The following is a 110,317-nucleotide window of genomic DNA, read 5'->3' as shown; positions in this document are numbered from 1 at the left end:
TACATACAGTATTGCATGACTGTTCAATTGCCAGTTAGAGTATCGCAGTGCTGAACAGCAAAAAATGGTCTGGTCATGAAGGGAGTAAAACCTTACGGAGATCAAGTGGTTAAAGCAGTTGTAAACACCTGCAAGGCGATTGCATAATGTGCTAGTATGCATCACATACTAGCACATTATGAAATACTTACCTTGGAACAAATCCTTTCAGTGGCACGCTGTTACCGCTTAGAGGGCTGACATCTTCGCCCTAGGCCTTCTTCCGGGTTCGCGTGCTCCAGCTATGTGATTGGCCGGAGCCTCGATAATGTCACTTCCGTGCATGCGCGCGGGAGCCCTCGGTTCCGGTACAAAGCTCTGAAGGTCTGGCAAGGTATGCCGGACCTTCAGAGTGTTTGCGCTGGTGACGTACCTGGCTGCACCCAGGGTGAATATCTCCTAAACAGGTGCAGGTTTAGGAGGTATACATTTTACCTATAGGTAAGCCTTATTCTAGGCCTTATTATAGGCTTACCTGTAGGTATAAAATAACCAAGTGGGCTTTATGATGAGGATCACTGTTGTGTAGAATATTGTTAGGATCTGTTCTAGTCTTTTGGCAATGCCTGCTAATAAAGCTTTCTTGGTAGGAGGTGGCTCACACTCTTGAATACGTTACAGCCCTTCATGTACCCATAACCAGGGCCGGGACAAGGGGTGGGCAGAAGGGTCACTGTAGCATCTTGTGAGGTGGCGGGGGGCGGGGGTAACTTTTGCGTAAACCAATCAAAATACGCTTATTGCATTTTTTTTTTTTTTTACCAAAAATATGTAGCAGAAAACAAATTGGCCTAAAATGTTAAAAAAATTAGATTTTTCATTTTTTTTGAGAATGTTATATAGCAGAATGTGAAAAATATTGTTTTTTTTTTTTTTTTTTTTTTTTTCAGAACTGTCGCTCTCTTTTTTTGTTTATAGCGCAAAAAATAAAAAGTGCACAGATGATCAAATACCACCAAAAGAAAGCTCTATTTGTGGGAAAAATAAGGTCGTAAATTTTGTTTGGGTACAGCATTGCACGACCGCACAATTCTCGCAAAAGTCAAGCATTGCCAAGTTGAAAAAAGTGGCCTGGTTATTAAGGGGGCAAATCCTTCCAGGTCTTAAAGTGGTTAATAAAATAATACATGGTGATGCTGCCATTAAGACCCTAGTGCAGGCACTTCCTGTTATAGGGTGACAACTATTTGTCTCTGTCTCCCAAGTGTGCTGCTATGTTGTCACTCACAGGCTACCAATTCACCATTTCAAAACACAGTACACAGACATGGTCCAGTGTTGTCACCATCATCACACCCCACACGAGAAATGTAATTTGCCTCTTCTAGAGCAAGTGCGTGTAAACAGGTAATGGCTGCAATGAGGCTGCGGGAGATCAGCAGAACTGAGATGCAATAAGGAATGAAAATAGTGAAAACTATTTTTTTTTCTTTAATACGTTTATATTTTTTTGACAGATACTGTGCACAGAAGTACAGGTTCATATTTGCAGCCACAACACACATACAGCACACTAATCCTAATTTTCGGGAATCATCCAGAACATACTGTATTTGGGAGAGCTAAATATGAATACCAGCATTTTATCATTCAATCATTTTTATTGAAAAAGTTATAGACAGTACAGAAAACAAAGCATCAACATAGTTTTTTTTATTTAAATCAGATTTTTTTTTTTTTTATCAAATTTATTTTAATAAAATGCTTTTGGAGTAAAAATCTATCTAAAGATAGTTTTATATTTAAGATACATTAATAATTTAGTTTATTCAGCATGAAATGGAGCTTAGTTGTGTAGCATATACTATGTACTGCATATATACAGTATATATATATATATATATATATATATATATATATATATATATATACATACATATATATATATATATATATATATATATATTTATTTATTTATTTATATATATATATATATATATATATATATATATAGTTATATATATATATATAGGTATGTATATATATATATATATATATATATATATATATATATATATTCTGCATTTATGTAAATTCTGCAAACTTAAAATTTTTGGTAAACTCATTCAATGAATCCAAGCTCTGCAAGCTGAGATAACATGCACTGCATTGATGCATTCACACAATTTCATACTAACTACCAGCAAGAATGAGTCTTTATATTTAAAGAGCACCTGTCATTTCAGATCCATCATGAAAATAAATGGGCCCTTTAACCACTTGCTGACCGCCGCACGACTATTTACTGCAGCGGTCAGCCCCTCACAGGCACAGCGACGTAGGACTACATCGCTAGCCTGTGAAGGCTCTATGGAGCGAGTGTGTGCCGCCGGAGGCGCGCTCCCGCTCGCTCATGGACCCCCCCGCGCGTGTGGCTGGCGGACCCGATGTCCGCCGGGCACTCGCGATTGTCCGTTACAGCTGGAGAAAGGCAGGCGGCTAATGTAAACAAAGCCGCCTGTCATTCTCCCCTGTGTAAGAATGGAGATCATACGGTTCTGCTATGTAGGACCGTTGATCTCTGTTCTTACACCTCAAGCCACAGCCAATCACAGTTAGAAGCATGCCCCTAGGGACACACTTAACCCCTCCCTCTCAAAAAAAAGTTAACCCCTTCACTGCCAGTGTCATTTTACAGTAACAGTGCATATGTATAGCACTGAATACTGTAGTAATTTCACTGGTAACCCCAAAAGTGTCAAAAATGTCAGTCAAGGGTCCGATCTGTCTGCCGCAATGTTATGCCATTACTCGTTAAAAAAAAAAACAACAAAAATGACAAAAATCTTTCCTTTAGTTAGTAAACGCAATAACTTTTGCGCAAACCAATTAAAATACGCTTTTTGCGATTTTTTTTTTTTACCAAACATATGTAGCATAAAACAAATTGGCCTAAAATGTTAAAAAATTTAGATTTTTACATTTTGTTTTTTGGGAATTTCATATAAAAAAATGTGAAAAATATTGTTATTTTTGCAAAATTGACGCCCTTTTTTTGTTTATAGCGCATGATCAAAAAATCTCACAGGTGATCAAATACCACCAAAAGAAAGCTCTTGAAAGGATGTCAAATTCATTTAGGTACAGCATTGCGCGACTGCGCAATTGTCCGTTAAAGTCACCTGGTCAGGAAGGGGGTAAAATCTTCCGGGGCTTAAGTGGTTAAGGACGTTGGGAGGAAGCATACTTATGACGTCGCTCTGGTCCTCCAAAGCCATAGAGTGGAGTGGGGGGCCAGCTTGCCCTCACTCAACTTCCTACTTAGGAGGGGAGAGGACCGGATCGTCTTCCCCGCTACCGACGGATCCGTTAAGTGGGAAAAACGACCGGGAAGTGGTGGGAGGGGGGGAACCTCTTCCACCTCCCATAAAAGTGATCCCGCAGCGAATCCGCTTCTGGGACCACTTTTATGAGAAAGAGGACTGCCCAGCCCAGTAAAAAAATACCGGGGTTATGGCAGCTATCTGCTGCCAAATCCTGGTATATAACATCAAAGTAGTGACGTATAACTGCGGCGGGCGGTCCTGAAGTGGTTTAAAGAGAGTTGTATAAAAACGAATATAATTAGTAAACATAATATTTGTAAATCATGTCATTCTTTGTCGTCCACCTCCTATTTTCAGAGTGAAGGAAAATCATTCCGGAGAGTTTTGAAGTCGGATTTTCATACATTAACTGCAAGAGAAAGAATTTGTGTCAGGTAGATATAAAATTAGTTACTTCACTCTTGTATCAATCTTTAGGCACTATACACACTAGGTTTAAAAGATGCCAGAAAGCTACAATCAAAAATGATAAGATATTCGAAAGAAAATTATTTCGGAATTTAACCAATGTATGGCTGGCCCAAGTCTTCAAATTGTGCTCTTGTACAGTCACCTTGTCACAAGGGCTTCTGAAGCAGACTGCAGGTCTTTTTTTTTTAGCATACACTACACAAAATGAAATGTCCATTGTTTATGATACAGTAATTCCTAACTGAATGCCATTTGGTTTTCTAGTTTACCACTACCAGATTTAATTCTATTCTGCCTGCTATCTAAGCTAGCTTCTGCAGTTTTGCTCAGCCCGAGTATATGAGCCAAACAGAATGGCACCTACTGTTGCCTTCACAAGACAAAGGTTCTCTTCCAGCTTTTATAGGTCTAGGGTAGGCATGTCAAACTATTTTTTTTTGGGGGGGGGGGGGGTCACATTTGGCCCTCTTGCATCTTAAGGAGGTGCTCAGTGGTTTAAAATATAAACCGGGGGGCGTGGCCAACTTCCAGGATGTGAGCAGCGAAATATCGGAGATCCGTCCTTCACAACATAATCCTGCAGCGATCCTGCCATCCCTACACCTCCTTTTTGGCTTTATCTGCCTCTCCAGCCCTCCTGCTGGAGATAGTCAAGATTGGAAATGCTGGCTACAAGCCCTCTTTCCCCCTCCTGTGTTCTGCAGCAAGATGGCGCCGGGTTGCCCTCGTAGCTCAGAAGATCTGCAGCCGCCACCTGTTGGCTCTCAACAGCTTGGTGCTACACTGGATGAGTCACCAGATCTCCCTGATCCTGCAATAACTGTGCTGTCAGTTTATTTCTCTTCAGGGCATAATGCTCCTGTTTCTCATAGCACTCAAAATCCCCCTGAAGCACCTGCTGAGATGACTTTATTTCAAATCATTGAGGCTATTCCGCATTGCCAAGCCTCCCTAACTACCCAGATGGACCTATCATTCCTCAAGCAAGACGTTCATAGCCTTAGTCACAGGGTCACTAAGGCTGAACAGTGTATTAGTGACTTATAGGTTGAAACAGGTCCTTTACAAGCCTCTGTGAATGATATGCGAAAGGGTGAAGAAGCCACCATAGATAAATTGACTGACTTGGAGGATAACCTAAGGTGAAACAATCTGTGCTTTCTTGGGTTTCCAGATAGTTCTGAGGGTAAAAATCCTGAATCATTTATGGAACACTGGCTCACAACTTCTTTTGGTGCATCTACATTTTTGCCGCTATTTGCTATAGAATGAGCGCACAGGGTCCCCTTGTGCCCTCTACCATCTGGTGCACCTCCTTCCCCCATGTTCATCAAAATGCTACATTTCCATGATAAGAGGTGGCTGCCAGGGAATAAGGCCGGATTTGCTATAATGGTAACACTTTCAATATATTTCCTGACCTTTTAGGTACCTGTCAAAACTAGGTACCTACCTAGAAGAGGATGGGGAGAAGAAGGAAGTGTGGAACTTCTGGTTTTCAGTGAAGTTCCACTTTAAGACCACTATTTGGGTTGGGGCTTCAAATTCAGGGGCAATAGTTGGTCTGGAAAAGCATTGCCAGCAAGATACGATATTGATCAGTGCCATCTTAAGAGCATTATAGGTGCCCGGGCAATACAGTGCACTGGGAGCCCTGCCTACACAATCACCCACGAGAATAAAAATGCAAATTATCGATAAGGCGATATTTATTGGTACAGCAGTGCCAGGCTAATGATAGCTCCAAGTTCGGCGGCTGGGTCCAGTGTACACACACACGGACGGGAGTCAGACTCGACTGTCCTGTGTGTGCCTGTTCCCGTGGACAGGCATTCCTGCAGTCGTGGGCTCCCCTTCCACGGCTTAAGGGCCCTGACAGCAGCGCAGGGCCGACAGACGCCACCTGGTAAGTTCAGCTGCAGGATGCACATGGGAATCGGGACTAATGCTTGGCTGGGGCTGGGTCGCTGGGCAGGTGGGGCCTCCTAGGCAAACTGCCCAGCGTGCCCATTCGGTAAGATGGCACTGATATTGATTTCAGAACAGCAATGAAAGCCTAACAGGACTTTGATTTCTTCCAACAATTTGGGTTGACACACATTTTAAGCCTTAACACTGATCCCCTAATCCATGCAAACGCCACATAAAAAGTGGCCATATTGAAACTGGGATAATGATACCAAATCTGGGCCATTAGAAATATAAAAATGCCATATTAAGCAATGACTTGAATTAATAAAGGGCAGAATTATGACTGAGCTTACCTGGTCCATATACAAGTCTAAACCCGCTTCTAGGGACAATGAAATCACTGGTGAAGATGATTTGCATGACGTTCCCCTGGGACATAATAGGTGGTGGCAGTGTCTGCCCACATAAGACATTCAGATATGCTGCAAACATATACTTTGAGTTGTAGATCTGAAGCTTATCAGCACAGCCTGTGTTCATGTCATCATCTACATCAAAATCTGTGAAGGTGATCTGAAACTGGAATAAAAAGGAGCACATTTTATATTTCAGGTATCTTGTATGGTGAGATGGGACAAAAAAGATAAGAGAAATAAAAAAACGGAAAAAAAAAAAAAAAACAAGATTTAAAAACAAAGAGAAGGAGAAGAGAGAGAAAAAAAAAAAAGAACAATTGAAGTAAAAATCTTGCCTCTTAAGCAAAATATTGAAATTCTGCTTTGGCATCATTTCACACACTGAAAATTAGATGTAAGATTTGGGTACTTATCCATCATACATGAAGTTTGGATCTATTGCACATCCATACCTTAGAGGAGGTGCTAATTGTCCATTGACAGAAGGCATTATTGGGGTAGTTGTTCGGGAAGTTGGGGGAAGTGATAACTCCCTGTGGATCGGTTAGCACACCACCACAAGCTGGAAGAGAAAAAATCACAGTATAACACAGCTATACTAGATAAATAGTTCCATAGTTAGTCAGGTTGAAAAAAGACACAAGTCCATCCAGTTTAACTAATACAAAAAAATAAATAAAAATCATACAATCCAATATATACAATCCTATACCCACAGTTGATTCATAGGAAGGTGAAAAACCCCAGCAAAGCATGATCCAATTTGCTACAGCAGGGGAAAAAATTCCTTTCTGATCCCCCGAGAGGATCAACTTTACCTATAAATGTTAGTATCCAGTTATATTATGTACATTTAGGAAAGAATCCAGGCCTTTTTTTTAAAACAATCTACTGAGCTGGCCAGAACCACCTCTGGAGGGAGTCTATTCCAAATTTTTACAGCTCTTACTGTGAAGAAACCTTTCCGTATTTGGAGATTAATTCTCTTTTCCTATAGACGTAAAGAGTGCCCCCTTGTCCTCTGTGAATAACTCAACACCAAGTTCACTTTATGGACCCCTTATGTATTTGTATATGTTGATCATATCCCCCCTTGAGTTATCACTTCCCCTAACTTCTTCTCAAGAGAGATAAAATTCAGTTCCTCTAATCTTTCCTCATAGCTGAGCTCCTCCATGTCTCTTATCAGTTTGGTTGCCCTTCTCTGCACTTTCTCCAGTTCCACGATATCCTTTTTGAGACCTGGTGCCCAAAACTGAACTGCATATTCCAGATGAGGTCTTACTAATGATTTGGCTCTATTTTCAACTGCATAGCTTTATAGACTTGGCTAAAGGTACATTACATGCGTCTTTAAAAAAAATGAAACCTGCAGTATTGTAAAAGCCTATAACCCAAGGATGCAGCTTGATAGCAGGCACCATGAAGGACTGCAACCACAAATGGTGTGATGTAGCAAAGCCCTCATAGCGCTGTCAGAGCTCAGCAAAGTTCCTATTCAAGACAGAAAAGCTTAATAACCCCCTCCTTTTTTCCTGATAAAGAATGTCCACACCCGCTAACACCCCCACTATTGATACTTGTTGAATTAAGCCGGCCATAGACAGTTCGAATCTTGGCTAGTTCAGCAGGGACCGGCTGAGTTTCAAACCATCTGTGGGCAAGCTGGTTGTACCCAAGTCCATCCATTGATGGACTTGGGTACAACCAGCATTTTGGATTTTCGGCATGCGATTATTGCCAGTGGCAATAATCACTGTGTTCTCTTGACCACCCCCCACCAGGAAACGCAACAGCTCCACCAGAGGGATTCCCCCATTAATACTGGCTGTGATTTCTTCCATTGGCTTGTACATCACTACAGGTGTGCAAGCCAACAGAAGGAACCATTGCACATGGTGAAGACTGGATGGATGGAATGCCTGCTGCAGCTGGTGAGTACCAAAGAGATGGTGTTTCACCAAACAGGCCACCATGATGGCAAGTTGTGAGTCTCTTCTATCTGGTATGTAATTTTTTTTTTTTTTTGTGGTTACTGGGTTACTAAATACTGTAAACAGAATATAATTTGGATTTTTTTTCTCTATATTTGTATATGTGATCCACTTATGTGATGTGCACGCTGTACCTAAAGACTCAGTTCAGGGTATAAAGAACCTGTCACTTTGACTATTCCTTCTGGGTAGGGAGGAGAATGTGACCTCCTCCAAAGAAGCAGTAAGCAGGCCTGAACGGCGAATCAGGCCCAAACACTGTCACATGGGAGGAGGGGGGAAAAGGGAGAAAAAGTTCCCTGTTTAAGACCTGACAAATCTTACCACAGGTTTGGATTCCTGACATTGGAGGAAGGAGCATTGGGGGAATGCAACTAAAGTAAGTATCACTGAGAAGAGGGATCTTCCAAGAGTTCTTTCATTTTACTCTGAATGAGCAAAGTGACAACCTTTTTAAAATGTACAATTGCAAAGCTGCAGCATCTGATAGATACTGTATGATCAAGTAAGTGGAGGAGAAATACAAGATACAATGTTGGCTGCTTATCATCATCACTGCATATTGAGCCAAATACACTGCTCCATCTTAGAAATACCAAACATATAGCCACTCTGGTCATAACACAAGTTAGTTGAACAGGTAGCTGGATATAGCCTTAAAATTATATAAATCCAAGAGCAAATTACATTTTTATTTAATTACTCATTAAAGTGTATGTAAAGCAATTTTGTTTTCAGTTTTGGATAGAGCAGGAAATGTCAGAGCCATTGACAGCTTATTGCCAGTTGTGTCCACACTGATGAGGTCCACCTCTTTGTTTGTCCTACTACCCACTGTCACTGAAACAAAAAGTGATGGCAAATCAAACACTTTAAAGTACAGAGTAGCATGTACTGTACATAGGCAGAAAGATATTTACCCTTCCCTACTCAACCAAAAAAAAATAACGTTTTGGATTTACACACGCGCATGCACTTAAAGTGTAACTCCACTTTTGTTGAGAAAAAAACATTCCCTTCTGGGTGATCTCTGCACATTACAAGGATTTTAACCAACTTTGTTGCAGATTCCTAACTTTTGTTGTTCTGAAGAAATCATTGTTTGTTCCTCTGTGCTGAGTGGGGCAAATGGGAGCGGTTTCATAATTATCTATCAGCTGTGGCAGCTGCAGGGGCTAATGAGGAAAACTGCTGGGCCTGCATCCCTTTAGATGTGTTCCTATTGGGAGTATCTCACCAAAAATGACATTTTTTTTTGCAGGGGATGCCAGAAATCTGACTTGTATCTTGGGCAGACTTCTGAGAAAATTGGTGAGCCAATCACACAAGCAGGAAAGGATGTTTCTGGGGTGTGGTCAGTATACATTCTGTGTACAGAACACCTCCAGGTAGCCATATTGCATTGCATTTTCAGAAAATTACAACAGCTGCAGATTGGAAAGGAAAGGTCGTTTTTAATAACATTCAATTACAATATGATTTGTGTCATAATTGTATACGCTCTATTGTTTTTTCTTTATTTGCTATTTTTTTTCCCACGAAAGTGGAGTTCCCCCTTAAGTGCAAACCATCAAAATCTGAGGTGTTTTTGTTTGGAAGAGGTTAGTGATTTGACGTAGGAAACATTACCAAGCCTTTTACTTCCTTACCATTGGGTATGACCAAACCAGGCTTTGTGGTGGTTGTGGTGGTGGTGGTGGTAGTTGGAGTTGTCATGGTGTTTGTCTTGCCATTAGAATTTGCTGTTAGGGAAAATCAGAATATACATTTCAGAAAACATTCAGAGATAATTATTTGAAGCTGAATTACTAAATAGGTGAAATGCAATGCAAATGTATTTCTATTCATCGATTTCTAAGATTTTCACAACACTGCCACACAGCACAGTCCCATAGTCCTGGCTGGGGAGGGGAAGACCCCCATCTATCTCTGTTTCAGTTCACTTTTTACAGGTCCTACCAATGCTGACTGGACAGTGAAAGCAGAAGCAGGAGACAGATATTGTCACCCTGGTCACTCTGCTCTCCTCCCTTCAACATGCTCCTTGCACTGCAGCACACCCCATTATCTCCCTCTCTGAGATCTCCTGTACAGGGACTAGAAAAGGCACACGGCAAGTCAGATTTAGGTACTGCTTGCATTTGATGATGTATCATCACAGAGCTGCAATAATTACACCTTCCTAGGGTTCAGCTTTACCGATATTGAACCTTGGAAATACAATAAACACTATATTACCAAAAGTATTGGGCCACCTGCCTTTACACGCACATAAACTTTATTGGCATCCCAGTCTTAGTCCGTAGGGTTCAATATTTAGTTGGCCCACCCTTTGTAGCTATAAAAGCTTCAAATCTTCTGGGAAGGCTGTCCACAAGGTTTAGGAATATGTCTGTGGGAATGCTATGACCATTCTTCCAGAAGCACATTTGTGAGGTCAGGCACTGATGAAGGCCTGGCTCGCAGTCCCTGCCCTAATTCATCCCAAAGGTGTTCTATCGGTTTGGGGTCAGAACTCTGTGTAGTCCAGTCAAGTTCCTACACCCCAAATGCGCTTATTCATGTCTTTATGGACCTTGCTTTATGCATTGGTCCAAATCATTTGGCCGAGGAGGGATTATGGTGTGGGGTTGTTTTTCAGGGGTTGGGTTTGGCCCCTTAATTCCAGTGAAGGGAACTCTTAAGGTGTCAGCATACCAAGATATATTGGGCAACTTCATGCTCCCAACTTTGTGGGGAACAGTTGTTCTTTGGGGATGGTTCCTTCCTGTTCCAACATGACTGCACACCATTGCACAAAGCAAGGTCCATAAAGACATGGATGAATGAGTTTGGGGTGGAGGAACTTGACTGGCCTGCAACTCAACCTGATAGAACACCTTTGGGATGAATTAGAGCGGAGACTGTGAGCCAGGTCTTCTCGTCCACTACAGTGCCTGACCTCACAAATGCGCTTTTGAAAGAATGGTCAAATTGTCCCATAGAAAAACTCCTAAACCTTGTGGACAGCCTTCCCAGAAGAGTTGAAGCTGTTATAGCTGCAAAGGGTGGGCCAACTCAATATTGAACCCTGCAGACTAAGACTGGGATGCCATTAAAGTTCATGTGCGTGTAAAGGCAGGCGTCCCAATACTTTTGGTAATATAGTGTACAAGCATGTGTTACCATCTATCTCAGTAGTGTAACTGTCAAACAGTCCTCTTGGAAATGGGGGACAAAATCATAGGCTAATTAAACAAGTTATGTATCCATTTAACAGGTCTGTCTCTTCCTTGACTACCAGCTAACAAACATTGCTAGGAGCAAAATGTTAAAGTACAGAACCCCATAGCATTTAATCAAAATCAGGCTAGTGCAAGGTGGGTTGCGATTGGTCACTAAGGGTACTGCACTTTCTACTTTGATCTGAACTGTTTATAAAAAAATGCATCCTTTTATTATACGATTTCACAAAAAAACTTACAGCAGTTGTACAGGGTATTGATTTTTATGATATCCAGACTACTCATGGTAAACCTCTGTCCAAAACTGACACTGTTGTCGGGAATGGCTTCCAGTGTAGGCATGCCATTTTTGGAGAAGCTATACCTGTAAGTGGGAAACCGAAAATTAGTGATACGTTTGAAATATCAGGCTATAGACATTGAACTATTTAATCTACACAATAGTAACAAATCGTAAGAAGAAAAAATGCATTAAAAATAACCTCTTACTGACCTCTCTAGCTGCAGCTATCATGAAGTATTTAGAGTCCCAAAACTGCTGGATCACCAAGTATAGTGAACTTGGAAAGTATTCACAGTACTTCACGTTTTGTTATGTTACAGCCTTATTCTAAAATGTATTAAATTCATTATTTTCCTCAAAATTCCACAAACAATACCCCATAATGACAACATAAAAGAAGTTTGAAATCTTTGCAAATTTAAAAATAAAAAAGGAAAAAAATCCCATGTACCCATAAGTATTCACAGCCTCTGCTCAATACCTTGTTGAAGTACCTTTGGCACCAATTACAGCCTCAAGTCTTGTTGAGTATGATGCTGCAAGCTTGGCACACCTACAGTGCATCCAGAAAGTATTCAGAGCTCTTCACTTTTTCAACATTTTGTTATGTTACAGTCTTATGCCAAAATGGATTAAGTTAATTATTTTCCTCAAATAATTCTACAAACAATACCCCATAATGACAACGTGAAAGAAGTTTGTTTGAAATATTTGCAAATGTATTAAAAAATGAAAAATCCCATGTACATAAGTACTCACAGCCTTTTATCAATACTTTGTTGAAGCACCTTTGGCATCAATTACAGCCTCAAGTCTTTTTGAGTATAATGCTACACGCTTGGCACATCTATTTTAGGGCAGTTTCTCCCATTTTTATTTGCAGAACCTCTCAAGCCCCATCAGGTTGGATGGGGAGCGTCAGTACATTTTCAGATCTCTCAATGGACGTTCAATAAGGTTCAAGTCTGGACCACTTAAGGACATTCACAGAGTTGTCCCATAGCCACTCCTTTGTTATCTTGGCTGTGTGCTTAGGGTCATTGTCTTGTTGGAAGAGGAACCTTCGCCCCAGTCCGAGGTCCAGAGCTCTCTGGAATAGGTTTTCATTAAGGATGTCTTTGCTGCATTTATCTTTGCTGCATTTATTTATTAACATTGCTGCATTTATCTTTCCCTCGATCCTGACTAGTCTCTCAGTTCCTGCCACTGAAAAACATCCCCACAGTATGATGTTGCCACCACCATGCTTCACTGTAGGAATGGTGTTGGCCAGGTGATGAGCGGTGCCTGGTTTCCTCCAGACATTACACTTGCCATTGAGGCCAAAGAGTTCAATCTTTGTTTCATCAGACCAGACAATTTTGTTTCTCATGGTCAGGTGCCTTATGGTGAACTCCAGACGGGCTGTCATATGCCTTTTACTGAGAAGTGGCTTCGCTTTGGCCACTCTACCATACAGGCCTAATTGGTGGAGCGCTGCAGAGATGGTTGTTCTTCTGGAAGGTTCTCCTCTCTACACAGAGAAATGCTGGAGCTCTGTCAAAGTGATCATCAGGTTCTTGGACACCTTCCTGACTAAGGCCCTTCTCCTCTGATCGCTCAGTCTGGCCAAATGGCTGGCTCTAGGAGGAGTCCTGGTGGTTCCAAACTTCTTCCATTTATGGATGATGGAGGCCACTGTGCTCATTGGGACCTTCAATGCTGCAGACATTTTTCTGTACGCTTCTCCAGATCTGTGCCTCCATAAACTCCTGTCTCGGAGGTCTACATACATTTCCTTGGACTTCATGAATTGGTTTATGCTCTAACATGCACTGGTAACTGTGGTACCTTATATAGGCAGGTGTATGCCTTTTCAAATCATGTTCAATCCACTGAATATACCACAGGTGGACTCCAATCACGTTGTAGAAACATCTCAAGGATGATCAGTGGAAACAGGATGCACCTGAGCTCAATTCTGAGTGTCATGGCAAAGGCTGTGAGTACTTATGTTACATGTGATTTATTTATTTTTAATACATTTGCAAAGATTCCAAACAAACTTCTATCATGTTGTCATTATAGGTTCTTGTTTGTAGAATTTTGAGGTTAATATTGTATTAGATCCATTTTGAAATAAGGCTGTAACTTAACAAAATGTGGAAAAAGTGAAGCACTGCAAATACTTTCCGGAGGCACTGAATTTTGTGAATGCATTTTCTACAGAGAGACATTAAGGACACTCCGTTTCCAATTTTTTTATTGGAATGCTTCAGCACAGTTTAAAAAAATTTCAAATCCATCAGCCAACAATTATTTTGTGCGAACAAGCAATGCCTTAAGAGTGTGTTCAGGCGAAACGGTCATTGACTTGGATTTTAAACATTGCTATATTGTCACATAAAGAGCATTGGAAGCTAAAAGTGTCCTGAATGTTTCTGTGGAAAAAAAAAAGTTCACAAAATATACTTGGTGATCAAGCAGTTTTGGGACTATGAATTACTTCATGATACCTGCAGCTAGAGAGGTGAGCGTAGGTGATCTCCAAGATCTGCTACTGTGCTGGTGATAGAAATAGCAGTCTCTTTGGCTCCTATGTGATCTGATGTTTTTCCTCTTTCTCTGGGGTAAAGACTAAGGCTCGGTTCACACTGGGGTACTCTGTACTACTTTGGGGGCAACTTGTGCATTCCCATGCACCACGACTTCGGAGCTACTTGCATGGACTTCACATAATGGAAGTCTATGCAAGTCGCTCCGAGGTCGCCCTGAAGTAGTACAGGACCCTTTTTCTAAGTCGGAGCGACTTGTGTGGCTCCTATTAGAACTGGTCCTGTAGCAGTCAATGGACCGCGAGGGAGCGCGACTTGTCAGGCTGACAAGTCGCGTTGGTGTGAATGGAGTCTTAGAATAACATGCATTTTTGTTGCCATTTTTTGCATATACCTGGGAACTCATTGACTTTCATCCAGAGATTCTGGCTTTTCATTTAGGTTACCAGTTCTCTGGGTGCCAGCCTCCGTTTTCTAGCAGATTGATAGGAGTGACCGTCGAGTAATTTCTGCAAGGCAGAGCAGGGTTTGGATAGCTGCTGGACTTAGGATTTAACTCTTACCTCCCTCCAATGGAAGCCTACTGGCAGTGGAGGAGGACCGTGAGAGGGGGGTGCCCACTGAGAACAGACCTCCTCAATACAGATACCACTGGGGTATGATGGCAAACTGCCCCTCTTTCTGTCTTACCATGACATCACATGGCCAGAGACCGAAAAATCAGCCATCTTCATTTAACCGCTTGCCGACCGCCGCACGACTATATACTGCGGCGGTCAGCCCCTCACAGGCAGATTGACGTATCGGTACGTCACTAGCCTGGGAGGGTCTGGGGAGTGAGCGCGCGCCGCCGTCGGCGCGCTCCCGCTCCTGTGCGGTCACGGACCCCCCGCGCGTGTGACCGGCGGACCCGATGTCCGCCGGCCACTCTGCGATCGGCGGGGGAGAGGGAGAAAGTCAGGCAGCTTGTGTAAACAAGCTGCCTGTCATTCTCCTCGGTGTAAAGACACTGATCACACGGATCTACTATGTAGATCCGTTGATCAGTGTCCTTACAGCTCAAGCCGCAGCCAATCACAGTAGAAAGCACGCCCCTAGGGACACACACAGCCCCTCCCTCCCAAATAAAGTTAACCCCTTCGCTACCAGTGTATTTTTACAGTAACAGTGCATATGTATAGCACTGATTACTGTAGAAATGTCACTGGTAACCCCAAAAGTGTCAAAAATGTCAGTCAAAAAAACTGTTGCAAAAAAAATCGCAGATCGCCGCCATTATGCGTTAAAAAAAAAACAACAAAAATTACAAAAATCTTTCCCTTTGTTAGTAAACGCGATAACTTTTGCGCAAACCAATCAAAATACGCTTTTTGCGATTTTTTTTTACCAAACATAGGTAGCATAAAACAAATTGGCCGAAAATGTTAAAAAATTTTGATTTTTACATTTTTTTTGGGGGGAATTTCATATAAAAAAATGTGAAAAATATTGCTATTTTTGCAAAATTGACGCTCTTTTTTTGTTTATAGCGCATGATCAAAAAATCGCACAGGTGATCAAATACCACCAAAAGAAAGCTCTATTTGTGGGGAAAAAAAGGACGCCAAATTCGTTAAGGTACAGCGTCGCACGACCGCGCAATTGTCCGTTAAAGTCACGCAGTGCCGAATCGCAAAATACCCCCTGGTCGTTTAGCAGCCAAATCCTCCGGGGCTTAAGCGGTTAAGGGTGGACTCACGCTGATAGAGGTCTGAACTGTCAGTATATCCAGGGAAGTGAGGAGGGTATCAACTTAGAACTCTCCTCTCCTCCTTTAAGCCCCAAAGAGTCCTTCATACCCCCCTAGAGCCACCCAGGGCCCCTTTGTTCAATAAATCCCACAGGACCCCCCCACCCCAGCATTTTAGCTTTAGTCATTTCCTTTATCCTACTGATGCCTTGGAATGATACCAGTTTTCCTTCCTTCCACTGACAAAGGGACATTTTTTCTCCACCTCCTCACACCAGGACCAGATAATTTTTTCCTTCGCCACTGTTGGACGTATATTTTACTGTGGGACAGTATGATAGCTGCTATTAAACTTTAGTTTGCTGTAGTGTGCCAAAACCATTTACATTATCAGTGCATGCTCCAATCATTACTTACAGCATGCCGCTGATAGACCAACCCCATTCTTCATCCCCTGTCCCACATTCTCTGACCCATTGATTTCCCAATTATGTTTATTAAGAACATTGCTTGGTTCTCTCTTTTTTTGTAACTCTATTATGTGTTAGTAAACTGTATAGGAAGACTCTAATACAAATCGGCTTTTTTTCATCATCATGTATAAACGGTATCATGTTATTTTGTTATCATTTGATTTGTATATATACATGAATTAATTATTAAGTTTTTTACATTTGATTATTTTGCCAGCCATTTGACAAGTGCCTCATTTAACGTCCCACTTCTCTCTTCTTGGTAATACATATAGAGATGGAAGCAAATGGCTAATCTTGGCCTGTGCTTCATTTAAAGTCTCAAACCTCCCCCCTCCCCTTTCATAGACTCACTTAGAGTAATGCATGATGGAGCCATAATCATATTTGGTGAGTTCCATGTTGAGGGTATCGACGTTCTGAAAAGCATAAGCGAGGCCTAAAATGAAAGCATAAACAGATTTTTACAACGGTAACAAAAAAACACAAACACTGCATGGGTAATTATTAAATCTCATTTCCTTATGGAGCCAACCTTTAGTTTAGTTTTCAGATGACACTTCTTTAGCCTTGTATATGAGATCACATTTCCAAGCCTACAATGTTTTCACTGTGGTTTGAGCCCCTTCCAGACAAATGTCTGCACTCTGCTTACCACCCAAGGAAATCTTCAGTCCCAATGAAAATTTTAGATGTTTTGTTTTGGTTTTGGCTTTCCAGAGAGGATCAGAATATTAAAGAAACAAGGACCACATGCTCTCTTCTGAAGGGTACAATCAGTCATTCAGAACTGATCCTCACCTTCAGGAGAAATGTGACCAAGATGTGTAGCGAGCATTAACCGCTTGCCGACCGCCGCACGACTATTTACTGCGGCGGTCAGCTAGTACTACGTCGCTAGCCTGTGAGGGTCTCGGGAGCGAGCGCGCGCCGGCGGAGGCGCGCTCCCGCGCGGTCACGGCCCCCAGTCCCCATGTCCGCCAGTCACTCGCGATCGTCGGGTGGAGAGGGAGAAAGGCAGGCGGCTAATGTAAACAAGCCGCCTGTCATTCTCCCCTGTGTAAGAACAGTGATCATACGGTTCTACTATGTAGAACCATTGATCACTGTTCCTACAACTCAAGCCACAGCCAATCACAGTTAGAATCACGCCCCTAGGGACACACATAACCCCTCCCTCTCAAAAAAAGTTAACCCCTTCACTGCCAGTGTAATTTTACAGTAACAGTGCATATTTATAGCACTGATTACTGTAGTAATGTCACTGGTAACCCCAAAAGTGTCAAAAATGTCAGTCAAGGGTCCGATCTGTCCGCCGCAATGTCGCAGTACCGCAAAAAAAATCGCAGATCGCCGCCATTATGCGTTAAAAAAAAAAACAACAAAAATGACAAAAATCTTTCCCTTTGTTAGTAAACGCGATAACTTTTGCGCAAACCAATCAAAATACGCTTTTTGCGATTTTTTTTTTTACCAAACATATGTAGCATAAAACAAATTGGCCAAAAATTTTAAAAAATTTTGATTTTTACATTTTTTTTTTGGGGAATTTCATAGAAAAAAATTTGAAAAATATTGTTATTTTTGCAAAATTGACGCTCTTTTTTTGTTTATAGCGCATGATCAAAAATTCGCACAGGTGATCAAATACCACCAAAAGAAAGCTCTGTTTTTGGGGAAAAAAGACGTCAAATTCATTTAGGTACAGCGTCGCACGACCGCGCAATTGTCCGTTAAAGTCACGCAGTGCCGAATCGCAAAATAGGCCCTGGTCAGGAAGGGGGTAAAATCTTCCGGGGCTTAAGTGGTTAAAAGGAAGCCTGTCAGCAGGATATCTAATGAAAGAGACAGGCACAGATAACATTTTTAGAGTGTGATGTTCTTAATTTTGTCATGTGACTCAAATTACTTCCAGAAAGTTAATGAAAGTGTTGATTGGTTGCATGTAGAGATTCCAACAGTTCCAGTTCCAACAAAGCCATCTGTGATGGGATCATACAGATCCAATGGCTTCAGTACTCACTACTCAGTACATCAGCTGAAAATCAAGCAAGATGTCTTCATTTACATACCGTCTTGAATGTTATCCCACAGGACATTCACATAGCTGTCTCTGTCATTCCTCATATGTTCGTGGTTGAGACCTAGGGCATGTAGGGACTCATGGATGGTGATTCCCTCAAATACACATCCAGATGAATCCAAAGAGATGGCCTGTTCACCTCCCATTCGTCCCACCATTGACCAACATCTGAAAAGAAAATGCAGCTTTAGTCTGAAACCTAGAGGATGGCAGTGAGCTGGAACACAATCTCCACATAACTGATATTAGATCTCACTGAAGGGCTAAATTTTGAAAACAGCGGGCCTGTGTGCAAGATTTTAAAGCGTGCCCTCATGCCTGGAAACAAGTGCAAAAAAGTGGGAGACTTCATATTGCACTGAATATTGGGAGTGGCTTAAAGAGGTGTGATTAAATAGAGTCTGAATTGACTTTCATGGCATAGAATGAGGCAGTGCTAAATAGGGGATTTAAAGCACAGTATCTGTACATTCGAGGGGCCAAGGCCATACATTAGACATTGGGGCACATGTTCAGAGGTCAGTAGTACTTACTAGTGACCTTGGTACTCTTCGTCACTTACTACTGACTCCTGAACTCTGCCTCACTTACTACTAACTCCTCAACTCTGCATCTTTTACTCCTGACCCCTGGACTCTGCGTCATTTACTCCTGACCCCTGAATGCTGCTCCACTTACTCCTGAATTTTGCATCACTTACTACTGACCACTTAACTCTACATCACTTACTACTGACCCCTGAACTCTGCCTCACTTACTACTGACCCCTGAACTCTACCTCACTTACTACTGACCCCTGAACTCTGCCTCACTTACTACTGACCCCTGAACTCTACCTTACTTACTACTGTCCTTTTAGTCACTTACTATAGAGTTCAGGGGTCAATAGTGACAGAGTACAGAGGTCTGTAGTAAGTGACAGATCTAAAGCCAGCTACAGCTGCAGTAGAGCCACAAAAGGAGACACTGAACTGTGTTTTCCCACACTTGTTGTTGCTCAATGTGGGAGAGCACAGTGGGTCCCACTCCCCTTGGGGCCCCTGTGCACTGCCCACATTGCATACATGGAGGATACACCAGCATGGAACAGTAGGGAAACTAATAAAACATACATTTTTTTAGAGGTGAGAACTGATAATAACCTATTGGTTTGCCCTGCTTGGGCATATTTGTACACATGTTATTTATTACATACCCATCCTGAGGCTGATAACTAAGGTAATCAACCTCTGATGTCTGCTTGATAAAACGGATACATGTGAGGCTTTCAATGCCCTTCATTGCAGACTGTATTACTTGTGCTTCATTGACATCTGTAGAAGATAGAGATGAATGTATAACTAAACAGTATATTATAGAAGGAAAATAACCGCGCTATGTGAAAAAGAGAAAAAGAAGCTGCAGCTTCAAGTGTGACGACACCCAATAAGTAATAAAGTAAAACAAGCTGCGCTATTAAAGTGAAACAGTGCCACTCAAACACATGTGAAATTAAAACATCATATATAAACTTATAATGAAAAATTGTATAAAAATGGTGATTATATTAAGTTGTAAAAATATATCCCCCAATATTTAGGTGGGAAAAAAAATGTAAAAGTGTATAACACATACATTTGAGAAAAAGTTCATAAAGTCTCTTGATCAGGAGATTCCCAAAAGAAAAGTGAGGATTCTGATAATCGCCAAACTTCACTAGGTGTAAGTTGACCGCCACCAGTAGTACAAACTGCTTACCAGAATGTAATTATATGCAAGCCAAACAAGCAAAGGGATTTCACACCCAAGGTCTCCAAATGGCAACGCACTCCAAAGTCAGATGATCCACTGCACCTCCAGGGCTTCGACCATATATTGGGATCATTCAACATCAGACCGCATACATATGAGAAGATAAATGGTCCCATAGCGTAAACCTGATAAACAATATTAGAGCAATAGAGGAAAAGCACTTACAAACGTAAAAGGAAGTGAACATAAAGTGTATCACACAAGCCGTGAAGAATCCCAAAGGTAGTAGATGATTCGGATAATTACCAGACTCCACCAAAAGTGTAGTGACCGCCAGTGGTACAAACTGCTTACCAGAAGTTCATACAATAAACGCCAAATTGGGGAGGGTTTTTCACCCAAGATCTCCAAATGTCCAGGTACTCCAGGGATAGAGACTTGACTACATCTCCAGAACTGTGGCTTAAGCCAAAATCATGTATTGGGGACATCCATCATCAGATCACATATATAAAAATAAAAATAGATGGTCCCATAGCGTAAAACTGGTATACTTAAAAACAATAAGGAATAACACTTACAAGCGTATATGGGGAGAGCGCATATATAATATCACACGAGCCGCCGGCCGGTCGGCTCTTCCGCCCGCCCTTCGTCTCTCTCCGATGACGTCAGCACGCCGCGACCGACGTACGTTTAGTCAGTCTCGTGTGATATTATATATGCGCTCTCCCCATATACGCTTGTAAGTGTTATTCCTTATTGTTTTTAATAAAGTATACCAGTTTTTTACGCTATGGGACCATCTATTTTTATTTTCATATATGTGATCTGATGATGGATGTCCCCAATACATGATGTTGGCTTAAGCCACAGTTCTGGAGGTGTAGTCAAGTCTCTATCCCTGGAGTACCTGGACATTTGGAGATCTTGGGTGAAAAACCCTCCCCAATTTGGCGTTTATTGTATGAACTTCTGGTAAGCAGTTTGTACCACTGGCGGTCACTACACTTTTGGTGGAGTCTGGTATTTATCCAAATCATCTACTACCTTTGGGATTCTTCACGGCTTGTGTGATACACTTTATGTTCACTTCCTTTTACGTTTGTATGTGCTTTTCCTCTATTGCTCTAATATTGTTTATCAGTTTTACGCTATGGGACCATTTATCTTTTCTCATATGTATGCGGTCTGATGTTGGATGATCCCAATATATGGTCCAAGCCCTGGAGGTGCAGTGGAGCATCTGACTTTGGAGTGCGTTGCCATTTGGAGACCTTGGGTGTGAAATCCCTTTGCTTGTTTGGCTTGCATATAATTACATTCTGGTAAGCAGTTTGTACTACTGGTGGCGGTCAATTTACACCTAATGAAGTTTGGCGATTATCAAAATCCTCACTTTTCTTTTGGGAATCTCCTGATCAAGAGACTTTATGAACTTTTTCTCAAATTTATGTGTTATACATTTTTAATTTTTTTTCCCACCTAAATATTGGGGGATATATTTTTACAACATAATATAATCACCATTTATATACAATTTTTCATTATAAGTTTATATATGATGTTTTGATTTCACATGTGTTTGAGTGACACTGTTTCACTTTAATAGCGCAGCTTGTTTTACTATATAACTAAACAGACTTCTTTTCTCAGTGTACATTTAGCTTCATGTATTTTTCACTTTGCAGTACTGTAAAGGAAGGACTTTTGGGTTCACTTTGGACTGGTCTACCAAGTCTACCTATTAAATTTGAGATCTAGCAATAGTACATCACCGTTCCATAAATAAGCTCTTTTTGAGTGACCCTTCAGATATGCCCCTAACTGGATCAGCTTTAACAGACACTTCAGTACACCTACTCACTCCATGGGGCAGCTTTCCAACACTTTATTCACTAACCTCAATGTGTGCACACATTGGGAGCCTCAAACATCAGACATCAATTTCTGGACTCTGTAATGGGAATCTTGCAATCAGCCTGCCCCACCAAACACAAACCTATGTTGAGTGTTGGTCAAAGCTGATCCTGTGAGTGTAGTATATGAAGTGTCATGTAAAAGAAGGGCTGTATTGATTGCAAGATCTCCATTACAGAGCCCAAAAATGGATGTCTGATGTTCCCATTACAGATCCCAGAGATGGATGTCTGATGTTCCCATTACAGAGCCCAGGGATGGATGTCTGATGTTCCCATTACAGAGCCCAGAAATGGATGTCTGATGTTCCCATTACAGAGCCCAAAAATGGATGTCTGATGTTCCCATTACAGAGCCCAGAGATGGATGTCTGATGTTCCCATTACAGAGCCCAGGGATGGATGTCTGATGTTCCCATTACAGAGCCCAAAAATGGATGTCTGATGTTCCCATTACAGAGCCCAGAGATGGATGTCTGAAGTTCCCATTACAGAGCCCAGAAATGGATGTTTGATGTTCCCATTACAGAGCCCAGAAATGGATGTCTGATGTTCCCATTACAGAGCCCAGAAATGGATGTCTGATGTTCCCATTACAGAGCCCAGAAATGGATGTCTGATGTTCCCATTACAGAGCCCAGAAATGGATGTCTGATGTTCCCATTACAGAGCCCAAAAAATGGATGTCTGATGTTCCCATTACAGAGCCCAGAAATGGATGTCTGATGTTCCCATTACAGAGCCCAGAAATGGATGTCTGATGTTCCCATTACAGAGCCCAGAAATGGATGTCTGATGTTCACATTACAGAGCCCAGAAATGGATGTCTGATGTTCCCATTACAGAGCCCAAAAATGGATGTCTGATGTTCCCATTACAGAGCCCAGAGATGGATGTCTGATGTTCCCATTACAGAGCCCAGAGATGGATGTCTGAAGTTCCCATTACAGAGCCCAGAAATGGATGTTTGATGTTCCCATTACAGAGCCCAGAAATGGATGTCTGATGTTCCCATTACAGAGCCCAGAAATGGATGTCTGATGTTCCCATTACAGAGCCCAGAAATGGATGTCTGATGTTCCCATTACAGAGCCCAGAAATGGATGTCTGATGTTCCCATTACAGAGCCCAGAAATGGATGTCTGATGTTCACATTACAGAGCCCAGAAATTGATGTCTGATGTTCCCATTACAGAGCCCAGAAATGGATATCTGATGTTCCCATTACAGGTGGTCCCCGGGTTACAAACATCCAACTTACAAATGACTCCTACTTACAAACAGAGAGAGACAACAGGAAGTGAGGAGAAATCTAACCCTAGGAAGGGAAATTCGCTCCTGTAAGAGTTCTCATGGGAAAAAGGTGTCTCCACTGAAGCTTTATCACTAATCCTTGTTTCCACAACAACCCAAAATTTTCTAAATATAATTGTCATAGGGACAGAAAGTGAGGTGAAATCTTCTGAACAGGGGTACAGACCGCAAAACAAATGGTACAGGTGAGTTAACCCTTCCATATGCTTAACCCTTCCCTATGCTATCCAAAAAAACTTAAAAATGGTTCTTTTAGCTGGAACTAAACTTAAAAAATATACCTGTTCCGACTTACAAGCAAATTCGACTTCAGAACAAATCTACGTACAGTCCCTATCTTGTTTGTAACTCAGGGACCGCCTATACAGAGCCCATAAATGGATGTCACAGTTGCTGCCACAATGATAAACAGAGCACAATGTATAAAACAATCCTTTTGAGTTTTCCAATTTTTCTCTTCCATATCTAGCACAAAAAACTCCGACAAAGAATCAGAAACCATTGTATGCAAGGGAAAGTGACAGGCTTTGTATAATTAGGCTGCACTTGCTCTGTAGTACATGTCAGTGGGTTCTCCATGTAGAGCTAACCATGGACCCTAAAAGGATAGATTTGCATATTTTGGCCCACTGTTCTATAAGTAGGAATAAAGTGGTTGTTTTTAGGTTTGTATTGTATGTGATGACATGTTTTGATTTACTTGTTGCAATTTAAAGGAAGGGTTTCTTGTTCCTTTCAACCTACATCACAATAATCTGATTGGCCTTTTATTTTATTTTTTTTTGTTATCATTTTTATTGTTATCACTGGGAATGTAAATTTCCCCTATGATAGCAATAAGTATTGACAGGTACTCTTTTTTTTTTTTAAATTGGGGTCTATTAGACTCTAGATCTCTCCTCTGCCCTTAAAGCATCTGACCACACCAAGATTGGTGTGAAGATGCTTTCGCAATTTCCCAATGCCGCTGTTTATATCTGGCAAAACCGAAGTCATGAAATGCTCGTAGCTTCCGGTATCTTAGGCTATAGAGATGATTAGAGCTGTTCTGGTCTCCAATCAGCTCTATAGTTAGCTGACAGAACAACCGGCTGTAGTCTCGAGTTATCGGGTGGGACAGGAGAGCCCGAGAAAACTGTGGAAGGTGGTGGGAGGGGGGGATAAAACTTATTTCTAAATATGTGGCGGACAATCTGACGCTATCTGGGTCTGACGCTAACTAACGTTAACACTAACTAATGTCACCTGTGACACTAATACAGTGATCAGCAAAAAGATCTGTACACTATAATAGTGACACTGGAACAGGGCAAAGAAGGGGATAACTGGATGTAATCAGGGGCTTAAATATTTATTAGGGGATATATGACGGGTTCCCTAAACCTATCTGAGACTGCCTCTAACTCCCACTAACTGCCGCTCACACTAACTGGCATCACCAGTAACACTAATACAGGGATCAGTAAAATATCTGTATACTTTATATAGTGACACAGAGAATGAAAGGGTTGAAAGGGGTGATCAGGGGGGTGACAAATGTGCCTATGTGTACTGGTGTCAGTGTAGTGCTTGTGTACTCACTGTTTGATGCTTTCTCCTCTCACGCTGGAACCAAAAAGGGCTCCAGGAGAAGAGATTGCATAATTTCCTGTGCCTGTGTTTACATTACACAGGCACAGGACATTCTGTGATTTGCTAGAACTGATCAGCAGGTCCAGGCCATAAATCATTGGCCTGTACCAAACAAGTGATCAGTTCTGGAGTTAATCCGATCATTGCCGGTTCGGCAGGCGTGCATGCCCTCTTCCCCCACTTGTGACCGATGTGCAGGTATGTTGATTCGCGCAGCCGAGCCACCTTGTTAACATAGATGGTCAAAGAAAGTACTTACTATAGTCGCTGGATATAACGTATGGAATATAAACATTTCCATCATTGGATTTTTTCCACAGGCAGATATTCATGGGGCATCCATTACTAATCCTTTGTTTGCTGTAAGCGATGTCCAATTCCTGAATTACATATTTCCCAAATAATATTGCTCCTAAAAGATTAAATACACAGCTTTTGTTAAAGAAGCAGGATTGTGTCATTGTATTCACGAGTGCTGCTCTGAAAACATCCAGTTATCACAGTCATACATAAATGAACAATAAAGGGCCTTTTTTTTCGGGTTAAAAAGTAAAAACAAAACAAAAAAACTATAAGGATCGCCACTGGGAGCCTCTATACTCTTCCCTAGAGTCATTAGAACTAGGGTCCACATTGGAAGATTTCCCCTCAATTCCATTTCTGTGGACAACACAAAATCTGTTTTCTTTTTTTGTTTTTTACTTCTGATCCCCCGAGATGCAATCGGATATTCCCTGGATCAACTTTACCTATAAATATTAGTACCCAGTTATAATAGTAACATATACTTTATACGTTTATGTTATATAGAACTATTATTCATTTTACCTTACCTTTATTATTGACTTCGTAAATCAGATCAGTCACGGTTCTATCGTCTGTTGTGGCACATGTAAAGAGGAGAAATACATTGTAAAGCTTACATGGTTTATAATGTTACTATATATGTATATACAGTATATGACAGGCCTGCCTTGTGAATATTCAGATGTTCTGATCAAGCTGTGTTAGTGGTCCTGCAGAGATAGATAAGTGGTAATCAAAGTGAGACTTAGAAAAGAATGCTATGAGAAGGGTAACACTGTACCAGCCCTACCCTCTGAACGATTGTATTTATTTTGTGAAACCTCAATATAGGAAAATTAAAATACTTGGGGGGAGAGGGGGTCTTATTTTCATAAATTAATTTTTTTCTTGTACGTGTAACTGAGGGCATGGCAGGGGTGTCGTTTGCCAACATACTTTGGGCTAAAAAGTGTCCTCGTTCACATCTCTTGGGAGCTATGCGTCATTTGTTGAGCTAGCTATATAAAAGATGATCAGCCATGTAATGCAAGGTTATCCATTGATTCACAGAGACTTGTTTATTGACAGTTTATCACCTAAACTAATATTCTTGGATCCTCTTACACCGCATTCACACTAAAGCGGCACGACTTCGGGGGCGACCTGTGAAGTCACGTGCAGCGCGACTTCGGCACGACTTGCACGGACTTCATAAAATGAATGTCTATGTAAGTCGCTCCAGGTTGCCCCGAAGTAGTACAGAACCCTTTTTCTAAGTCGGAGCAACTTGTGTCGCTCCTATTAGAACAGTTCCTGTACTACACAATGGACCGCGACGGTGCACGACTCGTTAGGCTGACCAAGTCGCCTGACAAGTCGTATTAGTGTGAATGGACTCTAAGAGTTCATCTTTAGGTAAATAGAGAAGGGAGACAGGCCAGGCACAGATAGACAAAGTTATGAATGGACAAAGTTATGTAACATGTTCAGTGGATCTTTCCTTACAAGCTTACCTATAAAAACACATGAAAAAGTGATTGTTTTTAAAACTTCTTAGTAATTGCTTTTAACTACTTGTCTACCAAGGCCATTTCTTTTTGCACACATGGTAAAATGCACATTTTAGGCAGGAAGATTAGTCAAACCCCCTCATACATTTGACCATGGAGAAAAAAAATGGGGTTGTAATTTTTGTAGGTCACAAGATATTTGCTTACATGTTTACCAAAGCCATATTAACAAAAAAAAAAAACAAAAATAAAGACATGGGTGAGCTGATTTGGGGTGGAGGAACTTGACTGGCCTGCACAGAGACCTGACCTCAACTCAATAGAACACCTTTGGGATGACTTAGAGTGGAGACTGCGAGCCAGACCTTCTTGTCCCCATCAGTGCCTGACCTCACAAATGTGCTTCTGGAAGAATGGTCAAACATTCCCATAGACACTCCTAAACCTTGTGGACAGCCTTCCCAGAAGAGTTGGCGCTGTTATAGCTGCAAAGGGTGGGCCAACTCAACATTGAACCGTATGAACTAAGATTGGGATGCCATTAAATTTCATTTGCGTGTAAAGGCAGGTACACATTTGACAATATAGTGTAGATAGATAGATAGATAGATAGATAGATAGATAGATAGATAGATAGATAGATAGATAGATAGATAGATAGATAGATAGATAGATAGATAGATAGATAGATAGATAGATAGATAGATAGATAGATAGATAGATAGATAGATAGATAGATAGATAGCCCAGTATGTCAAGCCTTAAAATTGCATGCACCCATGAAACACCAACAAACTTTGGTACCCAAAATTATTCATAGGCAATGCTTTAAAAATTTTTACAGGTTCAGTTTTTATAATAAACCATGAATGATAGCTCTGGAAATATTGCTCCATCTGATGATAACCAATCACTGCTTTTGTACCTAGGTGAAAGGCACTTTTTTGTAGGTTTGTACTTATACATATGTAAACATTGGGGGACTGGGCTTTAAAATGTTTTCTTACACTATACATAACATGGGTGCCATTAGCCTCCTATGTGATAGCATAGTAAAAATTACAGGTTTTCGTTAGGGCTCTATTAGAACCCCAATGTCATCCATGGGCCCAACTGAAGCTTATCAATCATAGATTGTGCTTGATCAGTTTTTTCATTGGCCACTATTATCCAGGGAGTAACAACTGTGAACCCAGAAGTAGTTAAATATTAAGGATGAGCTCAGGCATGTTCAGACACGAATCCAAACCAACCTGAGATATCCTGCCGATAAGCTGTCAAAGCGGATAGCCCATCATTGACAGTGGAGGAATTCCCCGCTCCACGGTTCCACTTATTCACATCACCTTCCTGGTGGGATAGCTTAGGCAGGTCCAGACTTGTGCCCAAACACGTGAGCCCATCACTATTAAATACTAGTCCGTTTTGGGTTCATACATTAGAAGGGAGATCAACCTCCACTCCAGTGGCTTTGTGTAACTAAAAGGCAGGTTTCATCCACCCACCGGCTTGTATACAATTTTGGGGAAATTATTAAGCATTTTTTTCAAGTCACCACTGAAGAAACCTCAAGGCACCCCGGTTGAAAAAGACAAAGGTTTAAAATCCTGTGCTATGAGCCACTGTTTATAAACGATGCTGATAGACAGGTGGTCAAAGATTAAAATGTGTAAGTGTCCATTCACACTAGTACGACTTGTCAGGCGACTTGGTCAGCCTGACAAGTCAAGCACCGTCGCGGTCCATTGAATGGTACAGGAGCCGTTCTAATAGGAGCGACACAAGTCGCTCCGACTTAGAAAAAGGGTCCTGTACTACTTCGGGGCGACATCGGAGCGACTTGCTTAGACATTCATTTTATGAAGTCCGTGCAAGTCGTCCCGAAGTCGCGGTGCACGTGACTTCACAGGTCGCCCCCGAAGTCGGGCCGCTGCAGTGTGAACCGGCACTAAGAGTTTTGTGGAAGAATCCTCTTAGCCTTCTCTACAGCTTTTTGTCTCCATTTTTTTAAAATAGTGACCAGCTTCTGAAGATGAGTCAGCCAAAAGATTTTGCTGATGTGTTTTTAGCTATATTGTCACCAGATCAAGTTTAGCAAAAGGCTTGTCAAGTCTGTGACCGGCTTTTGATTTTTCAAACCTTTAAGTCGCCTGGAATAATCCAAAGATTGGTAACATCAAGGTAACATACCATCAGGCTACATAAGTATTCTGGTCTGTATACAGTTTTTTAGTGCATAATTGCAGAACTGGATAAACCAATTACCAGTCAAGTCTGACCACCAGCTCATGTTTATACATGACTCTAACCAGTCCCTCAAGTCTTACCTTGTATCTCCGACTTCTTTTGTTGTAATTCCTGACAAAAGAGACATACAATTCCATTAACAATGGTAGACATTATGGGGACAATAAGCAACACTTTACATATCAATTCATCTAGTCGCGCTGTCTTGAACCTGCTGGGTGAGCTGGTGTATAACTGGGACTTTTGCAATGTTGTGGATGTTTTGGCTGGGATACTGAACATGGTTTAAAAAGACGATGTTGTACTGATGAACAGAGTTTCTTGTGTTGTTTTGAGCTGCCCGTGAAGACAAAGAATGTCATTATTTTCCTGTTTTGCTGAATACAGTAAAGTGAACTTTAAAGTGATTGTAAAGGTAAAATTGGTAAAATGTCTATACTTACCTGCTCTGTGCAATTCAATTGCAAGGTAAGGCTCCATGTACACGGGACGTTGTTAAAAGTCCCTTTGAATGCTGGAATTTTTAGGACGTTTGAAACGTCCGTTCAGTCGCGTTTGTACCCGCGTTTAGCGGCGTTTGCGGGCGTTTGCGTTTAGAACCGTTCCTAGAGGTCAAAAAAATTATTCCCCTTTAAAATGGAAAAACGCGAACGCTAAACGCGGGTCATCGCGTTTGGATGCGTTCAGACGCGTTTGTGCATTTGAAACGCCGGGAAACACACGTTCGAACGCAAATAATTGCGTTCTAAAAAAAGTCCCTGAACGCAACTGCCTGCAAATGACTGTAAACGACCCTGTTTACATGGACAGATAAGATAACATGTAGGTGGGTTCAGGGGCTTCTGAAAAAAACGCCCAACTGCTCCTAAACGGCCATTTCCAGCGTCCCGTGTACATGGACCCTAAAGGTAAGTAAAGGTAAGTATAGACATTTTACCAATTTTACCTTTACAATCACTTTAAAGTTCACTTTACTGTATTCAGCAAAACAGAAACAAGTGCAAGTGCAAACAGTGCATGTTTAGGAGATATTTAAAGTTCAATATTCACTTTAATACTAATTTTAAAGTGAAAGTAAACCCTTTTTTTAAACTTGTACCTACAGGTAAGCCCGTAATAAGGCTTACCTGTAGGTACAAGTTTAAAAAAAGGGTTTACTTTCACTTTAAAATTTGTATTAAAGTGAATATTGAAATTTTAAAAGAATATTTGGATTCCACCAAAATATAGGGAAATAAGCACAGGTACGCATGAATTGACGAGAGTGGTATTTAAAATATGGGGTATGATTTATAGACAGGCAAAATGGGAATATAACTCTCCTTTAATACCATTAAACGGCACAAGATATTTTGGACCTGGAGATGAGACACAATTTGGGAATTGGATAAGGGTCTTTTCACATGGGCGCAACCGCCGACGGAGTCCGTTCTGCTCAGCGGGGGATGGATCCGCTGATTTCCCGCTGAGCAGGCAGATGACCGCTCCATTTCTGCTCTGTGTGCGGAGATGGAGCTGTCAGATCCCCACTGTTCTCTATGGGGAGATCGGATGAGAATGGACCGCCTGTCCATTCTCATCCGATCCCATCCGATCCGATCCACCAGACATATGGATAATAGGGTTTCCATCCGTCCGGATTTCACGGACAGGATCGGAGAGCAGCGTGTGTCAGCGGAGATGTCACCACTGACATCCGCTGCCCCATAGGGATGCATGTAGCATCCGATCAGGTCCGCCTGAAAAACTGACAAGTGGATCGGATCGCCCGTGTGAAAGGACCCTAAGGGACATACAGTTAAAAAAAATATAACACAAGGTGGAAAGATTAGATCATACAAGAACTCAACACTAGGGGTGGGAAACTGATAAAAAAATGAATAGAGATATCAGCAGTTAAAACATTTCGTTAAATCTCTGCCACAACCAATTAGACATGAGAATGATTTGAACACAGTGGAAAAACTTTGTAACACACTAACACTAACAAAAATAAAACACAGTATATCCCAGATATACAAGATGTTAACAGAGATGGCGGAACTGGAGGGACCTCTGTTCAATGAAACATGGGCAGAAAAGATTGGATCAGGTTTAGGGGAGCACGAAGCGAGTGTTCTACTGAGAGCCGTATACTGCTTTGCGAAGGATGTGAATACCATTGAAATTAATTATAAAAGCATATTTAGATGGTATATAATGCCGGTAAAAGCACATAAAATCCACCTAGAAAGATCACAACAGTGTTGGAGGGATTGTAATATGCGGGGCACAATGTAGCATATCTGGTGTCCAAAGATTCGTGACTATTGGCAAAAAGTACAGCAGTATATCGGGGAAATTACTGGAGTGTATATAATGAACAAAACATGGACATGTTTGTTTCATAGAACAGATAAATCACACAAGCAGTATAAAAATACGATCGTTCCAAACCTGATAAATGCTGCAAAGGGAGCAATGGTTAGAGGCAGAAAGCCCCACCTTGAGAGATTTGTTCAACACAATTGAATACATATATAGCATGGAATACTTAGGGAGCAGAGATGAGGACTAGGTTGAGAGCTTTGCAAACAAATGGAGAAAATGAGCAATATTTGTGAAAGTAAGGCTACATGTACACGGGACGTTTTAAAAAGTCATTTGGAATTTAGCAGCTATGTAAAGGACGTTTAAAACGTCCGTTGTGTTGCGTTGCCGCCGCGTTTAGCAGCATTTAGCGGGCGTTTGTTTGCGCTCTGATCCGTTTTTAGAGGTCAAAAAATCATTCCCCTTTAAACAGCAAAAAGCAAGCGCTAAACGCGGGTGATCGCGTTCGGTCGCGTTTTGCGTTTGAAACACCGGTAAACACACGTTCTGAACATCCTGAACGCAAATAATCGCTTTCCAAAAAACGACACTGAACTCAACTGCCTCTAAATGACTGTAAGGCTCGGTTCACATTTATGCGATGCGGGAAGGCTGCGAATCCGCAGCCTGTTCCCGCATCGCACACGCACCCCCGGCAGTTCACACTGCCATATGCGATACGCTGGGGGTGTCAATGTAATCTTAACGACACCCCCAGTTTGATCGCATATCGCAGTGCGATCGTGCAGTTCGCACAGGATGGGATCGCACAAGTGTGAACCGCTGTGCGATCCGATCCTGATGCGGCTGCAAAAATGCCTCCTGTGCGTGTTTGCTCCGGGTGCGATGCGAATTTAGCCATACAAACTGTATGGCTAAACTCGCACCGCACAGCTGATCGCATGTAATGTCGGAGCAGTGCGCTCCGATATTACATGCGAGCCCCGCACACGCACAAGTGTGAACCGGGGCTTAACGACTCAGTGTACGTGGACAGATAAGATAACATAGAGCAGTGATGGCGAACCTTGGCACCCCAGATGTTTTGGAACTACATTTCCCATGATGCACAACTACACTGCACTGTGCATGAGCATCATGGGAAATGTAGTTCCAAAACATCTGGGGTGCCAAGGTTCACCATCACTGACATAGAGGGTTCAGGGGCTTCTGAATAAAACGCCCAACTGCTCCTAAACGTCCGTTTACAAGTAGCAGTGTACATGAAGGTGCGCAAAACTGTGTAGAAAGATGGAAGCAGCACTAAAAAAAATAATGAAATATAAATAGGCAAAAGGAATAGTGCGCTACTGAAATAACAATGGCGGATCAATATAAATCAATATAGTAGATACAAATAATAAACAACACAATATATGAGTCTCTGTAAATATTATCTGTCTGCTTCAACTTTAAAAAACAATAAAGTGATAAGTCTGTGCCAAGGTGACGTGACAAAATAGCAGACAAAAGGTGCTTGAGGAAATCAAATATTCTTTGTGGTTGGGTGGACTCTTACCGCAAAAACACTCCAATAGTGACAATCAAACTCATAAAGTGACAGTAGGTGAGATGGTGACACCCGATGGTAGAATTTAATTCTTACCAGAGCGGTATACGGCTCTCAGTATAAAGCCCCGTACACACGTACAGATTGTTGGCCAACTGATCGGCCAACTTTTGTCCAGTGTTGTTTGTTGGTTGAAATGTGCTCTACTGTAGACTTGCACTGGACTTTTGTTGGCTAACAAAAACCAACTTCAGAAGTGATGTCATGTGACTTTCCCTGTTTTTTTTCTTCTCTGAGCATGCCCAGTCTTGCTCATCTGATTTTTGTCTGCCGAAATCTGTACTGACTGAGGAACAATCGAACGTTTTTTGTTGGCCAACAAAAATTTTATAGCATGCACACCAGATTTTTTTCGGCCGAAAATTCGCAGTTGGTTGTCGGAAGCATCATACTAACAAGCCTACAATCGGCAGATCGGACGTTGGCCAACAATTTACGGGCAACAATCTGTGCGTGTGTACGGGGCTTAACACTCACTTTATTGTTTTTTAAAGTTGAAGCAGACAGATATTATTTACAGAGACTCATATATTGTGTTGTTTATTATTTGTATCTACTATATTGATTTATATTGATCCACCATTGTTATTTCAGTAACGCACTATTCCTTTTGCCTATTTATAAATGGAGAAAATGAGCAGACTTCAAAAAGACTAACAAATATATAGAAGCATGGACAGATTAGGGGGTAGATTGAGTAAAAGAGAGGAAAGAGAAGTGGTACACTTTGGGTAAAAAAGAGGATGAATAGTGGGAGGAGGGTGGGTTGAAGGGGAATGGGGTATGGGAGGCGATTATATGCATTGTAAACTTTGAAGTATCTGGAATAGTTTTTTTATACATTGTATTGAAAATAAATAAATAAATTATATATTAAAAAAAAAAAAAAAAACAGTGCAAGTTTAGGAGATATTTAAAGTTCCTACAGGTAAGCCTTATTACGGGCTTACCGGTAGGTACAAGTTTACAAAAAGGGGTTTACTTTCACTTTAAAATTAGTATTAAAGTGAATATTGAAAATTTAAAAGGTACATAAGTACAGATACACTGCTAAATAAATGCATCATTTACATTATTGTTCTAACACATCATGAAAACACGTTTGACATTCTAAATTTCATAAATTTTTGGATTAAAGTGATACTTAATGAAAAAAAAACAAAAAAAAAAAAAACCCAAAATCCAAAGCAAAATAAACATGTTATATGTATGTGCTGGTGCTAGGTGCTGGTTTTGCACAGAGCGGGTAATTGGACAATAGAAATTATAAGCAAGTTATGTAAAAAAACGACTTTGCTGGTAGATATTTTCCACTCATTGCACCAGCTCTGGCAGTTTCAGATGTCTGTACCAGTCCATGTATATGAATCTGGGACTATTTACTCTACTTTTCTTAGATGAAAGAAACTTCCTTGCTATCTGTTACTGAAAGAGATTATTTGTTATGTGCATATAGCACTTTATTTCCTTGTATTGCACTATGTATGCCTTTTTAATTTTCTAAATAAAGTTTAATATTGTGAAAAAAAAAAAAAAAAGAAACTTTGTTAAAAATTAGCACCAATCTTTGGGAATGGGTTACCTCTAGAGATTTTAGTTACATACTACTAAAACTTGCACTTGTAGATTAGGCATTATTGCTACTACACATACAAAAAAAACATTGTGTAATTGCAGATATTAAAGATATGAATGAGCTTTATACCAACCTGAACAGGTAAAGCCAAGCATGCACTGCATGTAGCAGCAAGAAGTAGTAAGGTCCTCATTTTCTCTATGCTGCTCTGCAGAGACTCCTTTGGTGAGGCTTCTGGTTTAGTACCTTAGCTATAACCCCCCAATGTCCTTTATTTTCCACTAGCCAATCCTGCTGGCTACGCCCTTCATTATACTTTGATGCTCCATGTCATTAGAAATTCGTTACACTATGTAAGGGAGGTATTGCCATGTACTATTGTTTCATAACAAAAGGGGTTCTGTAAAGGCCCGTACACGCGATAAGAAAATCTGTAGGGAAAATTCGTCTGACGACCGATCTGCCGATTTTCGGATTGTTAGTATGGTGCTTTCGACAGCCGACTCCGAATTTTCGGCTGAAAAAATCCTGATGTGCAGGCTATAAAATTTTTGTCGTCCGTCAACACAACGTCTGATTTTCGTCTCATTAGTACAGATTTCGACGGAAAAAAAATCTTCAGAGCAAGACTAGGCATGCTCAGAGACGAAAGAACACATACAAAGCAATCCAACATGTGACATCACTTCTGAAGTATAATTCTGTCGTACAGGAAAATTCATATGAAAGTAACCTCTTCACTTTCCACATCAGACTAGCATGTCACAAAAAACGGGCGACAGATCGTTCGATAATCTGATCGTGTGTATGGGCTTAAGGGTGTCCACAGACAGCTCAATAAAGTGATTATTGAACTTATTTTCAAACTTCTAGGAGGACATCTCACATCAGTGGTATTATAATGTGCTTTAGTGGCATGGTACTAATCTTTTCATCATTACAGGCAGTCCCCGGGTTACAAACAAGATAGGTTCTGTTTGAACAGGTACTTTTTTTTAAGTGTACCTCCAGCCAAAAAATAATTTATGTTTTTTGGATAGCATAGGGAAGGGTTAACACCCCTGTAACGTTTGTTTTGCTGTCTGTGCCCCTGTTCAGAAGATTTCACCTCACTTTCTGTCCCTGTGAAAATTGGATTTAGAACATTTTTTGTTGTTGTGAAACCAGGATTGGTGATAAAGCTTCAGTGACACCTTTTTCCTAAAAAAAAAAAAAAAAAAAAACCTCTTACAGGAGTGAATTTCTTTTACTATCTGTATGAAGTTTATGGGTTAGGTCCTGACAATTCCCACAAGAGAAGAGCCATTTAGGAGAATTCAGCAAAACCTTAGAGCCCGTTTACATTAGTGTTGCCTTCTGCTGGAAGGCATTACATCCTATCCTCACATATGATGGGCCGAATACCCCCCTGTTCGGTTTGCCCCAGAACATCTCGAACAGGGAAAAAGTTCTAGCGACAATGCTAACTCTATTAAAGTCTATGGGACACAAACATGAAAAATCAAAAGTCCTCAATTTAAAGGCTTAAATGCAAGTTATTGCCATAAAAAAGTGTATGGGGGTCCGGATACTGCCCTGGGGGACATGTATCAATGCAAAAAAATGTTTTTAAAACAATAGTTTTTAAAGGAGCAGTGATTTTAATTAGGGATAGACCGATATGGTTTTTTCAGGGCCGATACTGATACCGATATTTTGGTCACATCATATCGGTATCGGCCGATATTGGCTGATATTTTGTACATTTAAAGTTTTGAAAAATATAGACAATTTTTGACTCAACTCTGGTACTGAACATGTTAATTTTTGTTGAATGCTTAATGGCTGGCTTGCTGGCACCCTGTGGTGGATGACTGGCTTGCTGGCACCCTGTGGTGGGTGGCTGGCTGTCTGGCACCCTGTGGTGGATGGCTGGCTGGCTGGCACCCTGTGGTGGATGGCTGGCTGTCTGGCACCCTGTGGTGAGTGGCTGGCTGTCTGGCACCCTGCGGTGGGTGGCTGGCTGTCTGGCACCCTGTGGTGGGTGGCTGGCTGGCTGGCACCCTGTGGTAGGTGGGTGGCTGGCACAGGGGCTGTGGGTGGCTGGCTAGTACAGGGCCTGTGGGTGGCTGGCTGGCTGGTACAGTGCCTGTGGCTGGCTGGTACAGAGCCTGTGGGTGGCTGGCTGTCTGGCAACCTGTCTGTGGGTGGCTGGCTGTCTGGCACCCTGTGGTAGGTGGCTGGCTGGCTGGCACCCTGGGGTTTGGTGGGTGACTGGCTCAGGGGCTGTGGGTGGCTGGGTGGTACAGGGCCTGTGGGTGGCTGGCAGGCTGGCTGGTACAGTGCCTGTGGCTGGCCGGTAAAGGGCCTGTGGGTGGCTGGCTCGCTGGTACAGTGCCTGTGGTTGGTTGGCTGGTACAGGGCCTGTGGATGTGGGTGTCTGGCTGGCACCGGGCTGCTGTGGGTGGGTATATGGCTGTGATACACTCCCACGAGACTAGTCCCAACTCTAGACGAGGCTGTCCAAGGCGAGGGAGGCGGCCTAAGAAGGCAGAATGACATCACAAAAATATCGGCAATATCGGCCAGTTCCAGGGCCGATACCGATATATCGAGAAAAGTGCATATCGGCCCTCAATATATATGCCTTGCCGATAATCGGTCTATCCCTAATTGTAATGATGCTTAAAGTGAAAGAATAAAAATGAAAAATTCCTTTAAATATCGTGCCTGGAGGGGGTCCCCTTAATGTGCCTGTAAAGTAGCGCATTTGTACGATGTATGGAGCCTGCTGCAGCTATACTCACACTTCTAAAGGAAAACATTTCGTTCAAACTTGCTTACGGCTGTAATGTATTGTCGGCTCCCATCAATACAGATAAAAAAAAAACGGTGTGACGTGTCCCCCAAAATCCATACTAGACCCTTATCTGAGCATGCAGCCTGGCAGGCCAGGATAGGGGGGAGGGAACAAGCAAGCGCCCCCCCCCTCCTGAACCTTACCAGGCCGCTTGCCCTCAACATAGAGAGGGTGATTTGGGGTGCCCCCCAAAGCACCTTGTCAAGGGCCTCTTCCCAACAACGCTGGGCTATGGTTGTGGGGGTCTGTGGGTGGGGCCCCCCAAATCCCTGCCCCCCCATGTGAATGGGTATCGGGTACATCGTACCCCTACCCATTCACCAAAAAAGTGTAAAAAAAGGACATATAGCCCATCCCTAATCCTCACTGCCTGTTCTGACCCCCTAATAGCCCCCACCACTGTGCTGCAATTGCATGCATTGCACACAGTTGCAGAGTGGTTTTGGTACGGCCCCTTTCATTTGAACCACAATTGCTATTGTAAACCTTAAAGTGATTGTAAGGTCTCTTTTTTTTTTTAAATAACAAACATGTTATACTTACCTCCTCTGTGGAGTTGGTTTTGCGCAGAGCAGCCCAGATCCTCCCCTTTGCTGCTTCTAGCTCCTCCCTGCTGACGAATGCCCCCACAGCAAGCAGCGTGCTATGGGGGCACCCAAGCCCCCTCTCTTTGCTGATTGGCTGACTGACTTTGATTGACAGCTGCAGGAGCCAATAGCACCATGGCTGTGTCTCAGCCAATCAGGAGGGAAAGCCCCGGACAGCAGAGGGACTCGTGGATATCGCTGGACAGAGATGGGGCTCAGGTAAGTATCAGGGGTGCTGGGGAGGCTGCTACGTGCAGAAGGCTTTTTTTCTTAATACATAGAATGCATTAAGATAAAAAACCTTCTGACTTTACAATGCTTACAAATAGTGATGAGCCGAACACCACCCGGTTCGGTTCGCACCAGAACACCGCAAACAGAGGAAAAGTTTGTTCAAACAAACGAACCCCATTGAAGTCTATGGGACTCGAACCTCGAAAATCAAACGGCCTCATTTTGAAGGCTTAAATGCAAGTTATTGCCCCAAAAAAGTGTATGGGGGTCCGGGTCCTGACCTGGGGAACATGTAGCAATGAAAAAAAAAGTTTTTAAAAAGATCGTTTTTAAAGGAGCACTGATTTTCTGATTTTAATGAGGCTTAAAGTGAAACTATAAAAATGAAAAATTCCTTCAAATATTGTGCCTGGGGGATCCCCTGAATGTGCCTGTAAAGTAGTGCATCTCTACGATGTATGTAGCCAGCTGCAGCTATACTGACATTTCTAAAGCAAAAAAAGCCATATAAAAAATATACATACAAGTTTCAAATTGCATGTACTTGTCATACGGGTGCAGAAAAACTGGGCCTTGGTTATTGATGGTGCCAGAACACCGTAACCCCTCGCAGTTACTCTTGCTGGGTGCAGTAACAGGCCCTGTTGCTAAAAAATCCATACAAATTTGAAATCGCATGTACTTGTCATACAGGTGCCAAAAATTGGGCCTTTGGTGTTGCTGGGGCCTGAACACCATAACCAAGGCCTCACAGTTACTCTTGCTGGGTGCAGGAAAAGGACCTGCTGGTAAGAATTCCCTGCAAATTTGAAATCGCATGTTCTACACAGGTGCCAAAAAAACACCTTTGGTGTTGGTGGTGCCTGAATACCGTAACCCCTCACAGTTAGCAGGGCACAGGGACAGGGCCTGCTGTTAAAAATGACATACAACATTTCAATTGTATGCACCTGTCATACAAGTGCAGAAAAATTAGGCCTTGGGGGTTGGTAGTGACCTAAACCAAAAACATTGCTGGAAGCTAGCAGAATAAAGGTAGAGGGATAGGATAGGCAGCATATGCAGTCTTCAAGGGATGGCAGACCCCTAGCAAATTCAATCAGTTACATCAGCATCAGGGGCCTGATAGCTCTTGTTGATCCAGGACTGGTTCATTTTGTTAAAAGTCAGCTGGTCAACAGAGTCTGTGGACAGATGCACTATTTTGTCTGTCACAAAACCTCCAGCAGCACTGAATGTCCGTTCGGAAAGCACACTGGAAGCAGGACAGTCCAGTAGCTCCATTGCATATTGAGCAAGTTTTGGCCAGTGGTCCATCCTCAAGACCCAGTAAGCCAGTGGATGCGCAGCTGGAAAGGTCTCCAAGTCTGCTCTTGCGCCTAGATAACCATGCACCATATGATGGAGACACTGGCGATGGCTGCTTAAACTTGGTCCAATCAGGTCCGCCTGAAAAACTGACAGGTAGACCCAGTAGGTCCGTCAGTGTGAAAGGGGCCTTAGGTGTGGGTATACACAACAGTGCTCAGTTGCAATACTTTCATTTATTTTCTTTACATATACACTATATTTTCAAAAGTATTGAGACGCCTGCCTTTACACGCAGATTAAATTTAATGGCATCCCTGTCTTAGTTCGTAGAGTTCAAAATTGAGTTGGCCCACCTTTGCAACTATAACAGCTTCAACTCTTCTGGGAAGGTTATCCACAAGGTTTAGGAGTGTGTCTATGGGAATGTTTCCTCCACCCCAAACTCACTCTTACATGTCTTTATGGACCTTGTTTGTGCACTGTTGCGCAGTCATGTTCTAACAGGAAGGGACCATCCCAAACTGTTCCCACAAAGTTGGGAGCATGAAATTGTCTAAAATGTCCTGGTATGCTGATGCCTTAAGAGTTTCCTTCACTGGAACTAAGGGGCCAAGCCCAACCCCCACACCATAATCCCCCTCCACCAAATGATTTGGAACAGTGCACAAAGCAACGTCCATAAAGACATGGATAAGCGAGTTTGGGGTGGAGGAACTTGACTGGCCTGACCTCAATCCCAAAGAACACCTTCGGGATGAATTAGAGCGGAGATTGGAAGCCAGGCATTCTTGTACACATCAGTGCCTGACTTTACAAATGCGCTTCTGGAAGAATAGTCAAACATTCCCATAGACACACTCCTAAACCTTGTGGACAGCCTTCCCAGAAGAGTTGAAGCTGGTATGGCTGCAAAGGGTCAGCTAACTCAATACTGAACCCTACAGACTAAGGCTGGATACACACTATACAACTTATGTTGTTAGATTTCCTTTAGATTTACCTTCAACTATGTAGTGCAAGGGCCGGCCTGATTGCATACAAATTGAAAGTGTTTATGTTTGACCTCATATTATATGGTTTTGGTAAATCTAAAGGAAAGTTGTATAGTTTGCATCCAGCTTTAGACTGTGATGCCACTAAAGTTACATGTGCATGTAAAGGTAGGCATCCCAATACTTTTGGTAATATAGTGTAAATCTAGTAGTACCGTGATTACCCACTCATCAGTTGTTTTAATTATCATTTTATTAAATACAATTCTGTACTCATTTTAATCTTTACTTTCATCTCTTGTTCATCTTTTTTTTTTTTTATCATGTTTCAGTTCTACAACAAGCTAAAGGTCATCCAGTTAGGGTTTCCATGCACATTTAAGCATTGCAATTGTTTCAGTCCGTGGAACGCATCACATCCTGGATATCCTGGTTTTTATGCTTGGGAAGTGTATTTCGGAATACCTTTTAATACATTTTTATACAGATTTACACAATGGAGTTTGCCTTTGGTCATTCCTACATGTGTATGAGGTTGATGGGGCAGAGGAGCTAAGAAGAGAGACAGAAAATCCTTGGATCTGGGAACCTATTTACAGCCAGTATGTGCTATGAATGCTGTTTACCTACTGGTGAGGAGAGCTTTCTGGTGAGTGCGGTAAAAGAGGGGAGCACGAGTGGAGATACCGGCACACAACATGATTTTATGGAAATATGCACTGACGTTGAAACATTTTACTCAGCACTATATTATGGACTCATACTTTTACCACTTGTCACTTTTCTGTTTAAACATTTGTTTATGAGTTTAATATACTGCTGGGATTACATTTATACCAACGTACTATTTTGGATTCATATTTTTAGTGCCTGTAACTTTTTTTTTTTTGTTATGTAATATCACATTTTTAAAGGATACCATTGCACATACACTATATTACCAATACTATTGGGACGCCTGCCTTTACACGCACATGAACTTAAAATGCAACCCAGTCCTAATCCGTAGGGTTCAATATTCAGCTGGCCCACCCTTTGAAGCTATAACAGCTTCAACTCTTCTGGGAAGGGAGCTCGTGGTCTCCCCTCAAATTCATCCCAAAGGTGTTCGATCGGGTTGAAGTCAGGACTTTGTGCAGGCCAGTCAAGTTTCTCCACCCCAAACTTGCTCTTACATGTCTTTATGGACCTTGCTTTGTGCACTAGTGGCGCAGTCATGTTGGAACAGGAAGGGGCCATCCCCAAACTGTTCCCACAAAGTTGGGAGCATGAAATTGTCCAAAATATTTTGGTATTCGGACACCTTAAGAGTTCCCTTCACTGGAACTAAGGGGCCAAACCCAACCCCTGAAAAACAACCCCACGCCATAATCTCCCCTCTACTAAATGATTTGGACCAGTGCAAAAAGCCTGCACCTCAACCTGAGAGCGGAGACTGCAAGTCAGGCCTTCTCATCCCACATAAGTGCATGACCTCACAAATTCACTTCTGAAAGAATGGTCAAACATTCTCATAGACACACTCCTAAACCTTGTGGACAGCTTTCCCATAAGAGTTGAAGCTGTTATAGCTGCAAAGGGTGGGCTAACTCAATAATGAACCCTATGGACTAAGACTGGAATGCTATTAAATGTCATGTGCATGTAAGGGCAGGCTTCCCAATACTTTTGGATATAGTGTAAATGAGATATAACATTTGATTTCTGTTATCAATTTGTAAACATAGCACTTGTCACTTTTCTGCATATTCAGCATTTAAATTTTGTCTAGTTTATGGAACTGCATACAAGCACCCAGAGACTATTGAACACATATTTCATTAATTGTGTCCACTACAGATGGGTTTGAGTGTTCTCGGGATCCCACCTGCCCGATCCAGCACATGACTAATTATAGGCAGTGAGACATTTCCCGATCTGTGCAGCTGCGGACCGGGAAATTTCTCACTGCCTGTGATTTGCCGTGTGCAGTGTTGGCTTCCTGGCGGGATTGGGCAGATGGGATCCTCAACACAACCGAGCCCATTCCTAGTGTCCAATTTAACACCAGAGATCACCAGAGAGTCTTCTATCTGATAAAGCATCCACTTCCCATTTAATTGTTTGGTTTGTATGTTGTATTTTAGGTTATGTATTGTGAAGAAAACTCAACTGAAAATCACTTTATACGGAGTAGCATAAGATATTGTGAACTTTCCTTTTTTGTTTTGTACTTTGTGACTATCAATTTACATTATGCCTCAGTCACCTTTTATTATATGTTATTGGGTAGAGAAATAGTTTAACTTTTTCCCGTCTCTGACAGGTGTATTCATTGTGAATTGATAGAAATTGCCTTCATTTACAAGATATTACGTGGATCTGGTCTCACCTCTTTCATCTGAATAGGAACCCTGCTGTGTTATACAGTGTATTCGCCCATGTAATGTAATGGAAATAATACATGGTAGTCAAATAGTCTTTACATGTCAATAGTAAGACGATCAGAACCTCAGGGCTCATGGATTGTTTTGCATCTTTGTATACATTGGCTTTGTAGTATTTTCTTCCTAAGGCTGCAATTACGGTATATCTTGATTAGCGATGGGCTGAACTTCCTGGGTTCAGCTCAGTTCAAAAAATCTTCATCCCACTGGAATCAAAGGGAGTTCATTTAAAATGCCTAGTTTTTGTGATCTAATAAGCAAGGGGGTGTCAAAAAATGTGCATGGGAGTGGGTAGAATGGACAATAGGGAGCATGAACCAATGCAAAAACGCTGCGCAAACTGTGGGTGCTATATAAATCCTGTATAATAATAATATTATAATATGAAATTCCATTCAGCTGGGGAGCAAATGCCTAAAGTGAACATTAAAAATGTCAAATTCATTTAAATAAAATGCGGGAAGCGGCTGTTTAATTTCTCAGTTTCTCACTTGAAGACTCTAGGAAGGACATAAATGGAATATGGTTGTGAATGCTATGGAAGGTGACCTCATAGTACATTGAAAGCTACCCGGGGATAGGAAAGCTTTAGGGTCCTTTCTTGCAGGCGTTTCATTTGTCCGTTTTTCAAGTGTCCATTGACAGATGAAAAACGGACACCCATGTATTCCTATGGGGAAGCAGATGTCAGCAGATGATCATCCGTTGACATCCTCTGACATTAGTCTTCATTAAAATCAGTTTTTTTTTTTTTAAATTGAAGAAAAGCCTTTTTTTCCATTTTAATAATGGAAGCGGACAAACGGTCCATTTTTGCACCTGTTGTCAGGAGTCGGCACCTGCCGGCGTCCTAACAACTGATGACTCATCATCTGTCAGCAGAGTTCCCCGCTGACACCTGAATGTAAAATTAGCTGGTTGCTAAGCAGTGGGCGGGGAAGCCGGCCACCACGTCCTTAACAACCGATGAGTCATCAGCTGGCTTCCCCTCTGACAGCTGAATTTAAAAAAATAAAGCCGTATTACATTTTTCTTCCGATCGTCTTATAGTGTGTATGGACCTTTAGGAAGATATGAAGGTTGTGTGTGAGAAATGACTTGGAGGCATCAGATGCCTAGGGCTTAACAAGCAGGAAGACCAGGAGCTGAAAGTGTTAAAGATACACTCTGAGCATAAATTTAAAGAGAACCAGTCATGATAAGGTTTATGCGGGCCTTCATATATTTCATTTTGTTAATATTTATCATTGTGTTGATATAGGATATCACCCTAAGGCTCCATTCACACTACCGTGACTTGTCAGGTCGACTTGTCAGCCTGACAAGTCGCAGTCCCTCCCGGTCCATTGACTGGTACAGGACCCGTTCTAATAGGAGCGACACAAATCGCTCCGACTTAGAAAAAGGGTCCTGTACTACTTGGGGCGACCTCGGAGCGACTCACATAGACATTCATTATATGAAGTCCGTGCAAGTCGCGCGGAAGTCGCGGTGCACGGGACTTCATAGGTCGCCCCTGAAGTCGTGGAGAAGTCGTGCCGCTTCAGTGTGAATGCGGTCTTAGGCTCAGTTCACATTGCCGCGACTTAAGCCCCGTACACACGTACCGATGGTCGGCATACAAATGTTCCTCTTTTCTCCCCGGGATGTCGGTGTCTGTTGAAAAGTGCAAAGACAGCACAAGGACAGCACAAGAATTTTGTCTGCAGACTTCAGCTGACTGCAGAAGTGATGTCATGTAATGGTTAACTTTCCCTGTGTTTTTAATTTTCTGAGCATGCCCAGTCTTGCAAATCTGCGGTCTGTCGGCCGAATTCTGTACTGACAGGCGAACAATCGTCCGTTCTGGTGTCCGCAGACAAAAATTTTCATGTTTGCACGAAAGACTTTTGTCCGCGGATTGTGCGCAGACATCTGTCGGAGGCACCATACTAACACGCGTACAATCGGCAGATCTTTCGTCCGCCGACGTTTGTATGCCGACGATCGGTACGTGTGTACGGGCCTTTAGGATCTGACTTGTAAGATCCCAAGTCATTGACATGTGAAATTTCTTATGTTAGTCAATGAGAGCTGTCTGAAATACCACTACTGAAGTCGCTCTAACTTTAGCAAAGGTTCCTGTACTACTTCAATGCGACTTCTATCTGACTTGTGCCCATAGAATTTATTGGATGTCTCCTCCAAGTCGGATACTCATCTATATTGATGTGATTTGGATCCGACATTACAGGAAGATTACCCAGGCATTCACAGAAGTTGCTTCAAAGTCACTTCAGAGTTGCTTTAAATCGCTTCAAATCACATCAAGTCACACTGAAGTCGCCTGGCAAAGTCGGGCGACTTTCAGGGCGCAGCAGTGTGAACTGAGCCTTCGAGAAGATGTATCCTTTTCCCTTGTTCATTCTTTTTTTTTTAACCTGACCCGGACTAGGGCCCCTTTCACATGGAGCAGGCTTTATGGAGTCCACCTTCTCAGTGGGGAATCTGTTCGCTGATTCCCACTGAGCAGACGGGTGGCTCTCCTCAATGGGTGATCAGATGTTAATGGACCGCCTGTCCATTTACATTTGACTACCATCCGATCCGATCCTCCAGACGGATGTCCGTTGACACCCACCATTCCATACAGGACAATGGATGGTCTGAATGGGTCCGCCTGTCAGATTTTTAGATAGGACCCTTTCACATGAGTGGACCAAACATTCAACTGATGAGGGTCAAGGGGTCAAAAGTCATTTGAAGTCTGACAGTTGCTTCCTATCAACTGCTTGATCAAATGAGCTGTACTTTTATACATTTACAGTATCTAACAAAAGTGAGTACACCCCTCACATTTTTGTAAATATTTTATTATATCTTTTCATGTGACAACACTGAAAAAATGTCACTTTGCTACAATGTAAAGTAGTGAGTGTACAGCTTGTATAACAGTGTAAATTTGCTGGCCCCTCAAAATAACTCAACACACAGCCAATAATGTCTAAACCACTGGCAACAAAAGTGAGTACACCCCTAAGTGAAAATGTCCAAATTGGGCCCAAAGTGTCAATATTCTGTGTGGCCACAATTATTTTCCAGCACTGCCTTAACCCTCTTAGGCATGGAGCTCACCAGAGCTTCACAGGTTGCCTAGTTTTGGCAGGTACCCACTCCCACTTCTGCCTGAATCACCTAGGCAAGCAGAGCGAAAGTTCAACTCCCCCCCCCCCCTCTTTTTTTGCCCACAGTCCAAGAAGGTTGCAGGACCATTCACAAAGCATGCATGCACAGCGGGAAGCCAGCTGTGAAGCCACAATGAGTCACAGCTGGCCTCCTACACTAAACATGCCGGTGATGGGGACCCAAAGACCAGCAAAGAACCAGCTCAGGTAAGGATGGTGCTAGATTCTTGGACAGGTAAGTGTCCTTTTATTAAAAGTCAGCAGGTATAGTATAATATTGTTCTTTCTATGGTGAATAACAGCTTTAAATTGGTAAAGCGTATATATAGGAGAATTTAGATACATACACACACACACAGATTTTTTTTTCTTAAAATAGCACCCTACAGGTATGTGCTAGGTAAATGTATAGTGGGCCTTGTCTGCCTAACAGCAGGGCCATGATTTCTTTTTGGTCCAGATGTGTCTGCTGAAGGGGGAGTCTCCCCACTGGCTCTGTGAGAGGCTTCTCATAGGGCAGTGAAGGAAACCCAATCAGGGATACATTCAGGCTTGTAACTACCCCAGAAGGCAGATTCTGCCGCAAAGGATTCTGGGAGTGGGTATAAGTTTGAAGGAGGGCATGACTCATTGTCTTTGGCGGTAAGCAGAGTGCCAGGAGGGAGAGGACGGCTGTCTCTCCTCCTGTCAGAGGAAGCGGATGTCTCGGGTGCTGCCTGAGAATCCAAAGAGTGCTGAATTGAGCTGAGGGGGATCCGGTGTGCCGAGAACCAGTGGAGAGCGAGAGGGGTCCAGTCCCAGGAAAGCCTACACAAGTCGTGAGTACTGAGGATTGACCCTGGGGGTCTGCCTAGAGTCAGTGGGAACCACTCCAGAGAAGGTTCTAGGATCCAAGTATCAGCTAGCTGTAAAGGGGGTACCTAGTCAGAGGACCCTGAAGTGATAGAGGGGGTACCTAGGTTGAGGACCCTGAAGTGGTAAAGGGGGCATCTGCAGTTTGGGCCCTGAAGAGTTAATGCACAGTGTAAGTGCATCAGTTGAGAGTTGCAGCCATACAGGAATACACAGCAAGCTACCTCAAGCCAGGGCAAGGCTGGAGAAAGTAATCAGTGACTTTGCAGTGCAAGCAGTGTCAGATGTTCAATGTTCCACAGTCCTGGATCTTCTAGACTTAAGTCAGAGTTCCAGCACAGCTTTCAGAGATACAGTGTGTTAAAAGCATCAGTAAGCGTTGGCTAGCGTCGGCTGGCGTCAAGACAGCGCTAACGGGCATTTTTGCTATAAAAGTCCCAGAATTGTATAGTCGAGCCAAAGGAGTATCCCACTCATTCCCTTCTCCCATCCCCTAAAACTACAATAAAACAACCAAACAAAGATGCCGGAGTTGTCAATGTGTCAGTTCTCACTCCCAGGGCCGCAGCTCACATGTGCTTCAGAGGTAACCGGTAACAATGGCAGACCCACTGCAGGCCACAGGCCTGGAAAACCTGCTACATTAATAATCTGAAGAAATTAAAAAATGTTGTGATCTGTACCTTTCCCGTCTAAGTATTCTGTACAAGATGTGCTTTAACTGCAGACTTTCAGCTTTAATTTGAGGGTATTTACATCCAAATCAGGTGAACGGTGTAGGAATTACAACAGTTTGTATATGTGCCTCCCACTTTTTAAGGGACCAAAAGTAATGGGACATATTAACAATCATAAATCAAACTTTCACTTTTTAATACTTGGTTGCAAATCCTTTGCAGTCAATTACAGCCTGAAGTCTGGAATGCATAGACATCACCAGACGCTGGGTTTAATCCCTGGTGATGCTCTGCCAGGCCTCTACTGCAACTGTCTTCAGTTCCTGCTTGTTCTTGGGGCATTTTCCCTTCAGTTTTGTCTTCAGCAAGTGAAATGCATGCTCAATCGGATTCAGGTCAGGTGATTGACTTGGCCATTGCATAACATTCCACTTCTTTCCCTTAAAAAACGAGTATGCTTCTGTTAAGTTCAAATGTTAAGTTTGAGCCTTGAAATAAAGGGACATCTACGCCAATCAGGTTTGCATTCCTTTCCATATGTTTACTCAGAATATACGCCATACAGCCGTACAACGGTTCACATAATCCTCCAACGGATTTGTGACACAGATTACATTTTGGTTACAGCTTTTATACATAACTTTTACATGAGAGCCTATGAGAAGCGTGAGTCCAAGGAAATGGTTGCACAAGATTACACAATACATTCTTTGTTGATTACTTAGAAGTCATATGGTCAACTTGACCGAGACAGGATGAGCAACTATAGGTCAACATGACAATTAAAATGATGGATAATATGAAATGAATAGCCGGTTACTGGAATTATGGTTATCTAAGCCAATATAACATTTATCTATTTTTCCGGGAAATTATCATCTGGTAAACAACTTCTTGACATAATAGAACAATTACACAATAACAGACAGAATTCTAAAACTAATATTAAAATATATCTTCATGTTAAGAGGGAACTCTGGATTATGTGATGAAAAAGTTCTTTAATATATGTTCATATCTTGACACTTCGGGTCATTGTTCATCTGCACTGTGAAGCGCGGTCCAATGAGTTCTGAAGCATTTGGCTGAATATGAGCAGATAATATTGCCCGAAACACTTCAGAATTCATCCTGCTGCTTTTGTCAGCAGTCACATCATCAAATAAATACAAGAGAACCGGTTCCATTGGCAGCCATACATGCCCACGCCATGACACTACCACCACCATGCTTCACTGATGAGGTGGTATGCTTTGGATCATTAGCAGTTTCTTTCCTTCTCCATACTCTTCTCTTCCCATCACTCTGATACAAATTGATCTTGGTCTCATCTGGTTATAGGATGTTGTTCCAGAACTGTGAAGGCTTTTTTAGATATTGTTTGGCAAACTCTAATCTGGCCTTCCTGTTTTTGAGGCTCACCAATGGTTTACATCTTGTGGTGAACCCTCTGTATTCACTGAAGTCTTCTCTTGATTGTTGACTTTGACATACACCTACCTCCTGAAGAGTGTTCTTGATCTGGCCAACTGTTGTGAAGGGTGTTTTCTTCACAGGGAAAGAATTCTTTGGTCATCCACCACAGTTGTTTTCCGTGGTCTTCCAGGTCTTTTGGTGTTGCTAAGCTCACCGGTGCGTTCTTTCTTTTTAAGGATGTTCCAAACAGTTGATTTGGCCACACCGAATGTTTTTGCTATCTCTCTGATGGGTTTGTTTTGTTTTTCCAGCCTAATGATGGCTTGCTTCACTAATAGTGACAGCTCTTTGGATCTCATATTGAGAGTTGACAGCAACAGATTCCAAATGCAAATAGCACACTTGAAATGAACTCTGGACCTTTTATCTGCTCCTTGTAAATGGGATAATGAGGAAATAACACACACCTGGCCATGGAACAGCTGAGCAGCCAATTGTCCCATTACTTTTGGTCACATATACAAACTGTTGTAATTCCTACACCTTTCACCTGATTTTCACCTGATTTGGATGTAAATATCCTCAAATTAAAGCTGGAAGTCTGCAGTTAAAACACATCTTGCTTGTTTTATTTCAAATCCATTGTGGTGGTGTATAGAGCCAAAAAGATTAGAATTGTGTCGATGTCCCAATATTTATGGACCTGACTGTATATATATATATATATATATATATATATATATACACACACACTATATTACCAAAAGTATTGGGACACCTGCACACTGGCCTGCACACTTGAGTTCTGACCTCAACCTGACAGAACACCTTTGGGATGTAGCGCAGACTGTGAGCCAGGTCTTCTCATCCAACATCAGCGCCTGACCTCACAAATGCGCTTCTTGAAGAATGGTCAAACATTCCCATAGACACACTCCTAAACCTTGTGGACAGCCTTCCCAGAAAAGTTGAAGCTGTTATAGCTGCAAAGGGTGGGCCAACTCAATATTGAACCCTACGGACTAAGACTGGGATGCCATTAAATTTCATGTGCGTGTAAAGGCAGGTGTCCCAATACTTTTGGAATGATAGTGTTTCTTTTATAAACTTCCAAATTTCTAGTGCCAATATACTCATCTATGTGTTTAGGGAGCAATATATTTAATTTACACATTTGTAAAATGTATTAAAATATTTTTCTTCATGGTAATTGTTTCATAAAGCAATGCAAATTATTAAATGGCCCTTTTGTTTATTTTTCCCGGATGCAACACTGTGCCCCAAAGCACGCTCAAGAAGATGTTCCCTAAGGAGCTCATAACCAGCTACTTAGAATTATTTTCTTTAACACATACAGTATCTCACAAAAGTGAGTACACCCCTCACGTTTTTGTAAATATTTTATTATATGTAAATTTTCTGTCCCCTCAAAATAACTCAACACACAGCCATTAATGTCTAAACCGCTTGCAACAAAAGTGAGTACACCCCTAAGTGACAAAGTCCAAATTGGGCCCAAAGTGTCAATATTTTGTGTGGCCACCATTATTTTCCAGCACGCCCTGAACCCTCTTGGGCATGGAGTTCACCAGAGCTTCACAGGTTGCCATTGGAGTCCTCTTCCACTCCTCCATGATGACATCACGGAGCTGGTGGATGTTAGAGACCTTGAGCTCCTCCACCTTCTGTTTGAGGATGCTCCACAGATGCTCAATAGGGTTTAGGTCTGGAGACATGCTTGACCAGTCCATCCCCTTTACCCTCAGCTTCTTTAGCAAGGCAGTGGTCATCTTTGGGGTGTATTTGGGGGTCTTTATCATGTTGGAATACTGCCCTGTGGCCCAGTCTCCACACTGTTGGCATTCATGGTTCCCTCAATGACCTGTAGCTCCCCAGTGCAGGCAGCACGCAGACATGGTCCAGTGTTGTCACCATCATCAAACCACATATCAGAAATATAATTTGCCTCTTTTGGGGCAAGTGTATGTAAATAGATAATGACTGCTACAAGGTTGTGGGTGCTCAGCAGAATTGAGATGCAACAAAGGATGAAAATGGTGAAAACAAGTATTTTTTTTTTTTTTTAATATATTTAATTTTTCCACAGATACACAGAAGAACAGGTTCATAGTTGTAGCCACAACACAAATACAGCACACTAATCATAACAGTCGTAAATCATCCAGAACATACACTATATTGTTAAAAGTATTGGGACGCCTGCCTTTACATGCACATGAACTTTTTAGGCATTTCAGTCTTAGTCTGCAGGCTTCCATATTGAGTTGGCCCACCCTTTGCAGCTATAACAGCTTCAACTCTTCTGGGAAGGCTGTCCACGAGGTTTAGGAGTGTGACTATCGGAATGTTTGACCATTCTTCCAGAAGCGCATTTTTGAGGTTAGGCACTGGTGTTGGACCAGAAGGCCTGGCTCTCAGTCTCCGCTCTAATTCACCCCAAAGGTGTTCTATTAGGTTGAGGTCAGGACTTTGTGCAAGCCAGTCCAGTTCCTCCAACCCAAATTCGCTCATCATGGACCTTGCTTTGTGCACTCGTCCAAATCATTTGGTGGAGGGGGATTATGGTGTGGGGTTGTTTTTTAGAGGCTGGGTTTGGTCCCCTAGTTCCAGTGAAGGGAACTCTTAGGGAGTCATCATACCAAGACATTTTCACAATTTCATGCTCCCAACTTTGCGGGAACAGTTTGGAGATGGCCCCTTCCTGTTCCAACATGACTGCGCACCAGTGCACAAAGCAAGGTCCATAAAGACATGGATGAGAGAGTTTGGGGTGGAGGAACTTGACTGGCTTACACAGAGTCCTGACCTCATCCTGATAATACACCTTTGGGATGAATTAGAGTGGAAACTGCAAGCCAACATCAGTGCCTGACCTCATAAATGGGCTTCTGGAAGAATGGTTAAACATTCCCATAGACACACTCCTGAACCTTGTGGACAGCTTTCCCAGAAGATTTGAAGCTGTTATAGCTGCAAAGGGTGGGCCAACTCAATATTGAACCCTACGGACTAAGACTGGGATGCCATTAAAGTTCATGTGTGTGTAAAGGCAGGTGTCCCAATACTTTTGATGACATAGTGTATTTGGGAGAGCTTTGGATCAATACAAGTTTTATTTATAATGGCAATTGTTTATGATACACACTTTTAGTAGGCCTGGGTTTACATCTACTTCAACTGCATTACAATTAATATTACTGTATTACTAGGTTCTAAGATATTCTGCTCCAAAGTACTAGAGTCTCCAGTTTGAATCGCTGTCAGGACAGGGGTATGTTGTTATGATCCTGTCTAAACTGCCCCTAGTATGTGTATGCCGGTGTCATAGGGACCTTGGATCGTAAGCTCTTTGTGGGAAGGGAGTGGGACTGATGTAATTGTACAGTATGCAAAGTACTGTGTAAATTATGGTGCTATAAAAATACCTGTACTAATAAAATTGGAAAAATCTGGACTTGCCGATTAGAGAATCAATTTGCATATATATATATATATATATATATATACCAATATACAGTATGTCTTTAAAATACAGATGTATAAAAACTACCATTAAAAACATTATACTGTAAAATATATATATTGTAAATCATGTCATTCTTTGTCATCCACCTCCTGTCTTCAGAGTGAAGGAAAATCATTCCGGAGGGTTTTGAAGTCAGATTTTCATACGTTATGCTGCAAGAGAAAGAATTTGTTTCAGGTATAAAATGAATTACTTCAATCTAGTATCAATCTTTAGGCTCCATGCACACTAGGCTTAAAAAAAAAAACAGTTACCTTAGCAGAACAGAAAAACATAATGTTTATATAGAGCGATTTTGTACACATCTTTAGGCGAGTTGGAAGTGTTTAGTGTTTTTTCTGCCATAAAGCCTCAATCAAAAAATGAAAAACCAAAAGTGTTTTTTCTTTCTGCCTCAAAAGGCTAAGCTCAAAATATGCCTCTAATCATCCTAATGTGTATGGATACATAGGATCCAAAGAATCAAAGAAACAAATCACCGATCAAACGGCTGACAGCAAGACTGGGTGCTCACCAAGGTCCGCAACCTAAGAAGTCCATATGCATGTAGAAAGAAAGTGGCACTTCCAGTCTCAGGAAAGTAGAAATTTGAGTTTTATTTCTTCAAATCAAAAAGTCCAACATTGACATGTGCAAGACAAACAGGATAGCAGCAAACGCGTTTCACACCATGTGCTTATTCATTGCTGATTGCAAGCAGACATGTGTCCTCATTTATGAGCCAGGCAGCACTATCTTGTCCAATCAAACAAGGGGTTTCCAGGTGTCTATGTTCCGGAAACCACTTGTTTGATTGGACAAGACACAAACCTCCTGTGGAAGCAGTGTGCATGGAGCCTTAAAAGGTTTTATTATTTTAATCTACAGCTGGTGATCCTTCCATGAAGGTCCTTGTTTAGGCAGTTCTGGTTATAATCGATAAGGTGAAAGTGCAGCGCTCAAAGGCGTGACACAAATAACCCATATAAAACATAATCATGAGAAAACGTAATTGAATATATGCAATGGATCAAAACAACATCCAAAATATATAAATGAAAGCTGCCTATCTAAACGCACGTGAAAAATTGTGAAAAATAGTTCATAAATGTAATAAGTCCATATATGGTATAAAACTCCAAGTAAGATGGTGGTGAGTCCTCCAGATTGAAGTCGCTTATAGTAGAACAAAGTAGAAATAGAAAAGTCTCCAACACTCAATGTGCTCTAATGAATCAAATTCACCTTACTAGAAGGTGAGACCACCTATGACGCATGGTCAAACACGCTCTATTTATATTCCATATGGTAGTGTTTCTCAACTCCGGTCCTCAGGGCACACTAACAGGCCAGCTTTTAAGTATTACCTTGGGGAGATGCAGACTAGAATACTGCAATCACTGAGCAGCAAATTATATAATCTGTGATGTATTTCAGTTTTCTTGCAAACCTGGCCTGTTAGTGGGCCCTGAGGAACGGAGTTGAGGAACACTGCCATATGGTATAAGGATCCAGACAAGAATCTCCTTATAAGACTCAAGATATCTGCTTGAATTCCTCCTCCAATCAACAAAAAAAATTGGGTTGACACACACTTTAAGCCTTAACACTGATCCCCTTATCCATGTAAAACAACACATAAAAAGTGGCCATATTGAAGCTGTGATAATCAGGGGAGGACCGGGGCAGGGGGCAGGGGGGCAATTGCCCCCTGGGCCACTCTGATGCCCCATAAAAAGGCTGCAGCGCTTCTGCTACAGACATGCCTAAAGGATTCCTGGTGAAGAGAAGTAAAAAGTCCCTGCTGCTGACCTACTGAGTGCGGGATGAAGACAAGGACAGAGGCCGGCTTAGACTGACACGCTGGAGACTCTCATCCTCCCGGCCAGCCCCCACCAAGCTGTCCCAGCTTCCCCAAACTGCCCCCTGCTGGCCAGGTCGGGAATCGGGATTCAGCCGGTGAGTAGAGAGTACCTGGAGTGGGGGTCAGGAGGAGGACAGGAAGAGGGAGAGTGGGAGGGGGGCAGAGTCACTGCACCATTGGCCTCTGGTTTGTACTTGCCCCCTTGGCTGAAAGTTGCCAGTCTGCCCCTGGTGATAATCATACGAAATCTGGGCCATCAGAACTATAAAATGCCATTTTAAGCAATGACTTGAACTGATAAAATGGGAAAGAATTATGACTAAGCTTACCTGGTTTATAAACAAGTCTAAACCCTCTCCTAGGGACAGTGAAGTCACTGGTGAAGATGATTTGCATGATGTTCCCCTTGGATGTAATGGATGGTGGCAGTGTTTGCCCACAAAAGACATTCAGGTTTCCGACAAACATATACTGTCCATTGTAGATCTGAAGCATATCAGCACAGCCTTTGTTCATGTCACCATCTACATCAAAATCTGTGAAGGTGATCTGAAACTGGAATGAAAAAAGATGCAAATTTGATATTTCATGTGTCTTGTATGGTGAGATGGGGCAAAAAGACAGGAAAAATAAAAAAAAAAGCAAGAAAAACAACGAGAGGAAAGGAGGAGAAAACACTTGAAGTAGATATTTTACCCATTAAGAAAAATATTGAGATTCTGCTTTGGCATGATTTTATACAAGGAAAATTAGATGTAAGATTTGGGTACTTATCCATCATACATGAAGTTTGAATCTATTGCACATCCATACCTTAGAGGAGGTGCTGATTGTCCATTGACAGAAGGCATTATTCTGGTAGTTGTTTGGGAAGTTGGCGGAAGTGATAACTCCCTGTGGGGCGGTTAGCACGCCACCACAAGCTGGAAGAGAAAACATCTTGGTATAACAAAGCTATACTATGTATTTGGCTTTATATTCAACTGCAGAGATTTAAAAACTTGGTAAAGCTACATCACATGTTTATATATTAAAAAAAATTGAAACCCGCAGGAGTGTAAAAGCCTATAACCCCAGGATGTAGGTGGACAGCGGGCACCATGAAGAACTGCAATCACAAAAGGTATGATATGGTAAAGCCCTCATAGAGCTCCCCATAGTTCCTATACAATTAAGAAAAGCATAATTCCTACCTTTATTTTTTTTTCCTGATGAAGAATGTACAAACCCACACACACCCACCCACACCCACACTCACTAATTACGCTTGTTGCATTATGTGGGTCATAAATGGTTTGAATCTTGGCTTCTTCAGCAGGGACCGGCCGAGTTTCGAACCATCTATGGGCAGGCTGATTGTACCCAGGTCAATCCATTGATCGACATGGGTACGACCAGCATGTCGGATTTTTGGCATGCGATTATTGCCAATGGCTATAGCCACAAGCAATAATTACTGTGTTCTCCTGGGAAGGATGGCTCCCCACCACCAGGAGAACACAATAGGTTTGCCTATTCATTCTGGATAAAGAGGAGCATGTGACCTCCTCCAAAGAATCAGTACACAGGCCTGAATAGCCAATCAGGCCCAAACACTTCCATATGGGAAGAGGGGGAAAAAAGTTTACCTGTGTAAGCTCTGACAAATCTTACCATAGATTTTGATTCCTGACACTGGGGGAATGCAGCTAAAGTAAGTATCACATGGAAGGGGGATCTTCAAAGAGTTCTTTCAATTTACTGAATGAGCAATATGACATTCTTTTTAACATGTACACTTGCCAAGCTGCAACATCTGATAGATATGGTCGCGTAAGCACAGACAAAACATGAGATACAATGTTGGCTGCATATCATTATCACTGCATATTGAGCCGAATACACTGCTCCATCTTAGAAACACCAAACATATAGCCACTCTGGTCATGACACAAGTTAGTTGAAAAGGGAGCTGGAAAGAATCTTAAAAGTATCTAAATCCAAGAACGAATGACATTTTTTTTTAATTACTCTTTAAAGTGTTGTTTTTAGTTTTGGATAGAGTAGGGAATGTCAGACCAATTGACAGTTATTGCCAGTTGTGTCCATACTGATAAGGTCCACCCCTTTGTTTGTCCTACTACCTGCTGTTACTAAGACAAAAAGTGAAGGCAAATCAAACATTTTAGAGTACAGAGTAACGTGTATTGTACATGGGCAGAAAAAAAAGTAACTCTTCCCTACTCAACCCCAAAAACAAAAAAAAAATGTTTTGGATATATACACACACACACACACACACACACACACACACACACACACATGCACTTAAGATCAGCTCGACCAAAACTGGGGAGTCAGTTTTTGAGAGAGGTTAGTGACGTGATGTAGGAAACATTACCAAGACTTTTACTTCCTTACCATTGGGTATGACCAACCCAGGCGTTGTGGTGGGAGCTGGAGTTGGGGTCATGGTGTTTGTCTGGCCATTTGCTGTTAGGAAAAAGCAAAATACACATTTCAGAAACAATTCAGAGATAAATAATTGAAACTGAACTCCAAGAAAAACCCTAAATAGGTGAAATGCAATGCAAATGTTTTCCTGTTCATCATTTTCTGAGATTTACACAGCTCTGCCACACATCATAGTCCCATAGTCCTGGCTGGGGAGGGGGAGACCCCCATCTTTCTCTGTTGCATTTCTTTTTTTACAGGTCCTACCAATGCTGACTGGACAGTAAAAGGAGAAGCAGGTATGATCACCCTGGTCACTCTGCTCTCCTCCCTTCAACAGCACTGTAAAACACCCGAATGTCTCCCTCTCTGAGATCTCCTATACAGGCCCTAGAGGAGGCACATGCCAAGTCAAATTTAGGTACTGCTTGCATTTGATCATGTATCATCACAGAGCTGCATTAATTTGCACCTGCCTGGGGTTCAGCTTTTAAGATAGTTATGAATCTGGGGCTTTGCCAGTATGCATATTACAATATACAAGCATATGTTACCGGCTACCAGTAGTGTAACTGTCAAAAAGTTCCCTTGGAAGAAAAAAAAAAAAAATCATAGTCATGGGTACCTAACCTGTGGCCCTCCAACTGTTACAGAACTACCAGTCCCATGAGTTATTGCAAGGCTGACAGGTACAAGCATGATTCCCAAAGGCATGATGGGACTTTTAGTTTCGTAACAGCTGGAGGGCCACAGGTTGAGCACCCATGGGCTAACTAAACAAGTAATGTATTATTTAACAGGTCTATATTTTCCTGGACTACCAGCTGACAAATATTGCTAAGAGCAAAGTACAGTGCCACATAGCAGCTAATCAGAATTGGGCTAGTGCAAGGTGGGTTACGATTGGTCACTAAGGGTACTAAACTTTCCACTTCAATTTAAACTGTTTATAAACAAATGCATCCTTTTATTATATGATTTTTAAAAAAACTTACGGCAGTTGTATAGGGTATTGATTTTTATGATATCCAGGCTACTCATGGTAACCCTCTGTCCAAAACTGACACTGTTGTCGGGAATGGCTTCCAGTGTAGGCATGCCATTTTTGGAGAAGCTATACCTGTAAGCAAAAAAAATGAACATGAGTGATACGTTTGAAATGTCAGGCTATAGACATTTAACTATTTAATTTACACAATAGTAACAATTGTAAATAGTAAAAATGCATTGAAACAAGCACTTACTGACCTCTCTAGCTGCAGGCATCATGAAGTAATTTAGAGACCCATAATTGCAGAATTACCAAATATATTTTGTGAACATTTTTCCACAGAGAGACATTCAGGACACTCTGCTTCCATTTTTCTTTTTAATAACTCAGCAAAGTTTAAAAGGATTTAAAATCCATTAGCCAACACTCATTATGTGTGAACACGAGCGTGTTCAGAAATGGTCATTGAATGGATTTTAAACTTTATGTTGAATCATCACATAGAGCATTGAGTGTCCTAAATATGCCTGTGGAAAAATCTTCACAAAATATACTTGGTGATCAAGCCGTATTGGGACTATTAATTACTTTATGATACCTGCAGCTAGAGAGGTTGGACTGAAACAGGTGCGCTCCAAGATCTGCTGCTGCGCTGCTGAAGGAAATAGCGGTGTCTTTGACTCTTCTTTTGGATGTGGACTGATTTTATTCCCTTCCTCTGGGGTAAAGCCTATGAGTGCAATGCATTTTTATTGCCATTTTATGAACATACCTGGGAACTAATTTTCTTTTATCCAGCCAGTGATTCTGGCTTTTCACTTAGGTTACCAGCTTTCTGGGTGCTGGACTCAGTTCTCTGGCTGTCTACTGATTGACAGGAGTGACTGTAGAGTCAATCCTGTGAGGCTGTAATGTTCTGGTACCTCTGGTACCCTTGTCTCCATATTTCTCCGCTCCTAATTGCGTCCCATCTTGTGTAACAAGGGACGCATATACCTTTAAGACCGGATGACATCATTGCCGAGCGCCGCTATGAGCGGCTATTTCAATCGCCGGTTTGCTCTCACTCATCGTTCGTTCAACCGCCATGGTTGGAGCGTCCCGCTGTCTGAAGTCAGCATACCAGTTCGACACGTTCCTGTATCTCGCTACCTGAACCTGTTTTCGGATCCTGTGTCTCGCCACCCGATCACCCCTGGCATGCTGTCTTCACCTTCACCGCATGTTCACCGCACCTACTCCTGTGAAGTCGGAGCTGCTGACATTCTCCCTTGCTGAACAGAAGCCGGAAACCTCGCTGGTGATCCGTATCTCGCTACGGGATCACCCCTCTCCAATGGACACTGTTACTCCTAAACCTATCTAAGTGATAAGTACCCCGCAGGGGATTCTTACTAACCAATCTCCTACTGTCATCTACTGCAATTACCAAGACTATCTGTATCTATCTATTCACTATCATCTGCATAGACTGTTAGCTCTTGGGACTACCTTCAACTATCCTTGCACTAGGTTACTCTGTCTAAGTATACTCCATCTGTGTCCTCTTACCATCTGCACTATACTTGACATCAGAACCTATCTGCTTTACCATCACCTGCAACTCTCCTAATACTACTTCTAGTGCTCTCCATACAATAGCCTGTCTCTCATCTATATATCCTCATATATTCTATCCCTCCATTAACATCTATTAATATATATATGGTATATAACAGGCTGTACACGGTGATGAAGTCCTGAGAGTTGGATATGTTTGTTCAACAGATTCTCTACAAGGCTACTGAGTGTAATAATTCTGCAGCTGTAAATCCATCCACTAACAAAAACGCATGAACGTTACAGAGGCAGAGTAGGGACTGGATAGCTTCTGGAATGAGGATTCTGCTCTCACCTCCCTCCAATTTAAGCCTAATTGGGGTGGAAGAGAACAGTGAGAGGGGGTGCTCCCTGAGAACAGATCTTCTCTATTTAGGCAGCCACTGGGGTATGAGGGCAGACTTCCCTTCTTCTTGTCTTACCTTGTCATGTGACATCACATGGCCAGAGAGAGAAAAAGAAGCCATCTTCATTCTTGGGTGGGCTCACAGTGATAAAGGTCTGAAATGTGAGTTCATCAAGGGAAGGGAAGGGAGTATCAACTTATAACTCCCCTCTCCCCCTTTAAGCCCCAAATAGTCCTTCAAAACCCCCTACAGCCACCCAGGGCCCCTTTGTTCAATACATACCACAGAACCCCCCCATCCCAGCCTTCTCGTCTCATTTGTTTTCTTAATGCCACTGATGCCTTGGACTGACACCATAACACGCTTTTTTCCCACTAACACAGGGACATTTTTTCTCCATCTCCTCACGCCAGGATCAAATCATACCTTCATATACCACTGTTGGCCCCATATTTTACTGTTAGACAATATGGTCGCTACTTTTTAACTTTAGTTTTCTGCAGTGTGCTATTGGTGCATGCACCAATCATTACATACAGCGTGCTGCTGATAGACCTACCCCATTTTTATTATCCCCTGTCACATTGCTTAGCTCTCTCTATGCAAAGCAGAAAGAACTGTAAGATAAATTGTATGAATGGGCAGACCATTGTATGCATTTGTACTGCTTCGTATGATGGAGAGAGTGATCTACTATCTATTCCAGATGAGACTCTAAAGCCTGGTACACACTTAGCAGGTTGAATGAAAAAAATACCTGAACTCTCTGGTTAGAGCCACTTTACTAGCAGTCTGACGTTAGTACAGCAATCTTCCCTGCTGAGCTGTTGGCTCCCCGCCAGAACACTCCAGTCTGCGCTCTCAGTCATTGACTGGGAGTGCTGATTGGTAGCTGATTGACTTTTGGTTTCCCAGCATGCTTTTCCAACAGAAGCTGGGCAAACGGCTGGCTTGTGTCGGACTGGCTGACGTACACACAGGCCGAATGTCAGACATTTTTTATTGAACCGGCCGATGTCTCCTGACATTGGGTCTGTGTGTACTAGGCATGAGTTTCCAAATGTGCTGAACAGAAGCAGACTATGGGAAAAAATAGAATTGTGGGTTTTTGTTAGCTGCATCCCCATTGAGTAGAGTTTCTCTAACTTATTGTTGGGTATATAGAATGTAATTAAAAATCTTCCCTGTATGAACACAAACCTCAACAACACTATATCAGTAAAATTTTCAGGGGTTAGACTCGCTGTCAGGTTAATACTGTCCCTTTAGCAACCACTCTTCTAATTTTTTGTCTTACTCTCATTAAGAAGAGGAAGTGAAATTCTCCCAACAGGGTCACAGACAGAGGTAGAAACGTAATATAAGGAAATTGGTATAAAGTGTAAAAAAAAAAAACACTTCTGTGTCTAATCAAGCTGCTCTCTAAAAGATAAATACACCTTTCTAGGAAAGAAGTAGTCTACAGCAATCTAAACTCACTTGGAGTAATGCATGATGGAGCCATAATCGTATTTGGTGAGATCCATGTTGTAGGTATCAGTCTTCTTAAAAGCATAAGCAAAGCCTAAAATAAAAGCCAAAACAGACGTTCACACCAGTAACAAAAACACTGTACGAGTAGTTATTAAATCTCATTTTCTTATGGAGTCAGTTTTTAGTTATAGCACTGTCCCTCTTCATATGACACTTCTTTAGTCTGGTCCACATTCTCCAAACCTAAAAAAAAACAGTTTTCACTGTGTGGTTTAAGCACCTTCCACACAGATGCCTTGACTTTGCTTACCACCTAAGGACATCACATCCTCAGTCCTGATGAACATTTCAGTTGTGTTTTGTTTCTGGCATCCCGGAGAGAATGCGAATATTAAAGAAATTAAGATCACCTGATCTCTCCTGATGGCGACGATCAGCCACTCAGAACTGATCCTCACCTTCAGCACAAATGTGACCAAATGCCTAGACCATCAGACTTGTGGTCAGCATTAAAAAGAAGCCTGTCAGCAGGATATCTAATGGATGAGGCAGGCACAGATACATTTTCAGAGTGTAATGTTCTAAATTTTGCCATGTGACTCAAATTACTTTGAGTTGAAAGTTAAATGAAAGTGTTCATTGGTTGTATGTAGAGATTCCAACAGTTGACCTTAAAAAATTCCATCTGTGATGGGGTCATACTGATCCAATGGCTTCAGTACTCAGTGCCTCAGCTGAAAATCCTTCAAGATTGCTTCATTTACATACCGTCTTGGATGTTATTCCACAGGACATTCACATAGCCGTCTCTGTCATTCCTCATATGTTCGTGGTGGAGACCTAGAGCATGTAGGGATTCATGGATAGCAATTCCCTTCCATACACATCCAGATGTATCCAAAGAGATAGTCTGTTCACCTCCGATTCGTCCCACCGTAGACCAGCATCTGAAAAAAAAACTGCAGCTTTAGTCTAAAACTTAGAGGATGGCAGTGAGCTGGAATACAATCCCCACATAATTAATAAATATTAGGCCTCACTCAAGGGCTAGTTTTTGAAAGCAGTGGGCCTATGTGCACAATTTTAAATTGTGCCCCCTTGCCTTGAAACAAGTGCAAAAGTGAGAGACTTCATATTGCACTGAAAATTGGAAGTGGCCTAAAGAGGTGTGATTAAATAGAGTCTGGGTTGACTTACATTGCATAGAAGGCAATGCTGAACAGGGAGTTTACAGCACAGTATCTGTACATTCGAGGGGCCAGGGCCAAACGTTAAACATTTGAGCACATGCTCAGAGGTCAGTACTACTGAGCTCCGAATTCTGCATCACTTACTACTGACTTCTGAACTCTGTATCTCTTACTCTTGACCCCCTGAACTCAGCATCACATACTCCTGACCCCTGAACTCTGCATTGCTTACCTCTGACCCCTGAGTGCTGCTTCACTTACTCTTGAACTTTGCATCACTTACTCCTGACCCCTGAACTCTGCCTGACTTACTACTGACCCCCAAACTCTACATCACTTACTACTGTCCTTTGAGTCACTTGCTACAGAGTTCAGGGGTCAATAGTGACAGAGTACAGAGGTCAGTAGTAAGTGACAGATCTCAACACAGCTATAGCACAAAGGGCACAAAAGAAGGAACTGAACTGTGTTTTCCCACAATTGTTGTTGTGCAATGTGTGAGAGCATAGTAGGCCTCACTTCCCTTGGGGCCTGTGTGAACCGCACACATTGCACATATAGTGAATACACCACTGACCTCACTCCCAGAGGATGAACAAAACAGCAGGGAAGCTAATAAAACCTAAGTTCATCTAGAGGTAAGAACTGCTATTATTAACTGCTATTTCCCTACATGGGCATATTTGGACTCATGTTATTCATTACATACCCATCCTGAGGCTGATAATTAAGGTAATCAACCTCTGATGTCTGCTTGGTAAAACGGATACATGTGAGGCTTTCAATGTCCTTCATTGCAGACTGTATTACTTTTGATTCATAGTCACCTGTATAAAATAGAGATGAACATATAACTAAACAGAATTAAGTCTTTTCTCAGTGTACATTTATTAAAATGGAAGTGATAGCTTCATGTTTTTTACACTTTGTAGTGCTGTAAAGGAAGGACTTTTGGGTTCACTTTGAGCTGGTGTACAAAGCTGGTTAACTATCAAATTTGAGATCTAGCAACATAACTGTGCCATAAATCAGCCATTTTTAAGTGACCCTTCTGATATCCCACTAACTGGATCAGCTTTAACAGACACTTCGCTATGTCTACTCACTCCATGGGACAGCTTTCAAACACCTTAACCATCAATACCAACGTGTGCGCACATTGGGAGGCTGCCCCACCATACACAAACCTATGTTGAGTGTTGGTCAGTGCTGTGATTAATGTATTTAAGGGGTCATTTAAAAGAAGGGCTGCATTGATTGTAAAATCTCCACTACAAAGCACCAAAATGGATGTCTGATGTTCCAATTACAGAGCCCAGAAATTGATTTCTGATGCTCCCATTACAGAGCCCAGACGTGGATGTCTGATGTTCCCATTACAGAGCCCAGAAGGGGATGTATGATGTTCCCATTGCAGAGCCCAGAAATGGATGTCTGATTTTCCCATTACAGAGCCCAGAAATGGATGTCTGATGTTCCCATTACAGGGCCCAGAAGTGGATGTCTGATGCTCCCATTACAGAGCCCAGAAGTGGATGTCTGATGTTCCCATTACAGAGCCCAGAAGTGGATGTCTGATGTTCCCATTACAGAGCCCAGAAGGGGATGTCTGATGTTCCCATTACAGAGCCCAGAAGTGGATGTCTGATGTTCCCATTACAGAGCCCAGAAGTGGATGTCTGGTGTTCCCTTTACAAAGCCCAGAGATGGATGTCTGGTTTTCCCATTACAGAGCCCAGAAATGGATGTCTGATCTTCCCATTACAGAGCCCAGAAATGGATGTCTGATGTTCCCATTACATAGCCCAGAGATGGATGTCTGGCGTTCCCATTACAGAGCCCAGAAGTGGATGTCTGATGTTCCCATTACAGAGCCCAGAAATGGATGTCTGATCTTCCCATTACAGAGCCCAGAAATGGATGTCTGATCTTCCCATTACAGAGCCCAGAAGTGGATGTCTGATGTTCCCATTACAGAGCCAAGAAATTGATGTCTGATGTTCCCATTACAGAGCCCAGAAATGGATGTCTGATGTTCCCATTACAGAGCCCAGAAATGGATGTCCCAGTTGCTGCTACAATGATAAACAGACCACAGAGTATAAAACAATAATTTTGAGTTTCCCCTTTAAATCGTCCATTGCTTAATATGTTCCATATCTAGCACAAAAAAGCTTACTCCCACGCAAAATCAGAAACCTTTTTATGCAAGCAGGAAGTGACTGGATTTGTATAATTAGGTGTGTCCTGTTCTGTAGTATATGTGAAGGGGTTCTCCATGTAGAGCTAACAATGCAGCCTAAAAGGAATGATTTGCATATTTTGCCCACTGTCCTATTAGTAGGAATAAAGTTTTTGTTTTTTTAGTTTTGTTTTGTATGTGATGACACACTTTGCTTTTTTAGCTCACTCAAGTCTCAAGTGCACCCATTATCAGACACTGCAGGTCACATGTAAGGAAAAGCTAAGATGAAATGTGCTTAAAAATAAATGTAGCACTTGTTTTTATTAATGGGAACTTATAATTATACTTCAAAAAACTTTCAATTGGTAGTTACTGCTGTAGTATTTACTGTGTGATGACAATATTCTTTTAATACATGTTGACATTATTAACCACCAAGTTGATAGAGTTGTATTACTCTCTGTAAAACTGCAATAGCCTTTTTATGCATTATGCCATACTTTTAAATGTGGATGGGTCATTTTTAAAATTTGGAGTTTTCAATCAGTAAGACAAGCAACACTGCCAGATCATTACCAATAAAGGTATTTTGACAAAATTCTACTTTAACACTGATAGACAAAGAAATACTTACTATAGTCGCTGGATATAACGTATGGAACATAAACGTTTCCATCATTAGATTTTCTCCACAGGCAGATATCCTTGGGGCATCCATTACCAATCCTTTCATTGCTGTAAGCGATGTCCAAATCCCCAACAACATACTCCCCAAAGAATATTGGTCCTAAAAGATTAAATATAAAGTGTTTCGTAAAGGAAGCGGGATTGTGTCAACTGATCCAAAGAGCTGCCCTGAAAATATCCAGTTATCACAGTCATACATACATATACACTAAGGGGCCTTTTTTAGGGTTCAAAAGTAAAAAAAACAAAAAAAAAACATAAGGGTTGTCATTGGTAGCCTCCCTAGAGTCATCTTTAAGTAGATTGGAAGATTTCCAACACAAAATCTTTTTATTTTTTTTTACTTTCACTTTCAGTTTTAGTAAACAGGACAAAAAGAGGGAGCATCTCTCTAATAGGGACACAGACAGCAGTAAAAACCTAACAAGTGTTCTAATCACTTCCCATTCTATCCAAAACTAAATAAAAAAGTTTGACTTTAGTGATACTCTAAAATGTTTCTTGCATCCTAGTGCAGACATCTGATAAAATTGGTGAGCCAATCACAGAAGCAGGAAACCTCCTTCTGGCAGTTTTCTGTGGATATTGCCATCACATATGGCATTTTTTGGCAGTTTAAGAAGATTGCAGTACAGGGGTTTCTAGGCAGGGGCTAATGCATTCTATGCATTAAAATAAAAAACCTTCTGTGTGTAGCAGCCGCCCTACAACCCCCTTATACTTACCTGAGCCCCATCTCTATCCACCAATGTCCACGAGTCCCTCGGCCGTCCGAGACTCTCCCTCCTGATTGGCCGAGACACAGCAGCGGCACCATTGGCTGCCACCACTGTCAATAAAAGTCAGTTAGCCAATCAGGAGAGAGAGGGGGCGGGGCAGAACAGCAGCTCTGTGTCTGAATGGACACACAGAGTTGCAGCAGGACTCGTGTGCCCCCATAGCAAGCTGCTTGCTGTGGGGGCACTCGACAGGAGGGAGGGGCCAAGAGAGCCAAAGAGGGACCCGAGAAGAGGAGGATCCTGGCTGCCCTGTCAAAACCCCTGCACAGAGCAGGTAGGTAAACATGTTTGTTATTTAAAAAAAAACACAAGACTTTACAATCACTTTAGCCCTAAATTAGAAAATGGCTTGTACGGCAATTTTAGATGCTATAATTTTTTTTAAGATAGTGGAATTACCTTAAGTAATACTAAACACACGCTGTTTAATTTACATTATCCTTTCTATTTCTGTGTATGGATGATGGCACTGTAATTATTTTAAATAAAAAATACTTTTTTCCTAATTGATATGCAGCTGTCACATGACCTAGCTCATTTCCAGCCTAAATATAAGCAGAAGGAGCTTTTAGTCCCCTGCTGCTGGTCACATGTTTAAAAAAAAAAAAAAAGCCTTTTTAATTAATTTTAACTGGAGTAAAAATAATAATAATAATAATAATAATAATAAATAATAAATAATATTATATATATATATATATATTTTTTTTTTTAAATCAAATATTTACTATTTTTTGGCAGTAACAGGGTGTGGGCAGTTACAGACTGTGTCACGTCGCACCCTTCCAGTCTGTGTCTTAGAATAAGAAGGAGGTGCAGCCTCCATTAATCTACAGTTAATATCCCATCCCATTGTGTTTAGCAGGTTAGTGGGCATTGAGGAGGAGGAAGAGCGTGGGATGTCATTTACCACTGTGTATACACCCACATGTGCGACTCTATAGTCACATGAGCTGCTCAGATGGTATAGAGAGGAAATTCTCAGCACAGAAACTCACTGAAAACTGAGCATGTGCAGAGTTGCCAACCCTGCTCTTTGAAATCTCTAGCTTAATTGGGGACATGGACAGAAGGGGGAGATAGAGAGCAGCAGGATCAACCAGGTTTTTTTGCAGAATACAGAAAACAAATCTCATAGTGACTGAGTATGAACAGCATGTAATACACCATTTATTGATATTTCTTACATAATGTGGGTTTAGTGACGCTTTAAGATTTACATATACTTTATGTTAAATAGGGCTGTTATCCATTTTAGCACAAAATCTTACCTTTATTATTGACTTCGTAAATCAAATCCGTTACGGTTCTATCGTCTGTTGTGGCACATGTAAAGAGGAAAGATTCAGTATAAAGCTTACATGGTTTATAATGTTACTATTATACAGTATATATATATATATATATATATATATATATATATATATATATATATATATACAGTATATTACAGAGCTGGCTTGTTTTCGGATCAAGCTCATGGTCCTGTGGAGATAGATAAGTGATAACCAAAGTGGACTTATAGAAAAATAATGTGAAAAGGGTAACACTGTACTAACCCTACCCTCTGAACAATTGCATTTATTTTGTGAAACCTCAATATAGGAAAATTAAAATACTTGGGTGGAGGGAGGGTCTCATTTTTACAAATTATTATTTTTTTGTTTCTTTTTCCCTTTTAAGCCAACATACTTTGGCCTAAAGGTGCCTTTTGTTCACATATTAAAGTCAGGTAATGCAAGGTTGTTCATTGATTCACAGAGACTTGTTTATTGACAGGTTATCACCTAAAGGAGTATGCTTGGATCCTCTAAGGTTCCGTTTACATTTATGTGATTTGGATGTGTTTTTAATCACATCCGATTCGCATAACATGTAAACCGGACCAGCTTTCAATGGTGCCGGTTTACACATGTCTGGGGTGGCCGCGGTCAATTTTTGAAAAGGGTCCTGTGTGATTTTGGGTCTAGTTCAGGTGAGAATTCAAGTAAAAATTTGCACCTGAATTGCACCTGAACAGGTGAACAAAAACACACCAGACCTAGGACAGCAAACAGCAGCCGGACATGTGTAAAGCTAGCCTAAAAGTTCATATTTAGGTAAATAGAGAAGGGAGACAGGCCAGGCACAGATAGACAAAGTTACGAATGGATAAAGTTATATAATATGTCCAGTGGATCTTTCCATACAAGCTTACCAATAAAACATTACTACTTCCTAGTTAATGCTTTTAACTACCTGTCTACCAAGGTCATTTCTTTTTGTACACATAGTAAAATTAACATTTTACCCCCTCAAACATTTGCTGGAAGCAGAGACCCTGGGAAGAAAAATGGGGTTGCAATTTTTGTAGGTCACAAACAAATTTTAGTGTACAATCACCCAATTGCTAGGTAAAATAAAAGGTTATGTTAGATAGATAGATATCCAGTATGTCAAGCCTTAAAATAGCATGCACCCATGTAGCACCAACAAACTTTGGTACCCAAAATGGTTCCTAGGTGATGCTTTAAAAGCCTTTACAGGTTAAGCTTAAAATAAACCATGAATGATAGCTCTGTAATTATTGTTCACTCTGGCGATAACCAATCACTGTTTTTGTACCTAGATGAAAGGCACATTTTTTGTAGGTTTGTACTGGTACATACTTGTACATTGAGTGTTAATAGCCCCCTATGTGATAGCTTAGTACACATGACAGGTTTTCTTTAATGGTCTATTAGACCCTCAATGTCATCTTTGGGCCCCACTGAAGGTGATCAAGCATAGATTGTGCTTAATTAGTTTTTCCCTGGCCACAGTATCCAGGGAATAACAACTGTGAACCCAGAAGTAAATAAATATTAGGGATGAGCTCAGGCATGTTCAGACATAAATCCAAACCCACCATCCTGCCCAGAAGCTGTGAAAGCAGACAGCCAATCATAGACAGTTTAAGTATTCCCTGCCCCACGGTTGAACTTATTCACATCACCTTGCATATGTGTGGCAACGGGACATAGAATGCCTCCATTGCCTATGATTGGCTGTCTTTGACAGCTTCCTGGTGGTATACAGGGGCTCAGGCAGGTTCAGAGTTGTGTCCAAATACCTGAGCCCATCACTGTTAAATACTAGTCCCTTCTGGGTTCATACATTAGAAGGGAGATCAACCTCCACTCCACCTGTTGACATCTTCCATGCCCATTCCAGGCTGACAGAAGGGGCAGCGGAGTCTGGAACACATGGTAGGAGTAGCTGGGTGGCAGATCAGTACCATAGGGGTTGTACAGTAGTGTTTAAAAGCCTATGCTAACAGCCACTGTTTATAAATGTTGCTGGCAGACAAGTGGTGAAAGATTAAAATGTGTAAGAGTTCTGCGGAAAGTACCCTCTTAGCCTTCTCTACAGCTTGTCCCCATTTTTGTTTAAATGGTGACCAGCTTTTTCAGACGAATGAGCCAATATATTTTGGTGTGTTTCAGCTATATTGTCACCAGATCTAGTTTAACCAAAAGGCTTGTCAAGTCTTTTGATTTTTAAAACCTGCAGTTCATCTGGGATAATCCAAAGATTGGTAACATTCAAGCAACCTACAATCAGACTTTATAAGTATTCTGGTTTGTATACAGTTTTTTAGTGCATAATTTCATAACTGGGACAAACCAATTACCAATCAATTCTGACCACTAGCTCATGTTTATACAGAACTTTAACCAGTCCATTGGGTCTTACCTTGTGTGTCCATTATCTCCCACTTCTCCTTTTGTTGTATTTCCTGCCAAAATAGACATACAATTCCATTACCAATGGTGGATGTTAGGTGGACAATAAGCAACACCTTATGTATCAATTAGTCTGAATTGATACAGTATCATAGGAGCTGATTGGCTGCTTTTGACAAAACCTTCCACTGTATTTCTGTTTTCACATTTTCATAGATGTTTCAATATGACATATTAACATTACTAAATAATACAGGAATCACGTTTACTGTATTGGCACAATTTTCATCCATTATAGTGCTTTGTACCTGCCCAACATGAAGGATCAGAATTTAGGTCCTTTACATTCTGATGGGTGGGGATCATTCAAGTAAGATAGAAAAATAAGTAATGAAATTAGTCCTGACTAGCAGGCAAAGACCAAAAAAACAACAGACAATACTGTTGAAACTGATATAAAAAAGCAAGTTTAGCCAAGTCTTTCCCCAGTATTTACGAACTTGTCAAGAGTTATGGCATCCTATGGGAACCTCCTTCTTTTGACCATACATAAAATTTGGAAATTTTTAGCAAGAACTGGAAAATTAAACATTGTGACAGGTGCATCATTGCACCATAACAATACATGTTAGAGAACAAAGCCAAGATGTTATAGGCCCTACCCCGAACATTTATGACTAATTTTGAAGTCAGGTCACAAACACAACAAATACTTATAGACATAAGACATGGACTGCCAGACTTGACTACCATAACAATTTTTTTATTTGCCCCTCCTCTGCCCAAATTAAAAAAAAGTTACAGTTCCAGGTAGTTTCAAGCTAGAATTTTCTCATAGGACAGACATAGGCATTCGTAGAAAATATTACTAAAGAAAATAGTAATTCAAACTCTGCAGATCAGTTCTACCCAATGGTAATGCTGTTTAGACAAATTTTCTTATTAAGAAATAGAGATGAGCTCAGGTATGTTTGGACACGAGTCTGAAAACCTCTCTCCGTCCACCTTCTGAGTGCCACCATAGCAAACCACTTTCTATGGGGGGCACTCGTGCTTAGGTCTTAGCCCCACCTCTCCTTCCTCCTCACTGGCTGTGATTGGCAACAGCACGAGCCAATGGCTCTTGCTGCTGTGTCTGAGCCAATTGAGGGATGGTGCCCCAGCTCTTGTGAACATCGCTGGATCGAGATCAGGCTAAGGTAAGTACCGAGGGGGGGGGGGGAGGAGCAGCATAGAAAACCTTCAGCTTTTAGAACCACTTTAAGTTAATTTAAAAGTGAAGTATGGTCAAAGTTTTTTTCGCCATACTTTTCATGTAAGTCACAGAAGTGCATATACTTGTGTACTCCTGTGACCCATGAGTCAGAACAAATTGGGCTAAAGTTTGCTGCAATATGATGTCATAGAGCCGCACCAGGCTCTGGAAGGATCCCGACAATAACTTTGGAATCCACCCAGATGCCTGCTTGCCAGCTGGTTTAGTCTCTTAGTGTACCAGTGGGAGCCTGAGCTAGCTGCTCCTGCCCCCTTTTCTGCCTGGTGCTCCAGTGAGCGCTGGAGGGGCAGAGCAGAGAGCGGTGACTTAAGTGCCGGTTTCCACTAGTGCGACTTGCTGTGCAACTTGACACATGTCAAGTCGCACAGCAAGTCAAAAGCCATTTGTTTCAATCGGGCCCGTTTTCACTGCCGCGACTTCAGTTGCGGCGACTTCAAAAGTAGTTTGTGCACTACTTTTGAGCCGGCTTCAGGGCGACTTCCCTCTATAATGAGGGACAAGTCGCACTGAAAGCCGCAGTTAACTTTCGCTACGAAGTCATGCTAGAAGTAGCATGACTTCGTAGCCGCGGCAGTGGAAACGGAGCCTTAGGGAGACAGAGAACTGAGCAATCAGTGGTCGTGTGATCGCTCGGTTCTCAGAGCCGGCGGGGGACAGCTGCAGAATCAGTCCAATGCTGCAGCAGGGAGATGAGTATAAATGTTGTTTTTATTTTTATTTTTTAATCCACAAATATCCTTTAATAGAAATTATAAGCTAATTTTGTCTTTTATTAATTAGATAATTACATTAGAAAGCTAAATATATTGGACAGAAGAATTTATAAACTAGTTATATATTTTATCTATTCGAGAATTAAATTAGCTCAGTGGAATTAGTTAATTGGGCAATAGAAGTTATAAACTAGTTATGTAAAAGAACTACTTTGCCAGTAGATATTTTTGACTCATTTCACCATCTCTGGCAGTTTCAAGCAAACTCACAGAGACGTCTGTACCATGTACGTGAATTTTGGACTATTTACCCACTTTTCATAGATAAAAGACACTTTGGTAGAACTTACTTAGCACCAGTCTTTGGATATGGGTTATCCCTAGAGATTTGTAGATTCGGCATTATTGCTAATATAAATACAAACATCATAGTCATTGCAGATATAAAGATATGAATGTGTTTATACTCACCTGAAAAGGTAAAGCCAAGCACACGCTGCACATAGCAGCAAGAAGTAGTAAGGTCTTCATTTTCTCTACCCTCCTCTGTAGAGACTCCTTCGGTGAGGCTTCTGGTTTAGTACCTTAGCTCTAGCCTCTGATGTCCTATATATATATATACTACTAGCCAATCCTGCTGGCCTCACCCTTCATTATACTTTGATGCTCTGTGTCATTAGAAATTTGTTACACTATGTAGGGAGGGTTGTCATGTACTATTGTTTCATAACAACAGGTGTTGTGTAAGGGTGTCCATAGACAATTTGATAAATTCATTCCAGTTTTGATCATCTCTTGCAATTATTGAGCCTATTTTCGAACTTCTTTGGGGGGGTTCATTGCATCGTTACAACCCAAATTACCTACCTTTGCAGCTTAAGAGGGGCAGTAGGGGTTGTAAAAATTAGGCTCAACCAGCTGTTTTATCCAAGGAAACTGGGAGTGCGCACTGCTCACAAGGTAACCCGTGGGATAGTAAGTTGTTGTAGACAGTCAGTTGCCCACCAAATCCACAATGGTAAAAAGAGAGAAATGGCGGCACTTTCAGAGTCTAAAACGAATCCTTTATTGTAAATCCATGAATCCATTGCTTTTAATGGATTTACAATAAAGGATTAATTTTATATGCTGGAAGTACCGCCATTTCTCTCTTTTTACCTGTTTCATCCCCTTCCCTGAAACTCAAGTGTAAGCTTAGCCTCAATGGTAATTTTCTGTGCGTTTAATTCAGCTAACCATTTGCACCAGTTTTAGTAATATTACCAGCACAGGTAAAAATTCAGGTAGTTTTAGACTACCACCAAAACCTCTCGCTATGGCAGGCTTCTACCATTCCTACTACAACACTCCTTCACCATGTGCCTGCCAGTGTAATGGGCACAGTGGCTGGAATTGGAGGGAGCACTATTGACATTCTGACCTCCGTGCCAGACTCTGACAGAATCGGCACAAGCAACAACTATTTTATTGCAGTACCCTAAGGAAATTTTAAAGGTGTCTGACACCCTGTGAATCCCCCCTCAGGGACTGTGTTGACCTAATTCTTTACAGCTGATGTTGCAACACCCCACTAATAGTCCTTCACTTAACCAGGATGTACCGCACCACTGGTGCTTGTAGGGCGCATTTCACTTAGTTTTTACATTCTTGGCAGTGCCAGGACAAGGCCATTCAGCTCTAAGGGCAAAGATGCCAAACTGCACCCCCCCCCCCCCTTGCCTTAGGGTTAGGGTTAGCAGTGATGTTGCTGTGACTACTCCTGTCAGCCTTGTAACAGAAGCAGCTGGCACAGGGCGCCCTCATCCCTGCAATAAACCATTGCACCCAGGGCAGCTGACCCTCCTGCCCACTCCTTGTCCCGGCCCTGATGCTTGGTGACACAATATGCTTGACTCTTTTAAAAGGAACCTCTTCAACTTCTGAATCAGATGTGGCATGCTCTCTACAGGTTTACCCAGAATCTGAATATGACTATGAGGTCACTATAAATGCGAGGTGTAAAGGGTCCCCTATGAGCTCTCTGCCGATCCTGGATAAGGGACTCCTGTATAACGCAGGAAAGGGTTTGGGGGGGGGGGGGACAGCGCAACCACCATACTGCAGTAATCACTAATTTATTGAATCAGATAATACTACTCACACAGGGGGAGATTTACTAAAACTGAAGAGTGCAAAATCTACTGCAGCTCTGCGTGGTAACCAATCAGATTCCAGATTTTATGGCCAAAGCTTATATGAACAAACTGAAGTTAGAAGACGATCAGCTACCATGCACAGCTTCACCAGATTCTGAGTGAACTAAATTTAGTAAATCACCCCAAAGTGAGAACATTATGAGGCATGAACAGGAAAGGGTTGGTGCTGCTTGAGCTGTAATGGCCTAAGCTGCCTGGATGGAGTAAACAGTTGTTCAGTATTTGGACAGCAGGATGCAACCTGCCTGGCATGACAACTAGCGAGCTGTGGGAATTCCTAATCCTGATCATTCCACCAATTCCAATGAGGCCATAAAAGGAGCTAGCATATTAAAGCGGAGTTCCACCGAAAAGTGGAACTTCCGCTCTTTTGTTTCCTCCCCCCCCTCCAGTGCCACATTTGGCACCTTTCAGGGGGGAATGGTTACCTGTTTTTGACAGGTACCCTTCCCCACTTCCGGGATACGCTGCAGCGGCGCCGTCCCTCGGAAGCTCGGCCCCCTCCTCCCTCCTCCGCCGCAGAGCCAGTAAGAATGCGCAGCGCGCTTCGCGCATGTGCAGTAGGGACCCGCCCCTGAAGCCACAAGGTTCCCTTACCGGCAATGGTGGCGGCAGCACCCGACAACCGATGAAAACATTGGCTGCAGTGCCTGCATCGCTGGACTTCAGGATAGGTAAGTGTCCTAATATTAAAAATCAGCAGCTACATTATGTTTTTGGAAGGGGAAGCGGAACTCTGCTTTAACAGGACTTTTTTCGAAGCCACTTCCTTTTCCTCCACTAACCTAACTGGGCTAACCACTTGAATTGTAAAACTTGTACTAAGAATTTTAAATATGAAACAGAAAAAATCTGTGCTAGGTCAAGCAAAAAGAACGAAAAGATAGCAGCCACATAACCAACTATGATACCATCTGTAAATGATCAATATAAATAAGAAGCTGCGCTAAATCCTAATAGTGCAATCATGAATAATTATATGGTAAATAAATAATGTGGCATGAAAACAACTAAACATGCAGTGAATAAATTATGAGCAAAATATAAGAAAGTGATATAATGAAATAGGTGCAAAATCCAGTGTTAGGTGAACATAAAAAAAGTCATTTCAAAGAAAAAGTCCTTCTTAATATTAAACAAGAGTGTCCAGAAAGTGCAAAAAAGTGTATAAGTAACGTTGATTGATGAAACCCACCACCAAGCGCCAACACTAAGCATACGCTTCTTACCAGATAGCATGGACTATAAGTTATAATGGTCATAAAAGCACAAAATAACCCGACATCCAATATAGGCAGTGGCTGCTTAGCAGCAGCTCCAAATGTATCTGGAATAAAAGAAATGAACAAGCATAGTAAAGCCTGCTAACATTTAAGTACTTTTATTTAAGATATATAAGAAGTACCTTTGATGAGTTGTAAACAGGCACAAACAAATCAAAAACCAGCAGACTGTTAACTCATGAGAGAAGAACGTCATTAGTAACATCTAGGCAAGCGTGATTTTTTCAGCCAATCCCGACACATTTCATCATCGGTGACATTTTCCCAGGGGCAGGCCGAACCTCAGATGCCGGGTTATTTTGTGCTTTTATGACCATTATAATTTATGCTCCATGTAATCTGGTAAGTAGCGTGCATATGCTTAGTGTTGGTGCTTGGAGGTGGATTTCATCAATCAACGTTACTTATACATTATTTTGCACTTCATGGACACTTTTGTTTAATATTGAAAAGGTCTTATTCATTAAAAGGACTTTTTTATGTTCACCTAACACTGCAATGTCCACCTATTTCATCACTTTCTCATATTTTGCTCATGATTTATTCACTGCATGTTTAGTTGTTTTCATGCCACATTATTTGCCATATGATTATTCATGATTGCACTATTAGATTTAGCGCCACTTCTTACTTATATTAAGAATTTTAAATGTCTCCTCACATTTTTTGGACAGTTTGGCAGTGGCTGCACTGTTCTTTATTAACACTGGTGCTGGCTGGCAATCAGGACACTGGATCTAGGTTTCGCTGGTAAAGGTGCTGGCCATGATCAGGACCCTGATTGTGGCTTATACTGGTACCTGGTGACACTGTTCTGGTATGACTGGTGATCAGGGCATTGATGCTTGCTTACACTGGTAACAAGTAACACTGGTACTGGTACTGGTGTGGCTGGCGATCAGGTCACTGGTGCTTGCTTACACTGGAACCTGAGGTCACTGGCATATGTAATGCTGGTGATCAGTAAGAAAAACTCTCCCTTTTCTCTCACAGCCAATGGGTCTATGAGAGGAAGAAGAGCCGGCTGCCAACTACAACCAGTGTTTGCAAATTGTGATGATGCGATTGGTCACATTATAAATCACATGATAGAAAGCAAACTTTATTGGCTCTGTACTCTTTTTGCCTGCACTGTCCAATGGACTGTGCAATCTAAATGTACACCTTGTGCACATGCTTGAGGACTTGAATGGGAATATCAGAATCTGGAAGGCCCCTTCAAAATCAGGGGCTCAGATAGCCGCTCCCAATCCCCTATAAGTGAATGAGTAAGGGATGAGTAAGGGATACATAGAACCCAAGATGGAGCTAGAGTCAGCGCTGACGGTAAAAAAAAAATTAAATTTATTTCGTAACCAGAGCACTGATTTTAATGGGAATAAATGCGAGGTGTAAAGGGTCCTCTGTGGGATTTAACAAGCCAATCTAATTTCAGGTGAGAGTTCTTTTTAACCACTTTACCACCAGAGCATTTTCCTGCTGTACGTCCAGGCCACTTTTTGCGATTCGGCACTGTGCGACTTTACTGACATCTGCGCAGTCATGCAACGCCGTACCCAAACAAAATTTATGTCCCTTTTTTTCCCCACAAACAGAGCTTTCTTTTGGTGGTATTTGATCACCTCTGCGCTTTTCATTTTTTGCAATATTAATAAAAAAATGCGACAATTTTGAAAAAATAACAATATTTTTCTACTTTGACAGTTAAAAAATATCCAATATATTAAATTTTTGTCATATATTTAGGCCAAAATGTATTTAGCTACATATCTTTGACAAAAAAATTCTCAATGAGTGTATTGTTAACCACTTTAAGACCGGAAGATTTTACCCCATTCCAGACCAGGCCATATTTTGCGATTCGGCACTGCGTTATTTTAACGGACAATTGCGCGGTCGTGCGACGCTGTACCCAAATTAAATTTATGTCCTTTTTACCCCACAAATAGAGCTTTCTTTTGGTGGTATTTGACCCCCTGTGCGATTTTTACTTTTTGCGCTATATATAAAAAAAGAGCGACAATTTTGAAAAAATAACAATATTTTTCAAATATTTTTATATGAAATTCCCCCCCCCCCAAAAAATTTAAAAATCAAATTTTTTTAATATTTTAGGCCAATTTGTTTTCTGCTACATATTTTTGGTAAAAGAAAATCGCAATAAGCGTATTTTGATTGGTTTGCGCAAAAGTTATCGCAGCTACTAACTACGGGAAATTTATCTCATTTTTATTGTGTTTTTTTTTAAACTAGTAATGGCGGCGATCTGCGATTTTTTTTTGCGGGACTGCGACATTGCGGTGGACAGATCGGACCCTTGACTGACATTTTTGACACTTTTGGGGGTACCAGTGACATTACTACAGTAATCAGTGCTATAAATATGCACTGTTACTGTAAAAATGACACTGGCAGGGAAGGGGTTAACTTTTATTGGTGATCAAGGGGTTAATGTATGCCTGGTGCTTACTAACGTGTGTGGGGGGAGGGGACTGTGTGACACAGGAACAGATCGCAGGTTCAGCTATGCTAAATCCTGCAATCTGTCACTGTTTGTCACTTAGGAGATCCGCCCGCTTTGTTTACACAAGCGGGCGGATCTCCACACTCAATCCCCGACGATCGGGGAACAGCGGCGGTGATATCCTCACCTGGCCCGACTCCCGCTGTGAATACAGCGGGAGCGAGCCTCCGGCCACGCGCACGCGCCGCCCACAAGGGAAGGAGTCCAGCGACATAGGTCTACGTCGCTGGACGATAAAGAACCACTTTGCCGCAGTACCAGCTCAGAGAGCGGTCAGCAAGTGGTTAAGCAATATTTATTTCCTGTGAAGTATATGAGGCTCTTCTCTTGGTAAAAAAACAAGGCGATTTTTTATATAGGGGACTCTACTCATAACCACCAGGAACCCATAAATATATTAAACTAAACAAATTATATCAAAAAGGTCTTCTTATTACAGTATGTTAAAATTGTAAGATACATTCGCCGGCCACTTTACTAGGTTCACCTGTTCAATTGCTTGGTAACACAAATTGCTAATCAGCCAATCACATGGCAGCCAACTGAATGTGGCTGGTCTGAGTATTTCAAAAACTGCTGATCTACTGGGGTTTTCACACAACCATCTCTTAGGTTTACAGAGAATGGTCTGAAAAAGTGAAAATGTCCAGTAAGTGGCAGTTGTGTGGACGAAGTTGCCTTGCTGATTGATCTTCTGATGGCCCCTTCTAGCAGGATAATGCACCATGTCACAAAGCTCAAATCATCTCACCACACAGTACTCCACTGGCCTCCACAGTCACCAGATCTCAATCCAATACAGCACCTTTGGAATGTGGTGAAATGGGAGATTCGCATCACGGATGTGTAGCCAACAAATCTGCAGCGACTGCATGATGCTATTGCGTTAATATGGACCAAAATCTCTGAGGAAGGTTTCCAACACCTTCTTGAATCTACGCCAGGAAGAATTAAGGAAGTTCTGAAGGCAACAGGGGTCCAACCCATTACTAGCAAGGTGTATCTAATAAAGTGGCCGGTGAGTATATATTTAGAACCATAACATGGAAGACTTAAAGCGGAGTTCCAGGCATTCACTCACCTGTCCAACGGTCCAGCGATGCGGCCGCCCGAAGCCTCGATCCTCTCCCTCGGCGCCGGCATCACTGCTGTGGGCACCCGGCTGTGACAGTTTGCTGCTTCACAGCCGGGTACCCACTGCGCATGCGCGAGTTGCGCTGCGCGCCGTGATTGGCCGGCAATCTTCTGGGACCTTTGACATGTCCCAGAAGATTGCAGGGAGGGAGGGGGAGAGGAGAACTTCCGCTCAGGGCGCCGCAGCGCTCTGAGCGGAAGTGGGAGCGGGTACATGTCAAAACTAGGTACCCGCTCCTCCCCCGAAAAAATGACATGCCAAATGTGGCATGTCAGGGGGTCAGGACTCCCTAAAGCGGAAGTTCCACTTTTGGGTGGAACTCCGCTTTAAAGAAGTATTGAAGGCATCCAATAGCATGTAAAAGCTCCTAATAGCTTGGGTCTACCCTTTTCGCAGACAATGATGCTTCTTCAGGACAATGGATGCTAAATAATCAAACTTGATGGTCACAATAGTTCTATAACAGAAGCAAAAAATGTCACATTCACAACAAAAAGCATGTGGTGTATTTAACATAAAGTATAATCAACGTGTATCTGAGACACAAATGGGTCAAACAAACTATTTAAAAACTGTCTGAAGTAATCAAAAGAGATAAATTAAATAAAAAAGCAAACAACTCAAAACCATACACACAAAAAAGCCAGCTTACCCATAGTAGTAATACTGTACACATAAGGCCTGCGAGAAAGCTTTACAAACACAACAAAATCAAAAGAAAGGGATGACAAAACCATATGTAACAAAAAAAAAAAAAGGGGGAGAAATTAAAGCAAAAATCAGTATTTCCTCCCAGATCTGGACCAGGGCATCACTGAGCTCCTAACAGACTGAGGTGCAATCTGGTAGCGTCGGATGAACCAAAACATAATGTCCCAGAGGTGTTCGTTTGGATTTAGGTCAGGCGAGGCCATTCAGTGGTATCAATTCCTTCATCCAACAGGAACTGGTTGCATATTCTCACCCCATTAGGCCGGCCATTGTCATGCACCAGGAGGAACCCAGGACCCACTGCACCAGCGTAGGGTCTGACAATGGGTCCAAGGATTTCATCCCGATAACTAATGGCAGTTAGGGTGCCATTGTCTAGCCTGTAGAGGTCTGTGCGTCCCTCCATGGATATGCCTCTCCAGACAATTACTGACCCACTACCAAACTGGTCATGCTGAATGATGTTACAGGCAGCATAACGTTCTCCATAGCTTTTCCAGACCCTTTCACATCTGTCATGTGCTCAGGGTTAACCTGTTCTCATCCGTGGAAAGCACAGGGTGCCGTTGGCGGATCTGCCAATTCTGGTGTTCAATGGCAAATGCCAATCAAGCTCCACGGAGCGGGGCAGTGAGCACAGGGCCCACTAAAGCACGTCGGACACACAGGCCACCCTCATGAAGTCTGTTTCTGATTGTTTGGTCAGAGACATTAACACCAGTGGCCTGCTGGAGGTCATTTTGTAGGGCTCTGGCAGTGCTCATCCTGTTCCTCCTTGCACAAAGGAACATATAACGATCCTGCTGATGGGTTAAGGACCTTCTACGGCCTTATCCAGCTCTCCTAGAGTAACTGCCTGTCTCCTGGAATCTCCTCCATGCTCTTGAGACTGTGCTGGGAGACACAGCAAATCTTCTAGCAATGGCACTATTGATGTGCCATCCTGGAGGAGTTGGACTGCCTGTGCAACCTCTATAGTGTCCAGGTATTGCCTCATGCTACCAGTAGTGACCAGTATCCAAATGGATGTGAAAAACAGTCAGAAAAGATTAGTAGGAAAACAAACTCAGTGGTCTTCACCTGTAAAACCGTTCCTGTTTTGTAGGTTGTCTCATTGTTGCCCATTTAGTGCCCCTATTGTTAATTTTATTAACACCACAGTAGCTGAAACTGATTAACAACCCCCTCTGCTACTTAACTGATCAGATCAATATCCCAGGAGTTTAATTGACTTGATGCTATACTCTGATTAAAAAGTGTTCCTTTATTTTTTTTGAGCAGTGAATGTTGGAAAGTATTTCTCTCTTGGTGACCTTTACTTCATGCTTCAACATCCTATGTGCAACTGATCAAAAGAATAACTTGGGGACAGCTTAGGTTTAGTTAATGGATGCAGGTGTCACCATATTCAGGCTTCAGTCCAAAACAGGAGTGGGCAGGCTAGAGTGACAATGCTGCCAATCCATAGATGACTAGTTGGTGAGTGTTGTCACACTAGAATGGGACGTGTGGTACTGTGAGGATCGCCAGGTAAAAGTAAAAGAAAAAAAATACATTTTTGGGGGGAAACAGATAAATATAATGCAGAACTCCAGGCATCTCAATGATCAGTTATCTCTGTAAGATATAAAAAGCAAATTGTATCTTGCCAGTAGTGACAGTGTCTAAATTAATATAAAGAGTATAAATTAATATAAAGAGTGACCAATGATACTGTGAAATATCAAAAGAGCAAAAAACTTACATACATATAAATACCACAAAGGTGATCACAAAATGCGGCGTGCTGACTCCACCAGATATACGTTACAAATTAGAGCTCCGCCCCGATCTGAACCGTGCGGACCGCAACAGGGCCACCATATTTAATGTGGGATCCATTGCCAGGGAAAGGATTAGCAAATTCGGCCAGTTATAAATAATCACAATGCCACAAGTCTATTGTATAGATGGATATTGTTATATCTTAGATCAACAAAGATGATAACTATACCTCTCAAACCTACCATTAATATACATAAAAAGGACAAAACCAAAACTGAAATCAATTATAAGCACCCATCATTGACTTGTGAGTGACCTCAATTGCAAGTGTATCTACAAACCAGTAGGGGGAGTCTTTCAATCAACAAAGTCTGAGAGAATCCTCATTAATATGGCTACAGTAGACGAACAACAATGTTTCTCAAAGCCACACACCAGTTTATAAGTATGACTTATTTGGAATATTAAAATTAATATGGCACTGTTATCAGTATTTTATTATAAAGGGGTACATTATGACCCCACGGTTCAGACCAAGTTCACAGGCCTCAGTATATATCTTATGAGTTGTTAATAAAGGCGTTGACGTCTATGTCAACGTTCATACCGAAAGGTGTATATGTTTTTACCTTGTAAATCCAGGGCATCTCGAGTTTAGACAAACCTCTAATAAAAGGTTCTCCACGCCAGTGGGGACTAAATTTATCTATACCTAAAAATAAGGTGTTACGGGGATCTTTATTGTGATTATAGAGATAATGTCCCTTAGTAAAAGCAGCACACAGTGTACACCAAAACACTGGTTAGGCACACATTTAACCCTTTCATCACTCTAGATGTGTAACCCCTTCCCAGCCAGGTTCATTAGTACAGTCACAGTGCAAATTTCTAACACTGATCACTCTATTTGTGTCACTGGTTCCTAAAAAAATTTCAAAAGCGGCAGTTAGTGTCAGATAGTTCGCCAAAATAGCGTAGTCCTGCTATAAGTTGCTGATAGCAGCCATTACAAGTAAAAAAATAAATAAAAATTCCAGTATATATGTAGCAGGATTTCCAGGCATTGGGCCTGATGTGGGTCTGCCATGGTCACTGGTAACACCAACAGCACATTTAAGCTGATTGCCCAGGATCTGAGACAATGAACAGTCCAGCATCTTTGGTTTGTTTTGTATATTTTACATGGGGATGGGAGAAGGGAATGAGTGGGATACTCCTCTGGCTCAACTAGGTACAAATCGGGACACTTTGAAGAAAAATGCCTTTCAGTGCTGTCTTGACGCCGGCTGAATGCTGACCAATGCATGCTGGCACTGACTTGCTATACTGTAATGAAAACTGACTTCTGACACTCTGGTTAGCTCAAAAGTCCTTGACACTGCTTCCTCCAGTCCTTCCTGACTGAGGTAGACTCTTGTACATACTGCTGCAACTCTCAACACTGTAACACTGTACACTTCAGAGCCCAACCCCTGGCACCCCTTTTACTCTTCAGGGTTAAACTCTGACACCCCCTTTACTCTATTTCTCCACTGGCTAGCTAGCTCCTGGATCCCTCTGACCTACTCCGAAGTGGTCCCCTCTGCTAGGCAGACCCCCAGGGACAGTTCACAGTGCTCACGACTCAGAATGCTTTCCTGGAACTCGACCCCCACAGCTCCGCTGGTCCTCAGCACACCTGGATCCTCTCTGCAGCTCAGCTCAGCCCTGTATCCCCTCAGGCAAGCCGCCTGGGATACCCAATTCTTCCTGACAGGAGGAGAGACAGCCGTACCCTCCTTCCTGGGACTCTGCTTCCCGCCAAAGACAACCTGTCATGTGCTCCCCACAGACTTATACCCCCTCCAAGAATGCTCTGCGGCAGAATCTGCCCTTCCAGGATGGATACAGGCCCTGGTGTGCTATTGGTCAGGTTTCCTCCACTGCCCAATGAGAGCCCTCATTGGGACACAGTGGAGAGACTTCCCAACTCAACAGGCACACCTGGGAACACATGCCAGCCTAGCTGAAAATCATGGCCCTGCTGATAAGCAGACAAGGCCCACTATACTTTACCTAGCACCTACCTTGGAGGGTGCTACTGCTACATCTATACCATAGTTTGTGGAGGTTATACCTTTTGTGCAAACCCATCAATATATGATTATTGGGATTTTTTTTTTTTTTTTACCAAAAATATGTAGCAGAATACATATTGACCTAACTTTTTTGAAGACATTTGGTTTTTACAATTTTTTTTGGATGTGTTTTATAGCTGAAAATAAAAAATAATGCTTTTTTTGTTTTTCTTTTTTTTGTTAATAGAGCAACCAAAAGAAAGCTCTATTTGTGGGAAAAACTGACATAAATTTAATTTAGGCACAGCGTTGCTTGACCACACAATTGTCAGTTAAAGTAATGCAGTGCTGTATAGCATAAAATGGCCTGGTCATGAAGGGGGGGGGGGGGGGGTAATCCTTCCGGAGGTCGGATGATATAATGTAAATCCTTTGGAAAAGTCCTTCAGATTGTGATTGAAATCTATTAATTGTTCACATTTTTCATATTCAAATATATTGATCCTTTAAAACTCAGTGTGACAAACAAACACGACATTTTTTTTATCCATGTATAACAATTCCCATCATGTACAGTGACTACACTCCTTCTTTAATCACTATGATCAGTCCCAGCTAATAGTCCGAAGCGTGCTCTCCCACTCCTCTGGACATAGACACACCTTTTTGTCCAGGCCTAAACTAAATCTTATTAGTTAGGTCGGACGGGCTTGTATAATTAATTACACCTGGACAATTCTTCTTAAAAGCCAACACTACTATTTGAATAGAGGTGATGGTGCTAATTGATTGCCCAGTAAACAGGGTTAAGGTGGAAAGGTGACACAGGAACCAGATTGAAGAATTAGCTAACTGGATTCACCTGCAAATAAATACAAGTGTGTCTGTTCTTGCTAACATAAATTAGTTATGGATTGGTCAATAAGGTGTGTCTGTGTCCAGAGGAATGGGAGAGCATGCTTTGGATTATCACCTTGGTCTAGTCATAGTGATTTATTAAGGAGTGTATTCACTGTTCACCATGCGATTGGTTACACAGGTTTTAGGGCACAATGCTTTTTAGAGGACCAATATATTTGAACAATAAGTTGATTTTAATCATGATCTGAAGGACTTTCACACAGTGCAGAATTTAGATCTTGGGGGACCCGGAGGACTTCAAGTTCAGGGGCCTCTCAACATAGATATTAAATGATATGACAAATAGAAAAGTCAACTGAAATGAATGATAAACTGCATTTGTTTTGAAAAAAATATAGGTTTCCGAAGAATACACTTGTCTGATTTTTTCCCCGCAATTTTATTGACTGTAACAATATACGTTACACGGGTAATTTGAACTAGCAAGTCATACATCACAGTTATGCACTACAATATTTGCAAATAGTCTTCCTTCCAGCACTTAACATCTGCAAAATCTTTAACTAAAGCCCCGTACACACGCGTCGAAAATTGGCAGGGAAGTTTCGTCCGACGACCGATCTGCCGATTTTACTGCTTGTTAGTATGATGCTTCCGACAACCAACTCCGACTTTTCAGCCGAAAAAATCTGGTGTGCAGACTATAAAATTTTTGTCCGCCGTCAAAACACGGCCGATTTTCATGCAGTCACTACAGATTTCGACAGGGAAAAATCTAATGAGCAAGTCTGGGCATGCTCAGAGAAGAAAGAACACAAAGAAAGCAATCCAACACATGACATCCCTTCTGAAGTAGAATTTTGTCGGGCGAGAAAATTTGTGTGCAGTCTAGGCACATTCCAACCAACAAAACACCACTCTAGACAAAAGACGGACGATCGGTCGGCCGATAATCGTTGCGTGTGTACTAGGCTTTAAGCTGGCCATTGATGGATAGAATATTGGGACAGGCTGAGATTCAATCCATATATGGGCAGGCTGGTTGTACCAAAGTCAGATTTTTTATATGCAATGATTGTCTGCGGCTATAGCTAGATGGGAAGTGCCCCCAACTGCATCCTCTAACCCAACCCCCCCCCCCGCTGGCAGGACACAATAGCACTGCGGGAGAACGGTCGGCCGTCTTTTGTCCAGGGCTGTCGTGTCTGTTGAAAACTGCAAAAGACTGCACACGAATTTTGTCGGCCAACAGCAGCTGACTGCAGAAGTGATGTCATGTGATGGTTAACTTTCCGTGTGTTTTTTCTTTTCTGAGCATGCCCAGTCTTGCAAATCTGCTGATTGTCGGCCGAAATCTGTACTGACTGGCGAACAATCGGCCGTTCTGGTGTTGGCCAACAAAAATTTTAATGCCTGCAGGACAGATTCTGTTCGGCCGAAAATGCGCTGTCGGCTGTCGGAAGCATCATACTAACAAGCCTACAATCGGCCGATCGGTCGTCGGCCGAATATTTACGGCCGACAATCGGTACGTGTGTACGGGGCTAAACTCATCAAACTGTACAATCTTATTAATAAGCTAATAAGTGATAAGCTGACCATTTGTATGTTATTTTTTTTTTGTGTTAATGTATGTATTGTTGGCCCAGTAGAGGGCTTTTTGTAAGTCTATTATGGTCTTTATGTATTTTTGTATTGAAATTAATAAAAAAACTAATTAAAAAAAAAAAACTGTATTATCTTGAGGACATTGCTCTCGACAGCCAGTAGGCACAGAGCAGTGATGGTGAACTTTGGCACTCCAGATATAATGGAACTACATTTCCCATGATGCTCATGCACTCTGCAGTGAAGTTGAGCATCATGGGAAATGTAGTTCCAAAACATCTGGGTGACAAGGTTTGCCATCACTGACTTAGGGTACTTTCAAACTGCTCTGTAACAAAATCTTGCTTGATTTTGATTTAGCTGTGTTTCAGATGCATTTTCTGGTGCATTTTTGGGCTGCCTGCACCTGTGAAAAATGGACATGTGACTCAAAAATGCACCAAAAACGCAAAATCACAGTGCATTTTTACCACAACTTTACCCCAATTTTGCAGCGATTTTCATTCATTTTAATGGGAAGCTGCGTTTTTGGTGTGGTTTTCAAAATCGCACCTACGTTGCAGTATGCAGGACTTTTCAAACGCACTGTGCCTGTAACGCAGTGGTGTGAAAAGTCCCATGGGATTTAAAGGTAAATATTTTTCTTGCAGGGAAAAAACGCAGGAAAAATGTATTAGTGTGAAAGTGCCCTTTCATGGGTCATCATGGTTCCCAGAAATTTGTTTATCTATGCCAATTTGCTGAACAATCTTTCTCCCAAACAACTAGTGACCATCATGCTCAAATATATTATAAGAGCTACATTAAAAGAGGCATTTGGGATTTTTTTTTTTAATCATACCTGCCTAGGTGGATACAGCATCAATCCAATGCAGCATCTGTCCCCCGCCACCTCTAAGGTTGCGAACTGAGTGATCAAACACCGTTTATCACACAATTCTCCCTGCTGCCCTGAGCAAAGATGAGATCGGTGACTGCCAGTCACTGCTGTCTGCTCTGCCCCTCCAGCGCTCACTGGAGCATTGGGCTGTGGAGAGGACAGAAGGGGCTGGCCCAGGCTCTCAGTGGCTCGCTAAGAGGCTGAAGTAGGGGCTGGTTCAGGCTCCTGGGTGCATCTTAACCTTTAGCCCGCTGTCATCTGAAAACGGGTCACAGGAGTTCAGAACGAATTGCACTCCTGTGATCCACAGAAGTACAGCCAAATGAGCTTTGGCTGTACTTGTCCTTTAACACCTAGAAAGGTATCAGCAAGTCCTTCATTATGTAATAATACTGCATGTTAAGATGGGGTGAGACATGACCGGAGCTTGGCAAAGGCTGCAAACTGGACAATTTCCTCAACTAACATACTACTGAAGTCTCGAGGGAAAAATAGGTTTACTTTTTGTTTTTTATAAAGAAAGTCTGGGGCCCCCTCTGGCAGGGAGCGTCTGGAGCAGTTGTTCCTTTTGTCCCCTTATAAATCCAAAATTGCTTTCACAAATGTAATGACATTATACAAGGGCTGTGCCTAAAGAAATGCAAAAGTGGGCATAACTTTTTTATTATTTTACGTCGTTCATTCAAATTTCATATGTTGGGAGGGTAACTCTTCCTCTATAGTAGCGTTTCCCAATTGGTGTTCTGCGGAACCCTAGGGTTCCGTGAGAACAAAATTGGGGTTCTGCTGCTTTTGGGTACATCCAAGATGGCTGCCACTACCTGCTGTTTCTGGAAGGTCGGAAACAGCAGAGATCGCGCAACCACGATCTCATAAGACGGGCGGGATAATTCTGGACTGGTGGCGGGACCAGCACTGAGGCAGCTGCCTGAATTAACTTTTCACATTAACCAGGAGGTGATTGGCTGCTAGGAGGCAGCCCTAGCAACCAATCACCAGCTTGCTAATATGAAAGGTTAACCTGGCAGCTCCCGCGCCCCATCCAGTGCTGCAGTGCCTTCAGTTCAGGATTGTCCCGCTGCCTTCTCCTCGCTCTGTGTAGGGTAGGAGAGTGCAGGAAGGAAAGGACATGACTGTGAACTTGTGAAGGATGGGCAGCAGGGACATGTAAAGGGGGCAGTGCTGTAGGCGGATGTGAAGGGGCAGTGCTGGGGGGGGTGTGAAGGGGGACAATATTGTGGGGGGTATGTGAAAGGGGCAGTGCTGTGGGGGGAGGGGTGTGAAAGGGGCACTACTGTAGGGGGTGTGTGAAAGGGGCAGTGCTTTGGGGGGGATGCGATGGGGGCAGTGCTGGGGGGATATGAAGGGGCAGCGCTGTGGGGGGATGTGAAGGGGCAGTGCTGTGGGGGGGGGGGGGGGTTGTGAAGGGGGCAGTGCTGTGGGTGGTGTAAAGGGGGCAGTGCTGTGGGGGGGTGTGTGAAGGGGGCAGTGCTTACCATATATAAACCAGATATAGAACCAGATATAAAAATAATTTGCCAGCAAAAGAGAACATTACACTCTACTCTACGGCACACATATTTTGTCAGGGTTCCAAATTTTTGCTATACCATGTCAAAGGGTTCCACAGGAAAAATTAATCGGGAAATCCTGCTCTATAGTAATTCTTCTTGTTCTTTTTCACTGCAGGTAAATACTGGATTTCAAGTAGAAGAAATGTGCTGTCACTGAGTTCTTGATGAAGGAGCGGTGCATACTGTCCGACATCCACAGAAGGCTGCAGAATGTTTATGGGGTTGACACCATTAAAACAGCAATGTCCAGGAGATCCGGGATAGACTGACTCGGAGCCTGCAGGAGTTTTTTGATCTGAACGAGGGCTCCGTTGACGAGGTGTCCACGCTGTGGGAGTCTCACAAGGCTTTTTTTCGGGGCTTGTGTATAGCAGAGGGCTCCCGCTTGAAAAAAAGAGGCCCTGGGTCTATGGTCCTCTCTCCTGGCCAACCTTTGGTCGGCGGAGTCCCGACTTGTGAGTTCTCCCTCAATGACCTCCCTTCGAAAAGTGGTGGGCCTTCGGGACAGTCTTAAGTCCCTAGAAATGTCTAAAATGGCTAAATCCTTAATGTGGGCGCGTCAGCGTTTCTATAAATACTCTAATAAACCTCATAGAATGTTGGTCAATCAGCTTCATCCTAGGCCCTTTCATTCGGTCCTGGATCTCCTGATTCAGTCTGACGGTACCCCTACACATTGTCCTTATACTATGGCTAAGATGTTTGGTGATTTTTATAGTAAGCTATATAACTGCCTTAGCCCCGAGAACCGTTTCAATTTTACCCAGGATAACTTTGATGCATTTTTTCAGGATTTGTCCCTTCCCAAACTTTCCACTGCCGACCTACTGAAGCTGAATGCAGATATTTCCTTTGATGAACTCGCTGCCACGGTTAAAAATCTGCCCTCATACAAGGCCCCGGGTCCGGATGGCCTGCCCTACCTCTATTATAAGACCTTTTTGCCCACTATTGCCCCACATCTCCTCTGCTGAAAGGCAAGATCCCTCACCCTCACTTCACATATTCTTATATTTCGGTTATCCCTAAGCCGGGGAAGGACACCTCCCTCCCAGATAATTACAGACCAATAGCAATGTTAAATTCTGATTATAAAATCTTCACTAAGATTTTGGCTAATAGAGTCGCTAACATTTTTCCCAAACTAGTCGATCGGGATCAGGTGGGATTTGTGCAGTCCCGCCATGCAGGTGACAACACCAGGCGTATGGTGGACCTGATCGACCTTCTCAATTGGTTCCCCCGTCCGGCAGTGGTCCTTAGCTTAGATGCTCAAAAGGCCTTTGATTGTCTCAGCTGGCCTTACCTTTTTTCCACACTGCAGAGGTTTGGTTTGAAGGGTCAGTTCTACCAGGCCCTTGAGGCCCTTTATGCCCCAGGCCTGGCGCAGGTGCGATTGTCCTATGCCTTTGTGTCACCTCTGTTCTCCATGTCTAACGGCACTCGCCAGGGGTGGCCCCTTTCCCCTTTGCTTTTTATCTTATGTTTGGAGCCCTTCACTCTCATCCGGATATCACTGGGGTCCTGATGCGACACAGAGAATACAAGCTCTCCTTGTTTGCAGATGACATTCTGTTGACCTTAACCAACCCTCTGGTATCCCTACCCTCCCTACACTCAGTGTTATCATCTTTTAGTGTTATTTCAGGTTATAATATTAATGCCTCTAAAACTGAAGCCATGCCTCTGCATATCCCATCAGATCTGCTGGCTCGACTACAGAGTTCTTACCCCTATAGATGGTGCCCTACGGCTCTCAAATATTTAGGGGTTCAGTTGACTCCCTCACACTCTATGCTTTATACTGCTAATTATGTCCCCTTGTTTGGTGAAATTTCTAGGTCTCTCCGACAATGGATGGGATTCCTGTTGTCGCTTTTGGGACGCATAAATGATTTAAAAATGTCCATTTTACCTAAATTGCTTTACTTGTTTGATACCCTTCCGGACGCAATTCCCCTGACCCAACTTAAGGCTTTGCAGTGGTCTTTTCTTAATTTTATTTGGAAGGATAAGACCCACAGATTGGCTGCTTCGGTAGTGTTTTCTCCGAGGAGGAGAGGGGTCTTGGGGCTCCGGACATTATCAAATATTACTATGCCTCTCACCTCCGGGTGGCGGCTTCCTGGTCATCCCTGGTAGCTCCCAACTGGTGGTCGGAGATAGAGTGGGGCGCGATCTTCCCAGTCCATCCGTGCTCCCTTCTTTGTCACCCTCATTGCACATCGACCGGGTGTTGCGAGAGATGTGTTTGGCCCCCATGAGGGTCACCATGGAGGTCTGGCGCAAAAATGTTTTCACAGGTTCTCTCTCTCTTCGCCATGCCCCCCTTTAACCAGTGTCTTATTCAATCCTCTGCTCCCGGATGGTCTCCATATTGGTAGGGTGTGGACCTGGACCCATGCTCCCCTCTTCCAACTTCGCAATCTGGTCCACCCGGTATCCCGCACCTTTTTCTCTTTTGAGACGCTGCGGGCCAAATTTGCGCTCCCCAAACAAACCTTTTATTTTTATCTAGAGGTGCGCAACTTTTTTAGATCTCTATCACCCCCTTTGTCCCTGGAGAGGCCCTCCGCATTTGAATACTTATGTGCCCATGGCCCTCATCAGGGACATTTGGTGTCTTCTATCTATACTATTCTCCAAGATGCCCTTCCTCTGACCGAGGACTATCACCCGTATATGCAGAAGTGGTCCAAGATTTTGCAACATCCCATACCCCTCCCTTTGTGGAGTAAGATATGGACATCTGCCTTTAAGACTTCTTGATGTGTGGTGCAGAGAGAGACTACCTTAAAAATGATTTTATTTTGGTACAGAACCCCAGCTCGTCTTCACAAAATTGACCCTTCAAGCTCTGCCTTGTGTTGGCGGTGCGGGGCTGAATTGGGCACATTGTTCCACATTTTCTGGCAATGCTCTGGTATTTACCCCTGGGCCATGGTTATGTCATTACTCTCCAGTGTTACTGGTTTACAACTTCCGCTGGATCCTTTGTACTACCTGCTGGGTCTCCCATTCCCCAGTATCCCAAAATTGACCAATAGATTACTTTCTTTTCTTCTCCTGGCCGCCAGGCGGGCTATTCCGCTCTGCTGGCTTCAACAAATTCCACCTGACAAATCCCTCCTGTTACGATTGATGTCAGAGATCCAGGGAATGGAACACCTTACTGCTATGGTACATGACGAAATTACTAAATTGAATGCGGTTTGGGCTGAGTGGGATCTTTATCACTCTGGATTGAGCTGAGTCCTGCTGATTTTTCTCCCTTTTTGGTGTGGTTTGTTGTTTTTTCTTTTGCTTCCACCCTCCAATGTGATCATATGTGACTTTGTACATTTTTATTGACGATTTGCTATTGTATTGCTCTGAGTATGGGGGCACCGTCCCTTATTTTGCTTTGTTATTTTTTGTTTCTATCTTTCTTTATTCACTGTAACCTTCTTTTCTAAATAAAAATTATAATTTGAAAAAAAAAAAAACAGCAATATCTTGTCATTGGTGACATCTCCGTAAACATTCTGTAGCCTTCTTTGGATGTTTAATAGCCTGCACCCCTTCTTCAATAAAAATTCAATGACAGATTGTTTGTGCTTGGAATCCATTATTTACCTGCAATAAAAAAGAAGAGTTACTATAGAGAAAAAATTTTGAATGACCTGTGGAAGTTAATAAAAAGAAGTTATGCCCACTTTTGCATGACTTTTGGTACAGCACTCCTAGCACTGCATCATTAGCATAATTGTCACTATTTGGTTCTCTTTTGCACAAGACTGAGATTAGTTTGTAGGTTTTCAGAGGTTGTCTCGTGCCTGGGTTTTGTCTGGGTTTAATGACACTTTAAGAATCACATTAATTCTTAAAGAGAACCTGTGCTTCAGCAGGCAAAGCAGTAGGTTCACATGATCACCAAGTACTACACCCTCCCTCCAGCTTGCCAGCTTTAACTACCTACCTACCCTTCATCACTCCCTTATTCTGTTTCACTGTGTCAGGGAAATTGTCATGCACAAAGAAGAACGCCAAGATGTGCACATGCTCATAATAATTCTCGAGTGACAACTAGAGGTTCCATAACTTGCACTCATGTTTATAAAAATTCTTGAATGACAACTAGAGATTCCTTAACTCGGGCATGCCCACACACTTGCGCATGAGCATTAGCGTGAGGGTGCGTGGATGCTTGGTGCTAACTTGCCTATTTAAAGTTCCTGATACCTTGTTGCTGACTCCGGCTTTTGACCTGACTCTGCCTTTTACCTACTGTTCTATTGCCTTCTCTGCTTGTCTGATACAGACCCTGGCCTAGCCCTGACTCTGCTTTGGATTTGATTCTGTACCTCTGCTGCTTGGCCGCTACTGACTTCTGCCTGCCTGACCACCGACATCCTGCATCCACTGCTCACCAGCTTGGTTGCTACCTGCTGTTCTGCACCTTCTGCCATGTACCTGCACCTGCCAGGCCACCAGTCTGCCTGCTGTTTGGCACCTGCTGCAAGTACCTTCCATCCAGTATCTCCAACCCGGCACCTGTGCCACTCTGTGTTCCTGTTATATCCTGTCACCCTCTTCAGAAAAAACAGGACAGGAGGTGTAAGGGAAAGCCTTCCTGTCAGCTCAGCCTCAGCCAGGTACTCGTAACACAGTGCTGCAATGTTATATATGTGGCCCTACTGTGTATGGGGGGAAATAAGGCCTTCTCCCTGTCCTCTCATAATGCAAAGATTGTCATGCAGGGCAGGAAGGGAGATCTTAGTCCTGTGTAAGCCCTGACCAAGTTGACTTGTAGATTATGCAGAGCTTCTTCTCTGCAGCATGTGGCTCCACCACTAGCATGTACTAGAGTGTGGCAGTTAGGTGAACCTATTGTATTGTCCTGCATAAGCAAAATACAGGTTTGCTTTGGATTACAGCCAGCATAGGAGGAATGCAATGGCCTTCCTTAGCAGGACAGTTACTATAACCATACATGAAGCCGAAATGGTGTGGTAGCTGATAACATCTTCCTACAGAAATGCATTTACTATGTTTTTGTGTTAAAGACTCAGAGCTTTCCCATTGTCTTAAATTTCCTTCCACTCATTACTGTAAAATCAAACTTTCTGAAGAAAAGCCCTTTGCTTTAATGGGAGAAGTTCTTTGTGGCAAAAGTTTTTTCTCCCAGGTGATAAAACTCTAGCAGTTTCGCTGAACCCCATCTTCTTTTGCAAGGGTAGAAGGGAAGGGGATTCAGGAACAAGGCCTCCAGTCCTAATAGCAACTTTAATGTTTGTTTTGGGATGTTTTGTTTTGGGATCAGAAGTTGTTTGAGGGTTATTTTTCTGACCCTATATCACGTACCTGGATATGAGCCTGACACTGTGAGGAAGGCCTCCCTTGCGCCTCCGACTCGGGACCCCTGATAGTGCAAACAGGGGACACCGGAGTGTAGAGTAGCACGAGCGCCTGGAGACTTGCTTGAAGCGGACGATGGCTACTGGTGAAGTTTGCCAGAGAAGTCCGATGAGCCGGGTCTTGTGCAGGCAGCAGGTGCTGGAAGCAGGGTTTCCTGGATAACAGGAAGAGCTTCCCAGGCAGGATGGACGGATCTGGGAATGACAGAAGCGTAGTAAGACGAGCCGGGTCAGGAGCCAATTGGTAACGTATAAGCCAGTAGGAGCAGACAGGAAGAGTGGTCACGGGACAAGCCAAGGTCGGTGCAGGTGGAGATCAGAGAATCGTCAGGACAAGCCGGGTCTGGAACTAGGAACAAGTGCAGGTAAACAGGTAACAGGTATCCAAGGCTGAAGACAAAGCAGCACTGAACCTGTGTGCTGATCCAGCTTAAATAGTGCTCTTCCTTGATGAGAAGGGTGGAGCCAGGATTAGGCTGTGGATTTAACTCATCCTCTGCCAGAACCTTCCTGACATGGCCCCCCCCCAATGGGCAGCCTCCGGATGCCCAACTGGGCCATTCTTGCCGGGTGGGCCCGGTTGAAAGCCTGTATGAGTCTTTTGGCATGGATGTTTTCTTCAGGTTCCCAGGAATTGTCTTCAGGACCATACCCCTTCCATTTAATCAGGTACTGTACCTGATTCCTCCTTTTCCTGCAACCCACAATTGCTTCGACCTCAAATTCCTCTTCACTGTCCACAATTACTGGCTCGGGGGGACCTGTATTTCGCTGCGGAAAAGGATCAGGGATGGCAGGTTTTAGCAGGGTAACATGGAAAACCGGGTGGATTTTAAAGGAAGCTGGTAGTTCCAATTCATAAGAGACGTCATTGATTCTTCTTTTAATAGGAAAGGGACCCAAAAATTTAGGTCCAAGTTTTCTTGAGGGACAGGTAAGCTTCAAATTGGTTGTGGCCAACCATACCTGATCACCAGGTTCCAATATCAGCTCTCCCCTTCTTTTCCTGTCAAAGAATTTTTTATTATTTTCCTGAGCCTTGGCCATGGTTTCCTGAAGTAAATCAGTGTTGGATGCAAAAAAGTTTATTGTGTCCTGGACAGCAGGGACAGGACATTCAGGTACTGTGGTGATCAGAAAAGAAGGATGGTAACCATAATTGGCAAAGAATGGAGTCTGCTTGGTAGCCGAATGTTCAGAGTTGTTGTATGCGAACTCCGCTAGTGGCAATAGCGTCACCCAATCATCCTGGGAAAAGGACGAAAAACAGCGTAGATACTGTTCCAGTGTCTGATTGGTCCTTTCCGTTTGACCGTTGGTCTGTGGGTGATATGCTGAAGAAAAGGACAGTTCAATATCCAATTTCTCACAAAGGGATTTCCAAAATCTGGAGGTGAACTGGACTCCGCGGTCGGATACTATGTTGGCAGGAACTCCATGCAGTCTCACAATCTCTTTGATGAACAACTTGGCTGTATCCATGGCCGAGGGAGTGCCCTTCATGGGTAAGAAATGCGCCATCTTGGATAGCCGGTCTACCACCACGAAGATGGTAGTGTAGCCTTCAGATGGCGGGAGTTCAACGATAAAGTCCATTGAAATCATTTTCCATGCTCTGTCAGGGACTGGTAAGGGTTTGAGCAAGCCCCAAGATTTAGACCTGGGGGTCTTGTTCCGGATACATGTAACACAGGTTTCAATGTACCTTTTACAATCCTTCTGCAGATCAGGCCACCAAAAGGTGCGTTGAAGTAGCTCAGAGGACTTATGGACTCCAAAATGTCCTGCAAGGGAATGGTCATGGCAGAGACCCAAGACAGGGACCCGCAATCTCTCAGGTACAAATATTTTGTTATTATGCCATAACAGTCCGTCCCTAACCTGTAAGGAAACTCCGGGAAGTGGGGAAATATCCTTAGAGGCCTGTTTGAGCTGTAGCAGTAAGTCGTCTTGCAGTAACAGGAAGTTTCCTGATGACAGAATTGTATCTGGGACTGCAGATCTCTCAGCATCAGAAAACATACGGGATAATGCATCCGGTTTTGTGTTCTTTGATCCTGGCCTGTAAGTGACATGAAAGGAAAATCTGGAGAAAAAGAGAGCCCACCTGGCCTGGCGGGGTTTTAAGCGTCTAGCTGCTTGCAAGTATTATAGATTCTTGTGGTCTGTGTACACTAGAATAGGATGGGCTGCCCCTTCTAAGAGATATCTCCACTCTTCCAAGGCAGCCTTAATTGCCAAGAGCTCTCGATCACCGACGTCATAATTTCTCTCTGCCGAAGATAACTTGCGTGAGAAGAAGGCAACGGGGTGTAACAGAGCTTTGGCTCCTGCCCGCTGCGACAATACTGCTCCTACAGCCGACTCAGATGCGTCTACTTCTAGGACGTAAGGCAGACCAGGATCTGGGTGTCGAAGGACTGGTGCAGAGGTGAAGAAATCCTTTAGGGTTTCAAATGCGATCTGCGCCTCAGGAGTCCACAGGAAACGGATACCTTGTCTGGTTAACTGAGTGATGGGGGAGATGATTGCGGAGAAATTCTTGATAAACTTCCGATAAAAGTTTGAGAACCCTACGAACCGTTGCACCCCTTTTTTATCAGTGGGAACCGGCCAGTGTAAAATAGCAGAAACCTTTTGAGGATCCATTTTAATACCTTCTGTGGAAAGAATCAGACCAAGGAATTGGATACTCTGTCGACTGAACTCACACTTCTCAGGTTTTGCGTATAAGCCATGCTGTCTGAGACGGGCAAGGACATTTCTTACGTGTTCGTGATGGTCTTCTATGGTGGAGGAAAATATCAAAATATCATCAAGATAAACAATAACAAACAAGTCCAGAAAATCTCGGAAAATGTCATTAACAAAGTGCTGGAAGGTGGCTGGGGCGTTGCAAAGCCCAAAGGGCATCACTAGGTACTCATAATGCCCGAAACGGGTGCGAAATGCTGTTTTCCACTCGTCACCTTCCCTGATTCGCACTAGATTATATGCCCCCCGTAAGTCCAATTTAGTAAAAATGGTGGCACAGCGGAGTCTCTGGAATAGTTCCGGCACTAATGGTAACGGGTAACGATTCTTAATCGTAATTTTATTTAGATCACGATAGTCCACACAGGGGCGGAGCGAGTGGTCTTTTTTTTCTACAAAGAAAATCCCAGCTCCTGCCGGGGATGTGGAAGGGCGGATAAACCCCTTTCTCAGGCTATCATCAAGGTATTCCTTTAGTGCGGAAAGTTCAAGTTCAGTGAGTGGGAAAATCCGTCCGAAGGGTATTTCGGCTCCGGGAAGAAGCTCGATAGGGCAATCGTATGGTCTGTGAGGGGGAAGAGTCTCTGCTCCCTTCTTGCTGAAGACGTCTAAGAAATCGTGGTAGATTGCAGGCACAGAAGAACACGATTCGGTGTCAGAATCCATACACAGTAATGGAGACAGGGGGTCTTGTGATTGGAAGAGGCAGAGTTGTTGACAGTAAGAGGACTGGAATTTAATCTCTCCCGTTTTCCAATTAATGCAGGGATTGTGTGCCTGCAGCCAAGGCATGCCCAGAATGATGGGGAACAGTGGTGAGGTGATAACATCTAGGCGTAGTAACTCTTTGTGGTTACCCGATATGGTAGCATGCAAGGGAAGAGTCTCTTGTGTGACAGGTCCAGATCTGATACGAGATCCGTCAGCCAAATGTATAGTCAGTCCCTGTGATCTGGGCCTTAGCGGAACCTTTAGCTGAGTCGCAAATTTCAGGTCAATAAAACAGCTACAGGCTCCTGAATCAATAATGGCGGGTGCCTGGATAGCCCCTTCTGGAAGCTGTAAAGAAATAAGCACAGTCAGGTGAGATGAATTGTGGAGGCTCAACCCTTGGTTGGTAGAAGAAAGGGTTAGACACTTACGGCTTTTAGCTGGACAAGACCTCACATAGTGTCCATCTTCTCCACAGTACAGGCACAAGTTATTCAGACGCCGGCGTTGACGTTCTTCTGGGGTAAGGGAAGGACGGATTATGCCAAGCTGCATTGGTTCAGAAGAGTCAGTGGTGGGAGGAGCGGATGCTGGGAATGTCGGACCAGAAGGTCTGAAGACTTGAGGCATCATCCATACAGGTCGGGATTGACCAGATGATCTTTCTGCACGACGCTCCCTTAGGCGTCTATCGATCTGGATCGCCAGGTGTATCAGGGCTTCCAGAGTATCTGGCACCCCTACACGGGCCAATTCGTCTTTCAGAGAGTCAGATAGTCCCATACGAAATTGGTGGCGGAGGGCAGCATCATTCCAGTTAGTATCAGCACTCCACCTTCTAAAGTCAGTTACATAGTCCTCTGCTGCTCTGCGGCCTTGCTGAAGGGTGTAGAGGGCGGCCTCAGCCGTAGTGGTTTTCTGCGGGTCCTCATATAACTGGGCCATAGCTCCAAAGAACAAGTTTAAACTGGATAAGCAGGGATCCTTTTGTTCAAGTAAACGGTGGGCCCAGGACTGGGGTTCGCCTTGTAGAAGGGAAATGACGAAGCCTACTTTAGTGGCCTCGAGTGAAAAAGTCCAGGGTTGTAATGCAAAATAAAGTTCGCAGGCATTATGGAAGGACCTGAACTTGCTGCGATCTCCAGAGAACTTTTCCGGGGTAGGTACACGAGGTTCTGGAGGCAAAACCATGACTGTAGGTGTAGCAGGAGATCCCCCCTGGGCGTTTGGAGAGGAGGCTGGCGGGGTAAGTGACTGGACCCGTTCTTCAAGTCGGTTATAGCCTTCTTGTAAGTCTTTGACTGATTGGGTCAGTGCCGCCAGGTGATGACATAACTCGTCCATAGGGGAGGTTCCTCGGTCAGGCTCAGACATCTGGCTGCTTTGTACTATCACGTACCTGGATATGAGCCTGACACTGTGAGGAAGGCCTCCCTTGCGCCTCTGACTCGGGACCCCTGATAGTGCAAACAGGGGACACCGGAGTGTAGAGTAGCACGAGCGCCTGGAGACTTGCTTGAAGCGGACGATGGCTACTGGTGAAGTTTGCCAGAGAAGTCCGATGAGCCGGGTCTTGTGCAGGCAGCAGGTGCTGGAAGCAGGGTTTCCTGGATAACAGGAAGAGCTTCCCAGGCAGGATGGACGGATCTGGGAATGACAGAAGCGTAGTAAGACGAGCCGGGTCAGGAGCCAATTGGTAACGTATAAGCCAGTAGGAGCAGACAGGAAGAGTGGTCACGGGACAAGCCAAGGTCGGTGCAGGTGGAGATCAGAGAATCGTCAGGACAAGCCGGGTCTGGAACTAGGAACAAGTGCAGGTAAACAGGTAACAGGTATCCAAGGCTGAAGACAAAGCAGCACTGAACCTGTGTGCTGATCCAGCTTAAATAGTGCTCTTCCTTGATGAGAAGGGTGGAGCCAGGATTAGGCTGTGGATTTAACTCATCCTCTGCCAGAACCTTCCTGACACCCTACCAGATATTTTGAGTACCCGTATTCGTTATGACGAGTACTCTATTCTATTAAAGATTACTTTATTGGCACACCAGCTGATGTGCTTTATGCTAATTCATGCTGGTCTATGACGCTTGGCTGCGTATGTACCTTTTTACCCATTGCTATTGATGACTTTGATCCTCCATACACCTTCCCTGCTGGCTACTAATTAAGCTTTTTACCTACATCATCATTGCTTGCTGATTATATACAGAACATTGATCCATTAGCTCCTAGAGGAAGCTTAAGGCGAAACATGTCGAGCACTATGGCTCAATGGAACTCTATGATCTACTGTTAAACACATCGCCCGATCTTCCCAGGAAGACAGCACAATTCCCTGTCACCTGTGGTTAGGATCGCTTCGATGTGAAGTATTTTTACAAATATATTGTACTGTTGTTGTATAACTGTCCACCATTCACCAACAATGTAATTACTCATTTGTTGTTTTTGTATTTTTATGTTTCCCTTTATACATGGGAGATATTACCGCTATATGTCTTTTGTGACTTCTATTGATGATTTTAGATGTATTATTTAATAAAATGTTATTTTTAAGTATCCAGTGCCTGCAAATTCCACGTTTCTTCTTTTTTCTATTTTTTTTGAAAATCAACTTAAGAACAAACCTACAGACCCTATCTAGTTTGAAACCCGGGACTGCCTGTAAATCACAAAAGTGTTTTTTAGAGAAAATTAAAACAAAAATACAGAAGCTTTTTTGTACCAGCATCTGGCTGTGCGGGATACTAAGTACAGCTTCTGGTCATTGAAGTCTACGCTCCATATTAAGATTATATTCATGGACACAGAGAGGCTTTTCAACAACACCAAATGCAGCCCTAATTTGGACTGTTGTGTCTGCGTGAATAGAAGACAGGATGAAAACATCCCATTTGTCCTTTCACTTCATTGTGAGTAATTCACCTTTCCTCAAGCAGGCTTGACACGTGTAGTATAGATGTGAGAAATAAAGGTGCGCAAAACAGATTAGAAAAATGAAAGCGGCACTAGAAAAATAATAATGGTGGTGAATGACAAAGAAATAGTGCGCTAACAAAAAAAATTAATATATTAAAAAAGAATAGCGCACACATGCAAAAGAAATTACTACCAAATCTGAAGACATTCCATAAATAAAAATGGGGATTTGGTCCCACCATATGGCCATATAGTGCTCAAGCCCACTACTGCGTCAAAGTACCCCATTATCAGTGGGTCCTACACTATCCATGAAAAAGGGGTGAATCCAGCCTTTCTAACCCTTGGAGATAATACTCCTTGCTGGGAAAAATGTGCAAATGCACTGCGGGGGACTCCTCCTATATCCACTTGATAGTGGACACTGATAGAGTACAGGTGTGTGTGGGGGGTGGGATGCTCAACCCCGGTAGTCTGGTCAGACCGAATACATAATAAACAAGCAAAAAATTTGGGGGAGCATACCCATGTATTTCTAAAGCTGCTGCAGCTATGAACCAAAAGACATGTATATTAAAAAAGAATAGCGCTATTCTTTTTTAATATACATGTCTTTTGGTTCATGGCTGCAGCAGCTTTAGAAATACATGGGTATGCTCCCCCAAATTTTTTGCTTGTTTAAAAAAAATTAATATGATGAAAGTAAAAAACAATAATCATAAAAATCTCTCCAAATAAAGTGAGTCTGCAAACACTTCAAAATTAATTGATGAGTGAATCCGTGTCAAAGTGACACTCTATACAGACAGTGGTATTTCACATAAATCAATATGAAAAAAGTATAAACATCAAACATAAAAAGTCTCTCAAATGCTGTAAGTCAGCTTAAACTTGAACAGTGAATCCGTGCCAAGGTGACGTGACAAAAAGGTACAGACAATGATGTTTCACAATATCAGATGTTCTCTATGCCAAGATGGCCTCTTACTGCTGTTCCCAGTAGGAATGGAGCTGTTCCCAGTAGACGTCTCCTAAGTGGAAACGCATCGGAGGGGGCTAGCTGCGCTGTCATTTGCTACGGACCGCTCTGCAGGCGGCCGAGCACTTTTAATGAGCTGTTTTTTTAATGTTTGTTTCGTTTTTGTGATGTAAATGTTTGCCATCCCTTCCAATAAATTTGTATTGAGGGTAATGCACCATCAGTCCCTTTTTTTTCCCTTTGGGCATCACCCAATTGGCCGTTGCGCCCTGAGTCACTGGAACCTACAGCTGTGAACAGGACAAGTTTTCTGGATATCCCAGTGAGAGCACACCACTCTCCGTTATCCACACACTGGATTGCCTATTCCAGCAGCCCAAGCTCATATCTCCCTGATCTCTGGTAAGAATCCATCTATACTACCGGGTGTCACCATCTCACCATTTAGTCACCTCTAAGTTTGAATGCTACTATTGAAGTGCTTTGCGGTAAGAGGCCATCTTGGCATAGAGAACATCTGATATTGTGAAACATCATTGTCTGCACCTTTTTGTCACGTCACCTTGGCAATGATTCACTGTTCAAGTTTCAGCTGACTTACAACATTTGAGAGACTTTTTATGTTTGATGTTTACACTTTTTTCATATTGATTTATGTGAAATACCATTGTCTGTATAGAGTGTCACTTTGACACGGATTCACTCATCAATTCATTTTGAAGTGTTTGCAGACTCACTTTATTTGGAGAGATTTTTATGATTATTGTTTTTTACTTTCATCATATTAATTGTTTTTGTTAGCGCACTATTTCTTTGTCATTCACCACATGTAGTAGATACCTGATAGCATTACCAGAGTTGTATAAATTACTCAAAACCCATACTTGAGTAGAAGTGGAAGTGCTCGATCAAAAAGTGACTTGAGTAGAAGTACTAAAGTATTAAACATTTTTTGTACTTAAGTATTGCAAGTAGTTTTTTTTTAAATTTTGCTACTCAAGTACTGAAAGTAAAAGTACCAGTAGTTTTTAAAAACAAATTGCTACTCAAGTACTGAAAGTAAAAGTACAAGTACTGTGTTATGTAGTTATTAAAGAAAGAAGCCAAAAGTTTGAACATCATATTGTTTTTTATTATTTCAAATGCAGCTTTTATTTATACATACAGTAGCATTTATTTTCGTATGCGCTGATAATACACATGTTTTGAGCTTCATGAAACCTGCCATCTACTGTTCTGGCAGTGGTCATTTTTATAATAGTAACGAGTAACTATGCAGCACAAAAAAAAAAATATCGGAGTAGAAGTATTGAAATCATTGAAAAAATGTAGTGAAGTAAAAGTGGAAGTAGGAGAAAAAAATTCTACTCCAGGAAAGTACAGATACCGCCTTTCGGTACTTAAGTACAGTAGTGAAGTAGTTCTACTTAGTTACTATACATCTCTGAGCATTACCCAGCCTGCAAGGCCATACCCTCCAAACCCCACTTAACCATAAAAGACCCAACAACTTTTTGGAGTAAAATGGCCATCGCAGCCTTTTATTATAAAAAAGCAATATCAAATAAATAACATAACATTCCTTAAAACCGAAACTGAGAAATGAAGCTTGGTGGTCTTTGAGGGCATCAACACAGAAACTATTCACTGCGAAAACTTTTGCTTCCACATCAGCCTCCAGCCGCAACAAACCGGCTCTGAGACAAACCTCATTCGCAGTGACCTCCATTTTACATATTCCGAGTTAGACCCCTCGTTAACCGGAATGTACCCGAGAACCCCATACCACCGATGGGTCCCGACCATTCTTATCAAGAATTCTCTCCTCCTCCAAAGAGCCACCACTGCCTGGCTGCCATGACAACCACAAGAACCATAACTAAAGGGCGGGCGGATGGGAATCTTCTTCTCTTCGTGTCTGCTGCCGACTGGCCCCCTCCCCTCTCGTCCTGACCTTTTAGTGACCCCTCCCAGCCCCAGGATCCCTGCCCTGTAAGGCTGGACAGCACACTAAGAAAATAACCCTTCCCTGTCTGTACAATACACACCTGCGGACTTGTATAAAGTACTCGAAATTTCTACTTGAGTAAAAGTACAAGTGCTCGATCAAAAAGTGACTTGAGTAGAAGTGGAAGTGCTCACAGAAAAAGTTACTTAAGTAGAAGTACTAAAGTATTCAACATTTTTTTTACTTAAGTATTGCAAGTAGTTTTTTCAAAAAAATTGCTACTGTGTTATGTAGTTATTAAAGAAAGAAGTCAAAAGTTTGAACATCATATTGTTTTTTATTATTTCAAATGATTTATTCAAATGATTAACCTGTGTTTGTTAGTAGTTTCTTGATGCACTTTAAGCGCTGTAGCACCATTTATTTGTTTGTTTCATATTTTCTTTTTATTGGAAAGATTTGGTATAGCAGCTTTTATTATACAAAGCCTTTATTTTCGTATGCGCTGATTTACAAATGACATTATACACATTTTTTTGAGCTTTATGCAACCTGCCATCTACTGTTCTGGCAGTGGTAATTTTTTTAAAAGTAACTAATAACTATGCAGCACAAAAAAAAATACTTGAGTAGAAGTATCGAAATCATCGAAAAAATGTAGTGAAGTAAAAGTAGAAGTAGGAGAAAAAAATTCTACTCTAGGAAAGTACAGATACCGCATTTCGGTACTTAAGTACAGTACTTAAGTAGTTCTACTTCGTTACTATACATCTCTGCACACCTGTCATGCCGTCCCTCCGCTTATTTTTATATTTATTTTTTGCTCTGGGACTTCCTTTCTCTCCCTTTCTAAGTCTGGTGTTAACGAGCTGTTGGGGGAAGCCCCGGCGATTAGGTCGCACGGTGCCACAGCAGCTAATTGCAAGATTAAATGAGTGTCTAAAAAGAGTTACGCTAGCATAGAAGTTGTCCACGTATAAATGGTACCCTTTCCAAGAGTGGCACCAAGTCCCATTAAATCTTGCCATTGCTCCCCATGTAGTCTTGGCATTTGAGGGACTCCACATGACTATCTTTTCCCTCGTGAATTCTAAAACGACATGCATACCGTATTCCCTTCTAACAGAGCTTATACCTCCCCCGTAAAAGACTCCCCAGCTTTACTAGTATGGTTCCTAAAAACAAAACATTGAAAAAGGGAGAAACACCCTAAAAAAATTCTGCTACATAAATAAAGGGGTTAAAGGAGAACTCTAACTAAACACTCTACAAGAGTACAGATGGAGAAAAATATGGAAAAAAAACAAGAATGAAAAATAAAAAATGAAAATATCCCGGTTCACACTTATGCGGCTCGGAAAACGCAGCGAATACTGTGCGTCTCTCTTATTGCAATCGCACGGCATCCCCGTAACCTGCTACGGGCGTCAGCGTAGTAGTGTAACGACCCCCCCCCCTCCCCGATAAAGATCGCAAAATGCAGCGTGACTGCCAGAATTGCACTGCACGGGTGTAAACCTCCACACGATGTGATTCAGGTGCAGGGGAAAAAAGGGTTTCCGCACCAAATGGTACGGATGCGATGCGACCCCAGCCACACAAGCTGTATGGCTGAAATGGCACCACACAAACATTGCACAGGACTACGGTGCAAACCACATGCGATGTTACTCAATTAGGACTTGAAATGCCAGCAATGGCAGAACACCCCCTCCAACCTTACCCCAAATCAAACCCGAGCACTCAGGCAACTCCAACAAAGAACGGACATTGTCATAAAGCCGTCTGATAAGGGCGGCAATATTGTTCTCATGTCCCATGCCCAATATCAATCTATGTGTAGCACTACTCTCTTGGGAGCTGCTGGTTACGGATTCCCCTGGGTTACCCATAGCAACTACTTGACAATATGGCATATTCAAAGTGCTTGACTCAGTCAGAAAACAGTCTAGGGGGTTTTGTTTTTTTGTTGTTTTATTAGAGAACTTGGATAGGAGAAGGGATGAGTGGGATACTCCAACTGTATAAACTATGCACAATTGCTGGGACTTCTATGTAACGCTTTGGTTTTTTGTTGTTTTATTAGAGAACTTGGATAGGAGAAGGGATGAGTGGGATACTCCAACTGCATAAACTATGCGCAATTGCTGGGACTTCTATGTAACGCTGAGTGCGGCAAGGCCGCTGCTTCACCTTGTCCCCTGGTACTCACGGACACTGTTTTTCCTGGAAGACTCTGCCAGCAGCTCCACTCTCAGCTGTACTGGATCCTCTGCGACTCAGCTCAACACCTGGTTCAGTAGGCCGACTGCCTAAGACCACTTTCCTCATGCAGCACAAGGAGAGACAAGCCGTCAATCTCCTCCTGGGACTCTGCTTCCCACCAAAGACCCCCTGTCACATGTCCCCCTGGCTTTTTTGAGCAATTCCAGGTTGTACTGCAAGAGTGCCCTCCCACTGGGACTCTCACAAAAGCCAATGTGTCACTGGCCAGGTTTCCTCCACTGTCCAACAGGCTCCCCTATTGGATGCAGTGGGGACACTTCTTTAGACCCAGTGAATAACACCTGGGAACATGCAACAGGCAACCTAATGGATCAAGCTCCCTGGATAGGCAGATGGAGCATACCAAGCTTTGAACCTAGCACCTAACTAGGAGGGTGCTACATCTGTGTTACAATGTACTCAACAACCATACTTGGTAAAAACTTATGGTTCAGACTTCAGCGGTACATTGGTGAATTTTGAGAACTGGTTGAAGGGGCATTTTGAGAGGGTCTAATTGATTGAGATGCACTTGAATATTAAATTTACACGTACTCCCAATTTTTATATCCTCCCCAAAACTCACAAAAACCTAGGGTCACCCCCTGGGAGACCTATTGTCTCTGGTATTGGCACACTAATGGAGAATGCCAGCAAATTTGTCTATGCCTTTCTTATGCCCCATGTTCTAGGTTTACCATCTTTTATAAGGGACACCACTGATCTTCTCAAGCACATTGATGGTATTCAGATGCCCCTGGATGCCTTACTCATGACTGTTGATATCAAGGTTTTGTACTCTAGTATCCCCCACGAGCAGGGCGTCCAGATGGCTGAATTATTTCTGATGGAGCAAGACCGGACAACCTGGACCTTAAATGTTTTCATGCTAAAGCTTATTCATTTCATTTGACCAGAAACGACTTTGTGTTTATGGAACAACATTTTTTACAAACCAAAAGTGTAGCCATGTGGACTTCATGTGCGCCCTCGTATGCAAATCTTTACCTTGGTGGTTGGGAAAGACAGGTATTTTCGGAGGATATATTTTCAAAATACCTTAATTATATTCTCTGTTGGTATAGGTATATAGACGACCTGTTCCTGGTTTGGACAGGGTCAGAAAAACTTTTAATTAAATTCATCCAGCAACTGAATATTAATAGCCTTAATTTGCACTTTATGTTTAGCTACAATGATAAGCAGATCTTCTTTTTGGATTTGATAATTGTCAAATATCCAGATGGTATGATACCAAGTATGATACTTGTCCTCGCTATTGAAGAAGGAGCGTCGCTGCATTTGCCATCCCAGCCAGCAAGCTCAGAAATGCGTCACATAATAGTGACGTCATTCTCTCTCCCAGCACAGCTCCCTGTGCCCCAGGTCTCGCTCTTGGCTGCTCCACTTGCCAGCGTGTAGTCGGGCTTCCTGGCTGGCTTTTTTCCACCACGGTGCACTGAACCCCCCCGACAGCACCTGCCGATCCAGGAGGATTATGAATGACTTACACAGGACATGAGCATACAGGCATCCAACTCCTTTTATCTTGTGAGTTGTTTTACCATTGCTTCCAATAAATTGCTTATCTATTACAATTAGAGGCGCCTCCTTTCTCCTATTTTGATTTGCAGTGCTTTTTGGGGCTCGACTTCTGGTTCCAATGGATGGCTGCATGTTATATGGACTTTAGATATACTTGTTGTTGGTGTATCTTTTTTGCCCCATCCTGGTATTTTCCATATATATATATATATATGTATAATTTCTTTATAGAGTTTGGGTTAATGTCATTAACCCAAACAGTTGCGCCTTTTTTTGAATAGTTGCGCCTTTTTTTGTTGTTTGTAGCCAGGGAGGATGCCAACTCCAGCCAACTGGAGACAGAGGTAAGCTGTGGCCCATGGCTTTTCCTTATTTTCATTGTCAACATTGGACTTATTGACCTCCATGTGTATGCAGTTGGTTGGTTCCTCACCTAAGCCCGATTTCGTTCTATCTTTTTTCTAGTTCGCCAGGGCAAGATGTAGCAGTATATGCTCTATCATCATGTGATTAACCCTCTCTTGGCTGATTAATCTGTGGGGGACAACGCAATTCCCCCTGCACTTCTGGTAACCTTTGTATATATTTCCTCTTACCCCCCCCCCCCCCCCCCAGCTGTTAGTGAATTGTGCACCTAGGTCAGTTCTATACTAACATTTATGGGGGTTTGACTATATGTTACCAATCCCCCCCCCTTTTTTCCTCTCTTCCTTTCCTCCACTTTTCTTCCCCACTCTCTCTTCCCGCCTTTCTTTTTCCTTTCCCCACCCCCTGCGATTTCTTCCCCCTCCCCTTTCTCCCCCCCCCTTTTTTCTCCTCCCCCCTTTTCTTCCCCCCTTTACCCTCCTCCTCCTTTCCTCTTTACTCTCTTCCTTTCCACTTCCCTGCCTCTCTCTCTTTACTTATTTTCCTCCCTTTCTTTCTCTCTCCCTCCCCCACCCTCCCCCCACCCTCCCTTTTCCCTCCTCTTTCCCCGGCCCCCTCCCCTTTCCCTCCCCCTCCCCCCCTTTCCTCTGTTACCCCCGTCCACCCTCCCTCTTTTTCTCTTCCCTCTTCTACATTCTTGCCCTTCCCTCTACATTCCCTCCTTATCCCTTCCCCTCTCCCTCCCACCCCCCTCTTTCCCTTGTCCCCCCTCCTCTCTTTTGTATATACACACACACACACACATATATATGTATATATACACACCGCTCAAAAAAATTAAAGGAACACTTTGAGGTCCGGTTCACACTTATGCGAGTGCGGGAAGGCTGCGAATCCGCAGCCTGTTCCCGCATCGCACACGCACCCCCGGCAGTTCACACTGCCATATGCGATACGCTGGGGGTGTCAATGTAATCTTAACGACACCCCCAGTTTGATCGCATATCGCAGTGCGATCGTGCAGTTCGCACAGGATCGGATCGCACAAGTGTGAACCGCTGTGCGATCCGATCCTGATGCGGCTGCCAAAAAGGGTCCCTGTGCGTGTTTGGTGCGGCTGCGGTGCGAATTTAGCCATACAAACTGTATGGCTAAACTCGCACCGCACAGCCGATCGCATGTAATGTCGGAGCAGTGCGCTCCGACATTACATGCGAACCCCGCACACGCACAAGTGTGAACCGGGGCTAAAACCACATCAGATCTCAATGGAGAAAAATATCATGCTGGATATCTATACTGATATGGACTGGGTATGTATTAGGAACGAAAGGATGCCACATCATTTGATGAAAATGAAAATGATCAACCTATAGAGGGCTGAATTCAAAGACACCCCGAAAATCAAAGTGAAAAAATGATTCAGCAGGCTAGTCAATTATGCTGAAATTGAATTACAGCAACTCAAAATTATAGTCATTAGTTTGTATGGCCCCACATGCTTGTATGCATGCCTGACAATGTAATTTCTAACGAGACAATGGATGGTGTCCTGGGGTATTTTCTTCCAGATCTGGATCAGGGCATCACTCAGCTCCTGAATGGACTGAGGTGCAACCTGGCGGCGTCGGATGGACCGAAAAATAATGTCCTAGAGGTGTTCTATTGGATTTAGATCAGGCGAGCGTGGGGGCCATTCAATGATATCAATTCCTTCATCCTCCAGGAACCGGCTGCATACTCTCACTACATGAGGCTGGGCATTGTTAAGTACCAGGAGGAACCCAGGACTCACTGCACTGGCTTAGGGTCTGACAATGGGTCCAAGGATTTTATCCTGATAACTAATGGCAGTCAAGTGCCATTGTCTAGCTTATAGAGATCTGTGCGTCCCTCCATGAATATGCCTCCCCAGACCATCACTGACCCACCACCAAACTGGTCATGCTGAACAATGTTACAGGCAGCATAATGTTCTCCATGGCTTCTCCAGACCCTTTCACGTCTGTCACATGTGTCAGGGTGAACCTGCTCTCATCTGTGAAAAGCACAGGGTGCCAGTGGACGACCTGCCAATTCTGGTGTTTAATGGCAAATGCCAATCGAGCTCCAGGGTGTACAGGGCCCACTATAGGATGTCGGGCCCTCAGGCCACCCTCATGAAGTCTGCTTCTGATTGTTTGGTCAGAGACATTCACACCAGTGGCCTGCTGGAGGTCATTTTGTAGGGCTCTGGCAGTGCTCATCCTACTCCTCCTTGCACAAAGGAGAAGATACCATGCCTGCTGATGGGTTAAGGACCTTCTACAGCCCTGTCCAGCTCGCCTAGAGTAACTGCCTGTCTCCTGGAATCTCCTCCATGCTGTTGAGACAAAGCAAACATCCTGACAATGGCACATATTGATGTGCCATCCTGGAGGAGTTGGAATGCCTGTGCAACCTCTATAGGGTCCAGGTATCGCCTCATGCTACCAGTAGTGACACTGGCCCTACCCAAATGCAAAACTAGTGAAAAACAGTCAGAAAAGATGGGTAGGGAAAAAATGTCTTTGGCCTTCACTTGTAAAACCATTCTTGTTTTGGAGGTTGTCTCATTGTTGCCCATCTAGTGCACCTGTTGTTAATTTTATTAACACCAAAGCAGCTGAAACTGATTAAAAACCCCATCTGCTACTTTACTGACCAGATCAATATTCTAGGAGTTTAACTGACTTGATGCTATACTCTGATTAAAAAGTGTTCCTTTAATTTTTTTGAGCAGTGTATATATATATATATATATATATATATATATATATATATTGTGACAGGAAGTCAGGTAAATCTGTGAATGTAGTCACAGACAGGAGCTACACTTCCACCTGGGTTAGACAAATCACCAATTACTATAGGGTGTCGGCTGCAGAGGTAGCCAGAACTGTCTAAGGAAGTTGAAAGGCCTTCAGCTGTTCAGAATGAGGAAATGAAGGCCTCTATAATTTGTCCAAAGGAAGTCTAAAGGATTGCTGCCTCCTGTCGCT

The 110,317-nt window shown here is 42.6% G+C and overlaps 2 protein-coding genes and 1 long non-coding RNA gene across 3 annotated transcripts; all 3 read right to left on the bottom strand.

Moving 5' to 3' along the window:
• Positions 1-3,575: 3,575 nt before the first annotated feature.
• On the bottom strand, positions 3,576-55,369 carry LOC309558889. The gene is made up of 4 exons (XR_014225432.1): positions 55,259-55,369; positions 54,775-55,000; positions 52,689-52,754; positions 3,576-3,649 (listed from the first exon to the last, which is right to left on the bottom strand). It is a non-coding gene; the product is annotated as an uncharacterized lncRNA (long non-coding RNA).
• On the bottom strand, positions 6,009-29,344 carry LOC309557674 (low choriolytic enzyme-like; the record flags this gene model as incomplete). Its single annotated transcript, XM_082260460.1, has 10 exons — positions 6,009-6,266; positions 6,556-6,665; positions 9,747-9,839; positions 11,561-11,685; positions 16,695-16,779; positions 18,413-18,591; positions 19,619-19,736; positions 25,279-25,431; positions 25,853-25,897; positions 29,143-29,344. The coding sequence occupies 10 exons, from the start codon at positions 29,342-29,344 to the stop codon at positions 6,009-6,011; spliced, it is 1,368 nt and encodes a 455-aa protein (XP_082116586.1).
• A 1,429-nt stretch (positions 55,370-56,798) lies between the features above and the next one.
• LOC309558575 (hatching enzyme 1.2-like) lies at positions 56,799-72,353 on the bottom strand (the record flags this gene model as incomplete). The annotated part of the gene is made up of 8 exons (XM_082261652.1): positions 56,799-56,917; positions 57,874-57,998; positions 61,295-61,379; positions 62,057-62,235; positions 63,188-63,305; positions 65,298-65,450; positions 67,401-67,485; positions 72,294-72,353. The coding sequence occupies 8 exons, from the start codon at positions 72,351-72,353 to the stop codon at positions 56,799-56,801; spliced, it is 924 nt and encodes a 307-aa protein (XP_082117778.1).
• Between the last annotated feature and the right edge of the window lie 37,964 nt (positions 72,354-110,317).

This window comes from Pelophylax lessonae (genome assembly GCF_965119305.1).
Source record: "Pelophylax lessonae genome assembly, chromosome: 6".
Classification (NCBI taxonomy): domain Eukaryota; kingdom Metazoa; phylum Chordata; class Amphibia; order Anura; family Ranidae; genus Pelophylax; species Pelophylax lessonae.
This window is presented reverse-complemented; position numbering and strand designations above follow the sequence as displayed.